The sequence below is a fragment of the Acartia tonsa genome, chromosome 10, assembly GCF_053477335.1.
Source record: "Acartia tonsa isolate MP-2025a chromosome 10, ASM5347733v1, whole genome shotgun sequence".
Taxonomy (NCBI): domain Eukaryota; kingdom Metazoa; phylum Arthropoda; class Copepoda; order Calanoida; family Acartiidae; genus Acartia; species Acartia tonsa.
This window is the reverse complement of record NC_137269.1, coordinates 38,917,623-39,061,801: the sequence shown is the minus strand read 5'-3', so window position 1 is coordinate 39,061,801 and position 144,179 is coordinate 38,917,623. Positions and strand designations below refer to the sequence as shown.

Sequence of the window (144,179 nt, the reverse complement as noted above, 5' to 3'; positions counted from 1 at the left end):
TGAAATCCGCCGATAGTGGAAATGACCGCCCAGGCAGGCCTGGGCCACACTCTGCAAAGCCCCGCGGCCCCTCGGGAGGCCAGGCTGTCGCCCAGACAGTCAACCTGGTAGCCAGTGCCCCAGCCGCTGCCAACACCAACCAGAATGCCCCGTTGCTGACCGGTCCCGCAGCGGCTGCGCCCCATGCCAACCTGACACCCGCTGGCGCCGAGCTACGTGCCCAACAAAAGCCAGCCTCTACCTTCTACCCCACGTTGGGGGCCCATCAGCCCTGAAAATCACCACTAGGATTCCATTGAATCATTATCTCTTGTACATAATAGCCCCTAATGAGCGGGCCGAAGGCCTCAACCACTGTCGGAAGTCTGGCAGGGAAACCCCCTCCCAGCCTTCCGAGGGGAGAGTTGTGGTATTCGGCAGCCGTGAGCCATGTTCTATGGCAACCCTGACCTTGGTTCGGAGAAGGGCCGAGGGCCCTCCCCTGAGTACTGGGGAAGGGGTCAGCCGACCCCTCCCTATGCTTTCAAATTAATGATAGATTTTGACAGCCTTATTATGGTTAAGCTGTATTGTTTGGTTCCCCCACCCTTTCCAGGGATGGGGGATCATTATTGCCCAATCTGATTATTGTATATGTATTTATATTGATTCTGCTTTATGATTACTTATTCCAATCTGTGTATTTATTGTTTGTTGTATATAACTTTAGTAAACCTTAGACCCTGAATAAAGGAACATCTGAATAGACTCTGTTTATTATTTAGTGATTGCTAGAGAAGCGTAGCTTCTCTATAATATATGTGTCCACGTCTGTTCGCACTGCCGTAGTCATTTGAACTCGGGTGTCTGCCATTTAACCTAGGCGGATACCACACATACATAGGAAACATCATGAAAAGTTTGAAATCGATAGGACAATTATAACATGTCTGATTTAACAAAAAGAGTTAAATGTTATGGACAAACCTACCCTATCTATGAAAGCGCTTCGCTTGTTATAAAATAACAAAATGTTCTTCAAAGCTTACACAAATTAACATAGAAATGTCTTAAAATGCTAATTTTTTTGGACGAGAATATTAATAAATCATTAAAATGGTCTATTAAATCGGTTTGGTATAAGAAAATGTTTTTAATAGAATCAATAAAAATTAATTGATTGCCCACGACTTTTTAAATAATAGCGCAGCAAATCTATCACCATTTTCTGACCTCTCAATCTTCAAAACCAGCTATAGCAAAATTAATGTATTTTTATAGAAACAAACAGAATCATTTTGAAATATAATTAAGTCATCACAGTTTGTTAAATTTTTACATTTAGGTATTATTTATTTTGTTTTTGATTATTACTTATGAGCTCAGACGTCCTTGTTTGAATAGATAGAATTTTTTGAGTTTGGTCATAACACAAAAAGACAAATACTTGAATTTTGGAATAATGATATAAACGAAGCACCTCTGTATTCAAGTCTAAAATGAAAGTATGTCTATAAAAACCATTCCGAGCTTAGGTAATTTTGTGATTTTAAGATTTTGTCCAAACTTCTAAATAATATACGTTGTTACTCTATATTTGTTACTGTTTCTTTATTTCACTTTCCTATTTGTTAAGCTTCACTATTATGGACGTGAACGGCAGATGTGGTATTAGTAAATTCACACAAAGCAGCCCTATTAAGAAGTCGCTTCCTTGTTCACATATTTTTAAAAGCGAAGCTTTTCTATAATTAGGGTCGGTCCGTCCGTACATCCGTAACGGATAGCTTTTTTCGTTAATTTAGTCATGTTAGAATTGTCCTATCGATTTCAAATTTTGCATGGTGATTCCTTTAGTAGTTAGGTACGATTTACAAAGCGTAGCAACTCTATAATCATTACCAAAATGTCCGTACGTCCATTTTAAACATGTTGATTTTTTTACTTTTTTAACAACAAATTTTTATGTGATCTAATCATCCGATTGATCTGATTTTTGGTATATTGATTCCTGGGACAACAAAGTATAATGTTATAAGCGAAGCAACTCTATAATCAAGTCCTAAATATGTAAGTATGTCCATAAACATTATTCTGTATAAAGCAATTTTTCAACAAATTTAATTACAATTTTGCTTCAACTCTTATACATTTATATTCTGATTATTCAGTTCTGACACTATATAAGTGTTCATGTCCGTTTGTCCTACCGTTTCAGTTTTAGCTAAGCAGAACTGAAGTATCACAATTAGTAGTCGCACCCGAGGTGTCGTCATTATCTTAAATCTGCAACTGGATTTTTTTAAAAATAATATCTTGGATGACAAGTGGCAAAGCTATAAAAAATTATGGACGGACTAAAGCATTTTATAAAGACGAAGTTCATTACAAAAATAAAGAATGAAAGAAAAAATGTTACGAACCGTAGACATAACAAAACCTTTGTAAAAAAAAATAATTTATTGCATGACCAACAAACCTGCGGACCAAGTAATATGCTCATTAATATAGAGAATATTTAGAAAAAAATCACTTGCCTATCTTAAATATCAGCTGAGAAAATTGCGTTTCCCCAAAAGCATTACGGACGGACAGACGAATGGTATTATAGAGTAGCGTCAACAAAATTAAAACAGTGTAGGTATATGTATAATATATTTATTAGAAAATATAGGTTTAAATATAAATAATATATCTTTTTAAAAGAGAACATTATTGTTATTTTTTTTGGTGATAATAATATGAAAAAATGCATAAAATGTTATGATCATGTTATTTATATAATACTGAACAAAATCTTATTTAAATATATAAAGAGGATAGGGGCGAAGCCGCTGTATATAAAAAAAGTCATATTTTTTTCAAAATTAAAATTTATTTGTTTTATTTAAATAAGATTTTGTTTACCTACTTAATATTAATTTTGTTAAAATATTTACATTGATAAGTTAGTAAATATTAAAATACATATTTATACAACTGAGATTGAAATATGATATTGCATTTGGGGCAACTATTTTGATATTAAAAAACTTTTGATTTTAAATTTTATATTGTATCTTTTTATGAATAACAAATAGAATTTAAAGTGCACCTATTTTAGATAAGTATAAAAAGATGCTTTTGTATTGAAACTTCGTTTGGCTGCCAATTTCAATACAAAGTTTTTGAAGTTGAAATTGATTTTTCTTTAAAATTTGGCCTGAAGTTTTGCTTTTGGATGGATACATATGCGTGTCAGAAATTATATGGATTTGTGTCTGTATGAGGCTTCGCATCCCTTGCTCGTGGGTCTTTATTCAGAAGAGGATGAGTACAGGCGTTCGGGAGTTATACGGGGCTGAAAAAAAGGTCTCATTATTTAATATTTTATTTTCCATGTATAGGATTACTTATATTTTATATTCTTGTAGGCCTCTAGAGGCACTTAGGATGGGGAAAGAGAGAAGTCGACTACTACTCCAAATATTTATATTAAGGAATGTGTTAAGTAGTAGTTAGGTAAATATTGATATCATAGTGGTGTAGATACCCCTATCCTAAAAGACAATGCGTATACCAAAAATAAAATTTATTGCCTTTAAAGTACAAACCCTTGAAAACCTGGATTTTGACAGGATATACAATTGATTGATCTGTATTACGTCTTAGTTTTATGTTTATGTAAGCGTTGAAATCTAAACTAGGGTGAATCCCTCAAAAACAGCGTTATTTTTTACTCATGGCTACTTTTTCAAATCTTAATAGTTTTGTTCAAATTGCCAGTGTCCAAACAACAATATCAATCTACGGAAGGGTTAATTTTGTTTATCATCAAGGATTTGTAGTCTATAGTCTAATCCCCTACAACCCGTTATTTTTAAGCCAAATTTCTAGAAGGTATTGTCAATAAATAAATGATTATTTAGTTGATCTTAAGCTTTGAAATCCGTGGATAAAAACTTTTTTATATGGAATGAAACGTTTGGACATAATTGTAGAGTAGATGCGCTACAAAAAAGATGAGACGGATATGTTTTTGATGTGTGTAGGCGAGATTATTAAAATAACAAAAGAGGAAACATACTTTCAAATTTTTATTTACTAAGTATATTTGCGATTACTTTTATTTAATGAAATCTTCCAATTTTTAACATGTACAAAACGGCCTGCTTAATTGCTTCAAGATCCATGTCAGATCTATATAGGAAATAAATGTCTATAAACGAGCTCAAGTTTTCCAAGGTATATATGATTAAAACTCATAGTGCTCCAATAATCCATAATAAACTCTCATTGCCCAGAACGATAAGACCCATTATTTTACTTTATTAAAAATAAATTCATTTTTTTCATTTCATGTTGCTATTTACCTTATATTGATGTATTTAATTTCTAATCATAAAAAAGAAAATTTAAATTTATAATATGATAAATTTAAGAAAACTATGTTTTAAAAGAATTCGATTGTGTCGACATTTTGTGTGTTCAAATATTAAACTAAAATTGTAATCATCATCATTAACCCTTTGGTGATGGTAATGTAAAGAAAAAAAATATAATTTTAAAAAATCTTATCTTATCAAAATCATTTAAATTATTAAATATTTACTTTCTTTTAGATAGTAATGCCGAGTGAGTAAAATAGATTTATTGAGAAATAGATATGCATATAGAAAACTAGCCAATAGGGAGATAATTATATCGAGCCAACTCTAGTAATTCAATAATGATGAGCTCCAAATGGATTTCCTATTCTAGCCCTAGTTTCCTAAAGTGTACAGCAGATAACCCAATTATTTCAGACCCTATTTTTAGCGACTCCGGAAATTTGTGAAAACAAAGCGATTTATACATTATACATTCAAAATTTTAATGTTTAAAATTTTAATTTTTTTTTTGGAAGTTTGAAGCTTTTTTAGCTAATAGCAAATTTCGAGATAGGACGCGGACGCTAGGTACACTTTCGGAAACTAAATTGGAGTTCATCTGAATAATTGCTTTCGGTTTAGGGATATAGGAATGAGTCTATTGAAGACTAAATGTTATCGGTAAAAATAGGAAAGGTTTAGATTAATTAAATCTTTTGATTTGAAAAAAAAGCCAAACATCTCCAAGTGTATATATATAGACTACATAAAATAATTGAGAATCAACACACTGCTTTCCTCCCCCCAACCTTAAAAAAAATTATCATTTGAAAAAGTAAAGCATCGTAAAATTTCTAAAGTGGTCTTCACAAAATATTAGAAACTAAAAACTTTGAATTGGTGTAAACTACATATTTTTAACAGGTTAGGTTGTAAAACAAAACAAAAATAATCTTCCTCCTTATATTTTTAAGCAATGCAAGACAAGCTAATGAAAGCTTAAGTTTTGGTTCAGACATTAGACATTTACCAATCATGATTTCCATGATAGAAAGGCTAGCGAGACAAATTCTAATTTTGTATAATCAGTAAAGGAGGGATATAGCAATTAGGAAAAATTTATCCACGCCTCAATCTTTGTCTCAGTTTACAAATTGTTTCAGGAAAACAAAACAAATACTGTAACTGGACAAAGTGTCTCAAAAATCAGCCATGTAACGTCATAAAAATGAGGGATTATCCATATCTTTTTTATGGGTTTTATTTCCCACCTTTCCTCTTATCTCCCTCATTTTTATTACGTCACATGGCTGATTTTTGAGACACTTTGTCAAGTTACTAAATAAAAATCTTGAAGATATTATTTTATTCGTCCATTGTCCTTTCCCTATAACTGTGATAATCACTATTATCTATGGAGGGAAAGAGGAAAAAATTAGAATTTTTTTTATTTTTTTTACGCAGAGTTTGTGCAAAAATAAATTTTCAAAGAATAAGAAACAACAAAATTGTAAAAAGATTTACTTTGATTTAAGAATTTGAATGTTTGTCACTTTTCTTGCTTTATTTTTTAAGGAAAATCAATTCAAATTGCATAATTCTAAAAAAAGTTTAATTTACATTTTTGGGTAATTTATATACTTTTATTATCTAACAATTTTGTCGTAATCAACAATCAAAGATTATTTTGCCGTATTTTCAAAGTACTTTTAGAATACGTTTTTTTTCATTTTGAAATTTTTAATATTACAAAAATAATCATCTATGCCTATATTTATCTGTCTATCACTCTCTATATCTTTCTTTCAATTTCTCTCATAATTATCTATCTACCTATCTATCTATATATCTATCTATTTATCTATCTATCTATCTATCTATCTATCTATCTATCTATCTATCTATCTATCTATCTATCTATCTATCTATCTATCTATCTATCTATCTATCTATCTATCTATCTATCTATCTATCTATCTATCTATCTATCTATCTATCTATCTATCTATCTATCTATCTATCTATCTATCTATCTATCTATCTATCTATCTATCTATCTATCTATCTATCTATCTATCTATCTATCTATCTATCTATCTATCTATCTATCTATCTATCTATCTATCTATCTATCTATCTATCTATCTATCTATCTATCTATCTATCTATCTATCTATCTATCTATCTATCTATCTATCTATCTATCTATCTATCTATCTATCTATCTATATTATGTGTACCTCTACCTTCTTGACAGACTCTAGCTTGGCAGCAGATATTTGTCTGGCAAGGAGCCATGGCTTGGACGCAGGATCAGCGCTTAGGATCAGCTTGCTGCTGCTTAGCCTCTCCTAAATTTAAAAAAAGGGAAATCGAAGAACGTGACAGCAGGAAGGTAGCGGACATTAGACAGTATATTCCAAAAAAGTTTAGAGTAAGTTTTCTTATGCGTTAAATAATCTACTTTGGGGACATGAATTGAATTTTTATTGGTTGGTTCATTAAGTAAAATTTCAACCTCTATTTGTTCTGGCATAGTTAGAAAATAGTTTTACCTTCAATTTGAGAAGTTCTTGTCTGCGTTTGGTGGCTACATCTACTTCCTTCAAATAGCTGGGTATCTCCTTTAGGCTGGGCTTCCTTACAGCCGCCTAACAATTAAATCAAATTTTTGGTGCGTGGATATTTACGCTCAAGGAGGAGGAGGGGGGGGGGGGGATATAAAGGTAATACTAATTACCCGCCTCAAACAATACATTAGATTTCTCCCCTCAAATCTTTGAAACTAATCATTTTAACCCACTCAAAATAAAGCTTGGACGTCCTTTAAAATTTTCGGTAAACTTAGGTTCCAAAGAGCATACATTTTATACAGCCGCATTCGTACCGCTATAGCAGTTTTAAAATATGCAGTTAAACAAAACAAGGAGTATTCTTTCTATCAGAAGCAATGTAATATAACTCCAACTAACAACGTGACTAAGCATTCAGACGGACCTACTGACTTACAAATAAATCCTAGATATAGAGTAGCTGCGCTACACAGAAAATTACTTTGAATATTTTGGCGCAACTTAATGACAACACATAAATTAAAACATTTTTTTCTAAAATGGGTTGCATTTATCCATAAATGTTTTCAATCTTACATTATTTTCAAAAGCGAAGATTTTCTACATTTCTATTACAATAAATTTACTATTTTATTTGCACTAGAGAGTCAATTTTTCAAATGTAAATTTTTATCCAAAGAAAAGTCATTAAACAATTGACCCAAATTGTTTAAAATTATTATTGCTACTTTTCTTGCAAGCAAATAAGGCCTTTATATTTTGTCAATTGGTTTCTCTATATCAAAGGAAATATTACTTGGATCTAAAAACAAAAAAATCATGTTCTCTAATAAAATAAAACTTGGCTAAAATAACTATTCCTCCTACTGGATGGACGAATTGACCAATAAATAACATTTTTTCCTAATAATACCCACGTATATTCTACATCTATTTATATATCCTATTAGTGACAAAGCTAATATACATTTCACTTTGTTTGTATGCCCGTCTATCCCAAGTTGGAATGCAAATTATTCAGCTACTAAAATTATTTTAGTAAATAGGTTTATTTTTCTAATTGGCGCTATTTTTGGATGTTATCGTCTTTGCAATTTTCCCTTTATCGCCAAGATTGATCTCAATTGTACTACTGTGGTAATGAATAGAATAAAATAAGAATAAATAATAAAATTTTTGAGTCCTTTTTTCCCCTTTTCTTTATTTGATAAATCAATTTGGTAGCAAGCCAAAAATTGAGAATTGATTTAAATTTTGACAATTTTACTTGTCCAAATATGCATGAACTAAAGAAAATTAAGCTTGGAGGCAAATATAGAAATTAAAGTTTGTACCATCATTTACGAAAATATTAAAATTTTAAAATCAAAAGAATAATACCAACATTCACATTATTATTCCCTAGCGGCTACGCCCCTAGAGGCCTCTAGTGGCACTTTAATTTTTTTTGTTCAAGTCTATACGATACTTCTTTATTGCTTTCAAATTCTACGATCTTTATGTTTCAATCAAGTCTCTCAAATATTTAAATTTTTTCGACTTTTTTTATTTCTCTTGGGAGGGTGGTGGTACCCTCCCCCAAAATAGTTATAAACCTTCCCGGGACCTATGAGAAGCTACCCTGTTAAGGAGAACCCGATCAGTTCAGCGGTTAGCGAGATCCTTCGGTACAGACACACAAACACACAGACACACAAATAGACATCCTGTTACTTTAGTATAAGGATAAGGATACATATAGCTGGCCTAATTTAAAAGTATTGGTTGGTTTAAACTAGCAGTGTCTAAACTTTTCAACTAATAGTTTCAATTAACAAATTAATAATTTTTGTTTCTGTTCATGTAGGATTTACATCAATTTGACGCCAATTGTCTTTTTGCGGTAATATTAACTATCACAATTGATATTAGACTGAATTGATCGAACACTTAATTAAAGTAGTTAGCTGTGTGGGATGAACTACCAATATAGTTTTTACGTTTTTTTGGACCATCAATTTTGTAGGTTTTTGAAACGTGGCCTTAATAGGTTTTGTAATAAAATTAATGGCATTTTTAGAACAAGTTCTTTTATTGGTATCAAATAGTTTTGATTTCTTGTAAATTTCAACAGAAAATTCAACATAATTTTGAATTATAAATAGCTTGAATTTCTCAATATTTTTTTTCTCTAGTTCCAATTCTTTAAATTTAGTATATATAACCGGCATAAAATAAAACACCAGATTGTGCAAAATTATTTTGCTTAATTAATATCCGGTTATCTGGCCGGATATCCGGCATTTTAAATCTCTCGGATATCCGGTATGTATGCGGCTAAATATGTATGCGGCTTTTCCCTAATAAATACCCCTTTACCCTTACCCTTGGATGTCTGTAAAGCTAAATATGTAACAACATTATACATTTATTTTTTACATTTCTTCTGTTTTTAACAAGTTTATCAACTCGTTACAGATGCTCTATATATGCAATCAATTTTCTACACTGATGATGTCATCCTTGTTTATTTTCTAAATTCACGAACGTCAATTTCTACTAGAAATTAATCTTACCGGTTTTGGGGTGTCTGCCTTCTTTAGATCAGCTGGCATTTTGTAAATTCTGAAAGTTAAATAAACTTATTCAAATGTATAATAAATATCAAATATTCGTTGCTTCGCTCTCAGTAGCTAGGGGAGGGAAGGATAGGTTAGGATAATTATTTTAAATCATACAAATACATTTTTAAAGAATTCCTTTTAATTACAATATATTTGTACCAATAACTTACGAATTCCTGCAAAAAAAATCACGAAAGATGTATTATTTTGTGTTTCTAATGTTGTTTTAAAACAATATTTTAGTTTTTTTTTATTGAACAACTTCCAGTTTATAATAAGATTATACCCTGAAGTAAATGTATAATTACAGAATGTTTAAAGTTTACTTGCAGATTTAAGACAATTGTAAGTAAAGGATGTAATAATTAAATTTTAAATATCTGTCCAAAAAACAATTTTCTGTGTTTATACAGGGGTATCTTTTCTAGTAATAAATTCTACAAAAAATCAGGAAACCTTATTAAGTGTTTCATTTAAATGAAGAGAGGTGGGTAAGAAGGGGAGGAAAAGGGGAAGGGGGTTGTGGGGGAATTTTCCTTTAGAGTTGTTTATCAGAATATCATTCCCTTGTCCCTGGTCCCACCGAAAGTGTTTATAATTCAACAAATATGTATGATGTCAGCTTCAAATTGCAACGCTACATTTGAACACAATTGTCCTTGATTCAATGACATACGTACTTACTGCTTACTTGCATACGTAATAAGGTCATCAGCACATAAAAAATGACAGATTGGCAGATGAAAAAAATTTTATCAAGTAAGTAAGGATGGAAAAATTCATAAATAATAGCTAGTATAATAGAATATGTGTATATTGTGAGAGATTCTCGCATACCCTGATAGAATAAAAATGTTTCTCCCAGCTGGCTAAAATAGACACCCCCTTCCCTATTTTGACTATACCCCATACCCTTCCCTGACCATGGAGGAATGTATTGATCAATATCTGAGGAGTATTTTAGCAACCTAAATTGATTTTGCGCTGAAGAACATGATTTTTGTAGCTGCCCAACTGAAAAAATAAGGTAATTATGTCCATAATCAAAACATGAACAACATTTTAAAAACAAAAAAATAGCAATCTGTTATACAGTAATAATTTAGATTACATCATGAATATAAAGACTTTTGTTGGCTGAATGGAAATGATAGTTGGACATTCGTATTGTCTAAAGATGTAGAATAGATTCGCTTCCAAAAAAAACATGTGAATAAATTTTTTAACTCTACACAGTGAACAAAACAAGAAACACCTGTACACACTAATTTTGTTTGTAGCGCAGCGATGCTACAACGTTCGTTCGTCATTCCTTACTTTTTTGTTGTGCTAGGACGTTAAAAGCTAAAACCAGGGATGGGTAGCCGCGCGACAGCCACCTGTAAGCCTCTGAAAAACCCTAAACTTACCCAAATATGGCAATCTATCTTTCAAAAAAAATGTTAAAGCATCCAAACCAGTTTTAATTTGAGGTCTAGTCGCGGCTGACTGCTAAAAACCGCAGCCACACGAAGGCTCTAATACCCTAAAGCGGCCTACGCAGCGACCTCAATCAGCTTAAACCATATCCTATGGAAAGGTTTATCCTAAGTTCAATAAATCCTTCACAATATATATATTTTATATAAAAATATTATTACATAACATAACAATTTACTAGAAAAATTTAGATTTACAGGTGTAGATTAATTTTAATCGTATCTAATATAAATAATAAATGCATTTAATTTTTGTGTTGTTATAAATGTATCTGCATTTTGGAAAAAAAAATTTTGACTAAAGGTTGCGCCTCTAGATTCTAGGTTATCTTATTTTGGAAGAGTAGGAAAGAGAAATTTGTCTAAGCATCCAAAGACTAACATCTAAACTAAAATGGCCTCAAACATCTTAAACCGAATGTAAAGCCAAGCTTCACTAAAATCAGTTAGCACGATCTCAAAGGACAAAAGATAAAAAAAAATCGGGAAAAGTCCCTTTCGTAACATCGCCCCATAAGGGGCGATTCGTCGTATTTTTAAATGGCTTTTTATAGGTTATTTTAGGTTAGGTTAGGTTATATTGGGTTAGGTGATTGCCCCACGGGGTTAGGTAATTGGCCCCGCAGGGTTAGAGCCCCCCGCAGGGGCTAGAAATAGGAGAAAAGCTACTGTGAAAAATACGAAAAGGACTATACTCAAAAAATCGTATTACTTTATACAATAGGAAATAGTCAATTGGTATGCAGAAACCGAACCATCTAGAGCCTAAATTGCCTCCAACATATATATCCAGAAAAATTCAAAAAAAAACAATAACCAAATTTGACTTTTTACTTCACAAAAATTTTAAAACCAAAATTTTATTTCGGCAGATGTCATCGCCGCAACGACTTTAACTTAAATGAGACAATTTTCTAATGGAATCAACATAGGCCTTTATAACATTCTTTAGGCCTTATGACGGCAAAATAAGACAATTCAAATGGAAAGGGGGGAGGAAATGGGCCTTTTAGATGGTTTTAGAAAGTTTGAAATTATAGTCAAATTACTTTTTTGTGGCCTGTTGCAGAACTGTAATTTTAGAGTACTCGAAGACCTTTAAAAACCGCGCAAACCCAAAAGAAACCCACACATACGGATAGCGCTTATTGCGCATATTTTCTTCTATTATGCGCGCGGGGGTCAAAAAAGGCTGAATTTTCTTTTTGATGTGAGCGCCTCATATGGTATATCTGTACGTTTGTCTGTAGGTCTGTAAGTGTAAGTTTGTGTCATAATGTGTCGGATAAAAGCGCAGAAACAAGGATGACAACATTTAAAAGTAGCGAAGCTCTTCAATATAAAAGTAAGAAAAACAGTCAAACAGAAGGAAAAGAAAAGTGTGTACAGACAGCTATATATTGACCCCGCAGGATAAGAGCCATTCTGCAGGCATAGGAAAAAAAACTACCCCTCGCCCTATTATTTTCAATTTATAAAAAAGGGGTGGAAGGATCAGTGTTTTATAAGCACTTTGAGAAAAAATATCACGAGACCTTTTTGAATTTGAAAAATCTTGTAATTGTCAAACTTTATATCTAATATTTTTTTTATCCTAAGCCTTTTCCATTTGTTCTCGTTTTTAATAATAAGAAATAGTAATAAGGCTTTTTGTATATACGTTTTACTTTAACGCAGAAATTATTGAGTTCTCCATTTTAGGGAAGATCACGATAAAACCCAATATGATTTTTATTAAATTTAATTCTTGTAATGGTTTTAGGTTAGCTTTTTTTATACATATGGATGTTGTCCTTGTTGTTTATCTATTATTTATAGTTCTCTGATTGAAGACACCTCCACATTTAACCTTGTTAACCCTGGTGTCTTAAGGGATAAGACAAGCTCAATGATGATAAACAAAATCATCCCTTGTTTATGTAGTTGGGATACTGCTCGTTTGAATTAACCAATGGAAATTAATTGAAGTTTCTCTACCTTTTTAAGCTAACGACAAAGACAACACTTTTATTCATTTTATGCCATGTTGTTATTATATACTAGCCTACAGCTCACGTTGTTCGCTGGTCTGTAATGCTCTTGAGAATATTAAATATCCGTACTGGAAAGGATATCCGTACTAAAAAATATTTTAGCAGAAAATCTTACTTGAACTTTGTATGTCTGTCTGGTACAAAATCAGAATTATGATTTACTTAAAATTAAAAATGAAAAGCAAATTTGTCTGTGAGGATTTCGCTGACTAAAAAGCATCATATATATTTAATTAACTTTGTCAGTCAGTCCGTCCATTATGCTAAAGTTTTAGTAATTAGATTTTATGGTATTTTATGTTTTAAGTTTACTGTATATATTTCTATTGACATCTAATGTTTTAACCATATTGTCCGTCTACTTTATTAGATTTTTATGAACTTCACAAAGTTTATGGGTGTTATCATATGTTTCTTGGTACTCTAATTGAAATGTCTGTCTGTCTGTCTGTAAGAAAACGTAAAGAAGTAAACGTAAATTTCTCTTCAGTTATAAAAGATCAATGGCTGGAATTAAAAACATCCCCATACTGATGAACTTACTTTGTCCGTCCGTCTGTTGGAATGCTTTGATATGCATCTACTATCAAAGACATTATATAAATTCTATTGTAAAGATTTCCATGTTTATTAGCTTTACTAAGGACTTATAAATGATGTCATCCTTGTTTAGCTTTAAAATTTCTAAGAAATTCTATATGTTCTATAATTAATATCTTATCAAGAGTAAGGGCACATCAAGGGTAAACCTTGGTGGGTTAGGGCCCCCTGCAAGAGTTAGGCTTATGCATAAAAAAACTATCCCTTCTAATTTACAATTTATTTATAAAATATGGAAGTGTATTTTCAATGCTCGATATGCACTCGTTATGGGAAAGCACCCTAATCCTCAACTTAACTGACCTTGCTTTTTTATTAAATATAATATTTTTTACGCGAAGTCCCTCTTTAATTAGAAATGTCCGTCTGAGGGTAAAACATAATTCACCATCTGCTATTAAAGAAAGACGGTTTTAATTTTTGAGAATATACCCTATACCTTTAAGCATCCAATATGTGATTTACTTATTCCATCAGCCTGTCGGAAATACCCTGCAAGGCATTTAATTTAAGATGTAAAAATTTTATTTATCAAATTATAAAGTAGATAGACGATCACGACTGATTTTTTCTAGAGAAGATTTTCCTGATAGATGAATATCTACTTTTTACCTTATTTAGTCGGTTAGTCTGTCTGTAACCCTCCAGATGACATCAATTTCTGAAGGGAAATGTGCCTTTTCTTCTATTGAAAATAGAAGTCTAGCCTATAGTCCTTAAAATAAAGTAAAAGGATCTCGGTGTGTGTGTGTCTGTCTGTACTAAAAGATCTCTATAAACGCAGAATCGATATGGTTCTCCTTTACAAATAAGCATCCATTATATAATTTACCTGGTCTGTCAGTCTATCGGTAATGCTCTGATTGTCATTTGATTGATAGAAAGATGAATTTTTCCCTGGTAAAATTTTACAGGGTGATGAGCATCTACTCTGCATCTCAATTGGCCCGTCAGTCTGTCTACAAAAATATTTTTTTCCACTTTTTTTATGAAGGTTAAGATCTCAATAACTACTGAAGCAATTGGGTTCTCTATTTTAGGTAAGCTTTAAATAGGTCCCATGATGGTATTAGGCTATTTCATTTTCAGATGGTTTTGAGCTATTTTTTCTGGCCTGTTTCTGCCTCTTTTAATTGAGAGCCCCTGGATGCTAGGTACACATCTGCTAGTTTAGAATATTCTTATGCATTTAGAATAGAAAGAGATAAATATATTAACTTACACATAAAGATTACTTCAAGTTCAACTACTTACGTTAGAATTTCTGTCCGGCTGATTTTAGTTATTTATTTTATAATAAAAGCCTTTGATACTATGAACGTATTAACATTCTGCCTTAGCGTTTTCTTGTTTTAAAAAAAAAACCTCTCTCTAACTTGCTTTTTCTTCCATTTTCTTTTGATTTCTTAATTTAATCTTCAAATACGTATTTATAATAAAGCCATTTTCATTCTTTAAAAAATGCAATTTAAATTACGGAATTTATTTTCCAATATATATTTTTTTATAACCGTCAGGAAAGGGTTAAAATGTTTTTAATTTTTGTTTCAAAATTTGGACACATTAGGGAGGGGCGCTAGAATCAACTCATTTTAAAACTAAGTTTTCTTAAATTTACTATATTATGAATTTAAATTTTCTTTTTTAAGAATAGTAATAAAATACTTCAATATTATGTAAATAGCAAGATGAAATAAAAAAAATTAATTTATTCTTAATAAAGTAAAATATTGGGTTTTATTGTTCTGGGCAATGAGAGTTTATTATGGATTATTGGAGCACTATGAGTTTTAAACATCAATTCCTTGGAAAACTTGAGCTTGTTTATAGACATTTATTTCCTATATAGATCTGACATGGATCTTGAAGCAATAAAGCAGGCCCTTTTGTAAATGTTAAAAATTGGAAAAATCTATTAAATAAAAGTAATCGCAAATATACTTAGTAAATGATAAAATCGTTTCATATTTATTAAACTCAATGTGGGTCTCTATAAAAATTTTTATATCTCAATATTATAATTATTTGAACTTTTAATTTTAACATTCTTGCTTTCTAGAATGTTTTCATCCTTGCTTTTGAAGGAAAGAATGAAATGCTAAAATTGATAATCAGTCCACAATTAAAAATTTCTTATATGACTTGTTTAAATTTGATACGGTTTTAATAAGTAGCGCAACAATAAAAACTTTTTTCGTATTCATTCGAATCCGGTGGATAGAAACCGGTTCTCATCCATACGAAAAAACTATGTCTAGCATCGTATTATATCCAGTTTTCTACGAATATAGAAATGTACAAGCCGTTTATAATACGATGCGAGAAATAACTATTCTCGTATTCATTCGAATCCGGTGGATAGGAACCGGTTCTCATCCATACGAAAAAACTATGTCTAGCATCGTATTATATCCAGTTTTCTACGAATATAGAAATGTACAATCATAAGATTAAAACCAGTTTTTTTAGCCGGTGCCTTCGGCACCACGGGGCTAAAAAAACTAGTTTTAATCTTATAATTGTACATTCTATATCCGCGGAAAGCCGTTTATAATACGATACGAGAAATAACTATTACACCATGATATCATATCAAAAAACTAAAATTTGGTACAACATATTGGTACATCCATAATAATAAGTAGCTTGATGTCTGTCTGTCCATCTGTCCGTCTGAAGCTTAAGATCTCGGTAACCACTGAACCGATTCTACTCTTTAGGGTATATACCTATTGGTCCAGTGGTGGTTTTAAGCTATTTTCTTGGGGGGTGGGACACACCCGACCCTCAAAAATCAAAATCCTACCATCCCTTTTTTTTGTTATGCATCAGCCTGTAGCAGAGCCTATTCTTTAAAACAAATTTTATATAGGAGGGTTGACATTCCCTTACCTAGAGGCTAGGGACGGAGCCGCTAGTAATAATATATATTATTACTTTAGTATACTACTAAATCCCATGAGTGAAGTAATAATCCTTACATAAAATCCTTATTTCTGTGTCTGTACCGAATGATCTCGCTAACCGCTAAATATTCTTGTGAGGTAACCATGCTACCTTCCCTAGAAATTAACTTCTTCCCCCCCCCCCCGCGCCCTCCCCCTGGGGTGCCCCTAGAGCCGTAACCGATGGTTTTAATAAACTATTTTATACTAAATTTGCGAACTTGCCGCTAAAATGAACTAATCACGCGTCTATGTGAAAATGCGATTAATTTAATAAATTTCGAAAAGTTTTTGTTTATTTTTTGGAAATTAATCATATACCATCCAAATTTGATGTGTACTTATTTGCGTAATAATAAGTTAAGCATATAAAAACATGTAGGTGTAAATTTATTGATCACTAAACAACTGCGCATTTTCTCTATTTATGCGAAATTAAACATTTTTATTGCGAAAAATCTCTATAAGTCATTTATTTCCTTCGTTAATAAAATACATAGGCTAATTTTTAAGGATCGAAAAGGATAAGATAATGACTGATAAATTGATTTACATCCCCAAGATGATACAAAAAATTAACACTTACAATTAGTGGTTGTAACGTTAAGTCCCCCCCCCCCCACTTTTAAATTTAGTTTAGAAAGGAAATTTTTTTTTTAAATTGTGGGGGGGGTGCCTCACTTTTTCTTGGGAGGGCAGTGGCAACCTTCCCCAAAATTGTTATAAACCTTGACAGGACCTATGAGAAGCTAAATTGTTCTAAGAGAACCATATTGTTAACTAGCAGTTACATAGATCCTTCCGTACAGATACACAGACAGACATCATGTTACTTCTATATAAGGATTCCATTTAATCTAAAACATTCATATAATGTCAATTACAATAGATTGGACTGACTTTATAAAATATTAAACCTGGCCTGAGTTATTTATATTGTGACTTAGACTTAACATGAATATTGTTTTGTCAGCAATTTATGTCCAGATTTTATCTAGTTAATACTTTATCTATGGACAGGGACAGATATTTAGAAATTTTAATCTTATAATGATTGGGTTTAAATTTGAATTTTATTTTCTCTTTTTTCCTCTTTGTATATAAACAAGGATGACAACATCCATAAAAGCGAAGCACTGAAACGGTAGGACAAACGGACATTAACATTTGTATAGTGTCAGAACTGAATAATCAGAATATAGATTATAAGAGTCTAACCAAAATTGAAAGTAAATTTGTTGAAAAAACTGCTGGATACAGGATAATGTTTATGGACATACTTACATTTTTAGGACTTGATTATAGAGTTGCTTCGCTTATAACATTATACTTTGTTTTCAAAGGAATTAATATATAAAAAATCAGATCAATCGGACGATTAAATCACATGAAAATTTTTTTTTTAAAATTAAAAAATCGACATGTTTAAAATGGACGTACGGACAATTTGGTAATGATTATAGAGTTGCTGCGCTTTCTAAATCGTACCTAACTACTAAAGAAATCACCATGCAAAGTTTGAAATCGATAGGACAATTCTAACATGCCTAAATTAACGAAAAAAGCTATCCGTTACGGACGGACGGACGGACGGACCGACCCTATTTATAGAAAAGCTTCGATTTTAACAAGGATGTTAAAATCCAATAGTGCAGAGCTCGACAAATCATAATAACAAACAAACAAACATATAAACATATAAAAACTTTTATTTCGAAATATTAGCAGAAATTTTATGTAATTTTACTATAGACATGCTTCGCTTATTGCATGGTACCTAAATGTTCTAGTGATCACCATTAACTTATGATATTAGGATAACTAAATCACGTGAAATTGCATGTAAAACTATTTTTTTAATTAACATGTTTCAATGGAAATGCGGACTTTATAGGGCTTTCTAACGTACATTATTTATGAATCATTAGTTTGAAACCGATAGGACGAAGTAACATTTCTTCAAATTGTTTAATAACTTTCCCTATTCCCGGGTAAATTTAGGAAGTACTTTCATAAAATAGGAATTTTCCTTTCAATACTCTTTAGAAAATTATCTAATTTATCAATTATCTTAACAAGGATATCAACAACCGTAGTGTAGATCTAAAACCAAGGAGTGAGGGGATATTGGACTGTAAATTACACTGATACCTTAAGTTTCTTAATCACAATTTTATATTCGTTGGCTCTAAATTTTTGAAAATTAATTGGTGTTTTTCAAATAAGTAGTGTCCAATCTTTTAAACAAACAACTTAGTCTTGTATTTTGTTTATCATCATCATGAGGAATTTACATAAGTTTAAAGGTCTCTGTTTAATAAACTAATTGGCTTCTACCAAAGTCTAGAGGGTCTTTGCTACATGCAACGAATGTGACTTTTATTGGGGGCTTATCAATATGTAGCAGTTATCTTACATCCACCCCCAGCCTCCCCCCCCCCCTTCCAATCTTTTCTCAAAATTGTAGATCCATTGGTTTTGCCATTTATAATATCTTACTTGAAATAAACCATAACAACATTTAACTACTTATTTTAATACTAGCGGCTACGCCCCTAGAGGCCTCTAGTGGACCTTTAAATGTTGTTGTTTGTTAAAGTTAATTTTTTATGTTCGATACCACCTTATTTGACGTTGAAGTCTCCTCTAAAGAAGTTGTATCAACTTTTTTGCTTTTTATTTAAGATAGCTAGCCGGTTCTTTCAGTAAGTAGTAGATGTAAAATTTTTCATAGAATTCAGATATGCAATTGGTTTTTTTTGTAGACCTCTTATTTTTTAAGTAATATAAGTTTTTTTTATAAATAATTAAGTCGGTTTTAAGGTACTAAAACGCAACAAAAAAAAGAAGAAAATGGCCAGTATGAACAAAAATAGTAAGATATTTAATTTGACACCTTACTTTTAAAATTCTGTTGAGTAATTATTGAAAAAATCTATTTTTTTAACCTTGGTTTAATAAAAACTTTAGACCTAAATATTTTCTCAAACAGACATAAAAAACATGGGTTCATATATACCTTTAGAATCAGAAAAATATTACGAATCTATTCTAAGCAAAATTGAAAAAGTTTTATAAAACTATTATTAAAAAAAATAAGTTTATTTTAAGAATCATAATTTTCGGCTTTAAAGGGTTAGCTTGAACCAAACCTGAACAAAACCTAAACAAAAGACAATGCAATGTAGCAGATATTTTTTAAACACAAGAAACAATAATGTATTTTTAACTGCATTGTTTTGAAGTTTATAAACAGACTGATGCATATTTGTTCATAATTTTTCATTCTTTACATGTTCTTTAATATCACTATATTTATTGTAGTATCTATTGTATATATTGTATGAACGTTCTCCTTTTTTTCTGGCAATTCTATAGGTTAATTTTATAGATTAAGCTTCCCGATTCGTCAATTTTTGCGATTTGTGATTGGCTAGTTTAGTAGTTACAATTCTTAAAATAAACTTTTTATTTTTTCTATATTTTATTACAATTTTTTAAAACTTTTTAACTTTTTTTCTTCCATTGAGCTATCCCCGACTATTAATCATTTTTCTTCCATTGACCTATCCCCGACTATTAACTTTTTTTTCTTCCATTGACCTATCCCCGACTATTAACCTTTTTTTTCTTCCATTGACCTATCCCCGACTATTAACTTTTTTTTCATCCATTGACCTATCCCCGACTATTAACTTTTTTTCTTCCATTGAGCTATCCCCGACTATTAATCATTTTTCTTCCATTGACCTATCCCCGACTATTAATCTTATTTCTTCCATTGACCTATCCCCGACTTTTAATATTATTTCTTCCATTGACCTATTCCCGACTATTACCTTTTTTTTCTTCCATTGACCTATCCCCGACTATTAACTTTTTTTCTTCCATTGAGCTATCCCCGACTATTAATCATTTTTCTTCCATTGACCTATCCCCGACTATTAATCTTATTTCTTCCATTGACCTATCCCCGACTATTAATATTATTTCTTCCATTGACCTATTCCCGACTATTAATAATATTTCTTCCATTGACATATCCCTGAATCTCTCTCTCCGAACCGTACTACAAATCAAGTTACTCATAAAGATTACTACGACTTTTATAGTTTCGTTTATTCATCATTTTTTAAAGATTAAATGTCCCTCTCTCTCACTTCCCTTTTCTTCCGTCTTTATTTTAATTTCATTATTTTTATTTAAAACTGTATTTATAATTTTGTCTCTCTTTCTTTAAAATGTTTTAGGATCCTAATGTTTTTTGTTTAAAATTATCGTCCTGAAAGGGTTAAACTATTTAGCTAAATGTTAAATTTTAGTTTAATATCTGAACACATTTGGGCGCGTCGCTAGTATCATATTATATTAAAACTTAGTTTTCCTTGATTTACTATATTATAAACTTAAATTTTCTTTTTTATGAATAGAAATTTAATACTTCAATATAATTTGAATAGCAACATGAAATAAAAAATTTAATTTATTCTTCATAGAGTAAAATAATGGGTCTTATCATTCTGGTCATTGAGAGTTTATTATTGATTTTTGAACCAGTATGAGTTTTTAACATCTGACCTTTGGAAAACTTGAGCTCATTTATAGACATTTATTTCCTATATAGATCTGTCATGGATCTTGATGCAATACAGCAGGCCGTTTTGTAAATGTTAAAAATTGGAAGATTTCATTAAATAAAAGTAATCACAAATATAATTATTAAATTACTAGAGATACACTTTTAATGGAGCCTTGAATACTACCATCCCATCGATAACACAGCCTTTATCTTTAAGTCTCAATTAGGTTTGATAATAATTTCAACTGTCTATGAACCTAGTGAGAATACTTATAGTAAACACGTGCATCTGACACAGCAGCAGTAGGTTATATAAGTAAAAGTTATTTCTTTAGCTAGAACAAATTATAAGTCGTAAGATATAATAGTAAGCTTTAAACGTACCTCTATTGGCTTGATGGGTCAAATAAAATATTGCTGACCTAAGTTTTTCAACAAAAAAAACTACTTTCACTGCTAAGATATTAATATGAATAAGAATATTCGTCCTTTCGTCTATATCTAGTGGCGTAGCTTCTCTATAATAATGACCATCCGTCCGTTAGAGTATTTGACCAAACGTATTGTCGCTGGTCTCTTATTTATCTCTTTTTCTGTCTACCTTTCCTGCGTGTATTCTAAAATTTTACATAAATATTACAATATAGCGGCTACGCCCCTAGAGGATGCTGTACGTATTGGTGCAAAAATGGGGACAATTTTTAAATTTGACGGGACTGTTTATTTACGTCACAAGTGAGGGGAAAGAAAAGGGAAGGAGGAAAGAAACCCCCTAGAAAAGAGATGGGGGTATGACGTCACGCCAAAACAATTTGAAATTTGTCACCATTTTTTGCACCAATACGTACAGCATCCCCTAGAGGCCTCTAACGGCACTTGAGGAGAGGAGTTGATTTCCATAACCCAATTTTTATTTTAGATTTTAAAAAAAAGGTAAACAAATTTTTGTTGTGGGAGGGGTATAATTTTTCTAGGGGCAATTTCTGTTGGGGAGGATGGCAACCTCCCCCAAAATAATTATAAACCTTTCCGGGACCTATGAGAGGCTACCCTATAAAAGAGAACCCGATCGGTTCAGAGGTCAGCGAAATCCTTTGGTATAGACAAATAAACATCTTGTGACTTTATCATAAGGATATTTCTTTTTGTTGTTCTATTTCCTTTTAATGTTACTTATTCACCAAATACTCAAGTTTTTGATAAAAATTAAATCAAATGATACATGAAAAATACTTTGAATAAAAATACATTAAAAACATAATTATTATACACCTTTTTTAGTAGCGGAGCTACTTTTTAATTAGCGTGAGCTTGTGTATTTGTCCAAGGATCTAGGAATAGCTAGATTTCTGTATAATTCTTAATAGTAAAACATCGAAGTTTTAAGATAAACATTGCTAACCATTTAGAATGTATCTCAATTTATTTATTTACCATTTTTAGTAAGCAGTTGCTGCTTTACTTATAGTAATGATTGTCCTTGTTTTATTAATATTGAATATACAAGTGTATATTTGAATGTATCAGCATATGTATTTTGTCAGAGATATTAGGTATAAACTAGACAGTTTTTTTAGCGGTTACGCCCCTTAAAGGCTTTTTTAGGACCTTTAAGAAGCTTCACTGCAAAGGAAAACCATATTGGTACAGCGGTTAGTGAAATTCCTTCGCTATAGACAAAAAAGCTTACTACTTTATATAATAGAATACACTACACACCAACACCAGCATATAAAATAAAAATAGCTCAATTTTATAATGCCACATCCTTCAGATTTCTGAATTAAGCTGAAAAGGTATTTTTGCTAACCTTCAGTAATTCAGTCGTCGGGTAATAATATTTTATACGCCACAAGTTTTCCATTGCGGCGGGCCAAGCCTCCAGTTAGTTGATACCCAGGTTACAAGCAGGTTATCACGGCCATGAGGAAATCTTTCTTGAATCTGGTTAAAACTCTCGAGGTACAATACAGGAACGTCATGTGTTTTTAAGTAGCGCAACAATAACAAGCTATCAATGTTTTTTTTTATGGGATAGTAAGTATTTTACATTAAAATAGTGATTTTGTTAGGTTTCATAAAAAAATCGTTCGATAGTTTTTCTATTTTTCATCAGTTTATGTTTCTAAATAATTAAAATCTATTAGAAAATAAGAATTATTAATTTTACGCTGGACCAATGATAAAATTTCTTATTTTTGATTTCATTATAATAAAAAAGGAAAATTATTGTAGACGTTACGATATGATTTATGAATAGTTTTTTTCTTTGTATAATAAAACAGGATGATTGTTTATGTGTGTGTATATCTATGTATGTCTGTTTGTTCCAATGGACCTCGCCTACTGCTGAAATTTCAAGTATGGCTTCCAACAGGACCTAACAGATTTAAAACTATTTTGATGGATGATAACTCCATACTCCACGCTTCCAACAAAAATCGCCTCCCCTCGTAGGGGCATAGAGTAATAAAACCTAAAATATTCGAAATTTTTTTCATCTGTTCATTATGAGTACAAAAACGACCAGACTGAATTAAAGATGTTTTTTTCGGTTTGTAAATCTGTATTTAATTCTTAATTTCGAAATCAATAACTGTTAGTGCTTTTTAAGGAAGATTAAAAGTAAGAAAATATATACCATATCTAAAATAAACTCTCTTATTTGTTATCCCTGAAATGAAGCCTGTTGCATATAAAGATACCCTAGAAAGAAAAATATCATTGTTCCTAGGATCACAGAGATCTTTAATTACAAACATACATATTACATACAATTATAGACATCCTCATTAATATAATTTTAAATCATAATCGAAATAATCAAATATTACATAGTACATACATCAAATGCGTTGTAGAAGTCAAACCGCTGTAATTAGTAACACAGATCAATTTAGAAACACCTGCTAATTAAGTGCTTTAGTTGATACAAGTGTTTCCGCCCTTAACATCAACGGGCATTGGGCCAGATATGGGGTGAGGTGTTCAACCACGCTTTAAATTGATTTTAAGTAAATACAAAAGAAATTGAGGGACGTCTCTAAAATTTTTGGCATTAGATTAAATTTTCCTCCCTCCCCCCCTTGAATGATTAGTGAATTAAGGGGGAGTAAAATTTACTCCTGTGCACATTGGGGCAAATCAACCAAAACAGGGATTTAATTATTTAGTACCCTTAAAATTCATCTCACAAAAATTTCATTCTATACTTTTTTGTAGGTAATTTAACAACAAACAAATTTGCTTTTATGTTTTTTTCTGTCATTTGAAAGGAACATGGAGATAAAGGTCATTTTATGAAGGTAGATAGAGAATTACCAGATTAACCCCTCCCGAAAATAGCCCCCCCCCTTACCCTATCCATCTATCTATCCATCAATCTATCCATCTATCTATCCATATATCTATCCATCTATCTATCCATCTATCTATCCATCTATCTATCCATCTATCTATCCATCTATCTATCCATCTGTCTATCCATCTATATATCGATCCATCTATCTATCCATCAACTATTTATCTCTTTATCCATCAACTATCAATTTATCCATCCATCAATCTATCCCTCTATCTACCCATCCATCTATCTATCTGTCTATCCATTTACTTATCCATCTATCTATCCATATATCTATTCATCTACCTATTATTATGAAGGTAGATAGAAAATTACCAGATTAACCCCTCCCGAAAATAGTCCCCCCTTACCCTATCCATCTATCTATCCATCAATCTATCCATCTATCTATCCATCAATCTATCCATCTATCTATCCATATATCTATCCATCTGTCTATCCATCTATCTATCCATCTATCTATCCATCTATCTATCCATCTATCTATCCATCTATCTATCCATCTATCTATCCATCTATCTATCCTTCTATCTATCCATCTCTCTATCCATCTCTCTATCCATGTCTCTATCCATCTATATATCGATCCATCAATCTATCCCTCTATCTATCCATCCATCTATCCATCTGTCTATCCATTTACTTATCCATCTATCTATCCATCAACTATCTTGAATTTCGTGTTTAAAATGTCTGATTAGGGGTTTTGGTTATCAGAGCAATATGAGAATTTTTTAGTAGCTCAGCTACCCTATCACTAGCTTTTTGGGCCCTTCAAAATGTGTAACTAGGTTAATTGTAGTCCGATTTTAGTGTTCAAAGTGTCAAATTTGGGGTCATGGAATTCATTTCAGTAGGAGGGGAGGGGATGGTGTAAATGGGGGTGGATGGGGATCCTTATTTTAGCAAGCTACAAGTTTCACTTTATTTTTATGTTTAATAAATCCATTATAAATGTGGGCATGATTAACATAAATTTTTTTAACTAATATATATATTTATAATGATATTATGATTCTTGTTTACTGTTTATATGTATACTAGCGGCTTCGCCCCTAGCCTCTAGGGGATTTGCCCAAAGAGGTAATTAAACAAGGATGACAACATCCATGAAAGAAGCGAAGCTCTGAAATGGAAGGACAAACGAACATTAACAATTGTGAAGTGTCAGAACTAAATATTAATGCATGTCTATACAAAAATGTAATTAAAACTGATTAAATACATGTTACTGTTTAAGTACATACTGACGTTTTTAGGACTTGATTATAGAGATGCTTCGCTTATAACAATAGACGTTATTGAAATAGGAATCAGTATTCAAAAAATCAGATGAATAGGATATTTTTAACATTCAAAACCATTATTTGTTGTCAAAAAAGTAAAAATCAGCTTGTTATAAATGGATGTACGGACTTTCTGGTAACGATTATAGAGTTGCTGTGCTTTCTAAGTCGTACCTAACTGTTGTAGAAATCAGCATGAAAAGTTTGAGATCGATAGGACAATTCTAGCCTGTTTAAGTTAAGTAAAAAAGCTAACTGTACCAGACGTACTGACGGACCGACCCTAATTATAGAAATATGAAAAAATTGAGGGGGATTTTTATTTTTGAAAAAGATCTTTAAACAACCACAGGACCAGTAGATATATTCCCTGAAGAGTAGAATTCAATCAGTTTAGTGGTTAGCGAGATCTTAAGGGATGGGCGGACAGACAAACAGACATCAAGCTACTTTGTATTATATATTAACACCTAGGGATCTAAGGAACAAAACAATAACCGATTAATATGTACATCCCCAATATTGATACATATTTAATAAATACATATTTAATAAATTATTTGTCTGTAGATGACAATTAGTGGTTGAAAAGTTTTGACACTCATCAACAACACTTAATGAACCAACCAATAAAAAATCAATTAAATTTCCTGAAGTTCTTATGCTAATGAATATAAAAACGTTATTATAAAACTTTGAAGTTTGGGGACTAGTGTAATTAACAGTCCCCTCCCTTTCTAAATAAAACTGCTGACTTTAAACATGAATACCCTGTAACTACATAATTTAAAAACAAAGCATTACCAATAGACAGACAGATAGACTACTTGCTAATTCAAATTTAGAATGATTATAAGAACCTCACGTTATTTGCATATTAACTTTACCTTTTCGCAGTGAGGTAGGGGACATTGGGCTGTTTATAACACTAGTCCCCAAAGTTTTACAGTTGTGTGTTCAAACGTTTTAACTACTAACTTTAATCTATAAAAGGGGTAATTTTGTGTATTATCATTGGGGATGTACAACAATTTATTGACCTTTGTCTTATCCCTTTAGATCTCTGATATTTGTAATAATCTATAGAAACGATTATTTAGTTACATTAAAACATCAAACATAAAGAGGTTTAGATTTAGGATTAGCCCCCCCCCCCCTCTCCTCCCCATTTAGTGCAATAGAACTTGAAAATATTTATTATTAACTTTAATTTTAAGTCAGAATAAATATTTCCCAATATGTCTATGTTTCTGTGTCTTTTATTTATTTGAATTATATCTTAAGTTTTGACTTTAAAAGCGCATTTAAACGCCTTTTCTTACAAGCTTTTCGTGCACCCACGTTCAGAAAACGGGCTAAAAACCCCTACGGGGGCGCAGGGGGGTAAATGAGACCAGTACAGGCGATTATGATATGTCTTTGGGTAATCAAATATTGTATTTTTAGTCGGTGGCAACCAGTGAAAACATGTTTCCTCTCACTGTCTTCTTAAATGTTGATTAAAAAACAAACAAATAAAAACTAAAATCTTGACTTCAACTAGAATTATTTAAGACTAATTTCTTCAATTTGTGTTTTTTTCTTTTATACTGTAAAAATATATGTAATGCATGACTCATCAGAAGTTATTTTATCTAATTACGTTAATTCTAAGAGATTTTATAATACTTTTAAAATAGTTGGTGAAACACAAAAAGTATGCCTTTTTCTGTAAGAAAATTTTTGCATTTCTTGACTTCCATGCATTAGAATGCTTACTTAAAAAGCGTATTTTTACGATTCCTTTGAAATCTGATGTACATTGGGTATGATAATACTCATAGAATGTTTAAAACTGGATTTGGGGGTGGTGAATTGTTGCCCCTTGTTGCCCCTATGTGCTGTGGTGAAAAATTTTGGTATGAAAAAAATTTGCATTTTACTTTCCCCCATTCAAAGTTGAATTCCTTTTTTGTATTCTTCTTTTAAAATACAGTCAAAATAAGTTAGGTACTTTTAATAGATTATACATAAAAACTCTTAACCCTTACAGATCGGGCCCCTATTCCCACCTTAATAGATCGGGGGGGGGGGGGGGGGGGTCATATTGACCCCCCCCCTCTATCTCGGCTTTCTGGTGGTTCATGTGTATTTTTAGAGAAAATTACTTTTTCTAGTCATAGCGGTCAGACCGCTCCTTAGCCGCTTTTTAGCGGCCAGCCGCTAAATCTTAAAACAGCTGTAGAGCGGCCAATTTTGCAGCTAGGATGACCAAATTTTAGGACGAACTTTTATTTTTCGTAACAAAAAAAATACTTTTTCTGATCATCGCCAAAAAACGGCAAATAACGGAAACCGCCATTTTCGGCGGTTACGGCGGTAAAACGGCGGTTGGCGGCGCCAATTAATATCATTATCTGTTTATTATTGCTCAAGGATTTACCAAAAAAATTTATAGGTCTCTAGCTGTAATAGAAGCCACGATATTCATGATATATGTCTGTAGTAAAAGCCGGACAAAAATCGGTCATAAAGTCGGTCAGGGTGCGGTCAAACGGTCATAACACCACAAGGTTATTGATATCTCAGTATTCACCAAAAAAATTTTAGGTTGCTACCTTATATAGAAAGTCATAATGTAGAAATTAAAATTTATTTAGAATTTTTTTTAAATTTTGGTGCTACCCAACCGACTTTGACCGGACACCACGACCGACACAGACCAGATATCCTAATAAAATCAACTCTTGCCGACGTATAATTACTAAACTTAAAAAGTCATGAAGTCACAACTCTCTATCTTACCTACAAAAAAAATGACATTGAAAAAATAGAGGGGGGGGGGTCAATATGACCCTCCCCCCCCCCCGATCTGTAAGGGTTGTTAAAATTTTTAATTCATGAAATTTCCTAGGAGGGAGAGGACAACGAAAATTAAATTAATAATTTCTCTTTAATTTAATTTAGGTTGGATCAAGGTTGTATCATTCTGGTAGCAATGGCCCTCGAGTTTTAATTACAGGTAAAGATATATTAGTTTGAAGAAGGCTGAATTGTAGAGAAATTTGATGTCTTTGGTTCTTTCTGTACCGATAGATCTTGCTAGCCGATATTGTTCTCTTGTTATTTAGCTTCTCATTGGTCCTTAAGAGTTTTACTATTTTGGGGTTGGGAACCTTTACCCTCCAAAGAGAATAGAACTATAAAACACCAAATTACAGGTCACACTTACCATGTTTCAAACCTAATTTATAAAGATTGAATGTATCCTTCTTGTTCATTGACAAATTTCAAATATTTAAAAAATATTAAATTATTTGATTAACATAATTTATATCAGCCATTGACTATTATTATTCTTTTTCAAGATAGTTTCTAAATAATTTTGATTCCAACCCTAATTAATCAAAATACATAAATAATTTTTAAAAATAGATTTACATATAAAGAAGAAAAAATATTTTATTTAAACACTTGTAAAGTATTATTTACATGAATACAGGGATATTTAATTAGAGAATATATTTATACTTTATAATACACTCGAATTCTGCTAAATCGGATCGGCGGAGAAGTGACAAGGTGAAATGTCGTGTCATAGAAACAGGCGAAAAAACAAATATTTAAAGAACTTTAATCTAAAGGTCATTCAATCAAAAGGTTGTTAAATTGATAAATTCTAATTCCATTAATCGATTAGTGCAAGACGCTTTACTACCCTTTCCCTTTAGATTTTCTTTCAAACTTGTCTCTAGCTCCGATATAATTCTAACCTTACGAGGCTTGGGGAAAATGTCCTAACCTTAACCTAGAAGAAGCATCATTTTTTTAATAAACTTTTTTTACAATGTAGCCAATGTATTTTCTTTCATAGGCATAATCCTCTTTCTGAAATTCAATTATTTTTTTTTTAAGGTGGACTTGGACAATTGGGAACAGGTCTTGCTAGAGAACTTAGAAAATTGTAAGTTTTTTTCTCCAAAATTGTTATACATTGAATTTTATTTAGCCGCTCAAAATTGTTTAAAATATCATGTTTGCAACAGTTATGGGTAAAATATTTTTAGACATGGTCCTGAATCTGTCATTCTATCAGATATTGTGAAACCAGAGGTAAAATTTATCATCCTATTGTTAAAAGTAGTGTCAACTACTGAACCTATTGATTTTTATATTTTATAGCAGCCGAGAAAATCACATTTTTATCATATAGTTACAGACTCTAAAAGACAGATACAGTGAATTATAGAGTAGCTTGGCAGTTTTAGCGTCCGTGGCTCAACACGTAGCGCATCCGCTCATCGTCGGGGAGGTGATAGTTTCGAATCTTGGCCCGACACCTCGTAATAAATAAAGAATTTATTGCTATTATGTCTGGTGAGCATCGTAAATTGTTAGAGAAGGGAGGAATGCCTAGGCCCATCAACAGGCGCAACTCATTAACGTGCTCAGTTAGGAATTTTCAGACAAAGGTCGTGCATTCAAAAGGTTGGTTGTCTGTTGGATGTTACTTAACCTAATATTCACGAGTAGTCGCTAGAGTATTGCATCCCATTACAATCAGATGATGCCCTGGGGTTCTCTAGTTGATCACTTGAAATCGAAGGTGAATCACGCCCCAATTAGGTAATAGTTTGGTATAGCTTTTAGAAGCTTTTTTAGAATACCTAAAAAAAATCACATCAAACTAGCCTACCAGTAGTCATTTTTATTTTATTACGTTTTTTTTCAAGGGCACTATAAAGATCTTCCCAAAAAAATTTTAGGCTGAAGAAATAGCAAAGGGACCTTTTGTGTTTGCAGATGTTCTAGATTTTAAATGTCTTCAAGAAATTGTTGTCAATAAAAGGTAATATTTTCCTTTTTTTAACTTTTATTCAAAATTATATATTTTAAATGCTGTCCTAAATTAAAGCACCTTTTTTCGCAGATTTTTGAGACAAAACAGAAAAAAAACTTTTACCTATTTTAGGATAGACTGGATAGTTCATTTCTCTGCTTTGCTATCAGCTGTAGGTGAAAATAATGTGCCCCTAGCTGTTAGGGTCAACATTGAAGGTCTTCACAATGTCATGGAACTGGCTAAACAATGTAAGTATAGTTGCACAAATACTTTTCTTATATGCATAGGACAAATAACATAAAATAGCATAAGTAAGCCCAGAATCTAGGATTCTTAAGCCTTACATAGTTACATCTTTAGTATTTGTATGTATGTTTGCTGTTCTAGTAATTGAAAATTTATTCTCTTAAAATCTTCTTTATAAATCAAATATAATTTTAGACAAATTGAAGTTATTTGTACCCAGCACAATCGGTGCCTTCGGTCCAGAATCCCCTCGCAATCCAACGCCAAATATCTGTATCCAAAGACCTAAAACTATCTACGGTGTTTCTAAGGTAGATTTATTTTTGGTAGTAGAGCTAATCCATTATGAGTTGTCGTTGATATGTTTGTATTATACATATAATAAAATGAATAATCATCCAAGCAAAGTATGATTTAAATAAAAATATAACCACTTTTTTGGCGCTGATTTATTAAATTATCCACATAAATTGTCTATAATACGATAAAATAGATAACTATTGCTAAATCTCTTTAGGTGCATGCAGAATTGTTAGGAGAATACTACCACAAAAGATTTAATCTTGACTTCAGATGTCTAAGGTAACCATTTAGGATAGAAATAAGGTCCATTATTATTCCCATTAAGGTGGTCTTGACTACCACATTTTCATTATGAAAGGCTGAAGCTTCAGATTTTAATGTTCTTTTACAATTTTCAAACAAACAATATTTTATTCTATTTCATGGAATACTCAAAATTAAGGAAATAGCCATAAAAAAAATATTTTTTGAATATATATGTTTTGACATATAAATAAATTTAGGTATCCTGGTATAATTTCCTATGATTCTCACCCTGGAGGAGGAACAACTGATTATGCTGTCCAGGTAAATATCTAGGTATCCTGGTATAATTTCATGTAATTCACATCCTGGTGGAGGAACAACTGATTATGCTGTCCAGTTAAATAATTAGGTATCCAGGTATAATTTTATATGATTCACATCCTGGTGGAGGAACAACTGATTATGCTGTCCAGGTAAATATTTAGGTATCCAGGTATAATTTTATATAATTCACATCCTGGTGGAGGAACATCTAATTATGCTGTCCAGGTAATAAAAAAAAATCTTTTATACTAAGGTTCTGAATGTAAAGGGTTGATTCTTTGTAGGATTTTGAGCAGGTGGCCATGCTCTTGATTAGGCACAAATAAAACTTTTTAGTACATCCATCATTTAGAGGAAATCAAAATTTAAAGTTTTATCTTCTTTCATAGGAATATTTAATCTGCATGATTGTGTAATTGATTTAGATTTTTCATGATGCCCTGACGACAGGAAAGCATGTTTGTTATCTACGGTAAGTGATATTTGTAATTATATTGCATAACAGACCTTTGACCAATATTTCTAGTGATGCATTATCTAGGTGCAAGACATTTTTTTTTTAAATATGCAATTTTATTTAAGAATATTCCTAGCCCCTAAAGTCTTCCAATTGATAGAAAAGCATCGCAACCTTGTGGAAAACTAATCACAGATAATAAAATTATTTGTGATGTTTTAGGCCAGACGCCAGACTGCCAATGATGTACATTGATGATTGTTTAAGGTAACAAATTAACAATAAAACACTTATTTTAAAATTCAAAATTTTACCAAAAAAACATGAAACCTCTACAAGATAGAATTAAAACAACATTAAATCAAAAAAATCAAAATAGCATCTTCTCTGCAACTAAATCATTTGTATCTGTATCATATTTAAAGCTTCGCTATAATGGATATTGTCATTTTGTTTGATTGTAGAGCAACAATCGAGTACATGATGACCCCTGGAAAACAGCTGACAACAAGGACATACAATGTCCATGCCATGAGCTTCACACCAGAGGAATTATATGCTGAGGTACTGCATCTTTTATAATAGTAACAGAATGTATGTGTGTAGCAAAGGATCTCGCTAACGAGTTGTTGAACATGGTTGTCCTTTGCATTGAAGCTTCTCATAGGTCCAGGGAAGGTTACAACTAATTTGGGGGAGAGTACCACCAGCCTCACAAGTAATAAACCCCAATCAGAATAGTAGCAAAGATTTTGAAATTATCAACTACAAAAGGGTGTCTCTAGAAATTATATTTATACCTCATCAGAAGAACAATAAAGGGAAGGAATTAATAAGGAGATGAAAAACAGCGAGCTAGAGAGAGTGCAGGAAGAAAAAAACTAGCAATGCAGTCCAACTAAGGGGTTAGATAGACACTGACATTTATAGAGTGGTTCATTCAAATATTTGTTCAGGTAAAGAAACATGTGCCAAACCTAGAGATAGAGTACAAAGTGGACTCAAGACAGGCTATTGCAGATGCTTGGCCCATGGTAAGCGTCAGGAATCTAAAGGGATAAGACAATGACTGATACTTTGAAGAACATTCCTAATAATAATTTATGAAATCATCCCTTCTGTACATTATAATTAGCTTGCTGAAACGTTTTGGCACTCAACCGAATGAACCAACCAATCAGAATTCATGAAAGGTCCCCAAAATTGTTAAGCCAACGAATAAGGGAACGTTATAGTATAGTATAATAAACAGCACAATGTCCCCTCCCTCCCTGTTAAGTTTTCTGCTAAGTTTCTGTGATGGACGGGTGATCTAATATGAGGATTTTTATTCTGTAATTAACATTGATGGTCGGACTGACGTTCTAAACATCAACAATTGTTAAAGCCTAGCCTATGGCAAATATTTTTTACTTGTATGTAAAAGAATAAATATGACTATGAAAATAAAACAAGGATGACAATGTCCATAGAAATAAATTCAAAGAAAGGCTTAAAATTTAAATATTATAGTTATTTTCCAAATAATAAGCTCACAATATAAATAATAGTTCTTGTATTTAATAAAAAAAATTTCAGGTGTTTGATGATAGTTCTGCCAGGACAGATTGGAGCTGGAAGGAGAATATTCCCATGGAAAAACTTGTTGACATTATGATTACAAACCTTAGGTAAAATCCAGAGGCCGTCGTTCAGCAAATGACTTCTATTGAAAATTGCTGAAAATTTGGATATATGAGTGGGGCGTAATGTTGGCGTAAAACTTGTTTATGACTGTAACTAAGATTGGGGGAAAAGAAGGAAGTTGGTTGTGTGTTAATTTTATAATAGAATTGTTTGTCAGAATCACTGTCTCTAATCCCTTGGTAAAATTACAATGTACGTCATCTATAGAAAGGAACTTATAGAATATAATACAAACAAAGATGACATTATAGATAAAAGCGAAGCTTAACAAATTAGAGAGACAAACAAACATTGATGAATAAAAAGTATTGACGCATAAAGCAAAATCTAGAAGTCTAAACAAAATTCCTCATAAATCTGTTCCAAAATTATAAGATGATTAACACAGATACTATAGATACAGCTAAAAACTTAATTGAAGAAATGATTCGCTCATAACAAATACCTAATTGTATTAGAAATAGTTTCTGCAAAATTTAAATGAATAGGATAATTACCTTATTTATGAACTTGTGGTGAATTAATAATAAATAAACTTTTTTACTGTGTTAAACTACCCTAAACAGTCAAAAATTTAAACTTTTTTATTTTAATCCCCTTTTTTGTAGGAAAGTTTACGCTGGCGATCCATCCACTGGAAAATTAGATGCAATGGCTTAAAACCTGTGAAAATGATTTTTTAATATTTTAAAAATAATCTGATTTTTATTTGTGTATGAAATTAAATAATTTTTATGTTACTGATATTTTAATGACAATATCCGTAAGTAGCGCAACAATATTACACGAAAATAATTTGATCATAATTTTCAATTCTGTAGCCATTAGCGATAATTGGCAGGAATAAGGTATAACCAACAAGCGAAATAAATCTAAAAAATATTTGGGAGGCACATAAAATGGCGTTGTCCCTCGACGAGACAGCTAATTGTAACGTATAGAAGCAAATCTAATTCACAAGAAAAATTGCCATAGGCACTAGCAGATGAATGGATAAACCCTACCAATGATAAAATAGCTGTTCTTTAAAGTGTGTTTATTTTAATGAATAATGTATTATTCTTTTTATTGTAATAAATAAATTTGAATATTTCTAATCCATTTTTAAAATTTCTTATTGAACCTAAGTCTTAATTTTTATCTATTTCTTTTTTTCCTCTGTCATTCTTAGATTCATTTATCAAATATTTGAATGTATCTGATATTTATTTATCGCATTGCATTATAGATAGCATTAAAATTATGAATTATAAGATTTTTATTTTAATAATCGTGGAAAAATGTCTGTATTACAATGCTATAATTGATTTTTCAGTATGTTGTTTTTATTTATTCAAATAAAATATTGAAAAAAGGCCAAAATTTTATTAACAATCAAATAAAACACAATTTCTAATGATTTTAATTATATTGTTTAGAAATCTTCTTTTTTCTTCATTTACATTGTAACACAACTTTTCTGAAATAAATCATATTTTAGTTGAAAAAATCAAGTAATTTTGATGCAGTAATTAGTTTTTCTCTGCTGCAAGCGTATTTACCAGGCATTGTACTATAAAATGAAAGATATGCTTATGAGTACCCTATCTATACGATAACTGCACTACATAAAATAAAATCACCAAACCTTTGACTTATTTTTCAACTAAATTTTTAGCAACATATTCTGAAATCTTATATCATATATAATGTTTTAAGTCAATAGAACGATTTCTTAATAATCGACCAACCTTTTCAAGCCAAGGGTTATTCTTTTTATCCAAAGGAACAATCAAAGGGTCGGTCTTTTCCTTCTCTTCAATAAAGCCTTTCATTCTAGAAAAAAATAAAAAAAATATCAAAATAAAAAAAAATAGAATTGGTAATACATATCATTGAGAAAAAATATATGTCAATCTTAATCTTAGATTGATAAATCTTTTTTGCAATTAAATTTTATTTTAAGAATTTCGGTCATTATATACTGATATTTTGATGCATTAAATGTTATACTAAAAAGAGTAAAATCTAAATAAACAAATGTAATTTTTTTTTATTTTTATACTTACTCCTTAATACTGTCGCTGATATTAGTTCTGTTCATATTCAGTTGTGCTCTGAGTAGCTCTATCTGTAGCACTAACATCTCCTATATAAATATATTATATTCAGTTGTGCTCTGAGTAGCTATATCTGTAGCACTAACATCTCCTATATATATATATTATATTTAGTAGTGCTCTGAGTAGCTCTATCTGTAGCACTAACATCTCCTATATAAATATATTATATTTAGTAGTGCTCTGAGTAGCTCTATCTGTAGCACTAACATCTCCTATATAAATATATTATATTTAGTAGTGCTCTGAGTAGCTCTATCTGTAGCACTAACATCTCCTATATATATATGTTATATTTAGTAGTGCTCTGAGTAGCTCTATCTGTAGCACTAACATCTCCTATATATATATATTATATTTAGTAGTGCTCTGAGTAGCTCTATCTGTAGCACTAACATCTCCTATATAAATATATTATATTTAGTAGTGCTCTGAGTAGCTCTATCTGTAGCACTAATATCTCCTATATATATATGTTATATTTAGTAGTGCTCTGAGTAGCTCTATCTGTAGCACTAACATATCCTATATATATATATGTTATATTTAGTAGTGCTCTGAGTAGCGCTATCTGTAGCACTAACATCACCTATATAAATATATTATATTTAGTAGTGCTCTGAGTAGCTCTATCTGTAGCACTAACAACTCCAATATAAATATATTATATTCAGTAGTGCTCTGAGTAGCTATATCGTAGTACTAACATCTCCTATAAACATATTATATTTAGTAGTGCTCTGAGTAGCTCTATCTGTAGCACTAACATCTCCTATATATATATATTATATTTAGTAGTGCTCTGAGTAGCTCTATCTGTAGCACTAACATCTCCTATATAAATATATTATATTTAGTAGTGCTCTGAGTAGCTCTATCTGTAGTACTAACATCTCCTATATAAATATATTATATTTAGTAGTGCTCTGAGTAGCTCTATCTGTAGTACTAACATCTCCTATAAATATAAATATATTATATTTAGTAGTGCTCTGAGTAGCTCTATCTGTAGCACTAACATCTCCTATATAAATATATTATATTTAGTAGTGCTCTGAGTAGCTCTATCTGTAGCACTAACATCTCCTATAAATATATTATATTTAGTAGTGCTCTGAGTAGCTCTATCTGTAGCACTAACATCTCCTGTAAGAATTAAAATTAAACCTTATCCATTTGATTTATAGCAGCTTCGTCCATTTTGATTGTGTTCTAAAAAATAATATAGCTTAATGTTATTATTCATAGAAGAGATTTTTATAAGAGATTATAATGAAAAAAGAATTCCGTAAAAGCTTTAATCATATAATATATCAACAAATTGATGACTAATAACTTTTGTGTTACAGTTGTAGAGTAGCTACACATTTAATCTTCGTGTGCTGACTTACTAAATTCAAGACCCTAATTACAGCGAAATTTCACTTTAAAAAAGTTTATTTAACCTATTTTGATATGGAAAAATCTTTCCTATAAAGCATATTTATAGTGTACTGATTGTGGAGGGATAAGGGTTTGGAGTGGTTGACCTTTCAACCTTTCAATTGAAATCTCTTGGCATATTTTTACCCCCAAAAATAATCCAAAACTTTTAAGATTCTAAATAAGGATATCAGTTCAGAAACTTTCTAGGTCTTTTGTTACAAAATACAAACACACATTCTGTCTAAATAATCACTTTATAACGTAGTTGAATATATTTCTTTACTCTAATTGCAAAAAAACATATTATTTGGAGTTATTCCTACAACTTTAATGAAACAAGTGAACTGATCAAATCATAAGAAACCTTATAATATTTTACTTACCAATTTTCCACACTATGTTAGAAAAATTTCTTTACAAATAAACTAAGAGAATTCAAGCACACTGGCTAATACTTTTATTAAGAAAGTGTAAAACAATTAAATGGTGAATTATATGTTGATTTTAATAACTTTGATATCTAGTAACTTATCTTTCAATAATTAACGAAGATGTCAATTTATTTTAAAAAGTTGTGCGGTATTAATCCCTCGAATAATCCATATAATAATGTAAAAGGATGTGTGTTTGTCTCTACCGTAGAATCTCGCTAACCGCTGAACAAGCTAGCTTCTCATAGGTCCTGGGAAGGTTTATAACTATTTTGGGGAGGGTACTTCCACCCTCCCAAGAGTAATCATCCCTAGAAAAAATCCCTCCCCACCCAAAATGATTTTAGATTTTTTAACTTAAATTAAAAATGGGGGGAAGGCACCCCTCCCAAAAAAATTTCCCCAACCCCGATTTTTTTTTACTTTTCCTTTTAAAATCTGAAATAAGAAATTGGATTATCAAATTCGACTCTCCCCTGCTCAAGTGTCCTTAGAGGCCTCTAGGGGCGTAGCCGCTAGTGTTAGATAAGGTGGCCCAGGATTATTATCTGCTGCCCTTTACATAGATCCTCAGTTGATAGCCCTGAGTAAAAGAGTATCATACAACAATAAATTTTAGAATGACTGTCTCTTAGCCGAAGATAAATGAAGCCATTCAAATTTACAATATGTAAATGTGGAACACCGCAGGTATTCACATAAACTTGTGTTTAAAAGTAGATAAGATTAATTATAATGCTTCTGTTCCATAATTAGACATATATATATATATATATATAATTGCCTAAATTCCCTAGCATTACTTGGATCTTTTACTAGATTTCCATGTTCTCTTATAAAGTAAAACTCGCAGCAGGCTAAATAACGACTTCATCCTTCCACCCTTTCCTACTGCATGTTCGACCTGATCAAAATAAGAGTTTAATGTCAGCATTCTAAATTAACGACCATTTTTCAATTGTCATTATAGCCGCGAATATTCTAGATCCATTAACCCTTAACGGTCGGGGAGAGGGGGGGGCGTTGAACGCCCCCCCATCCGGTTTTTTCTATCTCATTTTCTGTGTGTGAAAGATAAAGAGCCCAAACTGCTTGACTTTTTAAGTATGGGTATGACACATAACTGAGAGTTAGAATTTTTTGAATATCTCCATCCTGGCGGGCACAGGATGCCAGCAAACCTGGCAGGGTCATCCAGGTAAAGAACAAAAAATTGTTTTTGATTTAAACAAAGCATTTTATATTACCAAAATACTAAAATATCCTCTAGTAGTACATCCTCATATTAAATACAGGTGTTTAAGTCAATTTCAGGTTCCAGGTATGATCCTGCAGGTCCTGATCCTCCAGGTCTCCAGAAATCTTTAAAATGCTCCTGTGGCCGCAATTTTTGACTTAGAGTCTTCAAATTTTAAACTTAAGCTTTTCTTACATGTCTACATAAAGTATTAAAATTTCTTAAAGATCCGCCGCCGTTTTCCCGCCGACCGCCGACTGCGGCGGCTGGCAGCTGCCAAGTACAGCTGCGGCCGCTGAAACTTATGTTTTGATATTTCAAATATAAAATTTAAATAAAATAAACATTTTCTGCAAAAAAAAATTTTCTTCTAGCTTTAAAAATAAAAAAATTACAGCCGTTTGAAATTTTTAAGTAAAAAAGGACCTAAAAAACAAAGGTTGTTAAATAAAAGGGTGAAGGAAGCGGAAATTGACCTTGACTTACTTAAGGTCGGAAATTTACCATAACACAGGGGACTTGCACAAAAAATGTTAGCCCTCTAGCTCTAATAGGAACTGAGATAATGAGGGGGGCGTTGAACGCCCCCCCCGGGCCCCCCCCCCCGACTGATTAAGGTGCGGCTAGGGGCACGACTGTTAAGGGTTAAGGTAGTATGAAAAGTTGCTTGAAATTTAAAATCATTAATATTAAGAATATTTCTTGCCGCTAAACCGTTAAATGCCGTTAAAAAATAAATTACACATTGGATATCATTTTTTTTTAAATTTTCCTAATAATTCATTTTTATGTACTGTGCAATTCCAAAACCGCTGTTGATGACTCTAACCCCATAAATTCTATTTTATCTACTTGTGAATGAAAGTAATAAAATACATGAATTGGGTGGGTGGTATCCTTTATTGACAAAGATTTTGCGACCGTAACACATCAGGGATCTAAAGGAATAAGACAATAGCCGATAAAATGATAAAAAGAGCATCCCTGGTAAAACATAGTTTAAAAAACCTTAGCTACTAATCAAACAAATACAAGAGTAAAAATTTTTTGATAAACGAGAGGACATAATTAGCCTTTCAAACTAGACGGACAGTAGGACAGACATTACAAATATTTTTAAATCATGCATCATTTTGATTTTCTGATCTAGTGCAGTTTAGTGTAAAATGTCCTGGTAACGAATTTCTTCAAAAAATTATTAACTTTTAGGCTGCACAGGGAAAACTTCACAGAAGAATAAAAGCGTAAAAAATCTTTATCGCGGATCTATCTGCACTACGAGATAACTGTGCATTATTGAGTAATGATTATTCCAGATTATTTGTAGGCTTTCTTTAGTCGGTTAAAATTTGGTGCGAGCTTAATCTATACGTTCCATAGTTTGACCTCATTAGCATCCTTTTAAGTTCATAGATTTTTGGAGATAATCGTAACAAGGAACATTTTACCGCCAACTGCACTAGATCCTGCTTTTCATAAAGACTTTTAGTAAATATTGCAAGTGTAATAATTTAAACATCTTGTTTCTGTACTTTTCCAACTTTATTGTTGTCATGACAACATTTTTATTTACACATATGTTTAATTTTCTGGATCTACTGCAGTTCACGGTAAAATATTGCTGGTAACGCAATTTTCCAGAAATCCATGAATTTTAAAGGCTGCTAGCTGCCAAACGGCTGAAAATACAGGTCATACCTGCACACCATTTTAAGCCGCATAAGAAGGCCTACAAATAATCTTGAATAGCCAAGATCCAATGATGCACAGGGAAAGCTTCACTGAAGAAAAGGGGCGTAAAATAGGTCTTTTTCGCGCATTTCTCTGTACTGCGAGATAATTATGCATTATTGATTTATGGTTATTCCAGATTATTTGTAGGCCTTCATATGCCGCTTAAAACAGTGTGCGGGCATGATCTGTACGTTCAGCCGTTTGACAGCTAGCAGCCTTTAAAATTCATAGATTTTTGGAAAATTGCGTTACCAGCAATATTTTACCGTGAACTGCATTAGATCTAATTTTCTTTATGTGTACTAAAATTCTCAACTTTATATCCGGGAAGGAGTGGACAATGATAAAAAAACTATACTCCAATCTTTTCTTATCTATTTCAAATTATTTTACAGCTGTAACCTAGGGGAGGAAATTAATTAATTGACTTATCTCTATATCCCTGAAACTTCATGTATCAGGGATCTAAAGGGATAAGATATTAGATAATAATTTGAAGTACGTACCTAATGATTATACACAAAGTTACCCCTTCTTTAGACTAAAATAATTTGTTGACAAGATTCAAAATTCAATAAAAAATCCCTAAAGTTTTAAAGCAAACCTATAAGATAAAACTTTCAATGTACCCTTCCTTTAATACGGAAAATTTATTATCTTATGAAGAATACAAAATAGGCAGTACATTATCAATGTATCACATAAATATTAGGAAACAGGAGCGCAGCTTCTCCAGAATATTTTGTATTACTAAAATCTGTTGTTGTTATTGATACAGAAAAAGCAATTATAAATCATACTCCAATTAAAAATTAATTTTAGACTTTAGAAGGTTTCGGGGTACATTAAGCATAATAAGAGATTTTTATAGCACAACCTAAGAAATAAGGTTTAATGAAGAATCCCTACATCCCAAAGATTTAATACGGTATATCTTTATTTATTTACAATTGTTTGAATATTTTTTGTACTGTTAAAATAATCGTTCTTGTCTTAAACTCAAAGGTCGAATTACTCTAATGAAAATCATAAAAAAATTATTTAATCATTATATACATATATAAAGACTTAAGAAGCACAACTAATACTTAAATAGATTTTATTTGTACTCAGTAAGTCTTTCAATAATGTTTCAGCAATAGATATAAAATTAACCAATATCTGAGGCCTGTATTAGCAACCTAAATTAACGTCCATATTGACGACATTTTTGATATTATATGATTATTGATTCCTAAGACGATTAAGTACAATATGATAACCATTATTTAAATGTAATTATATATTTATTAATTATCTTGTATTTAAGTAGTTTAGGCATAGTTTTATCACGATTTTTTTTATCTAGATTGCAAAATAATGTCAATGTTAGTTTGTGCGTCTTATTAGTAGAGCTTCGCTTTTACGGATGTTGTCATCCTTGTTTTTTTATTCAATTTAAATTTTTTGTTTCTGCTCTGTTTATCAACACAATCATCCTTGTTTTATATATTATTAAGAAACCTTATAAATGTTGATTCTAAAATTTAATCTCTAATCATTTATGCATTTTTGCTTAACATGGAGGAGTTAATTAAAAGAGTAGAACAGTCATAAACAATAAACATGGACCCATACGTTTTGGAGCTAAAACAAATTTAAAAGCACTTAATAAAATATGATTTTTTGTCAGTTAATATCACTTTACTCTAGGTCCAAAATAAACTAAGGGATATATTTGGCTGAAAAAAAGATGGATATAAAAAACTTAAAGAAAAAATATCAATTTTATAGAACTAATTTTGTATATGTATGTATATTTTTTTTTTTAAATAGTATACATATTCCTTAAATCGTTTAGTGCACCATACATTAACATTCATGTTTTCGACCATTAAATTTGAGTCGTTGGTTCCAGTTGTAACCAAGTTATTACTAATTTTGTCAGAGATCTTACAGGAGTAACCAATAGACCATAAATTGATCTACATCCCAATAAGGATACAAAAATAATTAGGGGTTGAAAAATATGGGAAGTGTTAAAACCCTTCTACTGCACATTACTTAACCTAGCAAAAAGGCAGAGGAATTGAAGTTTTAACGCTGGCGATTTAAGAAAAATTGCCGAAAAATAATAAAAAAATGTTTATCTTTATTCTGTTATTTTCCCTGTTGTTATAAAATAAGTCATCCAAATATTAAAATCCATTAAATCAAATTCTTAAATTTTCTGAAACAATTACTTCATGCTGCAGCTACTTTTTTCAATATTATTAAATTACAAAATAATGATAATTATTGTTTGGAGAAATATTAGTCTTTTTGGAAATAGGCATACCTATGTTAAACCTAAGGAATCCTAAAAGATAAGACAGTGTACGGTTTTTAAATACAAATTTTAGTACAATTATAATCTACAGTCAAAACAGTCAAAAGTCCCCTCCCTTCCTAGGTATACCTACAATTCTCTGCGATCCCAGCTATTAAGTTGTATTAATATTAATCGTTTTACGTTGCCAACAAAGCAATAGACAAACTGACAGACCAACAAAAACACAAGAAATTGAGCTTCGCTTGTAAGAACTTATTTTCGTGTAGACTTAATTTTGTTTCCAGTTCCTAAATTGATTCGTACTTTACAATCTACACGCATCAGGGACAAAGAAACACATCAATAGTAGATAAATTTATCATCCCCTCGTTTCTCATGTGGCAAATTTACCAGGGATGTAAAGGAATACGGCAATTACCGATAAATTTATTTATATTCCCTATGAGTATGCACAAAATTACCCCTTCTGATGACAGTTCCCAAACATATTAAGTTGACGAATAAGAAAACTGTATTATAAAACTTAGAAATAAACGGTCCAGTGTTCCCACCCATCCTGAAAATTTACGATTAGAGAAATTGAAAATATTTTTAGAAAGAGGCGTCCCTAATTCCCTGATAAACATACATCATGACTCTTGATAGCAAATTCATTACATAAGGATTAAATAATTTATACAGCGCAATCTGAAGCCTCATATCATAACTATTATACAGGGATGACAAAATACATAAGTAACAGCTATACAAATCAAACTACGCTCTCAATTTTATAGGAGTATTCTAACATGAATAAATTTAAAATTATAACTATAATCCATTACGAACGAACGTATAAATGTAGAAATATACGCTGTAAAATGAGCTAAAACCAGGTTTGTATATAAGATAGGTTACCTTAGGTTACCTTATCAATTATCTTAGCCGTTCGCAAGATCTTAATATTATGGACAGTTGGAGAGACATCATTTTACTTTGTATTATAAATTGTATACTTGTATGTATTCTTATACGCTTTGAATGGAAGTACCCAAAAAAAAGTGGCTTGAATATGTTGAAAAACAGGATTTATTAAACGGAGAAATTTGTATCGGGCAAATCCAAATAGTATACTATCTATATCTTAACACAGCAAGTTCATCTGTCAACTAGAAATTTAATATTAGAGTATTAATTATTTAAATATATTTTAAAATAAATATGGCAGCTTTTTTTCGGTGAGTTTTTTTTATCAAAATATCCTTTTTATCCTCAAAAGTTATTGATGATTAATAATGTTAGAATAAAAACTAATTTGAAAGTTTAAAAATTTGGGTTCCACGACAAACGTAAGAGTCCCAAACGTCAGAGTGGAAAAACATCAGAGTGGACAAACGCAAGAGTCCCAAACGTCAGAGTGGGACAAACGTCAGAGTGGGACAAACGTCAGAGTGGACAAACGCAGGATTTTTGGGACAAACGTCAGAGTGGACAAACGCAGGAGTCCCAAAATTTTTTTTCAATTTTGAATTTTTCTTTAATTTTGAATTTTTTTTTCAATTTTGAATTTTTTTATCCACCCTCCCCCCCCCCCTTTATTCGGTCCCCTTATTTTTCTTAGATAGGTTAGGTTAGGTTATAGGCCATTCACCTATAACCAACTATATAATATATTTTAGGAGTATAAAAGTAGTATTAAAGAAGTATCCACCTATAACCAACTATATACTATATTTTAGGAGTATAAAAGTAGTATTAAAGAAGTATCCACCTATAACCAACTATATAATATATTTTAGGAGTATAAAAGTAGTATTAAAGAAGTATCCACCTATAACCAACTATGTAATATATTTCAGGAGTATAAAAGAAGTATTAAAGAAGTATTCACCTATAACCAACTATATAATATATTTTAGGAGTATAAAAGTAGTATTAAAGAAGTATCCACCTATGACCAACTATATAATATATTTTAGGAGTATAAAAGTAGTATTAAAGAAGTATCCACCTATAACCAACTATATAATATATTTTAGGAGTATAAAAGTAGTATTAAAGAAGTATCCACCTATAACCAACTATGTAATATATTTTAGGAGTATAAAAGTAGTATTAAAGAAGTATTCACCTATAACCAACTATATAATATATTTTAGGAGTATAAAAGTAGTATTAAAGAAGTATCCACCTATAACCAACTATGTAATATATTTTAGGAGTATAAAAGTAGTATTAAAGAAGTATTCACCTATAACCAACTATATAATATATTTTAGGAGTACAAAAGTAGTATTAAAGAAGTATCCACCTATAACCAACTATATAATATATTTTAGGAGTATAAATGTAGTATTAAAGAAGTATCCACCTATAACCAACTATGTAATATATTTTAGGAGTATAAAAGTAGTATTGAAGAAGTATTCACCTATAACCAACTATATAATATATTTTAGGAGTATAAAAGTAGTATTAAAGAAGTATCCACCTATAACCAACTATATAATATATTTTAGGAGTATAAAAGTAGTATTAAAGAAGTATCCACCTATAACCAACTATATAATATATTTTAGGAGTATAAAAGTAGTATTAAAGAAGTATCCACCTATAACCAACTATGTAATATATTTTAGGAGTATAAAAGTAGTATTAAAGAAGTATTCACCTATAACCAACTATATAATATATTTTAGGAGTATAAAAGTAGTATTAAAGAAGTATCCACCTATAACCAACTATATAATATATTTTAGGAGTATAAAAGTAGTATTAAAGAAGTATCCACCTATAACCAACTATATAATATATTTTAGGAGTATAAAAGTAGTATTAAAGAAGTATCCACCTATAACCAACTATGTAATATATTTTAGGAGTATAAAAGTAGTATTAAAGAAGTATTCACCTATAACCAACTATATAATATATTTTAGGAGTATAAAAGTAGTATTAAAGAAGTATCCACCTATAACCAACTATATAATATATTTTAGGAGTATAAAAGTAGTATTAAAGAAGTATCCACCTATAACCAACTATATAATATATTTTAGGAGTATAAAAGTAGTATTAAAGAAGTATCCACCTATAACCAACTATGTAATATATTTTAGGAGTATAAAAGTAGTATTAAAGGAGTATTCACCTATAACCAACTATATAATATATTTTAGGAGTATAAAAGTAGTATTAAAGAAGTATCCACCTATTACCAACTGCCTGACATATGGATCTCTATTCTGTACAGCTGAACTTACCCAACAGATTCTCATCAAGAAATATTTTCCATCAAAACAGGTATAATTTACTTGTGTGATGTTTAAATACATATATTGTATTAGTTTCTTATTGCATCATATTATAGACAGCTCTCCAGTGTACGCTGGCTTAGAACCCGTTCTAGTCCAGTAGAAATCAACTGAATTCAAAGTCAAACTGAAAAAAAATATTCTTTTCCAGGGTGAACCAACAGAAAATCTAGATACTGAAAAGCTACAAAGATATGCTATTCTAGGTAATCCTTATAATAAAGTAACAAGAACTGTGTCAGTATGCCTGTACCAAAGCACTTTGCTATCAGCTGAACCGATATAGTTTTTTTTTTACAATATAGCTTCTCATAACTTTTTTGGGGGTAGGTACCACCACCCTCCAAAGAGAAATCGCCAAAAAATACCAAAAATATATTATTTAAGTTTCGTGATTTTTTTTGTTTTTGCAAATTCGGTCTTTCTTTCTTTGCTATGAGAACTGAACATATGATTTCTAACTCCCTTTGTCAGTTTTTCTATTTCCTAATTTTTGTTGCTTTGCTCCTTATGAAAGTTATCATCCTTGTTATAAAACTGCTAACCCTTTAACAATGATGAAGAAATTAAGATAAGCAATAACAATTAACAATATCATAATATTTTATAATATTAGTAATGTGAGCAAAACATTTTTTTGGTATTTCATCTTTAGTTACAAACTCTTTTGATATAAGCAAACAAGATATGGTTTAAATTATCTAAGGATTTTAGAAAAAGTATGACAATATTCATAAGTAGCGAAAAATCATGGAATGAAAAAACGTGAGTTATAGAGCAGATGTGCAGTTGTCACAACAAAGAAAATAAAGAGAGAGAATATGCAAAACTCAAAGAGAGTTACTGAACCTTCAAAAAGTAAGGTTTATGTCTTGTAAAGCATGATCTACCGACAGACGGACGGATTCAACAATATATGGACTAGATTTGCATATGCCCGGAATCTTTAATATTGACAGAGAAAATCACATTCCCCCCAGAGCCTCACGTTCTGACCGACAGACAAAGTAAATTCTAGAGTAGCTTAGCTACAAAAGTATTATTTAAGGTTATACCATAATACCGAATATAATGACTGTATGGTACAAATGGTTGGATACAAAGTATACAGCCACTACAACAAGGTAATTGTATACTATAGCGTAACACGTAGCGCATCTACTCGTTGTCAAGAAGGTGTTAGGTTCGAATCTTGGCCAACACCGCATCATAACCTAAGACGTTAAAAGTTATGTCAGGTGCGAGACACATTTAGTTAGAGTGGGGTGAATGCCTAGGCCCAAAACAGGCGCAACTCATTACAATGCAAAGTTTTATTTTCAGACAAAGGCCATGCAATTAAAGGGTTGTTTGTCTAAAGGACGTATGGTCCTATACATCATGCACAGCTATAGAGCAAGATTTGATTCAGAGATGCACCGAAATTAGATTTAGTGGTGCATCCCGTCCTCAAAGACTAAGCCTAAGGCTAAGGCAATTATATACTAGCACTGCTACTCTATAAATAAGGTATAATGTATGTCTGTTTCTAATCATTACCTATGGGAATGTTTTATTACTTTGTAAAGCATAACCATACTATACTAAAAGTAAGTGCTATCCGTGACGTACGTACGTGTATTGAAATTATAGAAAAGCTTCGCGTTTAAAAATATTATTTATAATTTTTGTTATTTCTTTTTAGAGTTATTGTAAAGAAGGTAGTATTAGACCAAGTGTTCCTGACAATTCCAATTTTGTTCATATTCTTCACTGCTATGTCATACTGGGAGGGAAAACAAGATATCACACAGGAGTTCAGAGAAAAGTTTGCCAAAACCTATGCTGTAAGTTTTTAGTAGCAAAGCTACTCTATAATTCACTTTGTCAGGCCGTCCATATGATTTTTCTTGATTTTGAAGACAGGCAACTGAAATTAAAAAATTAAAGTTTATAACAAAATACCTAACCCCTAGGGAGAAATAATGTTGGTCAGGTATTTTTTCTCGCCCCCCCCCCTTCCCTTAACAAAATATTTTTATCGGGTCTATAAATTAAATGAACTGTTAAAAATTTTTTTTTTTCAAATGTTAAATTATAATCAATTAATTTTGATTAGAGGAATTATGATTATTCCACATCAAAACAGCTTTAAAATATTGTCCAGCTCTCAAAAGCAGAAAATTACACATAAAGGAAAGTTATATATATTACCTAATAATTACACAGAATAGCCTTTCTTATCTTTTTTTTTGACGAAATGTTCCTTGTTTTAGAGTGCATCTTCTCTATGATTATTATATTTTAGACAAGCTGTGCCTTCTGGTTACCCGCTCAAACCATCAATTTCAAGTTTGTTTCTCCCGCACTCAGGTACAGTGGCGTCCACAGAAATTAATCAAATGTCCTATCACTACCACATAATATTATTATTAGATCTGCAATACCATAGCAATAGATTTATTATTACTTAGATCTTACACCCGATTATTATGTACAGTAAAACTTGCAGCTGGTTAAAATAACGATCCTTCCATCCACTTACTTCACCTCATCCCCTTCCCTCCTACTGAATAAACAAACTGACCAATAAATGTTATTCATGTTAGCAACCTCAGTTTTCGATTAAAATAACACCAACTATTTTTTTCTATTTCTCAACTAAAATCTAAAGTAGAGCGAAAAACCCGACTTTCCCTCAAATGCCTCTAGAGCCCTATGGGGCAGGGGAGTAGCCTTTAGTTCATAATATTTTGAAGAACTAAGTTTACCATATTTTTAATTCATAGGAATTTTATAGATTTTATGTTTTTTAGGATCTCCTACAACGGAGCTTGTGGATTTGTGTGGGCTAACATTCTGTGCCTACTCAAGAGGGAAGGAGAAACAAATCCTGAAACCAAAGAAGAATAGAACTAGCTATAGAGTAGAAGCGTTACTAAATAATAGATGCTTAGTGTTTTGTATTATATGTAAATAAAATCAAAATTACTTTTTATTGTTACTCTAAAACTTACCTTTCCGTTTGTCCGCCTGTTTGTCTGTTCGTTAATCATCTGACCGTTTTTAAGAAGAAATTTGAATTATACAGCTGATATTTTAGATATACAGCTGAGCTGAATGTTTCTTTGAAGATTCTGCTGAACCATGAACATATTTATTTTATAGTTCATAAGGTCCGTCCTTTTGACTGCAATGCTCTGTCGACGAGTTTATTCTCTTGTAATACCTGATTTGGTGTTCTAACTTTTATATTCATAAACTTCGCTACTTATGAATGTTGTCAACCTTGTTTGCAAATAATTAGCTTTTATATTGTATTTTTTGATCAATCCAAATTTTTGATCGCCTTATTCTATTTTTGTAAACTTAATAGATACATAGTATCTCAAATATTTAATAAATTTTTAGAACTTAAAATATTCAATACATTTTTAAAAATTAAAAGCATTGTTTAATACACTCAATTAGACACCATGCAAATTAAAATTATTTTTTTTAAATATATCTTTTTTTTTATTGAAATATTTGATCTTTACCCATTCCTTCTGATTTTATATCTACTCAGACTTTAAGGCAATATCTATCTTTATATAAAAGTAACAGGATCTTTCTCTGTGTGTTTGTGTGTACTAAAGGATCTTACGAACCGCTGAACCTGTATGGTTATGGTTCTCTTTGACATTGTAACTTCTCAGAGTTCCTGGGAACGTAAATAGCTATTTTAGAGAAGAGTGCCATAACCATCCCAAGATAAATCACCCTAGAAAAAAGACCCACCTCTCCCTTTCCCGAAAGAAAATGAAATTGAAAGAAGGGCGACTCCCCCCCCCCCCCCACCTCCAGTCCCCATAGAGACTTACGGGAACGTAAGCACTAGTCTTTTAATATTTAAACATTTACCCTCCGTACATAAACCTGTGCATGCTACTTCCAGACAGAGTTTAATTACCTTCCTTATATACATATAACATTGAATAAAATCATCCTTGTTTTAAACCTTTTTTTTAATGAACTTACAATTAAAAGAAAATAACAAACAAAAAAATAAAATGTTCAGAAATTCTTATTTAAGTATTAGTTAGTAGTTAGGGAGATCTTAACGGACTAACAAAATAGTATCAATTTCTTAACACTCTCATTCTATGAAGATGTTAGAGAGTTTGACTGTCCATAAATATTTGGGAATCTATTGGACCATGTAATTTTTTTAAAATATATACACGGTGTTTCAGAAAAAACTGCGTTTTCCGTTTTTCTGACACAACCAGAAGGAATACAGAAAAAACGATTATATGTCCATATTATCTGTAAAAAAGTACATCAAATTTATAACAGGTGTTTTTCATTATCTCTAAAAATACGGCCTCTATGATAGGTACATAGTTTCCAAAAATGCTTTATGTGAAAAATGTTGTGCAAGAAAAATTAAAATAACTCTTTTATTATGTATAAAAAAATCGTAGAATTTCAATATTAATTTAGAAAAAGGTATAAGAAAATTACCTTAATGAGTTTTCAAGGTGAAATGCTTTTTAGCTCCTTACAAAAGCATTTTTAAGAAACTGCAAATTGTCATTTTTTCACATTTCTTGATTGTGATGCATTTGCAGTAAAAGAATCTTCTTTAATAACGTAGGTTATAGTAAAAAGAAAAAAACTCCTTTTTATTTGACAAAAAAATCTTTAAAGACAAAAAAGTTATTGAAGTTAGAATTTTTTTTATTAAAGCATTTAATTACAAATTATGGATAAATTATGAGTTTATATCTTAATCTGTCAATCAAATTAAAGGATTATAGGAATGATTGAGGTGTGGGGATTTACAAACATGAGTAATTTTTAAGGTCATGTTTCTTAAGTATACAAAAAGAAAAACTGAATATTTGTTTTCAGTGAGGGAATTTTAAATGAAATTTTAAGTGTAATTGGTAGAAAATTGTATTGGCCGTATTAAGATGTTGTTCTCAAGTGAATAAATTTTTGAAAACCAACCTTAAGGCACAAAATTCTACCAGAAAAAAGCATCATACGCATCTTTTGAAATATTTATGCTTTAAAATGCGCCGTTATTTCCAGAGATATTAAAAAACACCTGTAACAATATCGATGCATATTTTTATAGAGAATATTGACATATAATTATTTTTTTTGTACTCCTAATGGTTGTTTCCCAAATTTGGAAAACGCAGTTTTTTTTTAAACGCCCTGTATATTATTTGGTGGGTTGTGAGCAATTATTTATCCATAAGAAAAATATAGGAAAAACATCTTTCCCACTGAAACAAATGTATTCTTCCAATTAGTAGAAATACGCAAACAATAATTCAGTGCGATTAACAACATCTTACGTTTAGTATAATTTCCATGATTTCATAATTGTAAAAATTTGCATTCAAGCGTTCAAATCTAAAATCATTGCGTCGTCGTTTCATCGCGCGCGAGGCGTCTAAAAAATTAGAAGAAAATGAAGTGAGGGAGAGAGAGAGAGAGAGAGAGAGAGAGAGAGAGAGAGAGAGAGAGAGAGAGAGAGAGAGAGAGAGAGAGATAGAGAGAGAGAGAGAGAGAGAGAGAGAGAGAGAGAGAGAGAGAGAGAGAGAGAAAAAAGATACAGAGGAAAAGTAACTTCGGGTTTCCCGAAAGATTAATAAGATAAAGTTAAAAGTAACTAAGCTGAAAAAAATATATTATTTTCTCGTATTCATTCGAATCCGGTGGATAGCAACCGGTTCTCATCTATACGAAAAAACTATGTCTAACATCGTATTATATCCAGCTTTCTACGAATATAAAAATGTACAATCATAAGATTAAAACTGTTTTTTTTTTTAGCCCGTGCCTTCGGCACCTCGGGGCTAAATAACTGATTTACCCTTCTAGGTAACCTTCACATAGGTCCCTTTGGTGATTTTAGGCTATTTTTATGCACCCTTCTTTATAGTTACCCGTTTCAATACATAGCCCTTAGATGCTAGTGGCGCAGCAACTGGTGTACAATGTATTTTGATTATTTTCTATTTTCTTTCTCCCTGGAGAGTGATGTTCATGAACCATAAAGTAAAACCAGTCTTTTCTTACAAATTATTATGCACCCACGGAGTTCGCAATGTTTGAGAAACCAGACCAGATCATTTTCAAGATGGCAGAGAGGGAGGGGATGAAAGGGGGCTGTAAATTTCACAGTGCTGCATCATCTTATAAGGTGGCTCAAAAACTTTGGGTACTATTGATTTTTAAAAAAATTATTCTTATCAAAACTTTTTAACCAATTATAGAAAGGGTAATTTTGCTATTATCATTGGATATGTACATCAGTCAATCGACCATTGTCTTATTCCATATGATCTCAGGAAAATTGACGTAAACATATATTCCTTGCAATATTGAGTAGCCTAGCAGCCACTAGAGGCCTCTAAGGGGAGGTAGGTGACCTTCCCACACTTTTAATTTGTTTTTAAAAAATATAAGAAAACGAAAAGTTCTCATTTTTTTCTGTGGGCGAATTCTCTTGAAGTTATAAACCTTCCAATGACCTATGATAAGCTACACTGTATAGTGGAATCATATCGATTTGGAGATTATTAGGTACACACAAACAGAAATAAGCCTTTATGTTACTTTCTTACAGGAATTATGCTAACCTAAAACTCATGTATTCTAAAAATTGGACTAAAAGAGTATTGTGCCGGTAAAATTAGAGGAAATGTCGTCTTTTCTGATTCAGCGGAGTAAGGTTTAAAAGGCATAGGAAATGTTCACAAAGAGCACGACGAATGACTCAAGGAACGCTCTCTTTCCAATACAGTGCCAATTAATTAAAGCATAATAAGTCTATCCTGAAAATTAAATTTAAGGTGATCTGGTTTTAGTAAGCTAACCTATCAAAATTCGTTGAACCCTAACTCTCATACATACAAATACATAAAATACAGGCAATTTTAAATCTTTCATTTAAAGTCCAGACTGGCTTTCATTTGAGGGCCCAAAGCCATATTTAGTATGTTGGTTTCTTTTATTAGTGTAACATACAGTTACTTTAATAGTTAAATGACATATCTTATGCATATGAAATTATTCTTATTAAAAGTGAAGTTTTTAAATGAAAATATAATGTAACATTGATGTTATTATAAAATAAAAAACTAAACAAGAATAATTATGTGTCATTAAATAGCATTTTGATAGGAATCTATTAATATCTATTACAAAGAAAATTAAGTCATAATTTCGAGGCCGTCGTTTGTGAAAGTAGAAAAAAGGATTTAACATATATTATCAACAAAAATGTGAATAACGTTTTCATCAATTTCTTTATGTATCGGAATATTTATCATTTTAAGAATTCCCTTTAAACAAAACTTAACTCCTAGTTTATCACCATATTTTACATCATATTTCTAGGAAATTCAGGGGGGGGGGTTAGTTAATTTACCTCCTCAATTTCCCTGAAATATACCTTAAACCTGTAGGACACATAGAAAACTTCAGTGGAAATTGGCCATACTGACATACGGTTAGAAAGAGCAAAATTATGGTATTTTATACCATAGGCTGACTCTCAAAGGATGTATATTGTATAAACCCCCATGAGAATATTTTGCTAAAAAAAATTGTGTAGGGTAATTTTTTACTTGGGGCTATATTACTTAGTGGGGGGGTATAATACGCATTTCTTCCCCTCCAAAAATAGTTTGTATTTCTGAATTGAAATGAGCTCCAAATAATTTTTGTAGCAGACTTAAACTTAATATTTTATTGTATGTATTTTATTGATTTTTGAATCCATTTATAATTCTATTAATTTGTTTTTTTTTGCAATGATATTTCATTTTTTTTTCTCTATTTTTGAATGTCATTGTTTTATGTTAGTAATATGAAAAAAAAGAGTAATAAAATTACAAACTTGAAATTTAACAAAATTAATGATATGCAGAAACTTTTTATCTTTAACTTTAATTAATACATAGATAGATATCATTTACTAACATTATGAATTAACTAATGTTATTTTGACAAAATAGATTATTGCAAATAATTTAATCTCCTCTAAAATATGAAAATTAAACGCCTAAATAATTATTGCCTAATAGCGAACACTTTTAATGATCTAATTTACCCTGCAACAGACGATCATAAACAATAGCTACTAAAATTTGTTTTCTGCTTTTTTTATGAAATAAACAGTAGAACTGTTACGCAAAATACACTTTTTCGAATATAATTCTTCTGCTGACCTATAAATTTACTATAGGGGCCTAGAAATACATGTACACAATTATCTCTCTATCTTTACTGGCTACCTAGCGCCAGGCCTCTAAAAAAAGGCCAAATTGATATCCCGTTATTTCATACAAAAATTTCAAATGCATAGGAGAATGGCTTAAAGACTTATTCAGGTGTTCTGCATATTTTTTAAATTATAAAATGCGATTAAGATTGTTGTGTCAAAAGTATGCTGTGCTACAGGGGCGTCCAAGCTTTTTATTTTGGGGGGGGGTAAAAATTTTTTAGGGGGGGGGGGGGTAATTCGTGTTTGGGGGGGGGTAAAATGGCGCGCGAAGATTGCCGCAAATTTTTTTACCCCCCCCCCCAAAATTTTTACCCCGGGGGGTAAAATTTGCTTGGGGGGGTAATTACCCCCCCTGAAATCTGTTGGCAGGGGTAAATTTAGTTTACCCCCCCCCCAAAATTTACCCCCGGGGTAAAATTTTTTGGGGGGGGTAATTTAAATTTTTATTAAATATATAGTATTAAAAATGCGCGCGAAGCGCGCAAAATTTTTTTTTATTAGAGATTTTTTATTTTGGGGGGGGTATTTACCCCCCTAAAATTGTTTGGGGGAGGTAAATACCCCCTCCTAAATGGTTGGGGGTGCCTACGGCACCCCCAGGGTAGGGGTAAATTTTGAGTGAGGGGGGGTAAAATGAAAAAAAATTTGGGGGGGGTAATCGCCCCATTACCCACCCCCCCTTGGACGCCTATGCTGTGCTATCTTTATGTGACTAGAACTGGAGACTGTTTTTAACATATTTCAGCAATTTTTTGGAAAACTGACCGGCGCTAGTTGTAGAGTATATAGACTTTGATAAAAGATTTTATGGATAGAACCTAGTATTAGTGTCTAACTTTTTATCTTTGTGACGTAACAAAAATCGAAGGATGAGAGGGGTGGTGGGAAAGGAAACCCCTAAAAAAGAGGTGGATTTTTGTTACGTCACGAAGATAAAAAGTTAGACACTAATACTAGGTTCTTATGGATATCATAACTTTGGCCTTATATGTTTAAGTTGAAATATGCAGAAGAGCTAAAAACCTGCACATTGTTAAAACCGCCGTGCTACCGTTATCTGTTGATTTTTTAGAGGCCTGGCGCTAGGTAGCCAGAAGATATAGAGAAATGAAATTTTGTACATTTATTTATAGGTCTCTAAAGTAACTTTTTAGGACAGCAGAAGAATTAAATTCGAAAAAGTTTATTTTGAGTAACAGGTCTTATATACAGTCATAAATTATGTTTAGAAATAGATGCTGCTGTAAATTAAAATCTCTAATTAAAATGAGTCGAGGTTGGGTGATAATATTGCAACTGCTAGCTGTGATAACAGATGTCTACTCCCAAGAAGAAATACAGTCCAACAGAACTGGAAGACAATGTAATCTTTTCTCATTTTTTTTTTGTCTAGCTAATCTATTATTGAAATATTGGATATGTCTGTATACATGTAAATTAGTTTTTTGGGATCATTTTTTACAGGGACAATGTCTCTTAGGAGGGTGGTTCGACCCTCCACTTAAATATTTATAAACCTTCTCAGGACCTATAAGCAACGTTACTGTAAATGTGAAGCATATCAGTCAAACGGTAAAGTTTTTTTTTATATAAATATTAAACAACCTGCTCTTTCAACATTAAAGAGACAAAATGTTTAATGTGATGGTACTTACTATTGCATATAAAGAGTTTCATTTGGATTTTTAACATAATCATCCTAAGAATTGCCATTAGACATTTCAAATTCTATGATTTAAAAACTAACCAAAAGCTAGCATGTGTAAAACGGTTGTAAAAACTTTCTGGAAATACTTACGTACTTGCTATTCTTTTGAAATTGTACCCTAAAGTAAAAGGAATCTTCCTTTAAGGTTGCAAATCAAAAGGACTATTCTAACATACTTTAATCAACAGTTGATATGATATATGATATGATATGATATTTAATCCTGTGCAACTGCGCGCCTCTTGCACGGCAGCTTGCAGGCCTACATGACCATTTGCACCAACATACATTACATTAATGGCCTTAATAATAACCTTATTAATTACAAAATTTTAAGCTAGGGGCGCTAACTCGCTGCTGGTGCCAGTACAGCGAGTTAGCAACAAATATGTTTATTAAAAATTATAATAATAAATCAATGTAGGCTGCAGCTGCTGGACAGTTACACTTGACCCATTCTTTCTGGTTCCTCCTTAGCCAAAAACTGGTCGGCTCTTAGAGGTCCTGCGGGCGTGCAGGACCCTTCTGGGGTTCCAATGGGGGCTTGGCTGTCCATGGGTATGGCCGCTGTTCGGCGGCGGGGTGTGTGTGTGTGTGTGTACTTCAACTTCGTTTCGCTATCAGTCGGGGGGTGTGTAAGCCGTCAAAATGCCTCCGGTTGCGTCAGGGTGCGTCAGGTTGTTTCAGGTGGTTCAGGTACGTCAGTGTGCTATTTACCCTGCTCTCCCAACCTCAATGTTCAGGTGACTAAAAATACAATAGTTAACTTGTCCCATAGGGGACAAGGAGAGAATTTTTTTAGATATCTTTGAGGCAGTCCTAACAGATGTGAGGATATCATTAATTTTGAACTGTGTAGAGCTTAGTTGAGAAAAAAGTTAATATACTGAAGTTAAGATAAAATAAAATAAAAATTAAAAAAAAAGTAAAGTATATTTATATATTAGCGTACGAAAAAATAATAATTGCGTAGGTTTAGATACGCAATTTATTGCGTACATATATACGCTGTGTAGAGTACGCAGAAAGTGAGAGTGAATGAACAGAAAATGGAAGTGGGTTATTTATGGAGTGTGTTTGGTCTTTATTAAGACTACAATGATAAAATAAAGATAAAACTAGGAATGTAAAATAAAAATAAGTCTTTTCATGTAAAATAAACAAAAATCTCCTTAAAGAAAGAGAGATATTTTGCAAGTTTACATAAAACATATATAGAGGGGGGGGGGGGGGGATTAAAGGGGTCTGTGGAGTAGGGTAAAAAATAAATGTATGGATATTTTTGACTTACAACTTGGGGATTATATTGCTCGCAAGTTATGTTCTACATGGATTGTCTGCAGTATTCCGAATTACACCTGAATTACAGAAAATATTCATTAGTTAAAATAAATTAAGAAAAGAGGGTAATTTATTCAATATTGTTTAACAAATGATTAAATAGTTTTTTATGGAATATTTTTTCATTTTGAATGTTTTTTATGTTTGCTGGTAATTCATTAAAGATACGTGGGAAGCGGAAAAGTGGAGTGTTCATAATAAATGAATTTGAATTTGTTCTTGTAGCAAAATTGTTATTATTACGTGTGGGGTATCCATGTATATCATAATTAAATTGCCAGCAATCATCAAATATACGAGGTGTTAAGTTATTTTTAAATTTATGCATAAATTTGCATATGTTGAATTTCATTAGTTCACTATTAGGAAGAATTTGATATTGTTTAAATAAGGGTTTAGTATGTTCCCTGTTATTTTTCGATTTAGCTATTATTCTAATGCAATTTTTTTGAATTATTTTTATGGGATGGAGGGTTTCTTTATTAACACCAGTGAAAAGAATGATGCTATAATCCATGAGGGATTTGCAGTAAGCATTGTATAAAATCTTTAAATGCCTACGATCAAGAATATTTTTCATTATTCTTAATGAAAAACAAGCGCGCTGCAATCTTTGGTGAAGGTTGTCAAAGTGGAAACGATAGGACATTTTTTCATCAAGCTCTACTCCAAGGTGACGAGCATGTTTATCGTTCTTGTTTTGATTGTCATTACTTACAAGAGAAAGTTTTGTTATTTTATTTGGGTCATTTTGATTAAAATCATTGGTGTTTATATAGACAGGAAAAGAAAATTTTAATTGCAATTCATCAGGAGAGAAATTTTGTCGTGGTGTGGTGAAGATTAATATTTTAGTCTTTTTTGCATTTATAATAAGGCGATTTGCTGAGTACCACTGGACAATGTGAGGTAAGGTTGTTTGTAGTCCATCAATAAGTTCTGTCAGGTTCTCACGAGCAAGAAAAGTCAAAGAGTCATCTGCAAATAGATTGAAAATAGCATTTGCAATGGCATTTTCAATATCATTTACAAAGATTAAAAATAATAACGGACCAAGAACTGATCCCTGGAGGATTCCTAAGACAATATCACGTAATGAACTTATTTTTCCTTTAAAGTAAATGTACTGTTTTCTGCCATTAAAGTAGCTTTTTATTAGCTCTAAAACTTGTCCCCTAATTCCATAGTGGCTTAATTTGCTAAACAAAATATTTCGGTCAATAGTGTCAAAACACTTTTTTATATCTATTAACACAGCACCACAGACCTTGCTCTCTGCTTGAGTGTTGGCAATGAGGTTACTCAAGTTCAGTAGGTTGTGTACTGTGCTAATAGATTTCCTAAAGCCAAATTGTCTGTCAGAAAAGAAGTTTCTCTCTTCTAAAAAATTATGAATATGTTTATAAAGTATTTTTTCTAGAGGCTTACTAAAATTATCTATAAGGCTTAGACAGCGATAATCTTCTGCAGCTGATATATCCCCCCCTTTAAATAAAGTAATACATTTGCTAATTTTCATCCCTTCTGGAAAGGTACCAGAACTTATTGCAAGATTATAAATTGCGTTAAGGGGTACAGATAGGGGCGCAGCACAATTAATAATTGTTTTCATTGCAATGCCATTAGAATCTGTAGAAGTTTTTGGAAAGCAGCTAGTAATTGTATTAAATGTTGAAAGTTCATCTAATGGGGGGATGTAAATTGTATCATTTATTCTATTTGGTAAATAATTCATAAAACTTTGATTTGTTATTGGAATTTGATCAAGTAAGCTAGTACCTAATGAAGTAAAGAAAAAATTGAAATGATTTGCTATTTCAGTGGGATCTGTAATTTTAATGTTATTTACAATTAAATGATCAGTGCATTCATTAGATTTTTCAATGTGCATGGCTTCTCTGAGGACTTGCCAGATTTTGCGGCTGTCAGTACCAGCTTTTATAATAGAAGATTGAAAATAATTTGTTTTGGCTCTTGCAAAACTACGCCTTAATTCATTTCTATATTTTTTGTACTTGTTTATGTTTTCATCTGATTTGTCTTTATGTTGTTTACTGTAAAGCATATGCTTAAAATTTCTACAGTTAAGTAAGTGGTTATTTGCATATTTTTGTTGGGGGGTGATTTTATGGTTTGATTTGAATGTTTTTTTAGGACAGTAAACATCATAATGACTCATAAATATTTGAATAAATGAATTATATGCAACATTTACATCAACTGCTTGAATTACATCATTCCAATTTTGATTTTGAAGAGCTTCATTTAAGTTAAGTAAATTTTCTTCATGTGTTAGACGACGTTCATAATTATCAGATTTGTTATCAGTTTTTTTTAATTTGATATCAAAGGAATTACAGACAATGTAGTGATCAGAAATATCACTGACAATGATTAATGATTTTTCATGATTGGGTACAAAATTTTTCATAAAAAAGACGTCAATTAGAGAGTAGGAATGGGGGGTTATGCGTGTAGCACGCAAGGTGGTATTTAAGAATCCGTTATACGTCATTAAGTCGACTAACCGTGTGGCATGACTTGTAGAGTAGGTTTCGAAAATATTCAAATTTAAATCACCACAAACAAAGGTGGGTGCATTAATCTCGCTAAGTTGGTTCATTAGTTCAGAGAAAATTTCAAAAAATAATTCTAATTGATCAGGGCTACTATGGGGCGGACGATAACAATTAATAATGAAAAATTTGAAATTATTTTGGCTAACTTTAAGACATATGCTCTCATGAATACCTTCACGATAATAATTTGGATAAATTTCTTCAAATTTAAAGTTGTTATTTATGTAAAAACCGACGCCTCCGCCTCTAGCAGTGGTTCGGTTTCTACCAATCCAGTTATAATCATTTAATTTTAAATGGTCAAGGTTAATTTTTTCTGTTATCCAAGTTTCTTGTAAGGCTAGAATACTTGGAAAGACGTTATTTTTGTTTAAGTTATACAAAAAACAGGATAGGTCAGTAAATTTTGCAAATAAAGATTGAGTATTTAATGAAAAGATGCTAAGCTTGTTATCATTGCTACTAAGCTCTTGAGCAGCATTTAGCTCAGAAACAAAATTGCTTTTAATATTCATTTCTGCGCTATATTCTGCCCAATCACCATACAAAATTGAATCCAGACAATAATTTGGATTGCTCTCAAAGATATCAATGTCTACCTGGTTAGTCATAGAGAACAAGAGGGGGAGGATCACAGGGGGGCATAGCAACACTATCAGAACCATCGGCACCATAGACACCTTCAGCAAAACCATCAGCACCATTAGCATAATCAGACAAACACATCCCGAAATTAAGTTCAACTAGGTCTGGTACAACACACACACAAACTACAAAAAAAGAACATATAAATATTGGGAGATAAATATCAGAAAACGAGCATAAAGATATTGTGTGACACATATAGAGGTTACTAGGGTATAGTTATTAGGGTGGCTCAAACCCTTACCAATGACGTAAACTGTTATTTTTATTAAAAGATAGTAAGGTACATTAGGGTTAAAATGATAAAATGCATTAAATGCATAGAGACATAAAAATTAAACAAACAAAGGGCCGTTGGGGCTAATAAATTGTTATTTTAAATAATACAATAATGAGTAGTGTAGTAGAGACAATCTAATGGGTTAATTGCTCAAGTGCCAAATGGCGCCACTTGTATAACTATGTGCGCGAGCGCATAATTATAGCAAGGTGGTTGCTTGCATTATTTTATATACAATATATAATAGGATAAGCCAATGTGGCACTGCCATTATAAAGCTGTTCAGTACAGATATATAACCGGACTATAAAATCATATGAAGAAAAAGTTAACATCAAAATACAGCAAGGGAGGCGACATTGGGCTGTTTATTAAAATAGTCCCTAAAGCTTTATAATAATTTTTCTTATTTGTTGGCTTAATAAAATTGGAAACTTTTATTGAATTTTGATTTATTGGTTCAATTAGTTGAGTGTTCAAACTTTTCTACTAATTATTATAATAGCATTGGGAATGTTCAGAAATTCATAGACAATTGTCTTATCCCTTTAGATCCCTGTCGAAATAAGAGTTGGAATTATCCAGTGGCACGGTGATGGTTAGGTTTTTTAGTCAGGAATTTTGAGATACGCTTCAATGAATAAAATTATTTTATGTAATTTCTAATCATCGATGCTGCTCAATAAGTTTTAATATTCAAATGTATTTTTACAGGATTTAGTCCCTAGTATCTAGAGGCTCTGTATTCGATTGGCCAGAGAGGGTCTAAATCGTAAATCTGAAAATGAAATAGCCTAAAACTACAACAAGACCTATATGAAGCTCAGCTGAAATAAAGAACCCAACCGATTTAGAAGTTATTAAGACCCTAAGCTTCAAACTACTTCATATAAAGGATAAGACCAAACATGAATGATAAACTTTGTTTTTTTTATCTCATCAAAAACCAGACCTAATGGCAAGAAGATTAACTGAACATCCAATCTTTACAAAAATTACGATACGTATTTATTGAAAATTTAGGACACAAACAAAAAAAATGACAACAGCTCGATATCCACAGTAGCTTTTTTTTTTTTTTGAAAAACTGCAGTCGCAGCCACTATAAACTTGCAGTCACAACAGAGCAGCAAGATTTTCAACGCTTTTGACTTCTATGCACGTTAGGGTGGGTTCATATCGGAATTAGACAAAGCGGGGATATGCAACAGATAAAATTAACCTTAAAAACATTTCCGACCGAAAAAGAATTTTAAAAAATTGAGTTTTAGAACACAACCACTTTAAAATATAATTCATTACTGTCTCAACCATGACACTTTGGTTGAGCTTGGACTTCCGAATTAGCGGGAAGTTCACGAGATCAGTTGGCGAACATACAAAACCCCCAATACCAGGAACCATCAAGATTCAACAGCAGGTTTGAATATAGATTTATTGATGAAATTATTTCAAAAGACCTGAAATTACAAGATCAATTAATAAACAGAATAAAATATTATTCGTTATCTTAAAACTTTGAGCACTAAAAAAATCTTTTTCTTTTCTTATGGTTAAAGAATCTTTGGAAACTTTGGCTTTAAAGGAAATTTATTTGGTTTAATAAATCATTGTTAAATGCAACAATAAGGCACATAAAAATTACTAAAACATATGTTAATCATAATTAAGTTTCATGCTTAGCTGGCTAAAGCCTTTTTAAAACTACATATAATCGTCCTATACACCATACTTCTTAATCAAATTAACAAATTCTACCTGAAGCTCTTATGGTTTCAAATCCCTGATATACTAGGGTAGTTCACACTCAATGAGACCAATGATAGGCCCAATTTTGTTCTCCGCAATCTTCACACTCTCATATCTCATTCCAAAGTAAAGAACGTGCGCTTCAAAATAAACAAACACTCTATGCCGCGCCACATTATGAAAGGAAAGCCTTAAAAGACGACATTTGCGCTTTGTTTTTGGTTTAATGATAAGGAATTTAATTTCGAACTTGATAAACACAAAGCTTCCTCGAAAAGAGGTTAAGACACACCCCCCGTTTGAAAGTCAAATTAACTTCCTTAACGAGATTCAAGGTTTTTTTCGCGCTGAGCACTAGCAACATTTCTCACTAAACTCAACTCACCATAATCACATGAGAATGGCCACATCCCGAAAACGTGACAATTTTGCTCCTAACTAAATGAAACCCCGTGAAATGCATACACAATATTATACTCCTCACTAGGACTCATAATACCTCACATTTTAGGATAGAAGGACGGGGATTGGTTTGTACCATACAACATTCCATGCACATGACAATCACATGATCACATACACAATCCTAAAACAGATAATCCTATTAATCATGATGTTGTAATATAACAACTATACTAAATATCATTTCATAATCAATAGGTAATAAATCATTATTAATAAATCAATAAGTACCTACGAAATCAGGTTGAAATGTAAATGTAAACAATAATGGTAAAAATAAAACGAAATAAATCTTAGACAAGAAAATTAAGATTTATAGGTACTTAAAACTAAATTTGTTAAGCATCAAAAAGAGTAGTAAGAAAAAATTTTTCAAAATCCTTGGGCAGAAAGTTTTTCAAACCTAATGAATAAGAACTGTAATATCTTAATCAACAATAAAACTTTTTTAATACTTAAAGAATAGCAAAATAATATCTTCGTTAGAATTTTCATTGAAATTATGAAAAAATACCAATTTTTTCTTTGTAAAAAAAATATGAGACTTTAAATATGAATTTTCAATCATTCCTTGATCTAAATAAAAATGTTTTACTTGATTGAAATTCATATATAATTTTAAAAAAAATCTGCTAAAAAAAATACTTGATTTTTTTCATAGAATAAATATCGAATCACGCAACCTCGACACATTTATTCCTTTTTGTTAAACTTTTCAGGTAAGTTTTAAAATGAATTGTACTTTTGAAAAGAAATTAAACTCAATAAAATTAAACTTGAGCATATGAAATAGAAGAATATTTAATCGCATTTCATTTGATTCTTATTTTAGGCATAAAAATAGGCATATGAAAAATGTGGCTTTTTACTAAAAAAAATCTCAATTTCCATAAAATAAGAATCAATTATTAATCATAATTTTTAACAACTGCCTGACTGATACAGCATGTTCTTCTAGGGGAGATTTATCTGTCAGTCTGAACAAGACTCTTGCCGTCTTTCTTCCATCCTCAATTCTCGTCACTCGGCCCATCCTCAAACATCTCATCAGCGGATTGGTACTCGTAACCAGAACTACATCTCCCTCAGTTAGTGGCTCCGCCATCTCATCCTTCCACTTGGACATCCGTAATATCTTCGGTAGGATCTCCTGGCGGTAGGCAGTCCAAAACTGGGCAGATAAATCTTCCAACAACTTCAACCTGGAGGAAATTTGGTCCTCCGGTTTCATCGCCACATTGCACAACGGCTGGCGGTCAACATTTCCCAGCAGCTGGCCAGGGGTAATCAGCCGCCAATTCTCCACGTCGTTCGCAGCTTCAATCGTCAGTGGTCTGCTATTCATAATTTTGCTGACCTCCGCCAACAGCACCAGGAGCTCGTTGAAATTAACAGAACTATTCACCAACTTCTTGGACAGCAATCTCTTGGTTAATCCCACCATTTTCTCAGCCTGCCCAATATAATGGTGGGCTCGGGCCGGGATCTGAGACCAAGAAAACTCTACCTGGCTGCCCAACTTCTGCTCTAAAACCTTGCGAGCACCGGATAATTGTGTGCCCATGTCGCTTACTATGATCTTCGGCAGACAATGAACAGCTTCCAACTTGCGCAGGGACAACAGGATACTGCTGGTATCATACTTTTCCAAGGCATCTAACCACAACGCCCCTGAGAATCTGCAGACTACCACGAACACCCACACTTTCTTCGTTGCTGTCTGACTCCTCGTTTTGGCGGCAGCTCTCCTCGTAACCAGCGGACCCATCAGGTCGACTTGCACAGCTTCAAAAGGCCTGCTCGGGACCAACTTGTCAGGTAACACCTCCTTCATAGTAGCACGACATTCCTTAGCCCTCTCGACACTGCAGGGCCAACATTTCTTCACTTCCATGATGGCCAACCTCCTTGCCTTCACAATCCAGCACCAACGGCGGCTCTCAGCTAAAGTTCCACGGACACCAGAGTGAAGCTCAACATGCGCTTCTCTCATAAAAACAGCAGCTAACCAATTACCAGGCTCCAAAATTATTAAACCTGGCATGTCTTCAAATATCATTTTACGGCCGCCAGTAATGGCGTCAATGACTGGCTGTCCTCGACCAACCATTTTAAGAATCCTCATCTCCCTGGTCACATAATTTCCACCGGGACCAACGACAGGCCAGGTCAATGATACTTCATGCACTAATGGATTTAATGACGCATAATTGCCTTTAGCATCATTTATCCACTCATCCTCTTGGCTTCGTGACACAATGAAAAGTTCCGCCGCCGCCATAAAATTGTACAAAGACGGCTTGTACACAGCATCTGCGGCTGCTACATGACTACCAGCGGCTGTAGCCTTACCTTCTTGTCTGCTCTTTAGCTTCTTCAACCAGGTGTTCGCAACTTGCAGGACAGCTGCCATAATACGTTTGGCCTGTCCAAATGACCTCCTGTGCTTAAACCTAAAGACATCTTCAGCGGCTTCTCCGGCAACTTTCATTGAACATAACTTAACCATTTTGGTATTCAACTCCTCAGGGGGTAAAACCTGCTTGACTTCTTCGGCAGTTTTCACCGGCCACGCACTTTCATCCTGGCGCAACCATTCTGGGCCCAATCTGTACCTGGAACCTGGTCCCAAATCTGATACTTTGCAGGTGCTTCTGGTGCCCAAATCTGCAACGTTTTGCGTCCCCGGGACCCACCTCCAGTCATCCTTGTTGGTCGCAGATTGAATTTCTCCAATACGATGAGAATTAAATGTGTTCAACATAGCACTGTTGGAAACTATTTGTGATAAAACACACGATGAATCAGTAAAATACATCACTCTGATAACATCAAAAGGCAGGGCATCTCTGACGGACTTTGCCAACCTTGTGGACATCTGGCACCCCATCAACTCAAGGCGTGGAATTGACTCACACTTGACCGGCGCAACTCTTGACTTGGTGGCTAGCAGAAACGTTTCAAATCCTTGTCTAGTTGGCCACCTCAAATATGCATTGGATGCATAAGCCTCTGATGACCCATCCGAAAACATCATCAAGGATGGAAGGCCAGTTGGTTCATCCGGAACCACACAACGGTCAAACTCCAATTTAGCGACCTCAGCTCTGTCCTCCAGCGACTGAACAAGTTCATCCCGTAGACTTTTTGGAATGAAATCTTGCCAGCCCAAATTCAGCAAACAGGTTTTCCGCAGGACAAGTTTAATTCTCAACAGAATAGGGCTGCAAAGCCCGATCGGGTCGAAGGTTTGGGCGGCGAACCTGTGGACCATCTTCTTCGTCAGATTCTCGTCCAAGGCGTCCTGGAGGTTGTACAAATCAGCATCCTCCTTCACCTTCCTTCCCTTGACTTTACCATCTTGGTTGACTCTTGTGGCAATGGACAATACATCGGTGGCTGGCTTCCATATCAGCCCGAGAACCTTGGTATGCTGGCAATCATCTCCAGAATAAATGACTTGTTTGAATGAAAAACTACCTTTGCCGATAATCCTGTCGGCCTCTTTCATCATCTCCTTGGCTTCTGGCTTCGATCCTGCTCCCGAAATAACGTCGTCTATGAAGCTGTGCTTCTCAAGCTTGACTGCAACTGGAATCTGAGGTAACTTGAACTCCTCATCAGGGTAGGTAGGTATTTGTGGCTCCTTCCATAATTCAGGTTTGGCAACAATTTCACTACCGTTTATTTGTCCCTCTCCATACATCTCCTTGACCTCTGCTTCACTCTTTCCGCCGAACAGGCGGGACGTCAACTTCAGGGCTGTAACTGCCAAATTTCCCGCAGCTAACTCGCCGAAATTTACAACTTTGGTCAGGTAAATTTCAAGTGGACCATCTGGCGTCGGGGAAAATAAAACTCTCTTCATCTGGCTGTCGAACTCTGTGGCCAGGATGGAGTTATAAAACTTGGAGATATCCGCGGTTATACCAACCTTGTAACCGCGGAAAAGCATCAAATGATAAAATATCTTCTGCATTGGCGGCGGGCCTCCCAGCATTATGTTATTAAAACTGGTACCCTTGAACGTCAGAGAACTATTGGCACACAATCGCATGGGTGTGGAACTTGAATCCTCCTTGAAAGCAACCACTATTGATGAACAAGACTTAGGTCCTTCATACTGCAACTCTTCAGGCGTGGCTTTTTGGAAAACGCCTCTTCTTATGGCGTCGTTGAATACCTCCACATACATTCCATAGGTACCTTCCTTGACCATCCTGGCACGATCCTTTTCAGCAATTTTGCGGGCTAAACTTTCATTGTAGGGTAAAGTGTGAGGATCTTCAATATAAGCATATTGACCTGTCCACTTGTTGGACTGCAAGTCTAGGGTTAAACCTGCCTCAATTATCCTCTGCCTCTCACGCTGGTCCCAGGTAGTGCCGTCGGCCATAGCCTTGCACTCTTGACAAGCAGTACATCCTGGACAAAGTGCCTGCGGCTGTATGCCAAACGATTCAGACGTCAGAAAGTCTGGCAAAGTGCCTCCACTGACACTGACAGCCTTATAAGCCGACTTTTGATCTCCAGCTCCACCATCAGCACTCGTACAGATAAAACCACTACCAAAAATGGTTCGCCACAACATAGACTGGCCCACTTTCTGGTAGGTTGAAGGAAACACGTCAGGATGTGTATTTCCAATGATGATATCTAAGCCTCCACTAATATATGTAAACCTTTCTGGCGGCATTTTAAATATCTCGGCGGCAGTTTCGGGGTGGACCGAGCGCATCTCGTTGGCCCCGCCGAGGGTAGGCATGACAGCTGCCTCAAACTCCCTCAGATTGCCGTCCCTATCCTTCAAATAAAACACAACATTGCGGCAGGAAGACTCACTGCCATCAGCTACAGAAATAGTTGTATATCTGCCAGTAGATTTCAGCTTCAACTTGTTGGATAACTTCTCAGACACAAGTGGCAAATTTGCCCCGGAGTCAAACATTACCGTGGCGTGGCAGGTGCCGCCGCCAGGTGCTACAACAGGAACTAACTGAAGTAAGAAGGTACAGGGGCTGGGTGCAGAACTTGACTTGTAGACTGTATTCACACCAGCACTAGCCTCATGGAGTAACCTGGAATGGTATCTGTCGCAATTATTAGTACCACAAACACCAAGCTTCTCAGATTTATTACACTTGTCAGCAGTATGGCCGTCGCACAAGCAGAGTTCACATAACTTCTTCTGCTGGACAATTTTCTTACGGTCAACCACATCCATCTTCTTAAACGTGAGGCAACGGAAAATCGGGTGTTTCTCCTTGCAGCTCTCCACAGGACATGCACTGTTCCACTTGGAAGCCTTGCCCTTTCCAGCCTTTCCATTCTTATCGTCGCTGCGGCCAGATACTTGCGCGGCGGCAGCTCTATCACGATTTCTCTTGCCGGCGCCACTATCATAGGACATATCACCGGCCAACATGGCACCTCTGGTCCTCTCCAGCAGTTCAACAATCTTCGGGATGTTTGGTTGGTTCATGCTACCAAGCTCCATCATAATTTTGTCTCTCAAATTTTCAGGGCACTTGTCTTTAAAAATGTGAATGAGAGTTAGGTGGTTGTAATCCTTAGCTGCAGAACCAACGATGGCTTCTACCTCCTGCATCATGCTCTTGAAGGTAGCAATTGCGCTAACCACGTCCACAGGTTTATCCACAGGTTTCATCTTGTTCAACTTAGTTAAAATCCTCATGAACCGGCGAGTGTTTGATAAAAACATCTGGTCAAGAAACGCCCATTGTTCATTGTGATCTCTAATCGCTGACACTTGCTTGCGTAGTTCCGGGTTGGTTATCACCTTCTCCATACACAACATCAGACTTAACCTCTGGTCAGCAAATCCATAACCAGAGCAAAGATCCTTAAAGACCTGTTTAAAGTTTGGGTAATCCGTGTCAGTACCGTCGAACGACGGCAACAAACTGTTGTCCCAGCGCCCATACTGCGGGTTGGAACTCCGAATATCCACAGCAGACATACTTCTGGAGAGCATGGCAGGTGTCCCACTCTCATCCAGATTAGATGAACGACGTTCCATCTCTCTAAGCCTTCGGTACATATCACGTACTTCTTGGCGCAACTCCACGGAAATTTTAAGCACTCCCATGTCCATCTTCACCTTCTCAATGACGTCAAGGTTCCTGGCGACAGTGCTTGACCTCGCGTCATCTGAATCATTGTCAAGCCAGTACAGAATTTTTGTACACTGCTCCAACGACGCATAAACTTTATCTGCAACAGTTTTCTGCTCACTAGCTTCATCCAAATCACGCTTGAACTCGCGCAGCTCACTAGTCTCCACGGCAGGTTTTAGACTTTTTATTAGGTCAGATTGGTCCTTGACCTCACTAAAAATGTCACGAATTGATTTTACATTCACATTTTCACATGAACTAAAACTTTGGCAGGCTTTTAGATTGTCATAAAACAATTTTAACTGTTCATCAAAAACTTCTAGCCTTTCACTGCCAATAGCGATTGCTCGCTCAATTTTCTGCTTTTTGGTTAGTGGCATATTGATTCACTAGGTACTTATTTCACAGAAAAATTGTCACAGTTTATTGCATCAATAATTCACTAGATGCTATTGATCTCTTGATGAATGCTAACGCCTATTCATCAGATATTTTGAAATTGTCTCAACCATGACACTTTGGTTGAGCTTGGACTTCCGAATTAGCGGGAAGTTCACGAGATCAGTTGGCGAACATACAAAACCCCCAATACCAGGAACCATCAAGATTCAACAGCAGGTTTGAATATAGATTTATTGATGAAATTATTTCAAAAGACCTGAAATTACAAGATCAATTAATAAACAGAATAAAATATTATTCGTTATCTTAAAACTTTGAGCACTAAAAAAATCTTTTTCTTTTCTTATGGTTAAAGAATCTTTGGAAACTTTGGCTTTAAAGGAAATTTATTTGGTTTAATAAATCATTGTTAAATGCAACAATAAGGCACATAAAAATTACTAAAACATATGTTAATCATAATTAAGTTTCATGCTTAGCTGGCTAAAGCCTTTTTAAAACTACATATAATCGTCCTATACACCATACTTCTTAATCAAATTAACAAATTCTACCTGAAGCTCTTATGGTTTCAAATCCCTGATATACTAGGGTAGTTCACACTCAATGAGACCAATGATAGGCCCAATTTTGTTCTCCGCAATCTTCACACTCTCATATCTCATTCCAAAGTAAAGAACGTGCGCTTCAAAATAAACAAACACTCTATGCCGCGCCACATTATGAAAGGAAAGCCTTAAAAGACGACATTTGCGCTTTGTTTTTGGTTTAATGATAAGGAATTTAATTTCGAACTTGATAAACACAAAGCTTCCTCGAAAAGAGGTTAAGACAATTACTTATTAGTATGCAAAGATGACATTCAAAAAAAAATTTGAATCAAAACTATGGCTTCATGGTGCTCCCTGGAAAGGCATTGAGGAGCTGAATCAGGAACTTTTGTCCGTTTCAAAATATCTCGTTGCTAGCCTTAGAAATGACTAAAAAACCTAAATTTTTTAAGGTTTATTGAGAATTGTCCAATTTGTAGAGGTTTTTTAGATTTTCTCAGGCTAGGAACGAGATTTTTTGAAACAGACAAAAGTTCCTGACTCAGCTCCTTAAGGCATTTCCAGGGAGCACCATGAAGCCATAGTTCTGATTCAATAAATTTTTGACTCCCATTTACAAATAGCTATACAATTGAATGTCTGGTCGTCAGCGGTTTTAAGATAAATTTTAAATCACCCAGAGGTGTATTATATCTATATAAATTGAGTGCAGATCCCCGCTTTGGCCTCAGAAAAAAAAATGTCCAAAATCGACCCACCCTAATGCACGTACACCTTTGTTTAGCTTGTCAATAGTCTGCAGCAAACTTGCTCAAATAAAAAATATCTTTTTGTCAATAACCTTAATTTTTATTGATGTTAAATTTACTGTCAACATGTACATATTAGACAGCTTGCATTACAATAAACTATTAATGTTTTCATAGTCTTGAACTACGTTTATATTAATGTTAGCAAAACCAACGAAAAACGTTATTAGAATGGAACAACGAATTAATTATAGAAACTACGGCTCGGCAACCGCCTCTAAGCCTCAGGAAAATCAAACTCTTATAATTTTAAAAAACAGTCGAAAGTCTAAACATTTAAATTTTAAATTTGGGGATTCGTCGCAGCTGACGAGTCCTGATAGAATTTACCACACAGAGAAAAATAGTTTTAAAATAGTTGTCATTGATATATTTAGAAATTGACAGGATTGTAATCAATTCTATATAAAAAAGAATGAATTTAAATATAAAAATAACAAAAAGTATGTACAACTACGTAACAATTTTAAGTATTGAGCAACACATTAATAATAGTAATTATCATATTTTTATTTTTAAGATTTATCCTCTATTATAGTTGGCTCTTCCGCTATTGCTGCCGCCGTTATTACCGCCACGACCGTTGTTATAGCCGCTTCCACCGCCATTGCCGCCATTGTATCCACCATTACCACCGTTGTATCCGCCGTTGCCACCGTTGTAGCCCCCGTTGTAGCCTCCATTGCCACTGTTTCCGCCGTTGTAGCCACTGTTTCCGCCGTTGTAACCTCCATTACCACCGTTATAACCACTGTTACCGCCGTTATAGCCTCCGTTCCCGCCATTGTAACCTCCATTGTTTCCGTCATTGTATCCACCACCACCGTTTCCACCGTTGTACCCTCCACCACCGTTTCCTCCGTTATAGCCGCCGTTGCCACCATTATATCCACCGTTACCGCCATTATAACCCCATTGTGGGGCGCCACAAGCAACAGCAACTACACAGCTGATTACCAAAACTTTCATAAACGCCATTATGTTTTTCTATGCTTTTTCAATGTATGTTAATTATTCAAAGCTCAAGAAATGACTGATTGTTATCAATGTTGGGTGACAATTTATATGTCTCTCCAAAGTTTGATTCAAAATCCCAAAGTTCAAAGGGTGTTTGAAGAACACATATGATTGTACAGAGTAAACATGTATGATGATGGACATGCTAAATGTTTTCTAGCTTTTTTTTCAAAAATCACATGAAGAATAGGAAAATCCAATCTTTAAATTAGAGATGTGTAGAAATGATTTAAAATCCAATACGTAAATAAGAGACTTTGCTCTAAAACGGCTTAAAGGGTCAAAAAAATCTACATTTAATTTTGGGGGCAGTTTTTCTTTGCTTTCTTCACTCATCTGGTTTAAGCATTTGAAACAAATATAAAAATTATGATTTATTGAACTATTAGAGTTTTACAGATTTTAAGTTTCGGCCACATTATGAGCTCTTATATTTGTAGTTCTAATAATATATTAATCGTATCTAACAGTTAAAGGAATCATCATACCAAGTCATAAAGACAATTTTAAATTTTACTTAACAAAACCTAGCCAAAAATCAGAGGTCATATGTAGCTTATAAGATAACTAGCGGTTTCGCCCTAGCCTCTAGGGGCTTTGCCCCAAGAGTTATTATTACATATTCTAAGAATCGCAAAATTTCACGAATAAATGGCAAATTCGTAAAAATTCTTTAAAAAAGAATTGAGTTTTTTTTTTATTTTTGGGGGTTGAGGTTGTCCCCCCCCCCCACACAAGAAAAGAGTCTAAAACCACTACAGGACCAGTAGGTATATTCCCTCCTTCGATCGGTTCAGTGGTTACCGAGATCTTAAGGGACGGACAGACAGACATCAAGCTACTTTGTATTATAGATTGATGATAAATTGATGTACATTCTCAATGATGATGTGCAAAATTACTCTTTCTGTAGATCAAAATTATTGGTTGAAAAGTTTGAATATTGCAAGTTATAAGAAATCAATTAAGATTTATAAAAGTACCCAAAGTTTCAAAGACAAATTAACAAATAATAGTCACAACACTAGTCGCTTAAAAATAAACAGTAACCTAATATGTTAAAATAAACATATTGCGCTTAATTGGGGTGGGGAGGTTAAAAATGTTTCTCTTCTCTTACAAGATTAACTAACAGATATATTTTACTTCAAGGTTAAACATCAAATTGTATTAATGTAATTTAAATATACTTTTTCTTGTGTGATAGTCTTGTAGGTAGGGAACATTGGACTGGGAATTATACAGAGCTGGATCCTTAAATGTGTAGCCGTTGCCGTAGCCGTAGCCAGAGGTACAGCCAATAACCTAATAGCGATCTTTAAATCAAACTTTTAAATGTTTTAAATTTTAGATATTTAACAAATTAAAAAAAAATAATTTCAATTACTTATTATAATCATATATTGATTTAATTCTTATTTAAACATTTCTGATCAAAATCTTTTAAAGTCCATGTTTTATTGGCAGCACTGGCAGTGGCTACGGCTATGGCATCAGCAACACATTTAATCCAGCTCTGGTAACCAAAGTTTCCTAAAATTATCTCTCAATTGTTGGCATAGAATTTTAAGGTTCTTTTAATAAATCTTTAATGTTATCTTTTTAACCAATAAATCTATATAATAGAAAGGGTAATATTTACTCCAATTTATTGTTCATTAACATCCTTAATAATGTAATTGGACAAAGTGTCTCTAAATCAGCCATATGATGTCATGAAAATGAGGGAGATGAGAGGAGAAGTGGGAAAGAAAACCCCTAAAAAGAGATGGATAAGCGCTCATTTTTATGACGTCACGTAGCTGATTTTGTGAAACTTTGTCCAGTTACCTTAGTAATATGAATAGTTGAGTAAAATTTTTTAATCTAACCCTAGCTACAATTAAGAAAAAATTACATCTATATGAAGACACTAGCGGCTACACCCCTAGAAGCCTCTAAGGACACCTAAGGAAAGTCGACCTCATCCCACTTTAAATTTGAGTTTCAAAAAAGTAAAAAAAAATATTTTTTTGGAGGAAAGGGGGGTGAAGACACCCTCCCCAATAATAGTTTAAAAACTTCCTAGGATCTATAAAAAGCTTCACTGTAAAGGAGAACAATATCGGTTCAGCAGTTAGCAAGATCTTTTGGGTCAGATAAAAACGCTTACTACTTTTTATAATATTATTATATGTATAAACACATTTAATTTTTCAACTATTTATTGGCGGAATACATATGTTTCTCTATAAAAATAGATCATCAGTTCCAATTAAGATGTATAAAATAAGAGTTAAAAAGATATATGTCCATGCATTTTGAATCCTTTTTAAAGACTAAATGAGAAAATTGTGCCCCCTGCGGGTTTTTTTTACTGCCTATATCCTCTTGGGGTTGGGGGGGAATTAGCATCTTTATATAAAAAGGGGGAGGTGTTTAAAGGGAATCTTTAAATAGACAAAAATAGGTCATATTTATCATTTGCAGTTTTACAAATTAATACATATTATATAAAAAAATACTGCTTTGAATATGTTTCACGTCATGCACTTTGAAAGAAGGAACTTTTCTCTGTGTGGACACTTGCTGAAGATTTCATTTCTGGTGTTTAAAGTTTGTATGTTAGATTTGAAAGCTTTCATTATTTTGAAGCTTTCTGTCAGGCAAAGATTGCATTATTTGGAATTTTGATTGTAAGGGTTTGCTAGTTTTTCAATTGACCATTCAATTTTATAGTTTGTGTTTTTCTGTCTTTGTGTTTTGATGAAATCAGATAGCTTTGTGCAAGCTGTGTCTCTTGCGAAAGAGGTTTTGTGCCTACTATATTTTTGCTTGAAAGTTGCAGATGTTAGGCCAATATATTGATGTTGGCTCTGGTCTGAATCTAGTGTCACAGTGGCTCTATAGACCATGTTTGAAGTTTTGCATTTACCATCCAATGGGCATGTTGGGGGTTGTCTACAGTTGCATCCTTCAATTGTAGGTATATTGGAATCGCCAAGGATGCGCTTATTGTGAGTAGAAATTATACTCTGCATGTTTGGCATTGTGCTGTAAGAAATCTTGATGGTGTTTCTATTGTAATATTTGTGTAGTTCTGAGCCTGGAGGAAAGTGCTTATCTACTAGTTTTATAAACTCTTTGGCTATGTTTGTTTTAACTGCAGCGTTGTAGGGAATGGTGAACCAATTAACTTTTCTTTTGCATTTTTTTCTCGCTGTGTTGGTTGTGTGTTGTGCTTGTTGTTTGTATTGTATGTTGTGCTTGTAGCCTGCTGTTTTCAAGGCCGTATTACACAGGCCCTTTTCTTCATTAAAAAGAGTTTCATTGCTAGACAGATCAGAAATGCGTTTTTCTATCATTAATGGTAATTGCTAAATGATGTTTGGTGGGTGGCAGGATTTTGTGTTGATATAACAAGGTAAATTTGTTTCCTTTCTAAATGGTTTGAAGCAGCCTGTAGTTAGGTTAAGGGTGACATCTAGAAAATTTACAATTTTGATGTTTGTATTGGTTGTGATTTGTAGTTTGTATGTTTTGAAGAATTTTGTTATATCTTTTCTCAATCTTTCAATTCTTGGACCTGGTAAATTTATTGCAGCCAGTCCATCATCCCTGTAAAGGCCAATGTGTGTTTTATGGACGAGTTTTTCTAGACCATTTAGAATGAATAGGCCTACAAGTTCGGAAATTTCAGCAGAGTCAAATCCTCCCATTGGGATATCAAAATCTTCACTGTTTTTTTTGACCCAGGCTTCGTTTGAAGAGAATAAGAAAGTTTTTCAGGCATGCATAATAATGTTGATATCATCTTCAGTAATTTGTGTAAATTGTTGAGCAAAGTTAATTGCTTGGTTTACCAGTTCTTTTCTAATGCTTGGGTATAATGATTCAATGTCAAATTGTAGGAATGTTAGCTGGTGTTTGTTTTTAGGTCCTTTGAACCAGTCTAATGTTTGGTAGGTGTTTTGCCATTGGTTTGAACCTGTTTTTGATTTGACAGTTTTATTTATTTTGTCAAGAATAGTTTTGCTGATTTTTCCAATTTCCGTTTTGGATAGGTTTATAAGTCTGCATTCAACACGCCCTGGAAAATTTGGTTTGTGGTCTTTGATAGTAATAAAACAAGATGAGTCTGATAAAATTTCTGCCTTTTCTGCTACATTAAGTTTCTTAGCTATTTGTGCTGCCTCCTTGTTTGTTTGATTGACTTTGTTATTGCTTGACTTTTTATAGTCTTTTGTTATGTTGTTTCTCAGGTGTGTTTTATATGTCTCAACAGGTATGCCATACATATTGGAAGTTTTATCTGCATTGACAATAACTATAATAGGATGTTAATAAATTTGAATCCCCTTATAAATGTATACCTACTTACATGATATCACAATTGCTTTACAAGTTTTAGAGGTTTTCTATAAAAAAAAAATCTTGACATCTTCATGGAAGAATAAAATTTCAACCTCCCAACTAATTTAGTTTTGCGTCATTTTTTTGGGCAGCTCGGGATTTTGAAAGTCTTTGTTTTCCCTTAATTGCCTGAGCAGTGCATTTAAAAAATTGTAGAATCACTTATTTTCAAGTGGACAATAACATCCCCTAGGCCTTAATTCCTCTTCATACTTTTAAAACTTGTTTGTTCCCCAGTTATTATAGCTTCAATATTTAAGTGCCCAAATTGTTACATGCAGTTATCGTATCAACTTAAGTTATATGTCATGCAATAAATAGTAAAGTGTTAAACAAAAGACATTAGATACATTGAATGAATATTTAAAAATATCTAGACTTTACAAGTCCGTCAATAATTTGTCAGCTACAACTACTTTTCTAACTTTTATCAGTCGATATAAAACATTCAACACTGTGTGACGTAATCTAACCGAAATTTACCAAACTTTAACTAAAAAATATTACTTTTAAAACTAAAATTTATCAAAGAAGGTTATCTCTGGTCAATTTATTAAAAAAGGAAAATTGCTAAACAAAAAACTTGTTTCGTCATAGTTATTTAAAGCATCATTCTATAAACATTTTTCCGCGGTTAGTAAAATGAAAAAAAAGGTTGAATTCCAGTTTAGCTGGCTCTGTGTAGCCGAAGGCCCATGCTCATAAAACAGAAATTAATCCCTTAATTTTTATTCTATATTTCATGAAAATTATCTACAATATGATATGATACATGACTTTTTCCAATGTCACAGAACCGGATTAAATCAAACGGAAATGGTTCGGATTCAGAGACATACTTGAAATGGCATTCTAAAATTAGCAGGAAAGGAGGGACACAATAACGTTTGAATTAATTTACAACCCTTCTTTCATCCTAAACTTTAAAGGAAGAATTTTACACAAGGGGGGGGGGGGGGGGAATTTGATGTCCATTGTCCCTGTTTGCTAGACAAATTATTTAATTAATTAATCAATAGCATTCTTACTATTGAATGAGTGTGTGTGTATAGTTGTACGTTCTATATCCAACGGGGACAAATAAAGGGAAGGGGTAAACCATCCAAGATTCTAAAAGTTTGGAAACTGGTAGTTTGTACTAATTAATCAAGAATTGATAAAGCTTTATAAAAGAAATCCTATCAGCGTCAAGAGGGGGGGGGGGGGCGGGATGGCTAACTCGTCCGTTCAAGGTATTAAACAAAATGTGACAAACATTATCCAATTGTTTATATAAATATAAAATCTGTGAAAACAAAATTAATCGGTTGTTTTTCTGTAAGCCTCTTATGTTTTAAATAATTTCTATTAAACTCAGAGTTAAGACTCTCAGTCTTAATGGTTTATGAGGATTACAAAATAATCTTCACATAGGTTTTATGTCTTTTTTCCTTAATTAATAAGCTTTGTTTTTAAATAAATATGATTTTATTTTAGTTGATTTTGGTGCAGCCCTGGGAGGATTTCTGAATGCAGCTGCTACCCAGGTAAGCATATGCAAGTTTTCTAAATACAGCTGCTACTCAGGTAAGCCTATGCAAGTTTTCTGAATGCAGCTGCTACCCAGGTAAGCCTTTGCAAGTTTTCTAAATACAGCTGCTACCCAGGTAAGCTCTTGGAGGATTTCTAAATGCAGCTGCTATCCAGGTAAGCTTTTGAAGGATTTCTAAATGTAGCTGCTATCCAGGTAAGCTCTTGGTGAATTTCAAAATACAGCTGCTACTGGGGTAAGCCTTTGGAGGTTTTCTAAATACAGCTGCTACCAAGGTAAGCTCTCAGTTTTTTTTTTAATACAGAAAATACTTTGTTAAGCTATGACAGGATTTCTAAATACAGTCACTACCCAGGTAAGCCCTTGCATGATTTTTTAGATACAGCTGCTACCCAGGTAAGCTCTTGCAGGATTTTTTGAATATAGCTACAAGTAAGTTCTTGTATGATTTTTAGATGCAGCTGCTACCCAGGTAAGCTCTTGCAGGATATTTTGAATATAGCTGCAAGTAAGTTCTGGTATGATTTTTAAATGCAGCTGCTACCCAGGTAAGCTCTTGCAGGATATTTTGAATATAGCTGCAAGTAAGTTCTGGTATGATTTTTAGATGCAGCTGCTACCCAGGTAAGCTCTTGCAGGATATTTTGAATATAGCTGCAAGTAAGTTCTGGTATGATTTTTAAATGCAGCTGCTACCCAGGTAAGCTCTTGCAGGATATTTTGAATATAGCTGCAAGTAAGTTCTGGTATGATTTTTAAATACAGCTGCTACCCAGGTAAGCTCTTGGAGAATTTCTAAATACAGCCACTATCCAAGTAGGCTCTTGGAGGATTTCTAAATGCAGCGGCTACTCGATGAGAGATGATACCTGCTACCTAGTAAAGAAGAGATCTTATACAAATTTCAGGAACATAAGGCCTAGTCCAAAAAAACTGGTACCTACTCTTCTATCACCTTTTGGGTATAAGGTTGAGTATTACACAAAAGACTTTAAGAGGGAATACTACCGTTTATTACTGGATACAAACGAATATTACCTATACTGCTTCTTTGTCGTGCGCCATATCAAAATCCACAACTTAGTAAGGGCATCTAAGATTGAAACAACTTGACTTTAATAATTATTAGGTTCAGCAGCAACAGCAACAGCAAAATCAGAATACACAGTCAAGAATCAGCCAGCCGGCGCAACAGAACAACCAACAGCCAAGAATTAACCTGGGTAGCCTGGGAAATATAGGAATGAACAAAAACAAACATTTAATGACTTTAATTTACAAATAAAATTAAGTAAGAAGTCAATCGGTTCAGTGATAGTAATATCTTAACAGACAGACAAAAAACCTTACTACTTTTTTAAAACAAAAAAAGTAGATTTAGAGAGATTTTAACAATGCTTAATCGTACCAGAAATCATCACATTAAATTTTAAATCTGTTGGTTAAAAAGATCTTTTCTATAATCAGTGTTAAAATAACTAGTAATATGAATATGTTTTGAATAGTCATTCTGGCCTTCTAATAAAATTACAGATAAACAAAGGTGTCTGATAGGACATAAACTTCTCGTGAAAAGCTGTCAGACAGTGCATACATATGGACATATATGAAATGTTTGTTTTATATAGCTGGAGGATTTCTGAATAATATAGCACCACCCAGATCAACAAAGGTAACATTCCCACTATCAATCAATAGCCGGGGTAAGGGCGTGTGAAGTGAATAAAAATAAATGACATTGAAAATTGAAAATGACATTGATATATGTAGCATTAATCTACACCAAAAATGTGTTATCTCCCCTCCAACTTCTCAACGGAATGTCTTAAATGAAAAAAAAAATTGAATTACCCCTTACTCCTCCCAATAAAAAAAGCTTGGATTACCTTGAAAAATGAAAAAAAAATGATAAATGAAGAAAAATATAAAATATTTTAGAATGTATAATTTTAGAGGCCTGATATTGTGGGTGGTTTGATTAATGGATTTATTGGGTAAGTATTATCATCATTTTTTTGCCAGTTAAGTTATGGCAAATTTTCAAATAATCATTGCTCCTATTATTCCAGATTGGTGTAATTAAGCTTTAAAATGGCCAATGTTTTGTCAAAAAACAGCTACTCTATATCTTGCCAAAATTATTGTTATAAAAAAGTTAGGAATTACTCATTTGGATTAAATGGTTGAACGTGAATGTTAATTCGAACAACGTTTTAGATGAAATACGAAGATTTAGGGCATCAGCTGCCTATAAGCTAGAAGATTTTACTGTCTAATCCTGAACCAAATATGTTAATAGCCCTTTTTTTTTAAATTATTAAAGCAATTAAACAGGTCTAAAGATGAAGTTTTATCGAGGTCGAGCTCTGACAGTTTCACAATTAATCTAAATATAGCAAGAACAAATAATGCAGAATTATCCCGTAGCCCGCATAAATGCCGATCAAGTCCAGCTCATTTATTTTTCTGTTGACTATAGAAGATTTTTTGATTATAAAATGTCAGGTTGAAGAGTTATATTTTCAGTGCTGCTCTAAACTCCACTGATATTGCTGTTGGTCTCAAGGATGGTCAAGTTCAGGTTTGTCATTTAATTTATCTGTTCCTGTACACTTTTTTTCATATAGATCTCATAGAATTTTTATGGTAGTATGTGAAGAAGTATGAGCATTAATTCATCCAAAATTTTGTTTGTCCATGGTCCAAAGTTTGCACTTCAAACCCAAAAATATGACAATAGACATTAGAGATATTATTTTTTTGAGTCTTGCACCAGATGTTCTAATGAAGTGAAACCTGCAGCGGGCTAAAATAACGATTCCCCTTCCACCCCCTTTACCCCATCCCCTCTGACTGTATGAACGAACTGACCAAACGAGTTCCATGTTTGAAGCTAAATTGACGAAAATTTTTTCCCTGTCATAATATCTACGTATATTTTGCATCCATTAACATGACTCGCCAAGAAGTTTTCAATATCATGACCCTCATTAACTAAATATCTTACATGTAATTACAATTTTAATATTAAACACATTCACAGCCATTTACCAAGGGGATGTGAAACCATTAGGGGGTGAAAAAGGGATATTAAGGAATTCTAATTTTAAGGGGAGTGTTGACACCCCTTATACTCTACCGCACATCACTTTATCTTTGTAAGGCTGAGGATACCATAAGATTTCCATAGTAATTTTATAGGATTTAGCCCATTTTTATAAATAGGTCATTAAGAATCAGTAAAAAGAAAGAAAACAATATAAAAAGTTAGGAACTGTAGAATTTGGTTTAGATTAGTTATAAAATGTAAGACATCGGTTTTATCAAATGTTTTGCTTACATCAAAGTTTAAAATTAGCTTTCTAATTATGTTAAGAACATAAATTTACAAAAACGTAGATCTTTATTTTTCCAAATATATTTTAGTTTTTATTGGTTATGTTTAGGTTCAGGTATTGCCAGCCAACCAAAATCCAGGTAATGGAAACCTACCTGCCCTGCCACCAGTAGCTACTTCCCGTCCTCCCTTCCAGACATCCAGGCCACCCATTGGAAATTCAGGTATACAATAAAAATTAACTATTTTTGCAAAAAGTCACCTTTAACTGTTGCAAAAAAATTATTTTACTGAAGATTGCATCGTAATGAAAGTTAAACATTAATTTTGAGGCAGTATACATTGTAACTGACCATTGGTAATTTGTATACTGGCCTATTATTCTGTTTCATTAGTTGAAACAGCGCTTAGTAAACTTCCCTAATCACAATAACTCAACATTTGCAGAGGACTCACACCAAGCCTTTTCAAAAGTTTGAGTCTATTGTTACTGCTATGCCGCATCCTAATTTTCACTCACTGCACTCTAAGGAAAATAGATCCAGACCAGCTTGGATTTTATGCCAGAATAAAAAAAAACACTGTTCTATATTGAATTTTAGATATCTAAATTAGTTTTTTTTTAAACTTTTTTTTTTGTATTTTTAGATTGTGTGACCGTTTCTGGCTCTAAAGCAAATCAACGTTGTGTCTTCCCTTTTAGATTTAAGGTAAATAAAAATTTCTAGTGAAGATTTCCCATTTGTATAAGAATCTGCTATCTAACTTTATATGTCCTTCCGTATATATATATTTTTAAAAGGCAAACTTTGCCTAGTGATTCCTGTAACAGCATCTCCATAATCAAGTTCCAAAAATGTAAGTATGCCCTGACCAGAATCTTGTACTTTTGTAACAAGTTTTTTAAAAATCAATATTCTGCTTTTTATTGTTCGTGTTCGTTGGTTCTAACATTTGATTTACAGAGCTTTGCTTTAATGGAAGTTGTCATCCTTGTTTTTTTCATTAACCCATTAGTGCCGAGCGCCACTTTTATGGGCCGATCGAGCTGTAAGTTTCAGGGAAGCTTTATAATGGTCAAAACGGAATTCGTATTTTTTTGTTTTGCTCTAGTGGCGTGCACAGGAAAGTTGCAAAAAAACCCGGTTCGGCTTGGCCATAAATACCAACCAGGCATTAACACCCGTTTTTGGTGCTTTCCCCCAGTTTTAAAACCCGGTTGACCTGTATAAACCCGGTTATTTTGACCAAAAATCGAAAAATGTAATTTTTGAACGCCAAAAGTGAGATGAACACTTTTTAGAACTTTGATACGATCCGTAATTGAAAACTACACAACCTCATGTAATCTAAAGAGCTACAAGTATAATACGAAGCGATTTATTTCAAATTTAGTGTTTCGGCTATAGGTGCCGCCGTTTTCGGGTAAAAAAACCCGTTGCTCGAAGTTTTAAAAGACACACACTACAAAAAAAGAACATATAAAATTTGGATGTTACATATCAGAAAACGAGCATAAAACTATTGGGTGACACCTATAGAGATTACTAGGGTTATTAGGGTGGCTCAAACCCTTACTAATGACGTAAACTGTTATTTTTATTGGTTGAAAAGTTATAACCGGGTAATAAAAACCGAAACCGAGCCGGGTTTTAAAATTTTCGGGTATTTATGGCCAAGCCGAACCGGGTCATAATAGGGCGTAAAAAAACGATAAAAAAATCATATAAAAAATTATAATTTGAATAAAACGAATTCACAAATAGATGTACTTGTCAATAAACATTAGATTTCACAAAAAAAATCAGCGACTTTACTATAAAAACAAAAAAGTTAGAAGGGATATTTTGAATTTTCATGATTTTCAAATTTTGTTGAGCTATACCAGCAAACGGAAGTATGCTAAACTGCCTGCTCCAGGGGGAAATGAAAGTCAGGGTAGTAGAGGGGGGATTCATTCTGAGAATGATGCAATTATGAAGCCGGAAACCGGTTTTTTTTCCATTTTTCGGAACCGGGTTTTGATGCCCGGTTCGGCACTAATGGGTTAATTTACTTTAAAATTATTTTTTAAGGATAAAACGTACAACTCGTGTACCTTGGATACTGCGGATGATGGCAAGGCATGGTGCTCTACTTCTGTGGACAGAAGTGGTAACGTCATTAGTACATATTACGGACATACATACTTTCTTAGTTGTAGAATATAGGTTCGAAAACAAAAAAAATGTTATGGATTAGAAAAAAGTACTAACCATAAAGAAAAACCAAGATTTTTCAAACCCATATTTGGTGTGAAAATTACAACATTTAACTTTTAAAAACTAATAGCGCCAAATCACCTTTTTGGGGGATTTTAGTGTGTTTTTTTTAAGGGAAGGGAGGTAAACATCCCCTCCTCTTAAACATCCTAGGTTTTAAGGTGATAACAAAAATAAGCTTTTTTAAGATTTTACAAATTCTGGTAAATTAAAAACTTTATGAATTATTTTCTAGGTAACCATCTGCAAGGAAACTGGGGCCACTGTGCCCTATCCTGTCCTGGTGCAGGTAAAATTTCATGGCTTTTGTTGAGATGATAGTCTTTAAGTGTGTTTGTCTGTTTTTTTTCTTGGGTCTGTAATTATATTTTTCCTCTACTTAACACCCTTTTTTCATTTAAATAATTTTTCTTTTCCATTTTATCCCTAAACATTCTACAATTCATCTTTGTTGGGTCGTCTATTGCTCTTAACTGCTTTATAGTAGAGATAAAAAATCAAATTTGCTTATCACCTTGCTTTAGGGTCATCCGGATCATCAGGATCTAGCGGGTCTCCAAGTGTGGTTGTGGAGGGTAACCTGGCGGCCTCTGGCCTCAACTCTGTCCCCTGGCTGAAAGGAGTGCTGGAGGGCAGTACTAAGCTGCCAGGAGCAGGACTACCTGGTGCTGGCACAGATCAAAGGTAACTAAAGAGACATTTAAAAAAAAAAAATAACGTAATCCGGTGCTTTCCTTCAAAGTGCCTATCGAACACCGAAGCCCCTCCCGCTACGGAGAAATGCGCTTTTCTAGAATTAAAGTTAATTACCTGAATGTTTCATTAAAGATTCCTAAGACATAAGCGTATCTAGTATATATATTGTTTTGTACGTTTGTCTCTATAACTTTTATTAGTCAGTAAGCCAATTACATGATTTTATCAGGCTTTGCTACCTTTGGATATAGCAAAATTTTATTTCAAAATAAGTGAAATGAGAGGGGTTTTGTTTATCGGCGAGAAGACTTTTTATTAAACCAAACAAATTCCAAATCGTTCCTTCTTGCGTTCAAAACAACTGTACACTATGATATTAAAAAAGCCATAATAAGTTTTCACATTGAAAAAAAATTAGTTAGGAACCTTATCGGACATATCAGAAAAATGCCCCTCCCCACATACCTCAAAAAAAAATCATAAAATTAAAGAGAGGGGTAGGTTTCTGGTAGAATCCGTAAAGGTGTGTGTTTTAAGGCTTAAAAATAGTAGTAGAACGATAATATTCACTAAATTTGTGTGATTCTTATTGAAAAGAACTATAGACAAAATTTTTTTTTTAAAGTTAACATACATTTTTATCGTTCTACTAATGTTTTTACTTATAACACATAACCTTTACGGATTTTACCAGAAACCTACCCCTCTCTTGTTTCAGATTGTTAGCTCTTGGCCTGAACCAGCCTAACCTTGGACATGGAACCTGCGGGAATCCAATTACCGGAACAGGGATTAACAACATTCATTGCGGTATTAATACATACAATAACTATGCCCACAGCAAAAAGTTGGATAAACCATCCTGGGACCCATATAAAACATCCCTAAAGTGGATAGCAAAATCTCTTCAATGGCTAGCAAGATTTTAACATAGACAAAAAAGAAGACCTTTTGTACCTATCCCGAATGACGTCATTTTAGAATAGTCTATTATTCTAATATTCTTTTTCATAATATTCAAAAAAAATTAATTTATTCCCTTTTTTATAGGCACTATAAAAAGCTTAAAAAACCTTTTAATCTGTAATACAAAGTAGAACGATGGCTTTTTGTCTGTTTGTTGAATACCAAAGGATCTCCTAACCACTGAACCGATCGGATTCTCCTTAACAGGGTAGCTTCTCATAGGTCCCAGAAAGGTTTATATAAATTTTGGGGGAGGGTACAACCACTTCCCAAGAGAAATCGCCCCTGAAAAAAAATAATGACTTTTGTTGATATAATGACAGGAACGTGTAGACATCTGCACCACTGCCTCCAGCCACAATTCTTTGATATTGTTAAATTTATTACAAACCTCTGTATAATCCAGGGAAGGTGAGAAAGAACTTTTCTGTATATTTATAGTAACTTTACTTTTATCCAATTAAAGACTTCCGGTGAGGGGGAGGGGGGGGGAGGAGGAGTCTTTGCAATCCCAATTTTTTTGGGAAAAAAATTTAATTTTGAAGAAAAATTCATTGTACATTTTTTGTGATGTTAACTAATTAAACAACTATTAAAGGTTGATTTTTTAAAAATTAAAAGTAAATAAACGGGAAAGGTCAAAAACTATTTGTCTTGGAAGTGTGGTGCGGTACAGCTGTTAGCAGGATCCTTTTGTACAGACAGACATCCTGTTACTTTTATGTAATGATGGACATTATTGTATTTGTTCATTAAGATACATTGGTGTATGTTGCCCTGGTGAGACAACTACAACTACTACAACAACCACAACCACAACTACAACTACTGCTACAACAACAACAACTACAACCACAGCTACATCAGCCGCCCCTATCATCTCTACAGTAGCCACTACTCAAGCAACTACAACAACAACTCAGTCGTCTAATACAAACCAAAGTAAGTCAGCATGGGAGAGGACAATGGTAGATAATTTAGTTTATGTCCTACATAGGTACAAGGGTTTTATTTATCATAGATTTTTGCCTTTTCAAAAAATATTTTTTCCTAGAATGTCAAGCAGATATAAAAACACGCGCAACTTAAAATGGAATTTCCACAAGATAAAGATTTTTGTTTATTTCTTGTCAAATTTAGGAGGATTGACCCTACATTATGTTACTATTGTCTTATAAAAATATTAATCATCTACAAAGTTTGGACTTTCGATGTTTATTTTCAATTTGTGCAGGATGTGGTGAAAGTCAGAAATTCCAGACAAGAATTGTTGGCGGTCGACCCGCAAAAGCGGACGAATGGCCTTGGCTGGCGGCTTTGGTTAGTACTTTAGGGTCATGAAAAGAAATCGAAGTTGCGGGTTTCAACGGATTTTCACAGTAGCTATTGAAATGTTGTGTTAGGATAGGTTAGGTTAGGTTAGGTAAGTGTTAATGATTGCCCCGCAGGGTTATAAAATAGGCCCCACAGGGGCTAGAAATAGGTGAAAAGAGTAAAAAAAAAGTATTTATTGTGTTGGTGAATTTTTTCAGGTGTGATTTATCTTGAGAAGGTGGAGGTAAAAATTAGTTATCAACTTGCCTTCGACCTATAACCTATTCGGTTCAGCAGTTAGCAATATATTAAGCTACACCTAGACAAAGAGACTTCCTTTGATAAGGATAAAAAAAGAAAACCAACGCAGTATGTATATTAACCTCAGAACCTAAGGTTCAGACGGACAGACAGACATCCTACTACTTCGTATTATAGATTCCAATCTAGTAATATATCACCACCGCCTAATCTATTGGAGATGCGATCCTCAATTTTCAAATTCTTTGAACGTACATATGAGACTTTTACAGAAATGCTTCGCATCCACAACTATCTATCTATGCTTGATATAAAATCAACACTATATAGATCATATTATGAACCTTTGATTGACACGTGCCCTGCAATTAACTAGTAGCACTCAGGGGCAAGACACAATTACTTTAGCTAGGCCCAAGGCATTATTTGTATCAATTTATGCATTCATAGGCCTGTCTCTACCTATATGACACCATATATGGGTAACGAAAGCCTATTCATGGTAATCTGTATGTGATTTGCTAATAGTATATGTTTATTAAAGATATTATGTTTATAGTTAATGTGATCATATAAACATCCAGTACATATATGTATGCCTACAACTATGCCTGATTTACGTCACATATTAACACACAGATATTTAATTGCACAGACAAACACTAAAATCCTGGTCCAGAGCTAATGTTATAGCATGTACCTCTTGAATTTATTCAGTTATTTACTAACTCTCCTACCATCAACTTCTCTTTCTGGCTTTAAAAGGGTAATGACTTAGTTGTTTGGCATGCATTGTAGTTTAAATTTAGGCCCCTTAGTACTTAGCATGAATTGAGCTCAGGCCTTATGTTAGAACTCTAACACTTAGCACAATTCACTGCTTGGGACTTAGGGCACATTTCTGTCCTACTCTACTTATAATTTTAACACTTATCCTGTAAATATTTCCATACTTAACTTATGCACTTGTGATATAAATACACTTTATAAAAACATTTTCCTTCCTTAATACTTAATATACTTATATGATTCTAATCGAATATCAAAACCAACCATTTATTCTTAGGTTAAAGCAACATAATACTTCGCGTGGGTCTTTTGTTGAGCTTCCACCAGCTCAACCAAATTCGTATTATACTTGTGGGAATAGAGGGTTAAGCATTCTAAATAAGCGAACCGACGATGAGAATGTCTATGTGTATTGCATTAAAATTAGGTTTTAGTAGTACTCATAGAAGAGCGGTCTCCATACCTAAATATGGACAAACGCCCCATTCGCACACACAATGGTGCAACTTACCGGTTGTATCTTAAAAAAATTTTCTTCATAATTTTTTTTCTTTTTTTTCCTTACCGTACCCGAACCGCCTAAGGCAGGTATTTTTACCAAAATCGAATAATTGTAGCTATGGCAAAATCGGATTTACCAAAACCTGTGATACTATTTGAGAGCAAGGTTAGGACTATGAGGCGTTTGAAGAGATAGGGACTGAAAGGCACGACACAAATGCAATTGAGAGCCTCGTGTACGAGCAGTTGCACTAGCCGACACTCTAGAGGCCCTAGAGAATGCTAGCATATTTGTGGCCATTGGTCGCCGCCCTATAAGGACACTCGCACTGGTTGACACTCTAGAGGCCCTAGAGAATACCAGCACACCGGCACCTCCATGTCCGCCTCTCTTTAGTAAAACACTTGGGTTGGAATAATCTATGATTGAGCTATGTGCAAAATTTTGATTTCTGGACTTAGTCAGAATTTTGGAATTTAGGAGTTGTGCTGGGTGGCGGAGTATATATATAAATCTTCGGACTTAGTATGATTTTTACTTATTCGAAAATTCTCTAAGTGTTGAAATACTTGAATCTTTGATACTTAAACCAGAACTTATTAAGAATCAAGCATGGAGTAACTTTTCATTTATAAGCTATCAAAATACTATTTGTAAAGGACCATTTTGAACTGCCTTATTAAATGAAAACTTAGGAGCAAATCCTATAGAACACGGGAAACGCTGTTAGTTGGGATACATATTGTCTTTGGAGCCATGTTTCTGAAACAATATGCCGAAAGCAGTTAGTACTCTTGAGTCGTAGTAAAGGGCCAAAAGATTATTACAAACTTGTAGCATTTATACACAAGTTAAACTGTACTAATACTTTGGTGCCGTTAGAACCGATTTTCTGAGATTTGCACTTACTTATACATGCCTAGGACTTATATTCTTAATGCAATTCTGATTTATACGCGGATGTATCAAAATAAAACTATTGCCTCTAAAATTTTGAGTTAAACAAAATATTTCAAAGTCTCAAAGATATTCTCAACATCGATCGGTTGGAATGATATAAGTGTAGACAAATTGCTATATGCAATCAGAGAAATAATTCCTGAGACTCTGAGCAAAATATTCCACTTTTGGACTTAGCACCGTTTCTATTTCTTTTGTTACAGAGAGAATCTCGAATTTCTGGACTTATAGTAAATTTTTATGAAATTGTGAACTTGGTTGGAAATTTACCAAAAATTTCGGACTTGTAATAATTACGATTTTTCCAACTAGATTAACAAATTTCATTTTCCACACTTAAAAGAAAATTTTGTCTTAGAGTATTTTTGTCTTAGCCAAAATATTCCAATTATGGACTTAGAGAGATTCTACTTCTTTTGGTGAAGGATAATTCTAACACTCTAATACTTTATAAATTTTAAAATCCTTAACTTAGCTAGATTTGCATTTAGTCAAAATATTCCAATAATGGACTTAGAGCGATTCTACTTCTTTTGACTTATAGGCAATCTCTAAAGTAGCTTTGTGAATGAACTGTTAGGAAATTTCATCTCGGACAAAATATTCCACGTCTGGACTTAGAGTAATTCTATTTCTTTTGTCTCAAGAAAATTCCACTATTTTTGTACTTAGCATGATTTCATTGAAAGATTTTTGGACTTAGTCAAAATTCACTGATTTTGTACTTGGTATAATTTAAAAAAAAAAAAAAATTTTTTTTGACTTAGTCAAAATTTGCTAACTTTTTGTACTTAAGATAATCTTTGATTTTTTCCTAGGCCAAAATTTATTGATTTTGTACTTAGAATAATTTCATTAGAAACTTTTTGGACTTAGTCAAAATTTTCCAACTTTGGACTTAGAGTGATTCTATTTTATTTTGACTTAGAAAGTTTTTAATTCAATCTTAACTTAGAAAATCTTTTGTTTGTATGTTCCTTACAAACACATACATAGATATAATAAACAGTTCACTCATCAATAAGTAGGACATGAAAACTAAATTTTTACTCACTTTGCTAATGCTAACATTTCTATTTCATGTACCACCAGGATTCAGCAGTGAAAGTGAAGACAAGTTAATTACTAGTGATAGTGACCATTAGTGATATAAAAGTATAGTCAACAATATAGGCCCTATATGTACTGAATAGCACACTTTAAGAGACAAAGTTCTATACACCAAACGCAGCAGGAGGTTGCAGCAGCCTACCTTGGGAGAGTAGGACGTCTCTAAAAGAAGTAGCAGAAGTACTACGGAAAAGTACCCTACTGTCTTTAAAAATCCGGAATCATAAAATTTTATATCGAGAAACGTATGTTTACTTAGGCTTACTAGCACATAGACTATAACCAAGTAACATAAAAGTGTGTCTACATATAGCCCAGAATTTTTATAACCTAACAAATTACTTTTAGATAAGTTAGAAAAAAAAGTGCACTAAAATCAGTCAGATTAGTTTTCAGAAAAAGAAGAATAAGTATTGCTTAATTCAAAGTTGATAGGCTCCTTTGAAGTTTGATTGACAACCTCCACATTCTAGGTTGGCCACCTAGTGTAGGATCTCACACTTCCTCAGAGTAAACTTGCACTTGAATATTGTAATACTACTAATTATAATTAGAATACATCCGGTCAGATAATTTTGAAAACAATCTCTACATATATAAATATAGGAATATCTAAATTGTATATCCCACTACAGTTATAAGAATTGAAGTCATAAGTGAAGCCCCAATTTTGCGCAAATTACGTTATAGGATTGTAAGGAAACCCCTAATACAACTATAAGTAAGAGGTGGCGAGATCTTTGACATTCAGGCAAAATTGTTGCAATATTATTAGAATATAGACGATCCTTTGGGAGTGAACCTTAGTAAGTTATATTCATAATAGCCTTACAGGAATAAGTAGATCGTAAGCTATAAACACATATCCTTGGAGTGAAGTAAGAGTTCAACAAGGATTATAAATTGCTGTTTCTTTTCTCGACAACCATAATTTGCTAGGAAAGTCGACTCCTGAGCAAACTAAAAGTTAATTTGTGATAGTATATAAGCATACCCAAATTAACTCCGCTGCAAATATTACTTAACTTAATAACCAATTTGAATAGCTAACTAGCTCAAATTGACTCCATAAATAAAACTATATAAAAGTTAAGTAGGAGTGTTTCTACAGTTGAGCCTAATTAAGGATAAGGGTGCATTAGCGCACATCTTTAGAATATCAATTAAAAGCTCACACGTACGTATATACGACGTAGAAACAACTATAGGTGAAGCATATATCATACCCATCTATAGCTAAACACAATTTAAAGCAAAGAACTGTTAACTTAAACAAATTCTTGATTGTTTTAAACTATAACCATTATTTGTACTCCTCTCGAACTTCCGCTATTTTTATCATAAAAATAGTACAACATTCCACTGGCATCTAAAAGAACTTATAATTAGTTCTAAGACTTTACAACTATTATCATGTCATCTGCCCGCAAGCAAGGCCAGCAGGATGATGAAGCTGGTAAGGAAACCACTCCTTGTCGGGGACGCTCGACAACACCTGGTATGAACACCCCTTCAGCTAATACAGACATTAGAGACTCCGATGCTTATGAGGAAATACAAATATCTAACTTAGAAGAGTCAGAACAAATTGACAAAAGGAATATGAGCCCTGAGGTGAATGCGATATCTCTGGCCTCACTAGCAACACAAGCTAACTTATCAGACTCATGGAAAACTGTTTCCCACAGGCGAACAAAAGTAGCAGAACCAGCAGAAGAACTTCTACTCTCGCAGAAACTGAACACAATACAACTTGGTAGACCTAATACGAGTGGTTCACTTGAAGTTGGAAGGCATCTCTGCACAAACTGTACAACGAGTATAGAACACAAGAGAATCCACACCACCAACACTTCGAAATCTAAAGAGAGAAGAGCTAACTACAGAGACAGACAAATTGCCAAAGTAGAGGCCATCTCAAATTATCATAGAAGAAAATCCACTGTTAAAGAAATGACTACAAAGTCACCCAATCCCAAACTTCATCACAGGGATAACAGGGACAGGCATTCTCAGAGGAATACCAAACGGGATTACCAGGCTTCTTATAGGTTATCACCTGGACGCTACTGTGTAGCATGTGGACAATATTCTCACGACATATCTGATGGATGTAGATTACTATGTGATGATACAGGGCGACTATACCCAACTGTATTGACATCAGCTTTCTGTACAAACTGTTATAAGACATATGGTAAAGAGTTATACCATTCCCGACACTTATGTCCTGGAAGGCCAGCCATGATGGAATTATACCATAGTGGTAAGGTGAGACCTAGTGGTGTCTTCAGGCAAACATATGAAGACTGGGCTAAAGCCAATGCTGAGGAATCATCTAGAGATTGTAACCTCAGTGGAATCACAGCTGCCACAGCAGAAATAGTTCCCAATGAGCCTAAAGATCAAATAGGAAATAACATTACACCAGCAAAAGAGGAAGAAAGAAAATTGTACCTTCATTGCTCTGGTTGTATGCCAGAAGAAATAGATTGTAAATATGACTATGATGTACGCATGACAGCTTTACTTGACTCAGCAACAGATAAAAACATCATATCAGCCAGGTACTATAGCAAGTTGTTTGGCATAGTAATGAACGATGATGAAAATCAGCTGGAAGAAAGTCATGATCTATCAATTACACGTGCAAATCACAAGATCCCTGAACCCAGAGAAGTAACTCTCATGATTCGCCCCACATCATTCTCAAGCCGTCACTACCCAATTCCCTTCTCAATTGTAGCTGAAAACCATGAGGATGTTGCACCTATGATAATTGGACTAAATGGTATTAGAAGCCTACAGCTAACATGGACGCCTGTCACAGATAAATACCGGTTAACACCGTGTTTGTATTCCATTCTTCACCCTGAAGGACCGCTGAGCAGTATCTTCTGTTCTGAACTTGAGCTCCAGCTCTGTACAGGAGTAGTTAAAAAGATCAAAGCTAAAGAAACCCAAGTGATAGTAATGAATATCAACCACTTTTTCAACCTAGCACCTGGAACACAAGTAATCCTCAGCGACGATCATATTTCAAACGAAAATGCAGGAATCAAAATCTTACCTGGACAAACACAACTCATTATCAATGATGATGGACAACTCAGTGGCAGAGCCTTAATAATCAACAACTCCGATCACACTATCACCAACACAGTTATCACTGGTTACATAGAGTCCAGCGACCAATCTATTGTCAGAGAGGTAGTCGTTGATTTTGACTTCTCAGGATCATTCATATATGGACTACCTATGCTACCAGAAGTAGACGAATCTGATGACGAATTGGATCAACTTGCCATAGCACGAAACACGCCAGCTATTAATTAGATCACTCTAGTTACTAGTAGCCAACCCAATGACACTCTTATACCAATCTGAAACACAAAATCAATTATTACATTGATTAACTTATTAAGCTGATATATACACTTTAATTCATACAGCTGTCAAACAGGGCACTCACATATCATGAGTGATCTTAATCTGATTATCATCTTAATGCTAAATAAAACTCCAGTCTCATCTACTCCTGAATACAATAAATTCATTGAACACATAGATGATGTTGTAGAAATTAGGTTAAGGTGTATGGTCAAGATTGAAAATTTCATACACTACTATTTCAAAAAAAAAAAAAAGGGAGAAACTTGAATAATAATATAGCTAATGTTTTATGGCATAATTCAAAAATCTTCATACATTCACATGTAGACAGAAAAGTCTTGAACAATCAACAGTGCCAAAATACCACTGGGACTTTGCCTAAAGACTATCATTACTTGTGAAGCAAATCTTACACTAAAACTCAACCTAAGGCAGACAAGACAAAATTGTATAAAACAAATATATATATATTAGGACATGACCTAGATAGTACACTCCACTCCAAGAGCCCAGTATACTTAGGGAGTATCATTAAATTGATTGAACTATCTAAAACCGAAGTCAGAATTATTGAGCATACATTTTGAATGTTCTGAAGAAAGTTGTGGGCAATACGCACATAGGAGAAAATTTAGTTTGAGAAAATTTCACTTACCTTGAAAAGCTGTAACTTTTCCTTGATTCTAGATTTACATGTCTATTGCAGTATAAACTGAAAACAAGCATAGCAGCTTTCAAAAGATATATGGACTTACAGTTTTTACAAAAAAAACTTTTTATGCGCATATTCATAACAATAGGCATAAATGAACCAATAGCACATTCGATTTCACTTATACCTTCGGGTTAGATGAACTTTTGTCTCACTCCTAGCACAACGGTGAAACTTAGAGGACACTATGAAAGTTTGGCAATTGGACCAATTTTGGTAGAATTAACTAGCACATTGACATGTAAAATAACCCTGTCAAATAAAGCTAGTACCACCTCTAGCTTTTATGTAATAGTCTTATTATAAACTGCATTATTAGAACTCACAAACCACTTTTACCACCGGATCCAATCTTTATATAAGCATACAATACTATATCACCCCTGGTGATAAGATACCAAACTTATCATTGCATTTGCAAGCAGGGAAAAGATTGAATCGCTTGAGTTTTGATTATCTTGAAACCCTATGAATTATAATTCCCAGTAACCTTGCAGTTAACATTAAGTCTAAGAAACACATCTCAGATACTTAACCCATCAGCCTTTAATAATGCCTGAAACATGTACCCAAAACCATACTGTGGCAAAAGTGCATCTAATTTGTATATAATAGTGATAAAGACAAAATTGATTAAGGTCTGTACGAACAAAACTATACTTTTCATACTTTTATTATGGAAACACAATAACAGTATATATTGTGATATGCCACAATTTCACCCATCAATGATTTTATTTAACGATCTAGTAATTAAGCAAAAACCATTGCCTACCCTTAAAGAAAATTTCAGTCAAAACAAAATTAAGTTTTTCTTGCATATTGCACTCAGACTTCTTTAAAGCTTTAAAAACTTCAAGCGAAAATTCCTTCAGAACTATAATATAACCCAAATACCAATGCATCTTGTCAACAAATGAATAACAGGTATATTACAATTCTAACCAAAGTAGATTTGAACTGTTATAACAACAACACAACTAATAATAATGCCATAAAATATTTAAGTTATAAACCATATGAACTAATTATAGCTCATACTATAAGAAGGGAACACTATTACTCTTCTTTCCTTACGCAATATTATATGCTGTACGCAGTTTTTGATAAAACAGAAATATTTAAAAGTTTAAATAATAAAACTCCCCTACATCTATTTTAAAAAGATGCCAAAACCTGTTTTAATTGCTAATTAAAAATAAGACTACAACTAAAAACCACATAAAAAAAAAAAATATATATAAAGGTAAACTTACAGAAAATTCATGGAATTAACTAAATACTTTCCACATAAGACCAATCCTAATATCACACATACCCTCTCACATATTAATAAATTGCAAGTGTTCAAAATAAACATGGTTGAAAGGAGATCTGATATAAATACAGACAAGTTAAATACCCTTTCAAAATCAAAGAGTTTCAAACCAATTGGCTAATATTTTGACACTTTCATAGAGAATACAAAACAGTAATTATAAAGTCTTACAATAAAGTCATGGACTAAAAGATAATTAACTAAGCAAGACGCTTCCACTTATAATTTTGGCCAAAACAAATTCTGCAACTAAAATATGTGCACAGTCATCCCTTATGCACAATTAAGCAGCAGAATGACTATCATTATAACAAATGCAAATTTAATTAATACAAGGCCTATAATTCTGCACACGTACAGAATTCAAATCTATAAAACGTTAAACATAAATTATAATATCAGATTTAGAGAGATATAAATCAAATCCAATAACAATCACTTGCATTTCCGTTTACCCTGTAAACTCGGGAACAATATAATAGCATGTTATTCTAATCTGATAACAGAGATATCATAATTTATGTAGAATTTTCCCACTCAAGGTTATATATCCAGTGGTAAAATTTACGTCTTCTCTCTTGACAGGGGGAGACCAACCATATACAATACATGTCGACTAAATGAGTCGATCCCTTCAAAAATTTTTATACACAAAAATATATAAAAAAGGAAAATTGTATATGTATAAGTTTTGAATCTGTATAATCTAAACAGAGTCAAACGAGTAATACAAACTGTACAAATATACGCATGTCACTGCGTAACCCAAAATATACAAAACTGAGTTAAAAGTTAAAATATCTAATACTTCTATGTAAATCACACAAGCATAAAAACATTATTAGACAACCTATATATAAATGCCTTGAATTGAGATGAACTTGATTAGTTATTAAGCTTATAACCAATCTACATACAAAAAAAAATATGTCAAAAACTTTAATTATAGTTTGAAACCGGAAACGCCCACTCAGGATCTAGCAGTAGCGAAAGTGGGATAATAAATAGATTTTGGAAAAATAAGTCAGTTTATCATAGAACTCCAAGCAGTGAAGACCTTAACTATTAGTGTAAGTGTACCAGTCAGAAAAATAGCTTTTGATTGTGGATATAAGCATCTAGTAAATAAACTTAACTGTTTAACAATGTATTCTAAGATAATATTAATAATACTAAGTATGTACTACTATAGTACAACAGCAGACACAATGACAGACTTGATACCCACTCACTATCAAAGTGGAGAATATATAGGCTACACAGCTGTAGCAATTCGATCCATTCAAGTTGATATATCTGTAGACAATACAGCGCCTGAAATAGCAATCTATGATGGCCTGAAGAATCAAGTAGACATTAGCTACGATGGACGCACATTCACTTCAGCACAAACTAAACTTATAGGCAAGTTATATACCAAAAAGATTAAGGACTTGCTTAATGAAGTAATAAAACTTATTCGCGACATCAAGGAAGCTATTGAAACAATAACTCCTTTAATAAGTTCTAACCGCATTGAAGTGACTAATAACGTAAATAAGCTTTCTTATAAGCTAGATCATGATAAGTTTGACTTTACACAGTTATTGCTTGCGGAGATAGTACCACAAATTGTAAGTGGTATAATCCTTCATGCCAAAGCAGCTAACTTTGTGCAAACAGCAGAATACTCTTATGTTGATAGCTTGAGCAACTTAGCCATCACGAACTTAGAAGATCTTAAAGCAGACTTGAACTTCAGACTTACTCTAATTCAAGATCTTGCAAAGACAGACATCACAGACTCTATTAAAACTTTTGTAAGGCAAGAACTTAACTTGGACTATACTCATAATCTTGGATTAGAAGTCCAAAGTCGTTTAAGTGGTGGCACCACATCATTCACCACTATCCTATCCATGGAATTAAGTTCTGAGCCAATAAAAATGTACAGATACGCACCAATTCCTTTTGATGAGTGCTATATCGATTCCATTTATTACTTGGATAAAACCAAAAGAGTTTACAGACAATCTTATTATAACGCTTATCTACCGGTTGAAGCTGACCAGTGCCTTAAAGGACTACTTAGCGTTAATGAAACATTGATAACCAAGCACTGCCTTTTGGCAAAACAGACTTATCCCTACACTCATGTGCAAGATGGAATTGTCTTTACTAGCTTGAGCGAAAATACTAATCGCAGTTTAGAGAATGCATCAATAACTATTACATCCACTCCTTTTATTATAACAGGAGGATCATATAATCTCACATTAGGAGATACAATAGCACAGTTCGCATTAGGATATGACCGACAGACCACGGCACGAACTTTACCATTTGCGTCAGAAGCACTGTGCCCACCAAAACCTAAAGAACCATTGACCATTAGAACTATCTTCGCTCATATAGAAGAAATAGCTATATACGTGTCAATAACAATTATCATGGTTATAATATTAGACAGGATCACTACATTCCTAGTCAGACTCTTGAAAAGAATATTAAGAGTATTTCAGAGGAGTTTGCGTATACGCGGTAGAACGCTTGTCCCTCAACGACCAGACGCACATCATCATAACCTAACGGTAATCTACGGCCGGAGAGGTCACCCCGCCGCACATACCGCTAGTTATCGACCTAGAAACTCAAACAGAATTGTTAGATAAATATACAAGTTAACATGTTTCCTATGACTTAACTTCTAAGGCATTCAGATGGAAAGACTAACGGACATTCCCAATGATATAAAAGACCTTGCCAAACGGAAAATATAATACTCTCGTAGTTACCTATACAATATTGTACTTGTATTCTTGTATGTTTCTTATAAAAATCTCCACGTTATTATTATATGAGTTATCTAAAAGGGTAATGATAAAAACGGTAAGAAAATAAACCACATATATAGTAACTATGATACCAAAAGAACATAGTAGGTAATATTATTACTCATTTTAATTGTTATAAAATAAGCAAGCTTTAAAACTAGGCTAAACGCTTCCTAAAGGTAACAATTTAATTTAATTATTATCACTATTAACGTGACAAACAAACAAGTAACGCTTATAGAGTAAGCTACGTAATTTTATACAACATATATTACACCAGTAATTAACAAGTTATGTATGTTACTTAAAAATCGCTATATTTATTTTAACAAAAGTAGATAATCTTTAGAAAAGGTATAAAAATTTGACAAATATTTCTCTTTGGTGAAAATTATAAAGTTAAGACAATTTCGAAAACAGAATATAAACTTTCATTTAAAAACAAAATTGTGATAATAAGAAAGATTTCTGACAAGTTTTAACAAATTTAGTTAATATTTTTTTTGTGGACTTAAGCTGTATATTGGCACATAAGAAAAATTCCGAGATCATTAAAAGCAATTGAGCAATAAATGCAAAACTTATATATATATATATATAGGCACACCGCCTATCAACGACTCTACTTGAATTAGGAAAATTCTATTTAGTGGAAATAAAAAAAAAACTTTAGATTTAACCTTAATGACAGACCTAAGAAAATTTTACCCCGAAACTTAAGTTTTACGGTTATTGTAGTAAGAATTAAAGGGATGTAAAGTTCTATAGTTTTGAAGAGGAATGATATATATTCTAAACCTTAATAAGTTAAATAATCTTCCTTAATGAAATTACCCGATCCATGAAACTACTTTAATTGCTCAAATATTAAAATTTACAAACAGTCTTTACATATCTCTCTTACAAGTACTTGAATACGCATATTTGGATAGCTTTGGCTAATGTCAGTCCTTCAGTTTACTTAAGATATTGATTACAAAAAATATATGCTATTTACAGGTCCTCTATATATATCACAGCACAATTAAAATTCACGATTAATGCACAGGGATGGATATAAATGAAAAGATCAGAGAAAAGGTACTGAGGCGCAAGTTCGATTAAATATCTATATACATAACCCTTAAAGCTAACAAGAATGAATAAATTGTGATATAAGGCTGAAATTAAAATTGTAAGTATAATATTGAGGAAAGAAATTTAGTTCAACTAAGACGAAAGTAATTGAGATTACACGAAGTTTTAAATTAGGGGAAAGAAAATACAACCTTATACCAACATTTCCTTACATACTAGGTTCCTTACAAGCTAACATGTAATGGTATAACAAAATAACAATGGTGTAAATTATTTGGTCTTGTACAGTATGAAAGTCATAACGTTTAATATTTTACTGAATAGTAATCACTATTTCGACTAGTTACATAGATTAAGAATTTTGTCACAGGTGTCTGAGCAGTCTTTGTCTAATAAAATTTACAATGTCTATGACCAAGCTAACATTCGCCACTTCAACGCGTACGCTTAGGGCCAGCAGAACCCCGTCGCCGAGGGACACCTTCAGCATCGGACTCCTCTCTGCTGTTATCCGACGAACGCACAATTGAGGTCAGGCTAGCAGTCTCTGAGGCAGTCTCTGGTGGAAGAGATGGGGTAGGAGTCTCGACTGTAAGGCGCAGCCGCTCTAAACCTCCAACCACTCTCTCTGGCAATGGGAACCGAATCTCACTACCCATGGAACCGAACTGGCTGGATGGTATATCGATCTCGAACATGTTCACCAGAGGAAGGGTATTTTCCGCTTCCTAAAATAGGGAAGTAAATATTAGTGAAAATAGAAAATCTTAACAAATAATCAGGGAGAAATATAATAATGTCTACCCATATATATAATTGAGCAGCCTTGATACTTTTAGAAAATTTTTATTAATTCTGCTAAAATCATGATGCTAACCAAGGGAACGGAAATAGCACCATGATTAAAATGACTTATTGTAAATACGTATAGCTAAAGTCACCAACTTCTTTACCTCATGTCACGTAGTTCTGGCAACTAATAATATTAAACGAATGTAGCAAACTTACCGCTGAAAGGTCCGCTGCAGATGGGGAATCAATTCGACTCAAGCATAGGGATGAACTATAGCTGGATCCTTCTGCAGACCCTCCAGAATTGGGTGGGCTAAACCTTAGCATGTTTGTATAGTGTTCCTCCAGATTGACTGAGTTGGTCGCCTAAAATATAATAAATCTTATTAGTTTAATCGTAATATTAACAATGAGTCTAGGAAAATCAGGAAATGAGAATGCCTAAAATCCTGTAAAGCTATATGATTAGGTAGCAATTCAACCCACTTTATACTAGAATTAGAATCTTAGATCGGTTCAAAAATGCTTATGCAACCATACATTTTAAGATTAATATTCTACCAATAAAAGAATTTTAGTTGCAAATACCTCTAGATACGTGTACAAATATGCGGTCTCTTTCTGAAAATTAATAGAAAACTAAAGCATGGATACTTACATGTAAACGCTCTGTTTGATCAACAATCAACGGACGGAAGCCAGGACTTCCCGTCGAGGTTTCCAAGCCCACAGGCACACTTCTTCCAGTAATCCGATCCTCAGTGGCAGACAAACAGTGTACGGCAAACAGGCCAATTCTGGACCTCACTTCTGCTGGAGTCGATGGACTAGCAGAGGGAGCCTAAAACAAAAGGAAAACATTAAAGCCTTGATCTAACATTTAAGCCCCAATGAGAAACGTGCGGCACGAGCAAACTCTTAACTTTCCCAGAGGGAAATAATATTAGGTTGCTACTTAAGATTTTAGTAAATGTTAACTGGTATCTCAACTTAATTGCGGTAACCGAGCGGATTTCTCTGGCGACATAAAACGACGACAAACGGTGAGCGATATATATGGAAGAGCCGAAAGTCAATGTTGAGGAAGTGAGAATAGGACAGAACAACCATACACCAACATGATGCTTTATTATACAAACCGGGTGGCTAGAAAAAAATTATACAAAACAAAAAAAAAGAAATATACAACAGAAGAAAACTCACCTGTGTATCCGACAGAATATCATCAATCTCAGAGGACGCGGCTTCATACATGGTGTCCGACGGCTCCGCAGTTGGCGACATAGCCCCAGCTCTAGTCCTGTTAGTCCTGTTACTGCAGTGGAGAAGCTCAATGGTCCTGACGCCTATGTTTCGGAGGCGCGTACATACATCTCTTATCCAGCGAGCCAGCGACCTGTCTGAGGTGTTGTCAACACGTGTGAGAGTCTCAAGCCCTACAGCGCCGAAGAAGACCACTATAAGAGCACATGAAAACAAGCCAAACCCCAACAACATGTTAATTAAGCCATCCATGTTGAAGGTGTCCAGACTCGTCTTCTGGTCTCTCCCCAACTCGGCAGACCCAGAATCACCTCCGGCAACATCGTCACCAATGTCACCGCAGGAGTTCTGCGTCACCGAATTGAGGAGAGACCAGATGATTTGTATCGTTCTACTAAGCATCAGTGAGAGATGCTCGTTGCCGAACATCTCCCCTTGATCCCTTTCGGACTCTACAGTACTTGTGCCCCCATAGTCATCGACATCAGCAAGGCTTGGCATCCCAGACTGGTCGCTGTACACTGAACTCGAGTCGTCTAAGGAATTTTCAAGAAACGAGGAATTGGCAAGAGTGGCCGCAGCCGCCCTCATTGATTCCTCGAATCTTTCCTTAATATTCTGATGCGCGTCCAGGCTGTCAGGCACATACATTATGAGCGAATGTAAATTTAAAATAAGAGGACTAGTGATTCTGAAAGGCAATATAGTAAAGTTAATTTTATGAAAAAGACTGTACACGCGAATATTTTTTTTGTATTTTAAGCAACTATGGTTGAACCTCCTAACCATTAAAACTTTGATTTATCATCTAAAAGTAAAATTCTTTAAATTAAAGAATATGTAATTAATTTTACATGATTCAATGCTTGAAAATAGCTATCGTTAAGCTATTCAAACATTAAAAACTTTATTTTATTAGATTCAATTAAGTTAAAGAATATGTAATTAATTTTACATGATTCAACGCTTGAAAATAGCTATCGTTAAGCTATTTAAACATTAAAACTTTGTTTTATTAGATTCAATTAAGTTAAAGAATATGTAATTAATTTTACATGATTCAACGCTTAAAAATAGCCATCGCTGAGCTATCAAAAACATATTCATTATGATGTATCAAGCAATTAAAAACTTATGTACTAGCTAAATCTGAATATCTTCAATGATGTTTCAAAAACACTTTAGATAAAGCTAGCTAAATATAATTTTTGTAAGCGATCATTTTTATATATAATATGGTTGAGTTACTCGTAACGTAAATAATCTATCAATTAACGTCATTATAATTGAATTACGTAAAAGAAAATCTTATTTTTAAACCTATAGTAAAATTGTTTTAGAAGATTTGAATCAGGACTCAAATAAGTTTTGATTATACAAAGGGAACGCTGTAATCAAAAGTTAAAACGAGTAGAATGATGGAATATATCTGTGTCATTATAAGTTTTGTTTACGATGAACGAATTTAACTTCTTGCAGACGGAAAACGTATACAAAACAAGGTACGTCAATTTACTTGCTGACTCAGATATGTCCTATCAAAACTACAAATATTATATAGAACAAAATTGTCATATATTGAAGATGTACCCATATTGCTTCAAACCCACTTTCGTTTAAAAATACAGTGATAAAGGTCTTATCGACGAAGAAAAATAAGATTCTTGGGTCTTAAATAATGGCTAACGAATGCAATAACGAGCACATCAACAATCTATAACATAAAAACATTCATATAAAACAAACGAGTTACTATATTTTATCACTTTTATATAAATTCTCTTGGAATTTAGCGGTAAAAATTAAAACACTCGAACGCAAGCTCCGCTCGCAAGGACAATCATTATATAAATGAGCATAATTACTGGGCCGCCAGCTTTTTATAACCTCGCTCAAAGCCAACCCCTATCACTTTTGACCGCCCAAACATAAACAAAGGGTTGACAACTTATTGTTACGTACAATTTAATTACGGACGTCGAACGATATATTTTATAGATATTAAGTTTAAAAAGTACACTTGATAGCGACGTAATGTAAGATATTAGTCTTTAAAATGATTAAAATTTATTCATGTTAGAAATAACATAAATACAGCTAATACCAACAATGGTATAAACCATATGTACATATACAAAATATACAAACAAAGGGTTACCAACTTTTGTTAGTAAAATCTTATATTTTTACATATATACGAGTAATGTAACCAAAGAAAATAATACGATATGTAAATACTAATTGTACTTATACATTTTTATATAAAATATTGTTTATATTCAGGAAACAGTTATATTTAACAGAAATAGAGATAACTAACCAATCCATTATAGGTCTATCTGAAACGAAAGAATTTCTAGAATATCCCAGGGATAAAAGGATTAATAAAAGATTATTAAAACTTCTTTTGTTTAGATTACCATAGACAGGATACCCCAAGGAACCGGTTGGAGCACGCGCACTAACTCTTTTTAGGATCTACCATGGACCAGCCTGGAGATAACCTAGATGATCATGGAGTATTGGAGCCCTACCACCACCCTACCTTGGACGGATTGGGGTTGTGTTCCTGTCAACACCTTGACACAATAGACGAGAACAACAACATCATCACCACACCTGAGTACGATGGATTCTCAGAGAACCTGTCCATCACCATCAGGAATTTCTTGTTAAATACAGCCCTGACTACCAGAGAAGATAGTAGAGTGGAGACCGATAGTGACACCAGCTCCAGCAGCACACTGTCCCTCTCTACCGATGACCTCAACCAACTCTACTATGACCTGGAGAATCACTCAATCACCTTGGACGAGAATGGAAACGAGGCAGCACAAGTGGACGCCCTTGGCTACATATCTACCTCACCCCCAACCTCAACCTACACTTCGAACGAGAGCACTTCACCACCTAGTTCATCATCAGAAGAAGCTGAACTATCCAGAACTACCAACGCAAAAACATTTATTGATGTGACAAAGTTAGATAAAACTAAACCCCTCAAGAAAAGAATGTATTCTATTTGGGAGGTTTATCATCTTGTATACCCAGCTATGAAGATACGCAAATCATACTTTCTTAATGGAAAGCGTATTTAACTTAGCTTGGAATACATTTATAGTTTATTATATATGCCTATATACTGGGACTACTAAACTTTTTCTTTTTCTCTTTTTTCTTTTTTAACAACTTACCCCCATTGGAGATGCGATCCTCAATTTTCAAATTCTTTGAACGTACATATGAGACTTTTACAGAAATGCTTCGCATCCACAACTATCTATCTATGCTTGATATAAAATCAACACTATATAGATCATATTATGAACCTTTGATTGACACGTGCCCTGCAATTAACTAGTAGCACTCAGGGGCAAGACACAATTACTTTAGCTAGGCCCAAGGCATTATTTGTATCAATTTATGCATTCATAGGCCTGTCTCTACCTATATGACACCATATATGGGTAACGAAAGCCTATTCATGGTAATCTGTATGTGATTTGCTAATAGTATATGTTTATTAAAGATATTATGTTTATAGTTAATGTGATCATATAAACATCCAGTACATATATGTATGCCTACAACTATGCCTGATTTACGTCACATATTAACACACAGATATTTAATTGCACAGACAAACACTAAAATCCTGGTCCAGAGCTAATGTTATAGCATGTACCTCTTGAATTTATTCAGTTATTTACTAACTCTCCTACCATCAACTTCTCTTTCTGGCTTTAAAAGGGTAATGACTTAGTTGTTTGGCATGCATTGTAGTTTAAATTTAGGCCCCTTAGTACTTAGCATGAATTGAGCTCAGGCCTTATGTTAGAACTCTAACACTTAGCACAATTCACTGCTTGGGACTTAGGGCACATTTCTGTCCTACTCTACTTATAATTTTAACACTTATCCTGTAAATATTTCCATACTTAACTTATGCACTTGTGATATAAATACACTTTATAAAAACATTTTCCTTCCTTAATACTTAATATACTTATATGATTCTAATCGAATATCAAAACCAACCATTTATTCTTAGGTTAAAGCAACATAATACTTCGCGTGGGTCTTTTGTTGAGCTTCCACCAGCTCAACCAAATTCGTATTATACTTGTGGGAATAGAGGGTTAAGCATTCTAAATAAGCGAACCGACGATGAGAATGTCTATGTGTATTGCATTAAAATTAGGTTTTAGTAGTACTCATAGAAGAGCGGTCTCCATACCTAAATATGGACAAACGCCCCATTCGCACACACACTATTGATTGTATTTAGTTGAGGAAGGGAGGCCCTGGAAGCGGTCAATACTGTGGAGGCACTTTGATTGCAGAAAATTGGGTGGTCACAGCCGCCCATTGCATGGAACCGTAAGTTCTTTAATATTCAACCCGCGACCGTGGCTCAATACGTAGCGCAACCGCTCGTCGTAGGGAAGGGGATAGGTTGAACTCTCGTGCCGACACTGCGTCCTAACTAAAGACCTGAAAAATTATTCCTACTGCTGCTATGTCAGGTGCGCGACTTAAACGGTACGAGTAAGGGGAATTCCTTGGCAAAAAAACAATAGCAATTAATTTTCATCCGCAGTTTGGACTTCTCAGACAAAGGTCGTGCAATCAAAGGGTTGGTTGTCTGTCGGATGTTACTTTACCTGATATCCACCAGTTGGCGTCAATGTTTTGCATCCCATTTCAGGCGGATTATGCCCTTGTGTTCTCTAGATGAGTTGAGAGATGCAGTTCCTTTATATATTTACTTTATGCAGGCATATGCAATCCTGTTAAGATATCAACATAAGGCATTAGAAATAAATGCTATTTTATGTATGAATTTTTAAGCAGAATATTACATTATAAACAAGTTTATTATATGTTTTAGTAGCTACTATATAAGTGTAAGTATTTATCTATAATTATATCTCTCCCCGTAATGCCAGTTTTACATCCATGTTTCTCTTTTCTCTTCCTAATCCTTCTTTTTCATCTGAATTATGAAAATTCTACAAAATTATCCAAGGTTTAATAAATCATTAAAAAAAGCTTCACTACCAATGTCAACCTTGTGTTTTTTTTAGTTTCCAGAAAGAGGAGGTTTTGGTAAAGCTTGGTGAATATGACTTCAACGTTGCTGGTGAAACTCTGGATGAGACAAGGAATGTGGCTGATGTCATTATGCATGCCCAGGTAATGGATATATTATTACTTGGATCTTACACCACATTATCATGTACTTTGATAAAGTGAAACCCTTAGTTGGCTATAATAACGATACCTCACGTCCACCCGTTTTCTGACCAAAAGATGACAAGGGAAATAGTAACCTAAATTCACGATAATTCTTTTATATATATATTCTTCCATCGTACTAGTGCAGCCACACCATTGTACGACTAATGTAGAAAGGTCGAATATCCGGAGTAACAAAAACTGGTATTTATTTTATGATTTTTATTTCAACATTTGTAGAAAATTGTTTGTTATGCCAAATGAGCTTTTTAATACTGTTTACATACGAATTATCTCTTTGAGTTCAAGGGATTATACTACATTTAATTTGTTTTATTTTCAGTATAACTCTGTGACTTATGAGAATGATATTGCCTTGCTGAAGTTGGACAGACCTGTAGCTTGGTGAGTTTAGTTTGGTTTAGCTTGAGGGGGGGGGGGGGTAGATATACCACACTTTTCTGGGATCTTGCCAAGTCAAGTATCAACTGTGGGGAATACCAAAGGATGACTCCATGCAAAATTTGAGTTGGATCCGGCCAAAACCGGCCGTGAATCTAGGGGGGGGGGGGGGGGGTATTTTATTTATTCGGGTGATTGTATATTATATAATATAAAATTTGTTGTGTGAAATGGACAAAATTTACCTAAATTGTAAAAACCAATGGCGTTGAATCATGTTTTGAATCCCCAGCGGCAGGAGGGAGGGGGGGGGGGTAATCTTATATGTTCCTAAAAATTGTTAATGGGGGAAAACTCTATACCCTTTCCCCTTTCCTTTATGACAGTTACAATCACAAAATTACAATATATGAGCTTTTTAGCATGTTGCTCTGAGTATATCCAAGGATGAGGATTCATTTATTTGGGTTAGAAGAAAATTAGAATGAATTATGTATTTAGGACTAGATCAATCCATCCTATATGTCTACCAGGCCCAGATGAAGATTTTGTCAACAGAAGAGCTTTTGTTATAGGTAAAGTACAAAGAGTCTACTAGCAGCTTTTACCAATAACGAAATTGATTCGAAAAAAAAAATCACGAAACCTATACGTGTTTTTCAGCTGTCGTTGGGGGGCAACACATCGTAAAATTGACGGCCTCTCCATTTGTCCCCCAAATATTATTTTAGATTTATTTCCCTTGTTGGTTATACCTTATTCCTAGTCTACTAGTCTGCAAGGAGTTTAAATGTTCCTAAACACTGTCATCATTAATAGTTGCTCCTTGCGTTTCTATGAGGAAGCTTTTTATAGCGTCTATAAAAAATGACGTCATACTGGCCTATCATAGGTCAGTTTAAAAAGTATACTGGCATGGTATTGGTAAACAGGTCTGTGTATTGGCCTATCATTGGTCATTTGTATTGTATGACATCATTTTTATAGGCACTAAACGGAACTATAAAGTAGGAAAGCTATCTATGATTATCAATTCTGTCCGTCCCTCTGTCCAAACTCTAGACGAAACATAAGATCCTCTGCTGCTTTTCAAGATATTCGGCTTATTTTTTTGGAAAGCTTCCCAGTACCAATGAATATCTAATATATAATTTACTTGCTCGGTATAAGTTTACTTATCACTGAATATCTACTCTAATTTACTTTATCTGTTGGTATATCGACATTTGTTTGTACCTTGATACTACATTTACCATCCTTCTATTCTAGGTTGGGGTACAATTTACTTTGGAGGTCCCACAAGTGACGTTCTGCAGGAGGTTAATGTCAGAGTTTGGGAGCCACAGGAAAATTTCAATTAAGATTAATCTACAACACTTTATGTAGTGTCAAAGGATTTTTTATAATCCAGTATTTTATCCTTAAATTGTATTTATCCTTAAAAAGTACCAATTAAATATAATTTTTTAAAGATTAGTTTACAACTTTACATAAAGCAAGGAAAAATGGTTTAAATAAACAAAAAAAATTATGCAACATAAAGTAATAAACAAACAAACAAAATCCTCTGAGATTTGTTTTCAATTTGATAGTGGATAATGTGTTCAACAACACCAAAGCACTTTGCTCTGAAATAAATCTGAAATAAATTGCTCTGAATCAACTATTAATAAATTAAAAATCATATTGAAGAAAATAAAATTCTAATTGATTTTTTCCTAGACTTGCAAGGACAACTATGCAAAATTAGGAAGGTAAGGGGTTTTTCAAATTACGTTACATATTTGGTTCATTTACAAATATTTATTTGGTAGGTAGTACAGTGTAGTGCACCTAAAAGATCTCATTCCTTGGATCATTCTATCCTATCCTACTATTATAGAAAGTAGAAAGCTTTTTTGTCTGTAGCGTTATCGATATCGTTAACCACTGTACCGATATGGTTCTCCTTTACATTGAGGCTTCCTATAGGTCCTGAGATGGTTTTAGGCTATTTTATTTTTATAAATAAATCTTGGTATGGTTTTAGGCTATTTTTCTGCTCTTCCATATACCTTTGAATATAGAGCCCCTAGATGCTAGGCGCAGAGCCACTAGTATATTATAAAGTAGTAAGATATTTTTGTTCGTAAGGAAGGATCTTGCTGAACCATTATGGTTCTCCTTTACAGATAGGCTTCTTAAAGTTCTAGGTAAGGTTTAAAAAAGGGCCTCTAGACAATATTTTAGTTTTTCCCCATTTCCTTCTAGGCCTCTAGGGGTGTTTCGGTACAACGGCATTTGGCTGGCCGTGTACAAGATCTTTTAATACAGACGTATTAAACCTGCTACTTCCCACATGAATCAAAACCAGCATAGTTACTAATACAATTTATGCATCATGCTGAAATAAAAAATAACAGAATTAATAATCAATATTAAAATGTTAAATACATCATAAGAAATAAATCTTGTAAAAGAAAATAAATCTTTTTTATTTGGGAATAATCGTCTTTTCGGTACTTGCTTACATGTGGTAGACTGGAGCACCGAAAACCCCCCCCCCCGCTTAGTTTTGACAAAAATCAAAAATAAGGGGGGGGTAGTTTTTTAATGTCTGGAAAATGGCAAGGAGGAAAAGTGCAGGGAAAGGCAAAGACTTTTTGTTCAAAACCCCCCCCTTAATTTTGAAGAAAATCAAAAATAAGGGGGGGGTAGTTTTTTCACTGTACATTACGCCAGAAAGTTGAGTGAGGTAAATCAAGTAAATCTAGTATACCAGAAGGGAAACCTCATTACAGGGATATTCATGTTTTGGGGCATAATTTCCTTATTTATTTATTTATTTTCCCAGTAAAAGGTTTTAATTTTGTGCGCACAAAATTAAAACCTTTTACTGGGAAAATAAATAAATAAATAAGGAAATTATGCCCCAAAACATGAATATCCCTGTAATAAGGTTTCCCCTCTGGTATACTGGATTTACTTGATTTACCTCACTCAACTTTCTGGCGTGTTGTACAGTGAAAAAACTACCCCCCCCTTATTTTTGATTTTCATCAAAATTAAGGGGGGGGTTAAAAACTACCCCCCCCTTATTTTTGATTTTTGTCAAAACTAAGCGGGGGGTTAAAAAACTACCCCCCCCTTATTTTTGATTTTTGTCAAAACTAAGCGGGGGGGGGGGTTTTCGGTGCTCCGGTCTTCACATGTAAGCAAGCACCGTCTTTTCCTTATAAAAGGTTTCGTGATTTCGAACTTATGTTTCAAAATGTATAAAAGAAGTTAGGGTTATTTTTTGCTTAAAATTAATCAAAACTAAATGCGAGTTTGTAATTCATAGATAAAATCATCATAGACTACTATTAAAATATTCTGATACAAAAATAAATTAATTACTTGGTCTAATTTTAATGAAAATGAAAAGATTAATTTGCGGCTTTAAGAAAATCATTCCACTCTATTAAAAATAATTAAAGAAAGAATTCTTACCGAGGTCATTGAACATGTCAAGCCGGGAAGCACTCAAAGGTATTTTTCAGTACGGATAACACCACATTTTTAACTATACATGGTTTTTTTATCACACAGATATTCCGCACATCTTGAAAGAAAGATTAAAGATGGCTATGCTAGCTTTGTTTATGTTTGGTTGCGCAAGCGTTGTTTTGAATGCCGTGTTCAATTATGAACTTTTTGAAAATAGGCGCTTTCTAAACTGCCAATAATGATAAGGAAAACAAAAAGGATAAAGGTTCGAGTTCACAAACGCAACATACTATTATACTTCCAATACAAGGGGCGTAGTTCTTAGTCAACTAGAAAGCATGTAAAAAATATTTCTGTTTAGAAATGTGCTTGACACCATGTTATGTGCTGGAGAGGATTTCAAAGACAGTTGTCAAGGAGACAGTGGCGGCCCACTCAACTGCCAAACTAACGGTAACACCTTATATAGCAAAGCTACACCAAATATGTGGTCATTATATGGTTCATTGTATGAGATTTCAGGTGTATGGCATAGTCTCCAGGGTAGCTATATGTATAGAACTATAATATATATAATATTCAGGTGTATGGCAACTATGTAGCATAGTCTCCTGGGGAGCTATATGTATAGAACTATAATATATATAATATTCAGGTGTATGGCAACTATGTAGCATAGTCACCTATGGAGCTAGATGTATAGAACTATAATATATATAATATTCAGGTGTATGGCAACTATGTGGCATAGTCTCCTGGGGAGCTAGATGTGCAGAGCCAGGAAAGTCAATATTCAATTGAATTTACTAATGGTAACAAATCAAGAATAAGGTACATTTCCCCAAAGAAAATTGCTATTTAAGTTGTTCAGTTGTTCTAAATGCTGTTCTACATGATCTTGTGATGGACGGTTGGACAAATATACCCTAATTTTAGAGTTGCGATACAACTTTTTAAAAAGACACTCTTTTGTTCTTTTAGATTTAGCTTAAAAATATAAGTCTATAAGAGTACTGTAGTAAGAACTGAGAAGCCTGTCAAACAAGGACACACTTCTACAGTACAATTTAATACACCTGCACCTTTCTCCAATAAGTATGTAATTTAAATATTTGTACATCTACCTAAGTTTAAAAGAGGTGCTCGAAATTTTTATAAAACAAAGATAATTACGTTAGAAAATATCAATTCTCTTATGAAAGATTATGTTAACAAGAATGACAACATCCATATGTAGCATATGGACATAAGGACAAAAAATAATCGATGAGAATTGGAACAAGGGCATTAAAAGAGCATTTGAATCAAGAATCACGAAACCTTTATCACATATTTTTAAACTTTGTAATATCATTCATATTTTGTAGCAGAACTGACAGACCGACAGTCAAAGTAAATAACATTCTGGCTGCTCATTGGTTTAGAGAATCTTCACAAATATCTATCTGATAAAAGCTAAAAAAATCGTATTTCCCCCATAGCGTTTTGAACTAACGTCAAACTGTCAAAGTGAATTATAGAGTCACTGCAGCAATAACAGCTAACAACACGTAAAACGATCTTGGACGTCTTTGGTTACCCATTTAATGAAAAGGATGCGTAGATTGCAAAGAAGTCTTATCATTTTTTGGTGGGGGGGGGGGGGGGGAGGGTAATCACGTCACCCATTAACCCCCTCACCCCATTGGACGTCCCTAGTAGATTATTTTGGTGCGCAACTTTTGTACAATAGTCCCAGGTTGAATATTACTTACCCTGTTGATACAGAATTTCCTGGTGTGTATACAAAAACTACTGAATACCTGGACTGGATTGATTGTAATATGAAAGGTATATTTTGATTTTATTATTAGCGCAGCAACTCTACAAATTATATTTGTTTTTATGGTAATTGTTGATGCACTATAAAATATTAGAAGTTTATCTATTTTTAATAGATAAAAAAGGAAAGATAGTAAAAATCCTACCACTTAAAATACTGGGAGAGGGGGACTGATGCTAATACTGGGGTCTCTAACCCTGCGGGGCAATCATCTAACCCAACTTAACCTAACCTAACCTAAAATAAACTATAAAAACTAATAAAAAATACAACGAAACACCTCATTAGAGGCGTTGCCACGAAAGGGACTATACCCCAAAAAAAGTCCTATAAACTTGTGATATAAGGTCCTTCTTTTCAGAGATTCACAAACCCTCAAACAAATTAGTCTCTCCAAATTGTTCCAATATTTCAGTAAATAATATTCCTCCATACCTAGCAATTGAAATTGTATCACTTTTAGGAACTTGCGGTGGGACTCGATCTGGCAACCTGCGTGACCGAGTCAGAAATAGAAACCGCAACAGAAATAGAAATAGAAACAGAGGAAACAATAATAATAACAAGAAGAAGAAGAAAAGAGAAGGACAAAGAGAGTTTGAAAACGACGAAAATTAAAGAACATACTCATATCGTTTGTAGCAAAGCAACTCTATAATTTCCTTATAAGTTCAAGTGTCGCTATTTAATGAAAAAATTGACTTTCTAATGGTTTAAAAGTAACATGTAAATTTACATTTGAATATTAGCAATCCCTTTATATAGAGAATATATTTTTTTGTCTGAAAGCTCAAGATTTTAATATCTACTGATAATATAGGTCCCAGAATTGTTTCAGCCTATTTTTTTAAATTTAAGTTTAGGGATGGTAAAATAATTATTTGTCATCTAGAGTTAGGGGCGCAGTCGCTAGTATGTTAAAAACTAATTATTTATTTGTACGTAATTATATACTGTTTTTTGGAGAACATAATTTAAAAATTAAAAGTCTATTTAATCTTAAATGTATTAATTATTCAAGGATAAAACAAGGATTTATTTTTAAAGTTCAATTTGACAAAAGAGTTGTATTTTTTAACTTTTTTGGTAAAAAAAATATTGAGAAAATTAAATTTTAAATTTGTTTTCTGTGAAAATATTATAAGCTATGTATACATTTTTAAACATGTTTCAGTTTTAAAGTTCTAAAAATAATATACATATATTTATTCACTCTTTTTGCATTCATTTTGTTGCAGACAGTCGGCCTTATGTATTTGCGTTCAAATGATTGTAAAACGAGTGGATAAATTGTTTTTCAGTGTGGCTTCGAAACTGATTAACATATGCTTGATTAGAACTGATTTTGAGCCATGCTGAAAATCATGCATCGTATCATAGTATAGACATTTTTTCAACGAAAAATAAAATGATAAGAAATAAATGAATACCAGTTGGTATATTGGGGCAAACAAAATCGAGTTAACTTTAAAATTTTATTATCTGCGGAAAGCTGTCTATTATACAATGCGATGAATAAAAATTCTTAATCGGTTTCACCTTAGAAATGATAAAATATCACCTATTTATTGTTTAAAATATATTTAATCATCAAAATTTATTTACTTTCACAAAATATAAATTGTCTTGATTTCTGTATTTTTGACTTTTGCATAGTGTTCAACAAAAATGTACAAAACATGGTATGACTGTCCTCGCTACCTTAAACCTAAGTACAACTTAGTACTTCTAAATAATATTACCATTGCCTCGTAAGGGTAAGATTCTCCTTTGATTTAAGTGATTATCTAGATAATCCAGAGCATTATCCGCGTGTAATGGGATGCGATACTCTAACACCCAAGGATATCAGGTTAAGTAACATCCATCAGACAACCAACCCTTTGATTGCACGACCTTTGTCTGAGAAGTCCTATCTGTTCATGTTTATTAGTTGCGCCTGTTTATGTGCTAAGGAATTCCCGCTACTCTTACTATTTATTTCGCGCACCTGACATAGTAGTAGTAGGAACAATTTGTAATGTCTTAAGTTATGACGCGGTGTCGGCCTGATATTCGAACCTATCACCTCCTCGGCGAACTTTCCTAAATAGCTAATATACATTAAGAGACATCCTTTAAAATATTTGAGACACTTATCTTTTATAGCTAAAGAGAAACAACCAACCCAGCTAAACCCACAAAAACGTACAGAGTCAGTTAGCTATGTGAATCTTTAATGGAGGATGGTACTTTTTCGACAAACGGACAACCGAAAATTTGAAATATTAGAGTAGCTGCGCTAGAAAGAATTTGAGAGCAAAAAAATTGTATCACAAGAAATCCAGCTATTTTCGTGCTTTTACATAGTTACAGAAGCGCAAAAATATGTTTTTTTTTCTAATTATTGCTTTTTATACACCTCAGCATTCTTCGTAGCCCCCCTATTATTAAAAATTATTTCAACTAGGACAGTTATATAGGAAATAAAAAAATAAATGTACTTTGGACGTACCCTACTTTCAGTTAAGATGCGCTCCTTAAATTTCATCTATCTTAACCCTTTACAGTCGGGCCCCTTGCCGCACCTTAATCGGTCGGGGGGGGGGGGCGTTCAACGCCCCCTCCCTAATTATCTCAGTTCCTATTAGAGCTAGAGGGCTAAATTTTTTTGTGCAAGTCCCCTGTTTGATAATGAATTTCCGACCTTTTATAAGTCTAAGTCAATTTGCGCTTCCTTCACCCTTTTATTTAACAACCTTTGTTTTTAGGTCTTTTTTTATTTAAAAATTTGAAACGGCTGTAATTTTCTTATTTTTGAAGCTAGAAGAAAAAAATTTTCCCAGAAAATGTTTATTTTTATGTAAATTTATCAAAATATAAATCTTTCTTGTAGACATGTAAGAAAAGCTTAAGTTTAAAATTTGAAGTCTCTAAGTCAAAAATTGCGGCCACAGGAGCCTTTTAAAGATTTCTGGAGACCTGGAGGATCAGGACCTGCAGGATCATACCTGGAACCTGAAAGTGACTTGAACACCTGTATTTCATATAAGGATGTACTACTAGAGGATTTTTTAGTATTTTGGTATGATAAAATGCTTGGTTTTAGTCAAAAAAATATTTTTGCTCTTTACCTGGATGACCCTGCCAGGTTTGCTGGTATCCTGTGCCCGCCAGGATGGATATATTCAAAAAAATCCAACTCTCAGTTATGTGTCATACCCATACTTAAAAAGTCAAGCAGTTTGGGCTCTTTATCTTTCACACACAGAAAATGAGATAGAAAAAACCGGATGGGTGGGCGTTCAACGATTAAGGTGCGGCAAGGGGCCCGACTGTAAAGGTTAATAAAATAGTACTTGAGTATGAGGGGTATGTGTCTCTACTGCCGATTAAAAGTATCTAACCGAGTTTTATCTCTACATATATGCGCTAAAAGTTCACCAAACCTAACGCCCCAATTATAGTACATTTTTAACAGCGGTATCTCAAGGGGAAAAAGATCTAATATTTAAAAATAAAATAATTACCATTTAGAGGCGATCCAAACCAAATATACCAAGGAGAGATAACATAGGGGGAAATATAAAAATGGGGTAATATAAAAGGAAAATATTTTTATAGTTACAAACGTACATATAATACACCAAAATTATAGAGTAGACTCTCTACTATAACTAAAACTATTTTAACACTGCCGCGCTAATTATGAACATTATGTCCCTTTGTTTTTTTATAATAAAGATATTTTTAGCCGCCATGTGCATCTTTTTGTTTCTATTTTGATGGGTCAACAGCTTTGTTTTCCATTAAAGTTCACACTTTCTCTGTAATTATTGTCTGCCCGTCAAACAGTCTATGCTCGTTTGACCGTCCGTTTGTTTGTTCCTGTACAGTTTGTCTGTATTGGAGGATATCACTAACCGCTGAAGCAATATGTTTCTACTTTAAACTGCAGGTTCTAGGAAGGTTTACGACTATTTTGAGGGGGTTGGGGTATCCTGAGAGAAATAACATCATTGAAAAAAAGTTATCACCAAACAATTTTTTTACTTTAAAAAAACTGGGGTTTCCTCAAGTTCCCTTTTAGGCTTCTACCGTCAATTACCTCGTACGGGGGGGATTGCAGTCAATGACCTTATCGACTTGATGTACTGTCCAGGTCCTGGTCCAGCAATCCATGAGAACTAAGGATGACTGTTACGCACCCTTCTCTGTCCAAACACCCAAGGATATTAGGTTAAGTAACATCCAACAGACAACCAACTCTCTGTGATGCACGACCTTTGTCTGAGAAGTCCCAACTTTGCATGGTAACGAGTTGCGCCTGTTTTGGGCCAAGGCATTCCCCCTACTTTAACTATTTATGTCGCGCATCGGACAGTAGGAACCATTTTTAACGTCTTTAGTTATGACGCTGTGTTGGTCCGAGATTCGAACCTATCACCTTCCCGACGACGAGCGGATGCGCTACGTGTTGAGCCACGCTCGCGTGTATAGGTATCTAGGGGCGATGTCGCTAGTAATAATTAAAACTAAACATGTGATTAAAACTTCGCATAATTGAATTTTGTCTTTCTTGTTATGTTGTATGCGTGCAAAAGTAAAAGGCGTAGTTTCTTTAACAAAGAACGTATAGGCAACAAGTACAATCATTATTTCGAGCATTTTCTGTAGCGCAGCTAATCTGCAAATTGGATAGGTTAGTCTAAGTGTTACTCATTTAAATTATTTTAATCTAAGCAATGTATGTATGTAAAGCTTATTATAAAATTCACACACGTTAGTTTGTAGTATGTCACTGTCAGTAAAATTATTTTGTAGTATGTCACTGTCAGTAAAATTCGTAATTTGTGTTTGATTTTGTTTGTATACAAAATTTAATTCCTTTAATTCCTGGACGTAGCCTATATCCGTTCGTCATTGGATAGGTGATTGGTTCGAATCTCTGCCCTAATCGCGTCATGGCTAGAGATGTTAATAGTAAGAGAAGAGCAAATTTTACTTCTCAATTTTAACCAATTCAATTATATAGAAAAACTATTGATTTTGCTAAAGAGAAGCTGCAAGTAGCAAAACAAAAGTATTTTCACCTTTTGTCGATATATATATATATATGAGGCCACCGTACATTTGAGGTTCGTAGAAACTCACATAGAGGTATGACTCTTTTTATCAGTAGGGAGGTAGAATAGTTATTTCTCGCATCGTATTATAAACAGCATATATAATGCCTTCGGCACCTCGGGGCTACAAAAAAATGGTTTTAATCTTATAATTGTACATTTTTATATTCGTAGAAATCTGGATATAATACGATGCTAGACATAGTTTTTTCGTATGGATGAGAACCGGTTCCTATCCACCGGATTCGAATGAATGCGAGAAAATAATTTCTTTACCAGTAACGTGCAGAGGGTTTTTTCAGAGGTGTGTGCAAATTACAACTGAATATTTTGAGAGTCTCCTTACGAATTTTGAGATCCCCCTTAAACCAAAATCTATGGGAGTGTATTATAGAAAACAAGAGGGGCGTTTTTTGTGTTAAAGGGGTTGAATATGCTCTCATAAGGAAGGGGGACAGAGTGATCAAAAATCAGCCATGTGACGTCATAAAAATGGGGGATTATCTATCTCTTATTTAGGTTTTTTCCCCACTGCTCCTATCATCTCCCTTTTTTTATGACGTCACGTGGCTGATTTTTGAGTCACTTTGCCCCACTACCTCATAAGTCTCAAAATAATAATAATGAACATATATTTTAATTTGAATTTCACAGTAATACATATTACACGTAAGATTATTGACTTGTATTTAAAGGTACAAGAAACATTGTCAGCCGCTTTACCATATATATATACATACTTACGTAAAAAGGAATGCTATGCAATGCTTGTCGGTTAATTAGAACAAAATCCTAGTTCATTCAAAGAATTACATAACAAAATAGCGCAACACAAAATGCGGATTGTCTGCCTATTTGTGTATGTCCCTTATTATTTAATAAACGCCCAGGTTCTGATTAATACCATAAAAACACCTAGTTTTTACCACTTTTATGGTAAAATTTTACCAGCCTATACGATTTAAAAGGTGGTAAAATTTTACCGTAACCGTGGTAAAAACACTTTTTGTGGTATTTTCTCACGCTTTTTACCAGCGATTTTTACCACAATTATCGGTAAAATTTTACCAGATTTCCGGTAAAATATTACCATTTTAGGACGCAAATTTATACCAGATTTTGACCAATTTTTACCACTTTTTTGGTAAAATCTTACCGCAAATTTCTGTAAGATTTTACCGAAAAAGTGGTAAAACTGTTCAACACCTGGTAATATTTTTGCCCTAAATTGGTAAAATTTTACCGGAAATAGGGTAAATATGGTAAAAATTGACCAAAAATTGTGGTAAAAACGGGTGGTAAAAATCACGAGAAAGTGGTAAAAAACGACTGACCTTAATTATAGAAAAACATCGCTTGTACATAAATCGCAAAAATAAAAAAAAAATTGTTTTCATTTTTATCTTTATTGATTGAAACAACACTTAAACATATTTTTCTTGATTCTACTGCTCTGGCCGAAAACTGTTGGCGCAACCTCCTGGATTTGCTGGGCACCGGCCCCATTCGACCTCGTATCACTGATATTCAACCTGGAATAAAATTGCTCATTAGTTAATTAGATAATTACAGGGATATAAAGGGATAAGACAATGGCTGATAAATTGATGTTCATCTCTAATGATGATACACATCGTTACCCCTTCTGTAGATTACAATAAGTGATTGAAATGTTAGGACACTCAACTTAATGAACCAACCAATAAAAAATCAATAAAAGTACCCAAGGTTGTTAGGCCAAAGAATAAGAAAATGTTATTTGAAAACTTTGGGGGCTAGTGTAATTTACAGCCCAATGTCCCATCCCTCCCTACTAAATATCTAATCTATAATACAAAGTAGAACGATGTCTGTCCGTCCGTCCGTCCCAAAGATAAAGCCTATACTCGCTGTTTACGCAAATGTGTCAGAACTTCCCCCCCCCCCCTTACTCTCACACCTAAATTTTTTCTTTTGAAAGCAAAAATAAAAGTGTGTAGGTTTGACTCCCCCTCTCCCCCCTCATTCATTTCCTACAGGCATCTTGACACGTGGCAAAAAAAATCAGCAAACTTATCTAACTAAACATCTTTGAAAACGCAGAACGAGAAAAAATAAAGGGAAAGCTTACCTGGAAAACATAAGCAGTAACAACATCCGTGGCTAACAAGAACAGGCTGGGGCCATAGTACTCGGCATTACTGATTATATGCTTCACGTGGCGTATGGAGTCGTGGAACGCGGGGTCCTAAGTTATGGAGGATTAAATGAAGGAAGGAAGTGGACTGTTTATTACACTAGTCCCCAAAGCTTTATTTTCTTCTTCGTTGCTTTAACAACTCTAGGGACTTTTATTGAATTTTGAATGGTTGATTAATCAAGTTAAGTGTCTAAAGCTTTCAACAACTAATTATACTCCACAGAAGAGGTAATTTTGTGTATCATCATTGCTGATGTACATCAATTTATCCGCCATTGTCTTGTCCCTTTAGATCCCTGTCCCAAACAAGTACTAATATTAGATAAATTTAGACCTAAACCCCAGGCAGGGAGGGTAAAATATGGTGTAAATATCATAATGGTATCCAAAGTTTCAGAAACAAGTTTACTTATTCGTCAACTCAAAAACTTTGAGTACCTAATTTTTATTAGGTAAATCTTGATTTAATTTCAATACTTCGTCTTTTGTCCTATCCCATAAGAACCATGTTTCCCGTTGTGTCTACAGAAACGTAAATTATTTTAGTACAATCTTTTTTTAAACTTAAACAATATTTTACTTCGTCTTAAATCATTTAATAACCCATTCCTGAATAGCCTTGGTCCCTGGTCCACGTCTACCCGGGGAGGGTGGAGGTCCCCTGCGTCCTGGAGAATAGTCACCTGGTGGCCCTTTGGATGGGGGTGGTGACATGTACCTTGAATATTCAGATTAGTTTATAATAAGTAAATGTTATGTCGTTATCTATTAAAAATAACATATATCATCAAAATTCTAAAAAATACCTATTAAAAATCAAATTAGGTAAAAAAAACTAGGTACTTTATGTCATTATTGAGAGGAGACAATGAACTGTTAATTTCATCAGTCCCAAAAGTTTTATTATAACGTTTTCTTATTCATTGGCTTAGGTAACTACTTTGGGGAGTTAATTAAATTTTGATTTATTGTTTCAATAAGTTGAGTGTTCAAACGTTTTTTAACCACTAATTTTATGTATCATCGATGTTGATGTTCATCAGTTTATCGGCCATTGACTTATCCCTTTACATCCCTGATATAAATTTGATTTTACCTTGGGGGTGGCCGACCTCTTGGTTCAGGTGAGTAATCCCTGGGTGGTGGGCCCCTACCGGGAGGTCCCCTCCTGGGTGACGGGGAATATTCTCTGTGGTGGGGGGGAGGAGGTCCGCGGGGGGGTCCTCGTGGCGACATATCCCTCATTGGCGGTGGGGGGCCTCTGTAACGTTGTTGTGGAGGGGAGTAGTCGCCCCTGGGGTGTGCCTCCCTTGTGAAGTAATGTGAGGGGGGTCCGTAGCCATCTCTCCTCTCATACCTAAAAAAATAAAAATAATTTACTTAAAAAGTTAAAATTCATTAAAAAAAAGGTTTTTAAAATTTTTTGATTGGTAGAAAAGGGAAGAACTAATAAAAAAGAGCATATCTAGGTAGGAAAGTTATTGTAATTTTAGAAAATCTTTAATAAAGCAATAAAAGAGATGGTAGGCATTTAAAGTTAGCAAATTTGGAAATTACACTAATATATTTTGTTTATATACTAAATTGTTTAAAGTAAAAAGGTTCTTTGTCTTTAGCTTAAGATTTCGATAACTACTAAACCGATTGAGTTCTCCTTTATAGGTAGGAAAGCTTCTCATATGACACGGAATGGTTTTAGACTATATTTCTGTCCCCTATCTATCCTTTTTAATACAGAGCCCCTAAATGCTAGGGCCGCAGCCGCTAGCAATATCTAAACTAATCTTAAAATTTAAAATTTTACCTTGGTGGAGGGGATCTACCACCCCCTCTGCCACCACGTCCTCTGAAACCACCCCTGTCCCCTCCACGGCCTCTGCCTCTAAAGCCACCCTTATCACCTCCCCTTCCTCTAGAGCCACCTCTGTTATTTTTAAATGTTTTCATTTTGAAAAAAAAAATTCGATGATTTTTAGTAAGTATTTTGGAAGATTAATTTTAAATTTTTTTATCTTAGGTACTGCTGTTTTATTAGCGCAGCAACTTTATAACAAAACTGTACGTCAGTCCATGGCGAAATTACAAAAAATGCATTGCTTTTAAACGTTACATTTAATAAATAAGCCTACCTAAAGATTTTCTAACTTTTACTTTTTAAAACAAAAACTTTCCTAGAGTAATGTGGGGGGCTGCGTCTTTCATACCTATCCCCGCCCCCACCCCGGCCTCTACCTCTGTAAGAACTGCGCCCCCTATCACCTCCGCGTCCTCTATCACCGCCTCCACGTCCCCTGCCTCGTCCCCGGGATATTTCCACTCTCAGCCGTTCACCGGCATATAATGTACCGTTCATTTCCTTAAAAAATAAAGTGAAGTGAAAATAACTTCAAGACCTGAAGTTTGTTTAATAACAATAAGGTAAAAATAAATCAAAACAATTCCCTATAACTTAAAAATACCTCCTACCCTTGTGGAATATTCTAAACCCTTCTTGATCTCCCTAAACCTAACTAAAAGCAGTAGTGAAAGTTTCAAACAAAAAATGATAAATAGAGGATTATTTGGGTCCTCATGAAAACGATAATTTATTCCGTATCTAACCTCTATTAATGGGAGTTAAAAGTTTCTTATCGTATTGTGTACAACACTCAGCGATTTTCCGCGGAGAGTAAAAATAAAAGGGTTCCAGTTTTGTTGGCTCTAGGGTCAGACCAAGAAAATTAATTAGGCCAGGAATTAATTCTGTTATCTATATTTCGTATAAAATCATCTTCAATTCGATTCGATATGTATGTTGCTTTTCTGTGTGGCTCAGAACCGGCTCTAATCTAACGTAAATTAATCGGATTTGGAGCCAAAGTGTAAGAAGATTGGGTACCCAAAGTATCAAAAGAATGGTACCTGAACTGCTTTGTCAGCTCCGTCGGGATGATTAAAAGTTATAAAACCATAACCTTCACCAATAAATACCTACAAAAATACTTTTATCAACGTCGAAGTTATTAAACATTAAATTTTTGGCATTATAATGAAATGTTATTGAATTTAAAAATAGTAATATCAATAAAACTAGGTACAGAGACCACATACATTTATTAGAATGGTGTCAGCTTTCAAGTAATGAAAAGGTGAAGGCAAGCCTTGACTTTTAAGGGGGTGGCAACACCCAGCCATTTTGTTGTAAAGAAACCAAAATATTGTTTGTATTATTATACAGATCTACAAAGATAAATATAAGCTGCGAAACTTTTCTGTAACTTACTTCTTCAACTGCCCCCTATGTTTCAAATGCTGATCTGAGGTCTTGTTTCTTTACAATCTAAATAAAAGAATTTGTTATAATCAAAAACTATAGGTATGAAACTAAAAAAATACGACAAAAGTAGAAACCTTATACTTTTTAGCTAGACCAAAATAATCAGTAGGTAACAAGTTTGAAATAGATAGGACAATTCCTACATGCTTGAATTAATGATAATAGCTATGAGTTTCGTCCATACAGACCGGCCATCCAACACTAATTATAGAAAAGCTTCGCGTTTACAAAAAACATAATTCCCTTCCACAAAATAACAATGATAACGTTTATGAGAGTAAAGCTCTCAAATAAGACAGTGGGACAAACGGAATTTTGTTGGTAAAACTTTAAGGATTTAAAGGGATAAGGCAATCCCCGATAAATTGATCCACATCACCAATGATTATTAACAAAATTACATCTTTATAATTATAAATTTTTTTTCAATTTTTTTCAATTTTGTACCCCCCCCCCCCCGACTACCGACGAACAACTATTTTAGGTTAGGTTAGGTTTTAGGCTAGGGAGCCGAGCGCTGCGGCTAGGCAGGCAAGTGGGCCGAGCGCTGCGGCTAGGCAGGCAAGGGGGCAGAGCGCTGCGGCTAGGCAGGCTAGGGAGCCGAGCGCTGCGGCCAGAGTTCATAGTTCGCTGTGGGGGGGGGGGGGGGGTACTCAAATTTTCAATATTGAAAAAAAAATTTCTAAGAGGATAATACCAAAAAATCAATTTAATGGACATTTTATATAATACGGAAAATTTCTTCCTTTCCCTGTACCTTATAAAAATCGTCGGAAAAAGCCGTTTTTTAAGCAAACAAAAGCGCGTTTTGCTCTATCTGTGAGATATTATGAATAAGATAATGTTAAGATTTGATATTAAGATGAGAAAAATTTACGTTCACAGTCCCTTTAAAGACACAATACCTGTAATAATAATGTACAAACTTTTCAACCAATAATACCCTGGCCTTTCTAATTATAAGCCTAGGCAGAGCCATGCTGGTGATGCTAGCTCAAGCGTGGACCGTGGTTTATGTAGAACTGTACTTCTGAAGCCAATACCCAATTACAGGGTTACGAAAGTTTAAATTGATGTTTTTTTTTTAATGTTAATATTAAATGTAATATAGTTTTGTAATGACATATAAAATATATATTCGATAGAATATAAAAAAATATAGTGCATTCAATATTAAAAAAAAATATTTAAATATATATATAGTTGTTAACCATATATGAATCTATTTCCGGCCGGGTTCTTAAAAGATATTGCCGCGTTTTTTCGACATTTTTTACGCTATGAATAACAAGCGCGACATTCGCAAAATCTAAAAGAGTATACAATGATTTATTTAATTATTTCGCTTTTGATGGTACGGCCTTCATAGAAAAAAAAAGATTATCTTCAATCCATTTTTGCTGCATATTAATTAATGCATCTTTTTAGAGCTGTGTTAGACATTAGAAAAATTGCTAAAAAAATAATTTAAAATTCAGTATTTTTATGTTATATACTCTGTTTGAAATTCTATCGTCAACGTTCAATCAATCAATGTCTAAAAAACGCCGAAAAAATGTGGCATTCATCTTTTAAAAACCCATCTCGGTGGTATTTCCGGTTGGCAAAGACAACATAAATATAGAAATCATGAAACATTGTTGTTCCACAATTTTGCCACATTTTTAAACATCTTGCTTAAAAAAAATCTTCCAAACAAATTGTAAATTCTACAAATTTAAATATTTAGAGAAAATTGAGTAGTAATTTACTTCTTGATTCAAAATATTTGATTAAATTGAATCAAAACTAATAATTATTTTTGGCACTCTATATTCAAATAATCATAAGCTTATCAATAGTGCGCATGCGCGCACAGAGGTGCCATAAATTTCAAAACTTAAAAATATAAGTTTTGTAGCGAAATTACTCTATAATTCGAAATCTCTGTCTTTATTTTAGAAACATTCAGGGGAATATACGAAAGCTTATATTTATATTAAAGATGAAAAATCGATAAATTCAAATGCACACGGCACATCTGCGTAAACACACACACCTGGATTTTTTTTCTTTTAATTTTAATTCGTATGAAGCTAGCTCAAATAAGTAAATATTAAATTTGATATATTTTTGACGATGCGGGAGGATGTTTTAAAAGAAATGATGAAATAATTTTCAAGGTTTTAAAAAAAAGTTAGCTTCTTTTATGCGAAAAAATTCAATAAAAAGTAAAAATTTTTACCAAAAAGTTGGTCAAATTTTACCAAGTTTTTTTTTTGTCAAAGTCCAAAAATCTGGACTTAGCCTAAAAATTTACCTTGTCAATTTTTACCAAAAAGTTGGTCAAATTTTACCAAGTGTTTTTTTTTGTCAAAGTCCAAAAATCTGGACTTAGCCTAAAAATTTACCTTGTCAATTTTTACCAAAAAGTTGGTCAAATTTTACCAAGTTCATTTTTTTTGTCAGAGTCCAAAAATCTGGACTTAGCCTAAACAAATACCTTGTCAAATTTTACCAACTTTTTGGTAAAAATTGACCAAATTGCGTTTTTTTGTCTAAGTCCGAAAATTCGGACTTAACCTGAAAAATAGAGTTGTAAAATTGACCACATTTTTGGTAAAACTTCCAAATGTGGTAAAATTTAAAAAAAAAAAAAAAAATTTAAAATTTAGGCTTCATTGTATAGAAGTCATTATTTTAAAGTACTACAACTGATTATGAAGAGCTGTTTTTAATTTAAAACACAAAAAACGGGGTTTTTTGTTTCGTCAAATTTTACAAAAAAAATGGTAAAATTTTACTAATTTTTTGGCTAAAATTTTTGCTGGTAAAATTTACCACGAAACTGGTAAATTTTACCAGGTTGACCAGCTTTACCACTTTTCTGGTAAAAGAATTTTTTTTGTGGTATTTCGTAGAACCTGGGCGGCTGCAGACTTCATTGTTTTCTATTTTTAAAAGCGAAGCTTTTCTATAATTAGGGTCGGTCCGTACGTCCGTCCGTCCGAGATAGTTAGCTTTTATTCGTTAATTTAGGCATGTTAGAATTGTCCTATCGATTTCAAACTTTGCATTGTGATTCCTGTAGTAGTTAGGTACGATTTAGAAAGCGTAGCAACTCTATAATCGTTACCAGAATGTCCGTACGTCCATTTTAAACATGTTGTTTTTTTTACTTTTTTAATAACAATTTTGGATCATGGAAAGAAAACGAAGTTGCCGGTTTCATCGTATATTCACAGTAGCTTTTAAAGGGTTATTTTAGGTTAGGTTAGGTTAAGTAAATGTTAATGATTGCCCCGCAGGGTTAGAAAATATGCCCCGCAGGGCTAGAGCCCCCCGCAGGGGCTAGAAATAGGAGAAAGGCTACTGTGAAAAAACGACGAAACCGGAAACTTCGTTTTCTTTCCATGATCCACAATTTTTTATGTGATAAAATCATCCGATTGATCTGATTTTTTTATTACTGATTCCTATTACTATAAGGTACAATATTATGAGCGAAGCATCTCTATAATCAAGTATTAAAAATTTCAGTATGTCCTTAAACAGAATTCTGTATTTAAGAAGTTTTGCAACAAATTTACGTATAATTTTGTCAAACCTTATATTTTCATATTTTGTATATTCAGTTCTGACACTCAACAAAAGTTAATGTTCGTCTGTCATATCGTTTCAGAGCTTCGCTTTTATGGATGTTGTCATCCTTGTTTACTATACAATGAGAAAATAAGCTAGGCTTTGCTTTATAAAAGAGTATATTACTTATCAAAACGTATTCTATTTTAATGTCGTTTAAAGTATTTTTAGCTCTTTTTTCGTATTTAGAACACTTTTTATTACATTTATGATACTTGTACATCATACAACGTAAAATATGATATTTATTTTGATTAAAGGAAAATTGATTTAGGACAAACAGATTACTGATATTTTGCTTTAGAATTTATGACAAAATTGAAGTGTTTTTACCCTTACTGCTGTTTATACCTTTCAAATCATTAGGATGTGGGGCTTTTAAAAAAATACTTTTGATTTATTTTGAAACAATAATTACAGATTTTAGATGGATTGAAATAATGTAAAATTTAATTAATGGCGCATTTGTTTATGATTTGTTTTTTTGTATTTCAAATTTTTAGCGAAATAATAATTTTTCAACATATCATAGATGCCTATACAAGCTACCTGTTTCTTTACCTATAGCCTAAAGTATTTTTTTAAAAGCTACGTTGGCAAACGGCCAGCTCGAACTCACACTCACACACACACGAACATAACCTCATCTACATAATATATATTTATTAAAGTGTGCATTAACTTTCGCACATTTTCAAACAACCAGAACCGCAATACTAATGCAATATTTAAAATCTGCATATTTATCTTTTTCAATATTAATAATTCCAATTTTTCCAAAGTGTCTTTTAGCAATTATAAAACACCGTGTGAATGTGATTATTACATTAACAAGAAGTAAAACGTTTCAGGGAGGAGGGGGAATTGGGCTTTTTGTTACACTTGTCTCCAAAGTTTTACAATAACGTTTCATTATTCGTTGGCTCAACAACTTTGGACACTTCCATTGAATTTTGTTTTGGTTGGTTCATTAAGTTGAGTGTACAAACAGTTTTACAACTAATTGTAATCTACAGAAGGGAAACTATTGACATTGTCTTATCCCTTTAGATCCTTGATAAAGTTTAGAAAAAAGCTTTCTAACAGCGCATTTGCTTACACTTAGTAATAATCAGAAAGCTTAACAGTGATAAACACGAAGAAAACTTAAATTTTACCTAAAAATATAAATTTTATAGATTTTTTCTTCCAACTATGGGAACTTAAAAACATTTTGAAAGTGTGAAAAAAAGACATAATAGAACCCAAAAAAGTAATATATAAATCTTTATTTCCTTTTCCCCTTGTCAATTGTCGCTTGAAATCTCTAAAATGTCTGAAAATGACGGCGTTGAGTTGTTAAATTTATTCGAGAGCTTAGAGATAAAAAATAAGAATCAAGAAGTGTTTTTTGTCAACAAGCTTAAAGAATTTATTTCACAGGTTTGGTTTTGTTTTAAGGATCTAAAGGGATAAGGCAATGGCCCTCAAATTGATGAACATCCCAAATAATGATACAAACAATTACTCCTTATATATTAACAAAAAGTGGTTGATGAATTAACTATTTAAAATTCGATAAAAGTCCTCAAAGTTGTTGAGCTAACGCACAAGAAAACGTTATTATAAATCTTTGGGGACTACTAAAATAAATAGTCCAATGTCACCTCCCTCCCTTTCCTAGTTTTATTCTCATTTTAGTAGCACAGCTACTCTACAAGTTTTAGGATAAGTCAAACAACCAGAAATGATTTCTAAGAAGAACATATAGGTCAATCTAAACATTCTTCGGACAAACAACGTTCCTAATAATGTCTTTTAATGACTCATTACGTGTTCACAATCCTGCACATAAATCTGAATGTACAGAAAACATTTTTCATTCACAATTAAAAAAATCGTTGAAAAACGTTTTAGATTTAGAAATAGTTTAATTAGTAATTGTTTGTAAGGAAGTATGTATTAGAAAAGACGGTGCTTGCATACAAAGTACCTTGTTAAGCAAAAATAAATTCGCTTTAAAAAATTGGATATTAAGGGAAGGGGATAGTTTTTTCGTTTATTTGTTTATTACTTTAGGTCATCAGGTAAGGTTAGGTTATTATTTGGTTAGGGCACCGAAGGTATAGGCCCCATAGGATTAGGGCCACCCCCCCCCCGCAGTATTTAGGCATGGTTTAAAATACCCCCAACCCCTTATTTTCAATCTATTTCAAATATTATTAAATGTGGGGTTATCAGTGCTCAATAGGATCTTCGTGTAAAAGCACCGAATAAGTTTTAAAAAATTAAAATTGCAAAATTGTGGCATAATCGTTATAAATATAGATTTTACCTATTTGCACCAAGGATAATTCTGTTCATAGTTTTGGTATAGAAAAAAATTATTATTTTAAGTAAAATGAGAACATAATCTTTTATATAAAGTAGTGTATAGTTTTTTTTGTCTGTAACTAAGGATTAGGATAACTACCGTTTGAGTCCTACATTTAAGGGAAGCTTTACATATGTCCCATAATGTTTTTTGGCTATTTAACTTTTATTTTTAAGTCCCAGAGTGGTTTTAGACTATTTTCTGTCCCTTCCTACCATTACAGAGCTTTAGATGCTAGGGGCGCATCCGCTAGTACATAAATAATATATATTAGAAAAATGTTTACCTTGCATTGTTTTCTAATGAACTTTGCTTTGGAAATGTAAGCATCTTTGAGTTAGTAAGTAAAAAAGTATTTATCAATTTGTTCTGAACTCACTTTCACGTACGGACTGACTGACGGACGGACGGACATATACCAAATTTAAAAGTCGCTACGATGTTCTAAATTTGACTCAAATTAATCATAATCTAACGAAATGTGTTACAGTGTTACTGGGGGGAATCGAAAATATCTTGCATACAATTTTTTTTATTAAAATAAAATTATTAAGATTCCTTTTATTAGGCTATAGCCTATATTGCCATAGTACAGATATTTAAGAAATACAAAAAACGTATTTCAAACTGTTACTTCCTCGAAGAAGATGCGAAAAAAATAGCACTAAATTGTTTTGACAATAACGTCGCGTTTTAGGAGGAAGATAGGGTTGTAAATTTATTCAACTTCCAATGTCCTTTCCCTGCCCTTAAACATTTAGGAAAATTACGCCGCGTTTCTTATTGATGAATCATTTTACTGGGGCTTTCCAATTAGTAGTACTGATCATTTGGGAATCAGGAAACGGAGGGACTAGTGTATATTACACTAGTGTCTAAAGTTTTATAACAATGTTTTCTTATATGCTAGTTTTAAAAAATTAGGGACTTTTATTAGATTTGATTGGTTGCATTATTAAGATGAGTGTCCAAACGTTTTACTGTAATGTACAGAAGGGGTAATTTTGTTTATCATCATTGGGGATTTACATCAATTTATCGGCCATTGTCTTATCCCTTTAGATCCTTGAATACTCACATATGATCACCAGGGAATGGAGGATAGGGCATCTGAAAATTGTATCAAAACCCTAAATTTGTCGCTTCTAATTAAAGTTTTATATAAATTAACAGATATAAAAGAGTTAGTTTTAAAAAATCCCAGTCGTCAGTCTAAAATAGCAGCCTGGTAAATTGCATATTAAGGGGCTGAAGCTAAAACCGGTGATTAAAGGAAATTGCTTAAAATGCTGATCTAAATTTTGCAAATGATATTTAGAGCAGAAAGTCAATATTAATTCTTTTTAAGCGTAGCTGCTCAAAAACAGATTGAGTCTCTTTTAGCAAGGGTTATGAATATGAACTTTTCATTGAATAAGTAGATTCGAATCGTTAAAATACTGATAAAATGCCGCCATGATATAATCAATGTAACTATGCATATTTATTTTTCAAACTTGAATAATGAATAATTTATGATATGGATGAAATTAAAATAATTTTGTATATTATCAACCTTGTAGTTAAAAATATTCTGCAGTTGCATCTCATTTTTTTGTGTTCTTTAGATAATTCTTGAAAGATGTGCATATGCTTTTAAGTAGTGAGAATCGATATATTATTACTTGGATGTTGCACCAGATTTTCATTTACTTTTAACATCCAACTAAACTCAAGACTGAAGAAGGTGCAATGTCCACCGAAATATATTTCAATAAAAAATAACTAAGAAGTATCAAAGACTTTTTCACTCAGTGAATTTATCATAAAAAAGTAATACTCTAAGATGGCTAAACTAACGATCCATCCCCTTTACCCATCCTCTCACCTGCTATTGGATGAACGAACTGACCAATAAAAGAGGTCCATAAATTGACGACAATGGTTCCATATGAACAACATTTTCTTAACTGAAAACTAATTTTCTAATTAGTAATGCTTACATAATCTAAATTATTTCCTAACATTTAAGGAAAAAACATAAAATTTAATTAAAAGTATTTCTTCTTTTATGTATTAGAAAATAGCCGTAAAATGAAATGGTGGGTAACATACCTATTTTCTTTTGTAGCGTATCTACTCAATATTTTGATTAAATGTATGTCTGTGTATCCCTTATGGACAATGATAGTTTTTAACCAACCAATCAAAATTCAATAAAAGTAGCAAAATTCTTAGAGTAAAGTAATGTGGTTATTAAACTTTGGGTACCAGTGTAATTTATAGTCCAATATTCCCTCCCACTCAGGCTATTATAAACTTATTACAAATAGAAGTGGAGACTAATAAACCCTAAATTTAGATGAACTTTGAACCAATACAAGCGTACAAGCACCACATAAATATTCTAAAAGTCCCAGTCGCTAAAATGCATGAAAATCGGACAAAAACAGTTTCGCTTCTCTGCAATGAAATATATTATCCTTGTTATTTGTTCAGCACAATGACCTGCAGGAGAAGACAGTCGGATTGGAGCTCTTCATTGAGAATAAGCTGCGCGCCAAGAATGGGCCTGTAGAATCTGTCACAACTACATCAAATATTGGCCAAGATAATCAACCCAAGCCTATCATTGTTGATAACCAATTTTCAGGTAAATTTTAAAATTATTGTCCTTGCTATAAATTTAAGGAGCATAAAGTATACATAATATGGGTGTGTTTAATAAAATCTAAAAAAAAGTTATTTGTTATTCAACTATCAGAGGGGCCTACATAGTGTTTTAATCGAAAGCGTGCAGAAAGGCGTAGGTGAAGGGGTAGAAACACCTCCTTGACAGGGAATCTACACATATACACCAACCTTTAAGTGGAATTTTTTTAATATCTCCATCCTGGCAGGCACAGGATGCCAGCAAACCCGTCAGGGTAATCAAGGTAGAGAGCAAAAATATTTTTGACTTAAACAAAGCATTTTATGTTACCAGGGTACTAAAATATCCTAAAGTAGTATATCCTAATATGAAATATAGGTGTTCTAGTCAATTTCAGATTACAGGTATGATCCTGCAGATCCTGATCCTCCAGGTCTCCAGAAATTTTAATAAGGCTCCTGTGATCAAAACTTTTATAACACGTCAACATGACATAATCTAAATGAATATTAAAAATTAAAGTTGACATTTCCTGATTATGGTAAATGTCATAGACCTGCAAGACAAAAGAACCGACTAACATAATAACAAGATTATATAATTGTTTGTAACTAATAAAGACACAAAGAAACTACTTCTAAGGCAACAAACAAACAATCAGAATAAATTGTTGAGTAGCTATGGCCTACTTTAACACAAAGGCGAGCTTTTTACTCAATTTTTCTGCGGGAAATTCCAGGAGAAGGAATTTTTCACATTTGTATTACAGCAGCATAGCATAAGAAATTGTTGTGATATATTAGATTAGTTAAACTCAAGGAGGGAGGGGACAGCGGATTGTTTATTACACTAGTTCCCAAAGTTTAATCATAATGTTTTCTTATTCTTTGTCGAAATAACAAATAATTGAGATCTACTACGTTCATAGGCCATACTGTAGCATAAACAATAAAAAAAACATTCCTTTCTAAAGATATTCATTTGAAAATCTGGCACATTTCTTATTCTTATTATTTATAGTACTGTAAAAATTTCGTTTTAATTTAGAATTTTTTGTACATTCTTTTTGTACGCAGCATTTGTGGGTTGCGTGATAGATTTTTTTTTATCAATATAGCTACTTTATAACTTACTTTGGCCTCTCGTTAACTGCCCGTTTGTTCAGCTATGGCTATTGGGATTGAAATTTCATGTCTACTATGTAATAACAATGCAACTAAGTCCATTGTTTTGTTTGAATGAATTAAATTTTACTGTTGTGTTTTATGGACTAAGTTTAACTGTATTTTTTTTTTGTAGAAATTGAAGATTCTAATAGTATTGGTTATTTACGTCACCAGTTACAAGAACTAGAGCTAAACAAATCTCAACAACTCAAAGAAAGAGATAATAGAGTTGCTACCCTAGAAACCAGGTATTATAATTATATCAGAGATAGATAATAAAATGAATCAATTTTACATTATAAAAGAACAAACAACTTTACTTAAAATAACCTTTCTAATTATTATGGAATGGTTGTTTTCAGCCTTTTGATGATGCCTGTGAAAATTATTTTAAATATAAGATCTAAAAATCATGCACATGATATTCAAACCAGCAAATATACTAACTTTAGATTACAATTAAAAAAAAGACATTTTCAATAAACTATTTCTGTAATTATAGAGTGAAAGAGTTATGGCGCCTGGCAGAGAAGCACAAGAAGCAGCTGGAGAACCAGGTGGAGCTATCAGCCACCCTCCAGACAGAGCTACAGGCCAGCTACAAGGAGAACGAGAGTCTCGCCAGAGAGATGGAGATGCTCAACCTTATGTTTGCAGAACTGGAGGAGAATATTGTGAATCAGGAGAGTAGCCTCACCACTGATATTGATCTCAAAGCTCTCGAAGGACTGGATGCAAGTGTTAATGTTAGCAATGGCCGGGTTACTTCTGATAATGATGAACTATTCAGAACAGAGGGCAGTCATAAGGTTATTAGTATTAGCAAAACCTTTATTAAGCTTAAGACACTTATTCTTGAGAAGAAAAGTCTTGAGGGTCAACTTTCCAAGATGAAGAATGTTTATAAGCATCTCTGTTCCCAGGTAAACATTCATGAGGAAAAGCTTTGCAACATTACAGATGAGCTGAACAGCACCTGGTTTTATGTTTCAAAAATCAAGGAGCAGCATAAAAAACTGCACAGTTCAGAGCAGATCCTACGCGCAGAGCTGGCTGAAAAGCGTCAGCTACTGACCAAGCTGCGAACAGAACTTGAAGAGTCAAGACAGTCAATGAATGAGGTAAAGCTGAAAACAGCAGAATCAGAACGACAGTGGATTGCACTGAAGGCTGATTTTGCCCAACAGAAAAAGATGCTCTTTGAGGATGAGGACTCTGAAAAGAGCAAAGAAAACAGTATTGTTGATTGTGATATTCCTGACGAGGAACTTGAAAACATGGAAATACCTGATCCTTTTGGTGATGATGAGCCCAATGTTCTTGTTGTTGATCCTCTAGAACCATTGGTAGTTGATCATCTAGGTGTTGCTTCCAATATGTTACCCATAGCAGCTATCTCCCCTGTTGCCCCAATAACTCCATCTGTGGTATTCCTACCCTCTGCAAGCTTTTTGGCCAATGTACCCTCTCAACTGCAACCTCCCATATTCTTTGACAGATCTGGTGAGGAATCGGATGAGAAAAAGAAAGAAAGTGATGATAAATCCCAACCTGAGGAAGTTGATGAGAATATCACAAACCTGATCACTCGACTTATGTCAAGCACTGCTCGTGGTGCCTTCTTGGCAAACAGGTATAGTACAAATTTACTATCAAAGATTTAAGTCTCCAGAAGATTATTGATGACTTAGCATCCATTTGTACAACTAAATTCAATGTAAATTAAGACAGTTTGAAAAACATAAAAAATTCTAAGATCTTTGAAACTAGAACCTGATCAAGATTCCTAAAATTGCAGGTTATCAGATATCCACAAGCGTATAGCTGCTGGAGAACCACTGATCACCAACTCGGAGGAAGAAGAGGATGAAGAAGGAGAGGAGGATGATGAAACAGCTACTGAAGTTGAAGGTAAATATTACTTTGAAAATCACTAAACCTACCTGATTAAAATAATTTCCATTTATAACTTTAGCAACCTTATTTATAAGTATAACAGTAAAGAAATGAAATGATTGACTTGAATTTACCTTTTTGATAGAATGATTGGTTACTATTAAAAAATGTTGATGCTCATTCAAATTTTAAAAGAAATAAAAGATTCTGTCTCTGTCTTTTCTTTTGTCAACAAAAGCAATATAATTCTTAAAAATCTTTATATAAATAAATTTAGAATTTTAATTTTACAGCACATATGAACTTGTGTAACTGTTTCAGGAGATGATCTATCTGAAAATCCAATTGCAACAGAGACAGACTCTGATGAAATTGAAGAGATTGAATTACCTGATCTTAATAATGATGACAATGATGTTGATGCTGAACCAGGACCATCAACTTCTGCCAGGTTATTATAATTCAAACAGCCAATGATCTACAGTCATTTTCTTTTGTAAGCAAATCTAATTTTTAGTAAGAATCAAGCTGATTATTTTCCTAAAATTATAACAAAATGTCAAAAATTTTAGGTTCTTAAAAATAGCATCAAGAGTGTTTATTTCATGTGTATAATTCTAGGCCTTTGCTTGCAACCCAAATCTCTCTGGAATCAATCCATTCTGATCACACTGAAGTGAACAGTGATCATGCAAGTGAAGATATCCCAGTGGAGGAGATTATTGAAGCTGTGGAAAATAATGATACAGGAATCAAGTCAAATCATATTGATAATGAAGCAAAGTTTTGAACAATATACAAATATATAAAAATAAAATTATTTGAAATACAAAAAAATGAAATAGTTTCATTTTCCAAATAAGTTTACGCAGGGGTATATATTATTTATGTGTTTTTTACTTATACCAATGACTTTTTAGCTTTGAAATTAATCGTAAGTTATGAATTAGACATGGATTTTTTATTTATTAATTGTTTGACTTGACATTATTACAGCAAGAATAGAGCCTCTGTTGGCCTTGTATCAGCAACAGTACATGATGCAGGAGTCTAGTGATTCTGCTGCTAGCCCTTCTGATATGTCTGAAGGTAAATATATGTCTATCTATCCAACATTCTATCTATATATATATGTCTATCCATCTGTCTATCCATTTATCTATCTTTCTTAAATCTATTTATCTTTCTATCTATTTACTGTCTATTCTACTGCTAGCCCTGTTGATATGTCTGAGGTTAATATCTTTCTAATTGTCCATCTTCTGTATGGGCTGGTGTACATGATCCAGAAATATAGTTATTTTGGTGGAAGTCCATTTGATATGCCTGAAGGTCATTCTACTCTTATTCCCTTGGCCTTGGATATCTGTCTATATTCTGGTTACTATGAAAAGTTGCATATATCCTGCAATTAGTAATTTTAAGAAAATGGAAATGATTGATTTTAGGCAATGATTATTCCTCTGCAGATGACCATGAATCCTATGAGATTCCTCCGCCACCCCCACCCCCACCATATTCTCTGGCCCCACCAGTCCCCACCATGTCAGTGAGGCCAATGTACAACAGTCATCTGTCTGATGAGGACAGTGATGATAGCTACACTGAGAGGTAGTATAACAATGGATATAACATACATGGAGAAAGCCCAATCTGTCCCGATTTTGTATCACTTTGAAAAATGCGATTCCAGTTACGTCATAAACGTTTCGGGAAAGAAAAAGGGAAGGGGGGAAGAAAATCTCTTCAAAAGAGATGGGAAAAAAGGGAAGCGATTTTCTTCCCGTTTCCCTTTTTATATGACGTCACAGGAATCGCACTTTTCAAAAGTGATACAAAATCGGGACAGATTGGGCTTTCTCACATACATGGATTTTTTGACAGATGAAAATATTTGTCGTCAATTTAGGTGGCTGATATGGACGACATCTATTGGTTAGTTCGTTCACTCAGTTGTACGGGAGGGGACAGGGTATAGGCTGTGGAGGTGGGGTATCATTATTTTAGCCAGCTGGGTGTATATGAAAATCTGGTACAACTTCTAAGTAATTACGTATCGATTATTACAATATTAATTTACTATACAGAAAAGTAATAGAGAGTTTGTTTGTGTTAATAAAGATTATTGGAACAGATGAATCATTAGATAAAAATTGTCAAATGCTTTCTTCAAATCATGAAAATGGCTTTTGTATGTATGTGTAGTCATTTAACAAAAGAAAGACAAAAAATTTTAAAATTTCATTATTTGTAAATTGTCTTAGGAGAAGAACAAGAAGCACACAGAGTCCAGAATCTTCAACAGCTGTTACCAGGTAAATCATAGCTCAAAAAATTGTTATCGAGGGTCGAACAGACATGCCCTTATTAAAGAATATTTTAGGTTCTTGATCAAGCACCTGCCCAAACAGTTATCCAAGCTGAGAAATGAAAAATCTGAACTCGAAGACAAAATCAGGAATGAAACAATTGCTTTTAATCCTATATGACAAATAATATGATGTTTGTCTGTCAGAAACAAAGACATCAGAAACTGCAGGAACAATAGCTTACTTTTGATCTTTTTCTTGGTTTACATACATGATCAAATACTTTTTCAATGTTGAAATAAAAAGGTTGTTTTTTTCTGATTAACATAAATTTTATTTAGAATTGCAAATTATATAACTAAACTTTAAATTTCAATTAACAAAACACATAAATGTATTTTCTATTGAAAAGAGTAATGAAATAATAATATAAATTTACTTTAAGTACACTTATCAGTGCACATTATTTAAACTAGAAGGAAAACAAACATAAAAGCAAAGCTCTAAAATCAGATGGCAGGACAACCAAATACTTGTCGAGTGTCAGAACTTAGTAAGAAGAATATAAATTTATGGGCCTTCAGGGGGGTTGGGGGGAGGGGGAATACGGCCCCACCCAATTTCAATTATAGATTAAAAGCAAAAAAATTCGGCACCCTTGTACAAAGAGAAGCCTAGTAAGAAATACAGTGGTGCCACAATATTTTTAAATATTTATGATGCATTTATATTTCTTGAGAGGTTGGTGGTACCCTTTCTCAAAATAGTTATAAAGAATTGTCCAATTTGCAACAAAATTTAGATTGTTTGATTAAAAAAACTAGGGATCTCGAGTTTGCTCAGAGTGATCAACAAAATATAATGCTGGAATTGGAGAGAAGGCTTAAAGAATCAGAAAAATTATCAAAGCAGGTATAAAGTATGATTTTTTTAAAGAGTCTAAAAATATTGGTTAAAATAAGTTAGGTTTTTATTCAAAAACCCCAAGGAGAGAAGTAATATTGGACCATAAACTATCAGGTCCCCAAAGTTTTATAAACACAACCCCTATTCATTAGTTAGTACGTTCCTCCAGTGTTATATTAGACAGCTTGAAGATCCATTTTAGATTCGAGTGCGATTTCCAAGTACGAGTATATAACAATTCTTATACAGATTCTTATTATATTATAAACATTAACATATTTATTTGGGCATAAAAATTAAACATAGTCATATCATCAAAAAAATCTAAAATCTAAAAATATAATCTAAATTACTATAACAAACAACCTAAATCCTAATCAGTTCTACCCGGGTAACCATGAGTAGATCACTATGGATCTGTCTATATTGCCCAAAATATATTAAACTGATATCTAAGTTCAGTTAAAATTCAAAAAGACAAAAATTTCCTAAATAGTAAACAATAATCATTAATAACAAATTTTTTTTAACTTCTGATTATAACATTTTGTTTTTATCATGTATAATTCAAGCCTGACCTTTATCCAATGTTGTAAAAAGTTGGGAATTTTTATACCAAGGATTAAGGATATTTTATGTGTCAAGAAATTTTAAGGGCTGCCAGCGGCTTAACAGCTTTACTGTAAAAGTTAAAAATTAATGATGCTCATAACTGCAGTGCTATTGAAAAGAATGCATAAATTCGGTCTTTTGCGTGTATATGTGTGCACTATGCTTTCTTAACGTAATTACTGAGTGGCAGAAAGACATACACATTTAAGCATGTAGAATAGCTACGCTGATAAACAAGGATGAATATTGTGAACTCTAGCACAGTCAGACAAACATATATTTAGTACTTCTAAACAACAATACTATTGAAAAAGGAGCGAATGTTAAACAAAATTTCCAATAGTATCCTTTGAATTCCTGAAGATATAAAAGTAAATTTGTTTACAGCTTATGTTTATAAATTTTTCGAGCAAACAAGATTTTATTAGTTTGGAAGCTGCTCTACAATTAACCCGCGACTATGGCATAAAAAAGAAGCGCATTATATCCTTATCTAAAAACTTAAAGCCCAAAGTTAAAGATAAAAACGTTTAAAATAGTTCCTACTGCTACTATGTGGGAGGCGACATTAATGTTGGTATAGGGGGAATGCATTTGCACAAAACAAGCAAGCACCTCATTACCTTGCACTATTAGGACTTTTAAAGAAAGGTCGTGCAATCAATCAAAGAGTTGGTTGCCTGTATGTCATTTGGCTTGGAATGGGCAATGTAGTCCTTGTTATAAGATATTTATGAGGGTATTAGGAATCTAACCCAAGCTGTTAGGCTTAGTTTAGATAATGTTAAATAAACAATTGAATAATTTATTGTTCTTAATTTTTTTTTACTTTATAATTTTTGCCTTAAACTTATTAAACTTATTTAAAACTGTGAATATTCATCTAAATTAGCAAATCAAATATTTATAAAAATCTAAATACTTTATGGCTACACTGCTGCATATTTCTACTGTTGCTAAAGTAATATTTGGCAGCTGGTTAAACATTTTAGCAGCCTGTGGCTTATAATGAATTTAGCGGCTAACCGCCAGATCTCCCAGATGCACTCTAAATATAAAGCAAATTCTTTATTTTATTAAATTGTAAAGTATAATATATTTTTAGTTATTTTGTTTTATTTTTATTATTTATCTATACTACAAAGTAGCTTGATGTCTGTCCGTCCGACTGAAGCTTAAGATCTCGGTAACCACTGAACCAATTGGATTATACTCTTCAGGGAATATACCACTAGAGGGTAGGGGCGAATCCGCTAGTGTTTATTTAAAGTATAGGTATCTTTAATTCATAAAGAAATGTTTTATTTTTATATTTTCTTTTGTAAAATCAAATATAACATTTCAACTTGACCCCCTGTAAATATTTTTATTTTGGCACCTTATTCACACTATAGAGCCTTTTTAACGATTACTGTAATACCTACAGTTTATTGTTTATTTCTTTAAATATTTTGTAATTTTCTTGTTTCTGCGAAGTTATGGACATGCTCATTCTTGATAATACAAATAATATTAATGAATAAGATAATAGCTTGAATGATGAAAAACAAATTTGCCCTGTAGATTGAATAATGATTGAAAAGTCTAAAATTACTGACAATCAAAATTCAATAAAGTACTAGAAGTTATTGAGCCAACAAATAAGTTTACGTGATTATAAATCCTTGGGTAATAGTGTAATTTACAGTTTACCCTTTTATTATTGTTGGTTAAAGTAAAGGAATATAGAAAACATGAGTTGTATGTAACTCCACCCATGGGGTGGGGACCCTGTGCAGACTTTCAATTGGGTCTTTGAATATCAGCTAATAGCATGGGAAATATAAACACAGTCAAGTCGCTACTAAAGAGCAGAAATAATTTTCAAGCAGACGATAAAGATCCCCACCACTTGAACTAAGTAATTGTCTGGTTTATACAGCTATACTTATAAATTTATTGTTTTTAGTTGAGTGTACAAAGTGGGCCTCCCCTGTGCCAAGCCTTCAGTATAATTGTAAGAACAGACAACAAGAAACTTATTTGGAATATTACAAATAATAACGAGGTATGTGTCAATGAATATTTAAGTTTAGGCTGGCATTGGACGCCCAAGCTTTTAATTTTTAGGCGGGTAAAATAAGGCGTTTCAATGAATTAAGAAGAAAAAAATCAATTTTGTCTCATGCCTTTTTTGATCATGAGTAAGGTCCTTGCAAAAAGCTACATTCGAATTTTTGTTTTTTTTTATCAAAAGTACCTTTTATGTTATGTTAGGTAATGTTGTATTGGCCCCTCAGGCATAGGCATCGCAGTGTTAGATAGCCCCACATAGGTTAGGTATGGGGTAACAAAACCCTAAATAATATTTTTCAAAAAGGGGAGAAGATCATTACTCTATAGGCACTATCTAATTCACTAATCTATAATTGTGAACCTGTATCTCTGTATTTTGTAGGTACCTCCAGCTATTTGGACAACCTACCAACCCCTGGGAGATGACGAGGGACATCCAGAGGTTCTTCCCAGCCATGTTACTAAGGTATACAACAGTAAAGAAATAGATCTATACCCCTTGATGGCATGACAGATACAATAATTATATCTAGCATTATCATAAAGAACTTTTTATTGCTGTTTTATTCATATATGACTGAAAAAATAATAATTTGCCATATTGTATCAAAACATATACACGTTCTAACCAATGATATGGCAAGAAGGTTCTTACTCGGTGTTCATATTAGACCAATTTACTAATTAGTTATCTAGATCTTTAATATTAAATAGTTGACATATTTGATATTTGTTAGTTCATGAGTCTTTTGTACTTAAAGTTTTAAAGTTATTTTTAATAAATGTTAAAATACAAAATAAAAATAAACCTTCGCTTCTTTATTATAAATTATTGTTCTTGTTTAATTCTCAGGTGACAACCCATGACTGTACTGCTCTGATCACAACATTGGAAACCTTCTGTGCCTACTCGGGGTTATATACCCTACATACTGAGGGCAGAAATACAGGGTAAGAGAGTAATTTTAGTTGGGTTAGGTTATGATAAGCCCTGCAGGGTTACTGTACAGCCATGATCACAATATTAGAAACCTTCTGTGCTTACTCAGGGCTATATAGTTATACCATACATACTTAGGTTAGATATACAGGGTGGGAGAGTATTTTAATTAGGTTAGGTTATGATAAGCCCTGCAGGGTTACTGTACAGCCCTAATCACAATATTAGAAACCTTCTGTGCTTACTCAGGCCTATATAGTTATACCCTACATACTGAGGGCAGAAGTACAGGACAAGAGAGAAATTTTAGTTAGGTTAGATTATACAGCCCAAATCATTAAATTAGAAATCTTCTTAGCAGGGTATTGCCATAATCACTGAATATAAAATGTAAAAAAGGATAATCGGGTAAGATTTGGTTTCTGTTTGATTACATTTGATTAAATTTCTATAAAAAAATAGGGTTTAAAAGCTGTATACATCTACAAAATAGGTATGCATGTCTACTAAATACATGACATAAAACGAAACCTTTTGATTTTATGTTTTTTTTAGAAAAGTTACAGTGAAGTTAGATATGATAGAGCATATTCTTATTGAAGACCATTAAAACAAGATTATTGCTTATAATCGAGAGAGAAAATATCCATAGAAGTTAAGCTCAAGTAATCAGACACCAGAATTAACATTAATATATGTATAGTTTTGATAATTGAAGAAAGATATGTTGTATCATGTGTAAAAAGAACAACTTTATCATAGAAACATTGTGTTAAAAATGTTTAAAAAAGAAAGTATAGCTATTTGTTAAGAATACAAACGTAGAAACGCTTTGCTTTTTAAAAAATTATTGATAATTTCTTAATTAAATTAATCTTAAGTTATTATTCTTAACCTTGTTCTTAAATTATTGTCAAATAAAGTATTATTTTTTTATTCTTTTGTGTTCTCATAAAAAAAAAGTTATTATAAATTCAAAATAATTCAAAATTTTAAATTTTAGATCTTAAATTAATTGTTAATATAATATTTAAAACACTTTTCAAACCTAGAAATGTTTTTTATCACAAATACCCTGAAAAAAATTTAAACAATTATTTCATTAAATTAACATTTAAATAATTTTTATTTTTAATACATACAATTAAATCATTTAATATAATAAGTCAATCATTTTATAATTCTGATTTCTATAATAAATTCTGATTTACTAATTTTCAATTTAAAAATTTTCAAATTATGAAACAAGGATGATAGCATAAATAAAAGCGAAACTCAATAAATTAGGTAATATGTATTATTGTGTCTACTCTTTATAGATATCAAACCTTGTAGATTAAATAATCTTCTTACAAAGTTTTGATTTAGTAAGACTATTCAACAAGCCTATATATGTACGCCCCACAGACACACATACCTACCTTAGATGTTGAAAAGCCTTTTTATTGTACTTATGTTCATTTCTCATTAATGTAAATAGCTTTGATATATAAATTTATAATCATTAAATTTTAGAGTTTTTTCTTATTAGTATGTATGGAATTAATTATTTGTGTGTTGTAATGATGTTTAAAAACATATTAATTTATACAAGTTTTAAATGTAATTCATGTTTAAACTTAAATAAATATGAAGTTCTTATGAACTTCAATAAATTGATAACACTTCAAGTTTTGTTTGTTGAAAGTACAACTCAAAGTGCCTGTTTAACACTGATAACCACCCCTCCCTAGTTTTAGGTAGTTTTTCATATACCTGACCCATGTTGGGGTCATATCGGAGAGTTATATCAGTGCTGAACAAGGTACTTTAGCCTTCAGACAACCAACTCTAATATTGCACGTGCTTTGTCCGGATGCCTTAACTTAGCTGGATTGGACCTGTTTTGGGCCAAGAAATTACCCCTCCTCCAACTATTTAACGTCGAACACTTCTCATAGCAGCAATAGGAATTATTTGTATGTCTTTAGTTATGACGTGGTTTCGTGCGTTTGAACTAATCATTTCCCCGACAACGAGCGGATTCGCTACGTATTACTCCACATTCCCAGGTTGTATTCCATGCTAACTAACAGCGAAAAAATATTCTTTCAATTTCTTTTTAAAAAATAGTTAACGGCATCATTTGTTGTTCTAACATAAAACTCCCCAATCCAATGAAGAAAATAAGATATTAATGTCTAATACATGTCAATGTTAAATGGGTTAAATTAAGAAATACTTATGTTCCGTTGAAAAAAGAAACTCTGTACAAAGTCAAGAATCTTTCTAATAATCAAAAACACTTATTCTTTTCATCATGACCAATAAACTAAAAGAC

General features: G+C 33.2%; 9 protein-coding genes and 3 long non-coding RNA genes across 18 annotated transcripts; 4 read left to right on the top strand and 8 right to left on the bottom strand.

Moving 5' to 3' along the window:
* Nucleotides 1–2,625: 2,625 nt before the first annotated feature.
* Nucleotides 2,626–9,517, bottom strand: LOC145330040 (uncharacterized). 2 transcript variants are annotated; one of them, XR_013883216.1, is made up of 4 exons: nt 9,457–9,517; nt 6,884–6,979; nt 6,569–6,679; nt 2,626–3,319 (listed from the first exon to the last, which is right to left on the bottom strand). It is a non-coding gene; the product is annotated as an uncharacterized LOC145330040 (long non-coding RNA). The 2 variants fall into 2 exon arrangements; XR_013883217.1 differs by having other exon boundaries at nt 6,575–6,679.
* A 13,435-nt stretch (nt 9,518–22,952) lies between these two features.
* Tdh (L-threonine dehydrogenase) lies at nt 22,953–34,966 on the top strand. Of its 2 annotated transcripts, none has more exons than XM_080174566.1 (15): nt 22,953–23,101; nt 28,736–28,790; nt 29,684–29,732; nt 29,836–29,881; nt 30,535–30,617; nt 30,741–30,859; nt 31,053–31,168; nt 31,375–31,439; nt 31,664–31,727; nt 32,156–32,202; nt 32,410–32,454; nt 32,652–32,751; nt 33,144–33,221; nt 33,766–33,857; nt 34,482–34,966. In XM_080174566.1, the coding sequence occupies exons 1-15, from the start codon at nt 23,063–23,065 to the stop codon at nt 34,531–34,533; spliced, it is 1,050 nt and encodes a 349-aa protein (XP_080030692.1). In that variant the 5' UTR covers nt 22,953–23,062; the 3' UTR covers nt 34,534–34,966. The 2 variants fall into 2 exon arrangements, with proteins under 2 accessions (XP_080030692.1, XP_080030693.1); XM_080174567.1 differs by lacking the exon at nt 31,664–31,727 and adding an exon at nt 31,816–31,879 and having other exon boundaries at nt 22,965–23,101.
* A 252-nt stretch (nt 34,967–35,218) lies between these two features.
* LOC145330032 (guanine nucleotide-binding protein subunit gamma-e-like) lies at nt 35,219–37,198 on the bottom strand. The gene is made up of 4 exons (XM_080174568.1): nt 37,140–37,198; nt 35,922–36,001; nt 35,604–35,688; nt 35,219–35,332 (listed from the first exon to the last, which is right to left on the bottom strand). Exons 1-4 carry the CDS (start codon nt 37,170–37,172, stop codon nt 35,312–35,314), a joined length of 219 nt encoding a protein of 72 aa, XP_080030694.1. The 5' UTR covers nt 37,173–37,198; the 3' UTR covers nt 35,219–35,311.
* Nucleotides 37,199–44,169: 6,971 nt separating this feature from the next.
* Nucleotides 44,170–50,157, top strand: LOC145330029 (mpv17-like protein). Its single transcript, XM_080174565.1, has 7 exons — nt 44,170–44,327; nt 46,269–46,392; nt 46,555–46,609; nt 47,452–47,527; nt 48,088–48,229; nt 48,691–48,755; nt 49,199–50,157. Exons 1-7 carry the CDS (start codon nt 44,311–44,313, stop codon nt 49,293–49,295), a joined length of 576 nt encoding a protein of 191 aa, XP_080030691.1. The 5' UTR covers nt 44,170–44,310; the 3' UTR covers nt 49,296–50,157.
* Nucleotides 50,158–55,904: 5,747 nt separating this feature from the next.
* On the top strand, nt 55,905–114,399 carry LOC145330035 (uncharacterized). Of its 3 annotated transcripts, none has more exons than XM_080174571.1 (25): nt 55,905–56,035; nt 78,221–78,270; nt 79,411–79,516; nt 79,904–79,947; nt 80,229–80,269; nt 80,802–80,856; nt 81,722–81,836; nt 82,261–82,322; nt 83,688–83,766; nt 84,109–84,162; nt 84,398–84,557; nt 85,288–85,359; nt 85,860–85,946; nt 86,293–86,477; nt 86,770–86,855; nt 106,128–106,219; nt 106,927–107,035; nt 107,421–107,482; nt 107,981–108,054; nt 108,749–108,825; nt 109,202–109,233; nt 111,309–111,400; nt 111,675–111,728; nt 112,715–112,777; nt 113,233–114,399. In XM_080174571.1, the coding sequence occupies exons 1-25, from the start codon at nt 55,939–55,941 to the stop codon at nt 113,385–113,387; spliced, it is 2,103 nt and encodes a 700-aa protein (XP_080030697.1). In that variant the 5' UTR covers nt 55,905–55,938; the 3' UTR covers nt 113,388–114,399. The 3 variants fall into 3 exon arrangements, with proteins under 3 accessions (XP_080030697.1, XP_080030696.1, XP_080030698.1); XM_080174570.1 differs by having other exon boundaries at nt 79,405–79,516; XM_080174572.1 differs by lacking the exons at nt 111,675–111,728; nt 112,715–112,777; nt 113,233–114,399 and adding an exon at nt 111,531–111,601 and having other exon boundaries at nt 79,405–79,516.
* On the bottom strand, nt 56,582–61,450 carry LOC145330038 (uncharacterized). Its single transcript, XR_013883214.1, has 3 exons — nt 60,900–61,450; nt 57,672–57,738; nt 56,582–57,127 (listed from the first exon to the last, which is right to left on the bottom strand). It is a non-coding gene; the product is annotated as an uncharacterized LOC145330038 (long non-coding RNA).
* Nucleotides 62,647–63,874, bottom strand: LOC145330039 (uncharacterized). The gene is made up of 2 exons (XR_013883215.1): nt 62,984–63,874; nt 62,647–62,685 (listed from the first exon to the last, which is right to left on the bottom strand). It is a non-coding gene; the product is annotated as an uncharacterized LOC145330039 (long non-coding RNA).
* On the bottom strand, nt 64,299–70,879 carry LOC145330034 (uncharacterized). The gene is made up of 2 exons (XM_080174569.1): nt 70,530–70,879; nt 64,299–70,231 (listed from the first exon to the last, which is right to left on the bottom strand). The coding sequence occupies exon 2, from the start codon at nt 69,951–69,953 to the stop codon at nt 64,338–64,340; it is 5,616 nt and encodes a 1,871-aa protein (XP_080030695.1). The 5' UTR covers nt 69,954–70,231; nt 70,530–70,879; the 3' UTR covers nt 64,299–64,337.
* Nucleotides 71,691–72,505, bottom strand: LOC145330036 (uncharacterized). The gene has a single exon (XM_080174573.1). The coding sequence runs from the start codon at nt 72,311–72,313 to the stop codon at nt 71,858–71,860; it is 456 nt and encodes a 151-aa protein (XP_080030699.1). The 5' UTR covers nt 72,314–72,505; the 3' UTR covers nt 71,691–71,857.
* LOC145330028 (uncharacterized) lies at nt 100,551–102,571 on the bottom strand. Its single transcript, XM_080174564.1, has 2 exons — nt 101,235–102,571; nt 100,551–100,942 (listed from the first exon to the last, which is right to left on the bottom strand). The coding sequence occupies exon 1, from the start codon at nt 102,488–102,490 to the stop codon at nt 101,723–101,725; it is 768 nt and encodes a 255-aa protein (XP_080030690.1). The 5' UTR covers nt 102,491–102,571; the 3' UTR covers nt 100,551–100,942; nt 101,235–101,722.
* Nucleotides 114,400–119,264: 4,865 nt separating the features above from the next.
* On the bottom strand, nt 119,265–123,445 carry LOC145330607 (uncharacterized). 3 transcript variants are annotated; one of them, XM_080175255.1, is made up of 8 exons: nt 123,316–123,398; nt 122,955–123,023; nt 122,227–122,409; nt 121,858–121,979; nt 121,150–121,410; nt 120,665–120,771; nt 119,985–120,103; nt 119,265–119,406 (listed from the first exon to the last, which is right to left on the bottom strand). In XM_080175255.1, the coding sequence occupies exons 3-8, from the start codon at nt 122,404–122,406 to the stop codon at nt 119,392–119,394; spliced, it is 804 nt and encodes a 267-aa protein (XP_080031381.1). In that variant the 5' UTR covers nt 122,407–122,409; nt 122,955–123,023; nt 123,316–123,398; the 3' UTR covers nt 119,265–119,391. The 3 variants fall into 3 exon arrangements, with proteins under 3 accessions (XP_080031381.1, XP_080031379.1, XP_080031380.1); XM_080175253.1 differs by lacking the exon at nt 119,265–119,406 and having other exon boundaries at nt 119,874–120,103; nt 123,316–123,399; XM_080175254.1 differs by lacking the exons at nt 119,265–119,406; nt 122,955–123,023 and having other exon boundaries at nt 119,874–120,103; nt 123,316–123,445.
* A 4,653-nt stretch (nt 123,446–128,098) lies between these two features.
* On the top strand, nt 128,099–143,529 carry LOC145330804 (uncharacterized). Its single transcript, XM_080175469.1, has 16 exons — nt 128,099–128,412; nt 131,822–131,975; nt 133,275–133,389; nt 133,644–134,774; nt 134,940–135,052; nt 135,359–135,488; nt 135,659–135,793; nt 136,017–136,126; nt 136,486–136,648; nt 137,302–137,352; nt 137,421–137,496; nt 138,172–138,258; nt 140,813–140,911; nt 141,302–141,385; nt 141,773–141,870; nt 142,415–143,529. Exons 1-16 carry the CDS (start codon nt 128,302–128,304, stop codon nt 142,467–142,469), a joined length of 2,712 nt encoding a protein of 903 aa, XP_080031595.1. The 5' UTR covers nt 128,099–128,301; the 3' UTR covers nt 142,470–143,529.
* The last annotated feature ends 650 nt before the right edge of the window (nt 143,530–144,179 follow it).

Bases quoted from the DNA above. Each gene is read 5' to 3' on its own strand.
- Tdh (XM_080174566.1), top strand. From the start codon at position 23,063: ATGAGGAAATCTTTCTTGAATCTGGTTAAAACTCTCGAG. The intron at 30,618-30,740 runs GTAATATTTTCC...TACCTATTTTAG, and splicing joins GAAATTGTTGTCAATAAAAG to GATAGACTGGATAGTTCATT. The intron at 33,222-33,765 runs GTAAGCGTCAGG...AAAAAATTTCAG, and splicing joins TTGCAGATGCTTGGCCCATG to GTGTTTGATGATAGTTCTGC.
- LOC145330032 (XM_080174568.1), bottom strand. From the start codon at position 37,172: ATGGACGAAGCTGCTATAAATCAAATGGATAAG. The intron at 35,689-35,921 runs GTAAGTATAAAA...ATTTTTTTCTAG, and splicing joins ATCAGCGACAGTATTAAGGA to AATGAAAGGCTTTATTGAAG. The intron at 35,333-35,603 runs GTTGGTCGATTA...GATTTATTTCAG, and splicing joins ATAACCCTTGGCTTGAAAAG to AAAAGTTGTGTTACAATGTA.
- LOC145330029 (XM_080174565.1), top strand. The intron at 46,393-46,554 runs GTATAATTTACT...ATTCTTTTCCAG, and splicing joins AATATTTTCCATCAAAACAG to GGTGAACCAACAGAAAATCT. The intron at 46,610-47,451 runs GTAATCCTTATA...GTATTATTTAAG, and splicing joins ACAAAGATATGCTATTCTAG to GTTATACCATAATACCGAAT.
- LOC145330035 (XM_080174570.1), top strand. From the start codon at position 55,939: ATGAGTCGAGGTTGGGTGATAATATTGCAACTGCTAGCTGTGATAACA. The intron at 80,270-80,801 runs GTAAGTATTATC...TTATATTTTCAG, and splicing joins TTGATTAATGGATTTATTGG to TGCTGCTCTAAACTCCACTG. The intron at 82,323-83,687 runs GTAAATAAAAAT...TTATTTTTTAAG, and splicing joins TCTTCCCTTTTAGATTTAAG to GATAAAACGTACAACTCGTG.
- LOC145330034 (XM_080174569.1), bottom strand. From the start codon at position 69,953: ATGCCACTAACCAAAAAGCAGAAAATTGAGCGAGCAATCGCTATTGGC.
- LOC145330036 (XM_080174573.1), bottom strand. From the start codon at position 72,313: ATGGCGTTTATGAAAGTTTTGGTAATCAGCTGTGTAGTTGCTGTTGCT.
- LOC145330028 (XM_080174564.1), bottom strand. From the start codon at position 102,490: ATGTATGTGCCTGACAGCCTGGACGCGCATCAGAATATTAAGGAAAGA.
- LOC145330607 (XM_080175254.1), bottom strand. From the start codon at position 122,406: ATGAACGGTACATTATATGCCGGTGAACGGCTGAGAGTGGAAATATCC. The intron at 121,980-122,226 runs AGGAAAGTTTTT...TTTAAAAATAAC, and splicing joins GCAGCCCCCCACATTACTCT to AGAGGTGGCTCTAGAGGAAG. The intron at 120,772-121,149 runs GTAAAATCAAAT...TGAATATTCAAG, and splicing joins AGAGGTCGGCCACCCCCAAG to GTACATGTCACCACCCCCAT.
- LOC145330804 (XM_080175469.1), top strand. From the start codon at position 128,302: ATGTCTGAAAATGACGGCGTTGAGTTGTTAAATTTATTCGAGAGCTTA. The intron at 135,489-135,658 runs GTTATTATAATT...GTATAATTCTAG, and splicing joins GGACCATCAACTTCTGCCAG to GCCTTTGCTTGCAACCCAAA. The intron at 141,386-141,772 runs GTATACAACAGT...TTTAATTCTCAG, and splicing joins TTCCCAGCCATGTTACTAAG to GTGACAACCCATGACTGTAC.